The following is a 142,215-nucleotide window of genomic DNA, read 5'->3' as shown; positions in this document are numbered from 1 at the left end:
TGGATTCATTGCAAGTAATCTGTTTGTCTTTGAGCTGGGTCCAGACTACCCTGTATTTTCCTAGAGCACAGGTAGGCAGTCAGACTCCTGCTGTGATCCTCCTGCTGAAGATTTCCTGCTGAAATCCTCAGGTCTCTCTACCTCCTTTGGAGCCTGGAGCAGTCTGCCTCATTTCTTGCCTTTCCCCTTTAAGAGCAATCAACCAACAAGAAATTGGTCTTGGGAGAGTTTTGAGATGCCACTACTGTCTTCCAGCTGCAGTGATGTTCCTTTAGGCTCTGAAGATGTTAATATCCATCAGGTGTCATGTTCCTGTGTTCATTCCAAGCCATTTTTCCCCCATAACTGTTGGAATATCAAGAGCTACCCTAGAGCCACGCTCTTCAGTCACATTTATCCACCAGTTTGCGTGTGCTGGTATTGCATTTAATGTGTGAATAATAGTTTTTTCAGCACCTTCATACTTTTGCTGGAAGGTGGAGGACAGCAAGGTAGGAAGGTTTTTAGTTGATGAGACTGTTATTTTTTGCTGACAAGATCACTGAGTATCTTAAGAAAAGGGAATCTGATCTCCTTCCAAGAAACTAAACAGGAATTTGCATTCCAGAATATTTGTGAAGCATGCGTATTCCAGGAAAAAAACCACAACCCAGTATTTATTGTCACATTGCCTAGGGATTTCAACATCTGTGAGGAAACATTGGTGATCACACAGTGTCCACATTCTTTATGATGACTTGATTATTTTAGCTCCGAGCCAGTGGAGCAGTACCTGAAGACACTCTCCTGCTAGACCCCCCCCTTCATGTGAACTCAACCTCATGGCAACCCCTCTCTTGTGCTTCAGATATTCCTAAAGCTTTCTGTAGCCTGGGAAAACAAGTTAATCATGACACAGGTATGCAAGAACCATGTTCCAGCTGAGTAGAATTTTCACATGCAGATGTTGCTGAGGCGAACATTGATAGAGGCCTAGAGGCAGTGAGAGTGCTCCAGATGTCTTGGCTCTGAGATGTTTTGGCAGCCATTGAACAAGAGCTGGAGATTGAGTCCTGTTCCTGCAAAGCTGCAGTGACAGAGCACACATGTGAGTTTCACTGGCACTGCAGTTTCACTGCTCCCTTCTGCCCTGGGACCAGCAGAACTTAATGCTATGAGGCCTGATGCTCCTTAATCTTATGGCCCTGCACAGAGCTGCAGGCACTGACTGTACACCCACACCACAACTCCAACACTGACACCACAGCCTCAGCCCTGTCTCTGATCCCACCTGGGATCAGGAGATGCTCACAGGCCAATGAGATTTTTGGCCACCTTTTTGACAAGACCATAAATTGTTGCACAGCAGGTTGAGCACTGTCTGGATGGGTCCAGCTGAGAAAGAGTTGCTGCTGCTGGTGAAAGCCCCAGGGGATAATGTGCAGCCTCCCTGTGCTCCAGTGCATGGTACCTGCACACCCTGCTGCCAGCTGCAGTTCCTGGCCAAAGGGGCAGAAAAAAGAGCCAAGTACCCACTAGGGAGAGGAGGAAACATTTCACTCAATTTCATAGCTGTCAAAACCAGTCTTAAACTGGAGCTAGAAAACAAGCGAGAAGAAAAGCACTGCTTACATAATCCTTTGGCAGTGGAATGAATCAGGGTTCTTGTGGGAGAAGAGGAATGCAGTTTTAAAGGAATAAACAGCACATTCCTGTAGCTGGTAGTAGCTGGATAGTCCTGCTTTCTTGAAGAGCAGCACAGACATTTACTATGGGTTTATGTGCCCTGTCTTTTGTGCCCATGGTCTCTCCTCTGAAGAAAGCTCTGTAAAATGGAACATTCCTGCTGTTTTCTTTTAAATAATCTGTAATTCCTTGGCCAAAATACAAAGGGAGGCACCCATCTGTTTGGTTTTGTGTTTTTTTTCTCTTTTTCACAAATGTCCTTGTTTGTATTAACCAGCAAATCTAATCATCCAGCTCACAGGAGAGTTACACAACCCTCCTGAGATTTCAGTCTAACAGCAAGTCTTGCTTAATACTCCCACATTTGCTTCTTGCTTCAGATTTGCAGCTTCTTTGGCATTACGGCTGTGCTCTTATAAAACAGATTAAACAGCGAAAGGAATGCTGAATGGAAAAGCTGTGTTATTTCCACCTTGCAGGACTTACTGAAATGATCTTGGCTGGGTTAAAACATGAGCTGAAACTCCCACAGGGAGCATTATTCTGAGTGATTCACATAAACACTCAAAGTCAGTCTTGGTTGAGCTTCCTAGTCAAGGTAGGTAATAGTACACCAGCAGCAGAGCCCCTCTCCCCTCTCCCCTCTCCTTTAGAGAACACTGCTGATAGAAGCCTCCTGTTGTTTACTTTCACTGGGAAGCAGCAAGATGAGTACTGGGTAACAACAGAAAACTTGGGGTTTGGATAACTCTTTCACACTAGGAATTGAGAGTGCCTTTTCTGTGAAACTGCCTAGTGCTGTGAAACATTCTTCCTCTGTGCCCTTGATGTAGGTCATCTGCAGAGGAAAATCTCATCAACCCCTTGAAATGCAGCCAGGTTTATGATCACTTTCTTTTGCAGTTGACTTTTAAGGGAGATAATCTTTCCGGGAGGAGGTCTGAAGAAAGGCAAGTGACAGGTACGTGCATTTCATGTGTCTTGGTAAAGGTGTAGATGGAGCTGCTTTCTTTCTCTCTGCTCTGCACTGTCTGGTTTCCAGGAGCTGTCACTCATCCCACCCTTCCTGGTAGCTTTTTGCCATCATCCATGGGCACTATGTGGAGTCTGAATCTGACCTCAGCACCAGTGCTGCAGCCACTGACACCACTGTGGGGTGGTGTGAACAGCACCAGTGCTCCTGGGCTCACAGGGTTCCCCTGCTGCAATGTTGAACTCTTCTCTCTATGAGCTGAAAAATTGCCACAGACTGGGGCAACACCTGCATGTCATCTTTTATGGGCAATTTCTGTGGAGCTCTTCTTCCTCAGCTTGCTTTGAGCCCTGCCTGCCCATCTTGGCAGAGGGCTCCTCTGTTGCAGCAGCTTTGGTGGTTTGGAAGCAGCTCTAGCATCAGCTGCTGCAGGGATGCTGATAGAGCCATAGCTGAAACAAAGCACATCACTCAGAGCCATAGAGCTGGGGAGCCAAGTTTCTGCAGCACTTCCAGATGTGAAGCAGGGGAGTTGGGTTTAGCCTAGTTTTCAGATTTTTTTTTCTTTCTGATTTTGTTGTTTTTTTTAAAAAGCACGATGCAAGCACACTGAAAACAATTTGTACTGTTCACTCACATTCAGCTGCATGTTCCCAATGGCAGTCCCTTAGCATATTTTCTAGCTAAGATTCTTCAATCAAAACCACATCTGTGTGTTGGAGCAGATTTGCAGTAGACATCTTTTCCCCTGAAATCCAAGGAAAAACTATCTCATGTCCAGTTTGTCACATGTGTGACTTGGCCTCCAAGGTAATCCCATCCTCACAGACCACTCCAAGGATGAGGAGGGGAATGTCTACAGTCACTTAACCAGGAGGCAAATTCCTCTTAATTCCACTTTGAGAAGTTTGAACTGAATAAACTCTGTGGGATTTTGATGAAAAGTCCTCAAGGAGACATGATTGCTGAGCAACTTCCTGTGTGGACACCTGGGAGGAAATACAGAGGTTGCTGGAAAGTCACACAGAGTATTTATTTCTGTGGGGACTCAGGAGCAGACCTGAGCCTTTATCCCTGTCAGCATACTGCACTGGTGCTTTAGCTTCTCCTTAATATGCATCTTACCCTGATTTTGTGTTGCCTGTAGTTTCAAGCAACCTCCTTAATAAATCCTGCAGCATTTCCTGGGGAATTAAACATAAGTGTGAGAGGGGATTAAGTTGCGAGAGGAAGTAAAAAAGCTTCCATTACAGCCTGTCAATGCCTCTTTTCAGGTGATAAGAAATGAGTGTGATGATGCACTGGTTGCTGCTGCTCCTTCTGGTCAGCTTTGGCTCACCTGCACCCAGGTTTTCGGTGTGTATCTTTTAACTGTTTCTGTACTCTCAATGGTTCCCCATTCCCAGTCATGCAGAGATGGATGCTCTCCCACAGGAGGGATGGAGAGCTGCAAGAGCAGAGCAAAGAGGCATCTGCCTGCAGCTAAAGAATGTTGTGCTGATAATACAGGATTTTCATAGCATTAAGGGCTGTACAGCTGTCTGGGAGACTGAACTGACATTAGTAAGAATTCAAAACAACAACAAAAACAACAACAAAAATCTCTTTAAAAAATGTATTTTTGTAGCCAAAATATCAGCTCTTTTTCAGTTTTACACAAAGCTAATTCTGGAACCTTGCTGGTTTCACCCATCTGCAGTGCAAGAGCCAAGTTTTTCCCTCTCTTATCAACCTGAGCACTTTCATAGTTTGCAAACCTTTCCCTTGAGCTCATCAAGTGGGGTCAAGACAAATTATTTTCATCCAAAGTAAATTTTTTGTGCATCTGATCGTATTATGGCATGTTCCAATCAATGCCAAGGTTGTTACAGAAACCCTTTTTCCACTGGTTTCAATTCAACAGCTTGTGCTGTGCAAGATTTGGACATCTTAGGAAGGGATCACCATGAAATCATGCTGATCCACATAGGCAGTGTGACATCCTAGGGTCAAGAGGAGACAGGTACTCCTTTCTCTGTGTCTCTCCTTACCACTGACTGAATTGTGGGGGCTTTTGTTTTATTTTCTCCATAGGACAAAGATATCTGCCTCCTAGACAACAATAAATTAAGACAAAGGTTAAAACACCTTCAAGACTTGCTTTACTTATATGAATTGCAGCTGAAGGACATACTGGAGAACACTTACCACAGAACGAAAAGTGAACTGTTCTCAGGCAACAGGAGCGTGCAGCATGAGACACTTTTACCCACAACCAGTGGAAATTTGATAGTGTATGACCAAGGTACAGTTTACAGTAGTGTGCCACAATGTTTATTTCTTCCTGCAGTGTCCCATGTGTCATATTTTATGTCTGCTAAAAGTTTAAAAATTTTTAAGTGGATTGTGATTTAAAATACAGATACGTGGGAAGGAGAAGAGCTGACTGGTTGCCCTGACACTAAAAGATACCCCTTGGGGCTAGAGTCACTTATCCCAGCTGCAGGCAGCTATTACCCAGGTACAAAATGGACATCTTCAGCTGGGCTTCTTGCCTGCAGAGAGGAGCAATCACTTCTCATGTTTTCCATCAGATTTGCTTTAGGCATCTGCTTTACGAAGAGATGGGACCTGTTCTTGAAGAGCCCATATTCCCTGAGTGGCTTAGGGGAGCCCAGAGTGCCTGGCTCAGCTGCAGCTGTTTGAATGAGCCAAGTCTCCCTGTTCCTCAGCTCCCCCATTAGTTCTGTGGCACAGGAACAGGCATGCATACTTTGTCCTGTGGTTTTACTTTGAGAACATGGTCATAAATGACATCATTTCCTGTAGCCAAGATTTTAGCCTTTGGGCATTACATTGGAAGTGTGAAGCACTGAGATCCTGAAAGGCTCTCTCCTGATACTCCTGGTAGAGTTGGACACAGGAGCTTAGCCTATTATTTTACAAATATTGTTCCAATATTCTTATCAGAAGTACAGCTGAGGGTACCTTACCTTCCACATGGAAATTAGCTTCCCTGCAAATGATCTTGCTGACAGATAAAGTTTCAGTCCCAGGCTTTCATGATATAGCCCCAGGCTAAGCTGCAGCTGTCCTGAATCTCACCAAAGATTTGGGCATTATTCCCTCAGAAGGCATGGCTGTAAAGGCTTTCAAGCCTTAAAGCCCTTTGTCAGGCTGGCAGTTTGCAAACTGCTGTAGCTCCTACATTGCTGCACCATTTCCTTTGACTTTACAGGGCTTGCAGAGCTATGCACAGGCTGGCCAAGTGTCCTTGTCCCATAGAGCCTCTCAGTGACATCTCCTCCTTGTGGCACACAGCCCTTGGCTTTGCCCCCAGCCCATTTAACAGACAGGTACTGTTGTGCCCAGATTGCTCTGCAGTGTATGGCAGGAAGAGCACCACGAGTGGCTACTACCGCATCAGGCCCAGAGCAGACCGAGAGCCCTTCCTGGCATTCTGTGACATGTCCGATGGCGGGGGCTGGACCGTCATTCAGCGGCGCAGTAACGGCAGGGAGAATTTCAACAGGTGGGTGCATTGTTCTTGCATCAACAGGGCTTGCAGTCTGGCCACCAGCTCCTACCCCTGTCCTGCTACCAGGCAAACCCCCATCCTTGAGAAACAGGATGTGCAAGACTATATATTAGTGATGATAATTTAGGATTAGGACAATCTGGTGGTACCTGTTGGCAGTAGGGGGCCATTTGCAAAATGGATCTGCAACTTGGTGAGAATTTCCATGGGTTCTCTGCATTTGAATGCATATTTTATCATTATTGAAGACTGGCAAAGGCTCCAAATTGGCAGGTGTCTGCTACCAGTGCACAGACTGAGACCTGTTGAACAGATCTGTTCTGATATGAGGAATTATGTTCAGCATGTTGTAGCATTTATTATCGTATTCAGATAACTTTTAAAAATGCCAAATCAGATTGTCCTTTTCCTATGCAAAATCCCAGAGAGGTGACTTTCATACTGAAATTTTTAGGAGGAGAGATGCTCTGGTAGCACAGTTCGGAAGAAACGTCCTCATGAATGTTAATTAACTATCACAGCACACACAATTTCAGGGCATATCTAATGCCTTCTAAAGTCTATGCAGTGCATTGCAAAGCTACCTCAAGTGACTCTAAGCCAGCTTACCCAGAGAGTGGTAGCTATCCAGCCATGGTGGTTCCAGTGAAATAAAAACATCCTGAAGAGGACTAGTATGAAGGTCAGGCAGAATGAATATCCATAATAACAACATGGGAGAAGGAATAAACACAGGGTTGCTAAAACTCAAAATGATGACACACACTGAAGTATATGAGAATATCAAAGGTAATACATAGAGCCAGTGAATTATGACTTGCTGAAGAACAACATCAGGTGTTTTGCTGAAGACCAATGTGACAGCTGCTGCTTTCCCTTTCCTTTTAACTGGAAACATCAGTCTGCAAGCACTGCATGTAGCAGTTTGAAGGTTTGATCCCCATGTATGTGTGTGCACAGGCTTAGCAGGGGAAAAGGTGAGCTGTGAGTTGTATTTAGTCCTAGATGAATCGGATACTTTTAGAAAACAGTATCTAGATACAAGTGAAGTTTTAATTGTTACCATTCTCGAGTGTCACAAACTGTCTAATCCCCTCTCATGATGAAATTTATATCTATAAATTTTTCTGCGCAGGAAATGGGATGATTACAAACTGGGATTTGGGAAATTCCAGGGCAAGAATGATGAATACTGGCTGGGCAATGACCACATCTATGACCTGCTTGCTAGAGGTCCAAGTATTTTTTCTCCATAGATTTCTCTCTAATTTGCGTTAGGTATTCATCTAACATGACACAACTTTATGTTTAGGAGAGAACTCATTAAAGATTGACCTGATGGACTGGCATGGGGAAAGACGTTATGCAATCTATGAAAATTTCCAGCTTGCAAATGAGCAGGTAAGAAATGGAGAGAGTAATGATTTGCTTGCTTTGGTCTGTGAGGGTGGGGCAGTGCATACACAGCATCACACCAGTATCAGGGTTGTATCTACAGCTCTGCAAAACTTACCTGCTCTGGTTTCCTGGGCTTCCTAGTTTGTCTGACTGACAAACAGCCCTGGGATCAGGGACATAAATCTGGGACTTTTTCCTGACTACTGAGTGCCCAGGTCAGAGGGTGACAGGATCACATGTTTGTGCCCTCTTGCTAACTGTGCTGCTGAACAGAGGGCAGTTCCCTGGCCACAGGGCACAGGGATTCCCACATATATTTGCCTCTGGCCTCATGATTAAGAGTCTTCTGTGAGTGAGAAGACCCTTAGTGTCTGAACCTCTGCAACTAAGTGGAACCCTGTTCTCCTGCTTTCTAAGAGAGTGTTCTCAGACTGTCACATAAAATGCAAGTGCCAGAGCAAATCCTCTCAACTTTATTTTGAAATAAACAGGGAATTCTAATCAAAGCTTTGAAAGAGCAGTTGTAAGTTCCTATCTTGAAGAGAGGTACCTGTAGCACTATACCTACTGCTACAGACACAGAAAGCCCTGAGACAGACACCCTGTATTTTCATTATGTGCTTTCTAGCTGTAGACAGTGTCCAGCTCCGTACAGGTGCTGTTCTTTGCAGACTTGCCTTCCTGAATACCACATGTAACTAGCCCAAATAGCCAAGGATACTGCATGGACCAGTCCTAGTTCCAGCTCCATCGCCGCTCCAGAAATGTTTACATTAAACTCAGTTTGCAATTAGAGGTTTCTTATGAAAAGTTTGAACAGCTGCATTTCAATACCTTACTGCCATTTTTCATAAAGAAATGAGGCCAGTGATGACAGGAGAAAGCCCACAACACAAATGTGACCATCCATTTAATATCTAATATCTCTTCAACCTGTTAGTTGTGCACAATGGAACTATTATTCTAAATATTCCTAGCAGGACCAGATCATAGTAATCAGATGGCTTCTAGTCCTTGGAAGAGCAAAATGCCTAAGCATTTATTCTAGCTGAAGAACTGCTCTGTTTATGAAGGCAATTACTTGACACTTGGCAGTTTTTGCTAAGTTGTTCTTGATCAGCTAGAAAGAGCTTTCCATCTTGCTGTAAAGTGTATTACATGGTTGTTTAATGACAATAAACCTGGAGCCTTTTGTAGCAGCAGCAGTAATTACCAATCCCTTCTAGAAGTTTAAATCCTGCATTGATCTACACTAGGATCATTAAAGCATGGAGACAAAAGTCACCCTTGACTTCAACAGTCATGGCTTTGACAGTGAATGAAATATCCAGAGCTAATTTGGCCTCAAAACTGTGAGGAAAGGCAGAAAGAATGGATATAAAATAAATGTTTCACATATTCTTGCAGGAAAATTACAGGTTATGGTTTGGCACCTATTCTGGTAATGCTGGCGACGCTCTGTCTGGTGGGAGCAATTTTGAAGATCAGTGGTCAGCTTCTCACAGAGGGATGCAGTTCACCACATTTGATAAGGATCACGATCAGTTCCTGGCAGGCAACTGTGCATCAGAGAACAAGGGTGGCTGGTGGTTTAACAGGTATGGAAAACAGCTGATTCCTCTTGGATGTGTAGATTGTGGGTGGCTGCACAGCTGAGAGGACTTGCCTGCCTTATAGCAGCTGGAGGCTGCTGTGTGCACTTGCCACCTCTCACAGCCAAACCTAGACGTTCAGACCTACAGATCCTCAAAGGAAAACAATTTACTACTTTCATTAGAGCAAAGCAGGTAAGTTGAATTCACTTTAAGAAAATGGGTCAGAACAAATGCACAGAGGACAATGACCTGGAAGGAAAAGAGCTCAAGTTAAAATTCCTGAAAGTGCTTTGTGTTATACTCCAGTGAAGAAAACAACTGTAGCCATGGTAAGGTGAAGTGTGTACAAAGAACATTTCCCTAGAGCGGACCCTCTGTCTAAGAGCAGAGCTACCCCACAACAGTTATAAGGGTGTGTTTGCTGTTTGGGCATATGCCACACATCAATGGACAGGGACTCATGTTTAACAGCCCTGGAATCTGGGATATAACACTCTCAGATTTTCTCTGCTTTAGTACAGGATGACCCTCTTAGGCCAGATTCTCATCACATACCACTTGAAATTGGTGGAGCTAAAAAATGTATATCAACAGCAGGATTTACCTTGATGAAAAGACATCTGCATTTTTAGGTGTCAATATGGAGCTGCCTACACTTGAGCTAGAGTGTACCAAATGGCACTACACCCCTTTGTTCAGGCCATGCAGTTCTAATGCCCATAGTTCATACACCTGAAGGAGTCAACAGGCAGAATTATCTGACCAGTGTAGGTGTGTGCTTTAGGATGCTTTAGGATGACTCACATATTCCTGTGTTCCACTAAAAGCATTAACCATTTAGACCATCCCGCCCTGGTATATCTAGATATCTATTGTGTGAGAACGGTACTTCACTGCAATGATGCAGATCTTCTCATGCTAAACTGAATTCCCTTCTTGTCTTTCCTACATTGCTCCAAGGTGCCATGCTGTAAACCTCAATGGCCAATACTACAAAAGAGGGAGGTACAGTGGACCCCATGATGATGGCTTGGTTTGGTCTACATGGCACGGGATGTGGTACTCACTGAAATACTCAGCCATGAAAATCAGGGCTCCATTCTTTATCGACAGAGAGAGCGGAGATGGTGACAACAGTCAGGCCAGCTGAAACTGCTGCTTTGGAAAGAGAAAAGCACAGGCTGAAAAGAGTGGTGTAACTTGATAGCCAGTGCTCTGCTGCTGCCAATCGCCAAACCTGCACTTGATAGCTGGAGTTGCACCTGCTTCTGCTACCTGAAGCTAACAGCACGAGTTGTTTGAGCACAGCCAGACAACATTTTAATAAAAAATATATGGATCACAGTCATGGAATAACCAGAGATTTCTTTTTCAGCAGTTTTCAAGACTTTGTTGGAGAATGTTTCTTTAAAGTTCTCTGGACTTCGAAGGATCAAGCATGTCCTTTAATCAATTTATACTTTTCAAGATCTAAACATTTCTCATCTTGATTTTAACCATCAGTGTTTCAGTTATGAGAACATCAGGATAGAAAGAACAAGGGGAGGGGGAACTGGACTTCATCTGGTATGCCTTTGTTAGTGCTTTGATCTGCTTCAGGAGAATGTTTTTAAGCAACTTTCCTTGTGGTTCTAATTGCCACACTTCAGTTGCAGAGTGCTTCTGGAGTGTGTGAAACCAAACCTGTGGATTGACATGCTCCAACTGCTAATCTGCACCCAGACGAAGGCTGCTTCAAAGTAAACACCCACAACGTGGACAGTGTGAATCCCATTCCAACAGCTTCTTGCTGCAGATCCACTGCTAGAGAATACCACAAGACATTAAAGCAGACAAAGACAATCCTGCCAGCCAGTTTTAAACCCCAGATTAAAATTATGAAGATTTGACTAAAATTAAGGTGAACACAGATATTCCTAGGAGTTCCTGAAATGCAGTCATTCTCCTGTACATTCTCCAGTAATTTACCAGATGACCTTGCATTAGTGAAGAGGAATCAGAGAGTGGTTGAACCACCAGGCACACTGCTTTCATTGTCTCACTGGGTGAAATGAAAGAGCAACACAAATGAGTGAAAGAAATGGAATACTGAAAATTTATTTTCTACAGCTGTTAAATAACAACAATTAAAAATGAACAGCAGAATCAGCTTGATGCAAATAATTTAACTACCATGCTGTAGAATAAACCTGCTTCCTTTTTTTCTGATTTATAATAATTTTTAAACTGGTATTTCTTTTCCATTTACTTGCTTTTATATCCATACATACTGTAATTTAAATACATATCGACAAAGAGTGAAATACAACCATCTGAGTAGGACTTAATACTTTTTATCTGGTTTTCAACAATAGGAATGTGAACAGAAATCTGGATCAAAATCTTGGAAAGCTCATAATATGAGAAATGTATTCTTTCAGTGTTGGCTCTGGTGCTTTTTCACCTGTTGTCTTGGGTAGTTGAAAGAGTCTGCAAGGCAAGTTTAATTTTCATGGCTCAAGCTGTCCTGGAGACCATGCAGAGGCATGAGGTGAAGGTTGAGTTTAAAACTTGGCTTGGCTCCTCTGCTTCCTAGACATCCCAGTGACTGCAAGCATGAACATCCCAGTGTAATGGGCAGCACTCCAGGGAGCTGTGCTGCTAGAGCCTGTGCCCTTGGCTAGACTGCCCCCCTGCCCTCTTCTCAAGCATGCTCATGTGGGATGAAATTTTCACCAACATGTCTGAAATGAGATTGCCCTTGTGAAGAAAGGGCTGCAAAAAGGCAGCACTTATCCTTTCCCTTCTGATCACTGCTTCTGTATTGTGATACGGTAAAATCTCAGTGCAAGATTGTAACTGCATGTTGGGACGTAAGGAATGACTTTGCACACATTAAAACTGTGTGGCCTCTGAGGAGTGCTGAGGGCAGAAAGGATAATTTTTGTTGTTTTGAAGACACAGAGAAATGTGAGTGAAATAAGTTCATGCCTTCTGGCAGTTGATGCTCAATCCCATCCTTCAGCAGAGAGCTAAGGAAGTAGGGCAAAGACTGTGGAAACTACAGCATTTAGGGGACAGCATTTGTGGTCTGGCAGTTCATTAAGCATCTGGTAACCTATCTGATAATGGATTATCAAGCTGGAGATGAAGTCAGCAGGGCTTAATCAGACAACTAGCACCCAGTCCAGTTCCCCAGTGAGTGAGCAATGAGCGATGCAAAGTCCAGACTATGGAGCCTGTTTCCCTGTGTGTCAGTATGGAGGGGCAGGCATTAGAGCTGGACTGCCTTCATCCAACATCAGTGTCAGGGTGTTTCTCCTGTCTCTGAGAGAGAAAGGGAGGCCAAGGCACGACAAGCTGGGAGGGAAGGGGCTTGCCCTGCTGCCTTTGATGTAAAATGTACGTAAGTACATCTAATGCATAACACAGCCCAACACTGGGACAACTCTGCAGAAAGCAGCATCTGATTTAGAGCAACGTTGCCCCTTCTCTGCCCTCCTGTGGCAAAGGAAACCCCCTCTGAGATGCAAGGGTCACAGGGCTTTGCACAGGAGCCTGCAAATCCCACAGCACACCTCAGGAAGCATTTCAGAACCACCTTTAATCTTAATAAACAGGGTAGAATGGCACTAGCTGAGTACTTAGGGGATCTGAGGGCTAGCGCCAAGCTGTGATCCCTCCCGCTGAAGCCTAGGGGAATGCTTGCTGAATGTTGCTCCACTGCACATCTGATCTCCCATTTCTCCAGGGTCTCTCTCCCATGCTGAGAGGCTCAACAAAGCTTAAACAGATACTGTAGCCCTGCAGCTCCAATGATGATGGATCACTGCTTCAGGGAGAAGGTACTTCACACCACAGACCTTACCTTAGTACAGGCAGGGTAAGTAACCTGAGCAGCAATTGTTTCAGAGGCGCGATTTCCAGCTCACTAAAGTCAATTTAAAGGCTCATTACATTTGATTGCCTTTGGATAACTCTTCAAGTGTGAACATGTTTTTAGATGCTTTAAACAGCTTTTCAAGCTGACAGTTCATGGGAATGCATCACTGGTACCAACACCACGCTGGGCCAAGGGCTGAACATCAGCATCTTGGCATGGCTCCCGGGAAAGAGGGAGCTCACATCACCCATCGAGTCAGATCCCTCACTCCAGCAGCAGCTGCAAAGCATTACCCATCAGGAAGGCCATTCAAACAGCCAGATTTGACTCTGGTGGCCAAATGCTGAGGCTTGCTCCTCCTATGTTGTCACAGCAAGTAACACCGTGCGCCTGTCAAGCTACCTGTGCCAGCTTTGGACACTGCAGCAGGGTGCCATCGCTTACACACAGCAAAGCTGCTCTTCCTTTAATGTTGCTGTTGGTTTTGGGGGGAACAGGGCTGGGGTGGAAGAAGTGTGGGATTGGGAAATCTCTCTGCTCAGAAAGCCAGTTTTGAGAAAGATAGCAGCCTACTTCATGACAATGGAGCACAGGCTAATTTTGTTTTCACACCCACAAGGCAGGTTAAAGGGCATGCAGGGTTAGGCTCCTTAGGGGAGAGTTGATTTCAGTCTAATAGTCCACTGCCTAAACCTTTCTTCTCTTACACCAACCTCCATGGGAAGCATCTCCTCTTTTCTTGTTTCTGCCCACTAGCATTCCCCTGGTCTTGGCAAAGTCCCCAGAGAGACGGTTATCCTAACAAATGGCAAGAAAAGTCTTAGTCATCCAGAAAGGCCTGAGCTCTGCTTCTGCTTTTAACTGGAGTTCCCACCCAAATCTGAATACTTACAGCAAAATCTAATGGCAAATTTGTGATGTCTGGTTTTAAAACACAACAAAAAAGCCCATCATGTTTTTTGTACTTCACTGTTACTGCTCTCTACAATTCTCTGAAAGGAGGTTGTAGCAAGGTGGGAGTTAGTTGGCGCCTTCTCCCAGGTAAAAAATGACAGGATCAGAGGAAATGGCCTCAAGTTGTGCCAGGGGAGATTTAGATTTGATATGAGGGAAAATTTCTTCACTAAAAGAGTGGTCAGGCATGGGAAGAGGTATCCCAGGGAAGCAGTGGAATCACTGTCCTTGGAGGTGTTCAAAAGGTGTGTGGATGTGGCAGTTAAGGGGTATGGTTTAGTGGTGAACATAGTGGTGTTATGTTAATGGTTGGACTTAATTATTTTAGAGGTCTTTCCAATGTAAATGATTCTATAAGATTCCCTGTGAATCACCAGATATTGTCAAGCCATTTTAATTTTTTGTTCCCAGAACAGGTATTAATCAAATAATCTTGTTGTTTTCTGGTTTTGTTCATAATTTATTTTGAGCTTGCCATAGTAGTATTATTGTCAATGTGTTTACATTTAAAAATTTTAATAAAGGAAAGGATGACTATGGAAAGGATTTATAATTCAACAGTTCTCTCACTGCTTTTGACAGGTAACATGCTGGGGTAACATTTCTGTGAGGACTAAAATCTGATCACCTGTTTTCTTTGCCCTCCCTGTAGCATGCCTTTTGTACTAATTTCCTGCAAATATTTGTACATTGTTTTCTTGATATAAACATTGACAGTAAGAAAATATCAAAGTCTTGAATGATGAAAATGTCTCCTCAATTTTAAATTCACTCAAATATTCAGCATCAATTGTTTGCACTTTCATGCAACCAGCTAAAACACCCCCCACCATATGAGTTATTTGAGCAACACCTACAAATCAACAAAGTTCACTGATGACTATCAGAAAAATGATGAAAACTGCCCACAGATTGAGCTTTGTGCTTTCTAGATGGGAAATGCTTTCTAGATGGGAAATGATTCAGTAATCAGGGCAGATGGTTGAGGGTGCTGGACAGTGGATACTTCAGTATCTCACAGTCTACCAGTACACAGTGGACAAGGTGGGAAATGTCAGCGGCACTCTTCATGTATGATGCACAAAACATGATGCTTTACACAATAAAATCTATTGGCTATTCCTGAGCCACACCCTAACTAACGTGTTCCTTCCCAGGGTACTTTGTGTGTCTTGTACCCACATACATACAAAAAATAATTATATGAAAGCACTTTTCAGTAATTAGAAAGGAATATGTTCCCACAAGCCAGACCTGGGGCATTACTCCCTGCTGCTGTGTGTAGAGGTAACATGACTCCTGCTCTTTCTTTCACCAGAAGCCAAGTGATCCTGCAGATCCTCTCCCACGCACGCCACTCCTGCAGGGCTGCGATGAGTCACTCAGATCACCAGCTTCTCAATGCTCAGAGTGCTTGTTTCATCTTCTTCATTTGAGCCAAAATACCCAGGGAGGTCGATCATCTGCTGCTCCGCCTCCGTTAAGCCAAAAGTGGAATTGTCATAAAAGGCAAACTCAGGGTCCAGGGGGAAGCTCTGGCACTTGTCCCTTCGATACTGGGAAGGGCTGACGCTTTGGCCTCTCTGGGAATTATCTTTGCCATTTGGGCCGGTTTCTTTCCGCCACACACCTTTGGAGTTAGGTGAAGGGCCCCTCTTACTTCGGCTGGGCTCAGGCTTCTCAGCTGCCCTCTCCTGACCAGCAGGCTGGTGATCCGTGATCAGGTCCAGCTTCCTCACCGGGGGACCTGCCCTGTGGTGGGGCTTTGTGCCATGGCCCTGTGGTTCACACCCCAGCACAGTGCCGTGGGGCTGATCCAGCTTTTCAGAAGCTGGATTAGCGTTTCTTGATTTTGGCCGTGTCCTGTCCTCCAGACCATGGTCCCATGTCCTGGTCCTGGAGTTGTAGAGAGGAGTCTGTCGGGGTGTGAGAGTGGACATGCTTCTCTCTCTGAAAGGCCTGGCCTTTTTAGTTTCATGGAAACTGGCTGTTCTTCTGAACTGCGAGTTTCTGTGACAGCCCCTCTCAGGCAAGTCCGCTCTGTTATCCTGGTGCTTGAAATGACCTCTTCTTACCAAGGTTTGGGTAGGGCTTATTGCAGGATTGGCCTGTGAGAATGGAAAATCCAGCCTAGGGTGAGAACCTTCTCCCAGGAACTTGGGCTGACTGGCTGGCTGGTCCAGGAATGGAGATTTGATCCGAAATTTGTTTGCCGCTGCCTCCTCTTGGTTTTCCCCGCTCAGGGGAAGCATGGTGGTGGCACCAAGAACCGTGTCCGTGAGAGGATTCTGAGAGACATGGTACACCTTAGTGGTCTCTGTCAGGCCTTTCTTCTTCATCTCTTTCAGCTGCTGCTGTGCCAGGCGGTAGCTGAAAATTGGAGGGATTATTTTTTGGGCATTTGGCTGAAAGTTTTCACTTCCAGAGGCATCATCTTCTTGGGCAAATTGGAGGCTTCGCCTGTAGGTTAGGGGAATGTTAACAGGAGCATCCCCTCCTTCAGCAAAGCTGTCACGTTGCTTGTTGCCTTGGCAAATGTTCTCCTCATCTGAGTTTTTCCGGAAGCCGGGGGAATGGACGGAGTTTCGTCGGACAGCAGTGCTGCACTTCTGAGCTCTGCAGAGCTTCCTCCAGAGGGTGATAAGAACAGTGGCAAAGATGATGAACAAGCACAGCGAGATACCTGTGATGGTAACTATATTATTTGCTTTCTGGTCCTCTCCTGGCTGAACAGAAGGTGGGGTGGGAGGCTGGAGAGCTGTAAGAAAGAGCACACACATCTGTCAGAGAGTTGCACTGGCAGCAGCATTTTGGTATTTGAGGATGGATACTTCACTACCAAGGAAAAGAAGTCATTAATACAGTACAGGAAGTTGTCTGCCATTAAAATTTGTTCATTGGAGATGATTTACTACTTGATGACTTCAAACTGGCATGAACATCTACTTACTTTAAACCAAGACTGCCACAGACCTTTTAAATGTAATAGTTATTTTTTCCTGTTCTGCTATTTCCATAAGGTATTACTGAATACCTGGAAAATGGCGGAACTCTGCCTTTCTTTATAGAGTCCATTTAGATTCCCTGTTGAAAAGTGACATAAAAGGGGTAAAAAGAACTCAACCCAGGCAAGTACTTCAGGTATCACTTTAAAATTATTTTTAGGAGAGCTTAAGTGGGTGTGAGAATTGAAATGAATTTGAAGAGAGAGGCAGCATCAGGAAAGGCAATGCAACTTTTCTAGGCAGTCCTCTGAGGATGCTTCTATCACTGTCTGGTGCCACATTTCCAGAGGACAAAACCTTCCCATGCCACAGCAAGCTTTCAACTGAAAGTGCCATTGCTCTTTCTCCAGCATTCTACTACCATTCTGATACCCTTCTCTTGTGGACTGGAGATGGGACTTGCAACAGTGAAGAGTACTCTGCAAACCTTTCTTCACTGAGACAGTAATTAGCCACCAGGACAGGCATCCTAGGGAAGTCATCACATCCAGAATTCACAGACTGTCTGGACAATGCTCTCAGTCATATGGTTTAGCTTTAGTAGTCCTGGGGGAGCAGGGAGTTGGACTCTATGATCCTTATGGGCCACTTCCAATTTGAGATATTCTATGATTCTAACCCGTAATGTGACAATCTCAGAGCTGTCCACAGCCCTGTTTAAACCTCTCACTTGCCCATTCCACCACATTACAGATGGCTGAACCAATGACAAATTGGTAATTCTTTGTTTTGAATGAGGTCTCAAGTATTTCAGGGGCAATCTTGAACAGAATACAGCATGGTAAAAAGTGGATTAATTGGCCCAGTAGCTAATTTTAGTATCTGTTAGCATTGCCCAAATTCTTCTGTTCTGGTCAGACATGAGCTCTCTAAAGCCATGAAGATTTTATTGGAGGACAAGGCTGATTAGTTGCAGTTGACAAGAGCTGGCCAAGAAGGTGTGAGCTCAAACGAAACCAACTGAACAACCCTGCCCTAGTCTCTAGTTTTATCCAGAACCCAAAGCCTTCCTTTAGACTGACAGACAAGCAGCTGTAATACTTGGCAGGTGCACCTGCCTGCACCACAGCGACTGCCCAGGAACAGGAAATGTGACTGCAGAATAACAAGAACTGGACACCATGTACTTCCCATAATTCAGGAGAACACACACTCAACAGCAAGCTGGTAGTGCAGCTGTTAGGTGGGCAGGATGCACAAAGGCACTGATGAACACAGGCCAGAAGGTCTCAAGCTGCTACAGAACAGAAAAAGTGCAGGGTGCTGGGCTGAGAAGGAGATCCACTTCCCTATTTCAGTGCTACCTAACAATCCCAAGTCCTCTAAAAAATCCTGCCATTGCATTAGCTTTGATCTTTGTGTCACTCTGAGAGCTTGAAATCAACTTAAAGAACAAGAACACTGCCTGCTGAATCTTAAAGGAGGATCTCTAAAAACTGCATTCAGTCCAATGCCCCTATGCCAGAGCCCAGAGCACTGCTGCTCTGGATGCCTGAGAGGGGAGTGAACAAGCTGACCTCAGGGAAGTAGGCAGGGCCAGCATTTGCTCTATTCAGCACCACTGCAGCAGACCAATTAATTCATTCTTCATCCTTCTCTCAGTCGTTTTTGCTTATGGATATTTTCCAAATACTCCATTCTCTATTTGTAATGCATGCTGTGCTGCATTGTTTGGGATACACAGCTAACAGCAAGGAACTGAGAGGTTCCAAAAAGGACTAGGTCCCTGTGGTTCACTTCTCCCTGCACCTCATTGGCCCCTGCACCATGTGCAGGCCTTGCTCATTCAGCCATTTGCTCCATCTGCTGGACTAATGTCTGCAGAGTTATGCTGGAAACAGAACCTGTCTGCTCCTGAAAGCTGCAGACAGCTGGAATGGGAAGGGTGAGGGTGATACTCCTAGCTTGAGATTAGGCAGTGGATGAATACTGTGAAGTCAGAGTGTCAAACCCCTCCTTGAGCAAGCTGAGATTCAATGGGATGTAACCATGTATGTGATTCTGTAAAGGCAGCTGCTCCATGTGGGAGCAGGAGGATTAGAAAGCGTGTGCAAGACAGAAGCGAGGTATTTCCTCCGGATGATCCCACTGCAGTGGGTGCAGGCGCAGGCCTCCTTTGCACCCGTGCTCTCTATGCATTAACCTTCTTATTAACCTAGACACCTCACTGGAACCTGGGGATTGTCCAGACCTGCTGAGTCCAGCCAGACTGCCACACCTGTGTGCACAGTGTATGCACAGGATGGCTGGAGAGCATCACACACCTTTTACAGCTGCACACCTGCATGGGAGGAGTAACCCTTCTGAGAAGCACCAGAGGCATGTCACCTCCATGCAGGCAAAGCAAGGTCCACACACAAATTGTGTTTCCAGCACATGCTCTGCAAGCAGGGAACCCCCTCCAGCAAGCTCCCTGCATCAGGACTGCTCTCTGAGTTCTGAGCTCCAGAGGTGGGAATGAAACTGGCTGGTAAGGAGACAAACCAAATTATATACTTACAGACATACCCCTCCAGAAGAAAGACAGAAGGCATGGGATAGCACAGCTCAACAGCAGCTTTGGAAAAACACTAACAACCCCACTGCATTTTGGCGGTGGCATTGCTGCCCACAGCAGCCTCAGAGAGTCTGGCATAGAGAAGACAACTAGAGCAGGGCTGGTTTAAACTGGGGACCCAAAGCATCTAAATTATTCCTCTCTGCTTTCACTCAGAGCTTTACTAAATAAGCAAACCCACAGGGCCAGCATTTTCAAGTCATTAAAAACATTAGACCTGTTAAAACATTCCCAGTGCTTCATGACTGCTGACAACATGTAATACCTGGTTTGATGGAATATAAGTTTGAGTATTTTCCATTCACCCAAACTTTTGTTAAATACAACCCATTTCCTGCAGTGTTCCACAACACATTTCAGTCCTGCCTGTATACTTCTGAGGCCTTCATCCCCAACACATGAAGCTGGTTCAAGCCAATACTTCCACGAAAAACACAGTCCTCCCCTCTTCCTGCTCCAGCTGCAGATTCTCTCCTCCTGCTGTCCTTTCCTTTTCAGTGGCATAAACACCACAGTGGCCACAGGCTAAACAACTCCCCACATCCCCAAGCTGTCCATCTTTTTAGCTGCTTCTATTCCAGTTCTACACACTGCACTTTTGCAAGCAGAAAGAAATGCCTGCAAGCAGCCAAAGCAAGGAGTAAGGCCTGCTGGTCACTTTGTAATAGCTTAAAATATCTGTTAAATTATAGTCTGAGATCCTAGCAGCCTGCACAGTTCCCAGGTATCTTTCCTTCCCCATCCCCACTCCCTGTGGCACCTGTGGGACACAAAGGCACTGGATCTTGTAGATCAGCTTTCTGTTCTCTTGGCATCAGCACACTCCATTTCAGCAGGGCATTTGCAAAAAGCAAAAGTTTTGTACAGATTAAGCACCTGTACCGTGCTGAAAGAGGGCACTTCTCATGCCCCTCAACAGTGGCTGTCAGCACCCAACTATGGTGCTGGCACAGCCTCATCCAGCCTCACTGGAGGCCACATGGCTGCTGTAATCCACCTCATAGAAGGCTCAGGTCTCTTGTATCTGCACCCACTTGCCACCCAGCAGCAGTGGCCAGTTGTTACCGATAGGTAAGGGTTTATAAAAGCTTTATAAAGCCTTACCTATCAGTAACAGCCAGCCTGCCCTGTCACAGGCCAGCATCAATGGCAGGCTGGAGCAGGGGGAGATCTGGCACTACCACCTCAAAAATCTCACAGAACGGCAACCTCGTACCACAGGTCCCAGCTGGAACCAGCAACCTTTTTTAAGTGACTTTAGCTTTCTAGTAGGTTTCCACTGGAGTCTTTGGCTTTTACTGAATGTGTTCTGATAGCCCCAAGATCTCTCTTTCAGGACTTCTCCACTGTCTGATCATCCTGGGGATTTTAAACTGCACCCATGGCATTCAGAAATATTATGCCTTGGAGCCCTATCTCCAGTGTCCCACAATCAGACGCGCAGAGGCTCCTGCCCTACTCCATCAACCACAGGAATGTGACAGCTCCCCAAATCAGTATGACTGAAAGGGAGATGGGATGTTTCCATTTTACACTTTGCTTTTGCCAGGGCGGTCACAGCACCGGGGGAAGAGGAGAGCAGAGCTACATACACACACACTCTTCCAGTGAGCATAGGGAAGTCTCCCTCGGCGATCCAGCGCAGCCTGGTTTTGCCGGTGAGGAGCTGAGGCATTCTCGGAAGCGCTCCCGGACTCCGTCCCCACAGGTGACGCTGCATGGGCTCCAGGGCTGCCACCGGCTCCACGTTTCTACAAACACACAAGCTCACAGCAATGAGGAACGTGTGTGCCTCCTTACCTTTAATGACACAGCCATTTGTCCTCTTTTTGAGAAAAACAGCGATAAATGACCAAACAATGCAAACAGCAAGACCAAAATAGCAAGTGGCATCCAGGGATGAGCCAAAGCTTCCACTTGCTGTTTTCCTTTTTTCACCCAGTTGTCAGCCTGCAACACAGTGGTCAGTCAACTGGCAGGCAGGTTCTGCCTGGAACAACAGCAAAAGGAAATGAATCCACAGATCTTTGAAGTGGGCTGATAATTTATATATTCATCCAATTCCTGCCTGACAAACAGTGCATTTACAGCAGGATAATTTGATTGACTGAAGTACAGTTACTGCTGATTTATATGACTGTGACAGGATGATAAGCCTACAAGGCCTAATGAAATGGCAACATTGGTTCACTCTTTATTTTCTTTCCAGCACATAAGCATGTTATTGAATCATTTATCTGGCAACTTATAGGTCTCTACTGTTTTGTTGCTTATGATTAGGCAATTAACTCATGGATGGAATTTTGCATGTTCATTTATTTAACTGGAGGCAGACGCAGGTTCTAACACTATATTATAATTTTTTAATGTGTAATAAAATCCCTCTTTTTCTTAGACAACATCCTCATCCAGCGATCTCCACATTCAAACTTTACAGCAGTGAGAACCCAGAGAGGTAAAGATGGGACCATTCCTGTCCCTGTGTGACAGCGGTGACACTGAGGCAGGGCCACCACTTTAAATTCCAAATGAATGCATGAGCTCAGGTGCAATCCTAAAAGATAAAACCCCTGGGGATGCTCCTATGGGTCAGCTGACCTTGACGGAAAGAAGAACAATAGACTTCTTAAATTCATTTCACTGCCCACAGATTAAGTAGAAAAACAGCTAAATAATTTTTTTTAAAAAGTAGACCAGGTTAAACTCTGCTCTTTTAGATAATTTATGGTGTTGCTACTGCCAACACAAGCTGTGATTTTTAATTTTATTACTGCTGCTAGCGTGCCCCAAACCCTTAACCAAGTTATGATGTCCAAGCACTAGAGAATGTTGCATGACTGCAAATGGCTTTATGATTTCACGTTTTATTGGTTGCTGTATTGTTCCTAGAGTGTTACTATTTTTAAATGTCTCTAACAAGAATAAATACAGCTGTGTTTCAATAAACATTAAATTGTAACTGCTTTGGGCCCTGTCCTACACAGTTTTGTGACCATGTCAGTGTTAATGTGATCAGCCTAAGAGGAGCAGTGGAGCTGCCCTCCTGGTGCAGGTCCTCACCTGCACTGCAGGATGGGGCCCCAGAGTTTGAGCTTACACTTGTGCTGCCAGCCACAGCTGCAGAATGTATGTGGGTGCACACACACATATTTGTGTGCCTGCAGGCCCCAGGACATCTGCCTGGCCTAATGCAGAGGAGAGATGGGCATGGCGACACACCCTGGTGCTGCTGTGGTTCTAAGCCCACACAACATCCAGTGACCACCCTGGCTGTTTGTCACTGACTCCACCACAATACTGCAACATCCAAGACCCCAAGCTGTGTTTCACTTTGTGCTCTTTGTGCACCTCTCTGCTTTCACCCCTCTGTCTCTGGAGATGGTGATGAGCCCAAAGACAGGCTGAGCTTTCAGACTCCTCCTTCAGTTTGCAGCCATGTTGGTTCCCAGTGAAGTGCAAAATGGAGCAAGTGTATGGTGTCAAGGGAAAAGAGAATCAGAGGATGCCAACAAGCAGGTAACTGAGGAAGTTTGTTGGGATAAGAAGTCCCAAAAAGGGACAAACCATGGAAAGTTTGCAAAAACACATCAGTTAGCGAGCCAAGGTATTACTGAGGGCAGGAAGAAAAAATGTTCATAATCAATAGTTAATAAAGGGCTCATTGATACCTTCTCAAAAAGACTTCATAGTATCATATATATCATAGGATCTCCCAACAGTTTTCTTCATATGAGGATCATGAAGGACTCCAGCAGTGTCCCTCACCACTGGTAGAAAGGCTAGCTTAAGGACTTACCTCCTTGTAGACCTACAGACTCTTTGTGTGAGCAGCTTGGTGAGTTCCTGTCATAATTTCCAGTGCATGAGCTAACTTGTTTCCCTCTCTCCACATTTCCTGCTCATCTAAACTTCTGTTAATTAAAGTCAGATGCAGAGCCAAGCTCAGAAAGGTTCTGGTTGCCTCCAGTGCTAACACTGGTGATAGCAGAGGGTGCTCAACAGACTCCACATTGATGCCTGTGGGTTTCAACATACAAGAACATTTAGGATGAGTAATTTCCCAACACTGACGTCAAACCTGACATGCCCATTGCTCCAGGACACTTTTCACTGACTTGGACTTTGGCTAAAGGTAGAGAGTTCCTTAGCAAAAAACACTTGGCATCCATAGCTTTGGGGCTAAGAAATGTGCCTCAAACAGCAGGAGAGCAAGAAATGTTCCAGCTCCCATGAAAGATGGGACATTTAAACTCCTGCATCTTGCTCTGCAATCCCCTGCAATTACCAGGATGTAAAAGAAAATGAAGCACAGTTATTCTCCCCCAAGGAAATGAAATTATTAACCTCCATTTAAGACAACAGATTGAAAATGCCAGGGGAAAAACCAGAAGGTATGCACTGCAAACTAGCTCTAATAAGCATGAGGTTTCTTCAAACACAATTGAGGAATCAATTATCAATGTGAAGACATCTAACTGATGAGTTATTTTGAAATAGCTGACAGTTGGCAGATCTGCCAACATGAAAGATAAATGCAATTAACTGTGTTAATTATTGCTCTGCATAAATTTCTCCCCTCAGATTTCCATGTTCACAAGATTTTGTGCATGCAGCACTGTCCATCAGCACAGTCAGCAAGGGACACTCAGCACCATGCTTCCAGCCTGACACACATGACCAGTCTTAAACACTTCAACCAGCCCAGTGGTGTGGGACAAATTGTTAATTACTGACAGGTTCATGTAAGTATCTGTGCTAGCCTAGGGGATTGAAGGATATTTTTGGAAGCTAAGATCAGTTTTTAGGTCCTGAAAACAGCCACTCACCCTTCCATGGAAATGAAGCTTGGGTGCACTGAAATGGTGGCATGTTCCAACAGGCTAATTTGGACAACAAAAGGAAAAGGATCCCTTTAAAGAAAGAAATCCTAGACTATGGCAAAATTAGAGTCTTTTCCCCACAAACAGGCATTGTTCAGAAATGGGGAGGCACAGCCTAAAAATATTTTTTTCCCAGAAGCTGAGTCTGTAAGTGAGTCTGTAAAACTTGATTTATTCCTAATGTGTGGAGATGAAGTATTTACTGACACAGAAAAGTGGATGGGGTAGAAACCAGCCCTAGCACACCCAATTCCCTGCATATACCTGTTTCTAAATAAACACCCAACCCAGGTACGGATTCAGGCAACAGAGCTAATTGGTTCTCAGAATTTCCTACCAACGAGCAGATCTGACTCACACAGTCTTATTCAGGAAGCGAAAATTTGACAGAAATTGTACATCCCTGCCTGATCTCCAGATGCTCCATTTGCTCCTCTCCTCCCTTACTGACCACTCTTTTCTTCAGAAGGTCTTCCCCCCCATTCCTCTTTCCCTTATCAGGCAACACCTGCATTTCTTATGCCCTGCCAACACCCCAAAAGCAAAAGTCAGATGAACAAAATTCATTTGTGCTGTAGGCAACTGCAAGAGACTTCAGTGTAACTCACACCAAAGTTGAAATTAGTCTCCAGAGTTCAACTAGGAACTGGAAAAGAAAGTTAATTAACACCAGAAATATGAAAAAACACCTTTTTCTATGCTTTAGCATTACTGATTAATATTATCAGTCTTGTCCTGAATGTTTCAAGCAGGATACAGACTAGAATATGGGACAACCTTCTAAGGAGAGCAGAAGTCTCACTGCTGGGAACACTTAAATCCCAAGTGAGAAAAGCACAGGATTAAGTATGCAAAAGCATGAGCCTGCAATGCATCTGCTGCTGGATAAGATGATCTAAGAGAGTTTCCTACCTCAGACATCCCAATAATCCAGTCAAACACTAGGGAAAAAATGAACTGCATGTTCCTCTGTGAAACAGTGAAGAGCCCATCAAGGTGAATGAAGTGACTCACATCTCACTGTTAATTTTTTCACTGACTTTCACAGATTCTCCAGTTAGGGTCTACAGAAAACCACACAAGTGCTGTCTCACAATTAATGGATGTATTCCCCACCTTTAATAGATATATTCACAGTCTTGGATAGCATAAGTTTTTTGACACTCATTCTGAAGCTGATTGCCTGGGCTCAAAGAGCTGCTGACCTGGCCCACCCAGGGCCACTGGCAGCTTTCTGCTTCCTACTCCAAGCACAAGTCAGATTCCTGTTCCAAAAAGCTGTACTAAACTTGGCCTGAGTGAGGAGTAAAGAGCAGGACTGACAAAGCACCAGGAATATAACTCATGTCTGATTTATGGAAAAGAGATGTGGCAAAATCATATTTTATCTCATCATCTGTGGTTTGGATGAAGATCATTTTAATGATTTAGGAACTTTGATCATTTACAAAACAATATCTCTGCTTCATAACAATAGAGCATATGCTAAATGAAGTAAGAACTGGCTGAGTGACAGATTGGATATGCAACTGTCAACAGAAAACCATCACTGAGTGAGAATGCATTTGGAGAGATTCCAGAGGGATCAGTATAAGGCTCAGTGCTTCCCTAGTTGACATGAAAATAAATATAAACCATTACTGAGAAAATATGTCCCTCCTGTAATGACACAAGCAGACAGTGCAGTTGTAGGGAGCAATATAGGGTACTTGCTAAGTTAGGATAATTAAAGGGAAATAGATCCTAAATCAGCAAAGCAAAAAGGAAGTGTAGGAAGAAGGAATGAAAATTGCAACTGTAGGATGGCAGACTCCATACTGAAACAGCTCAAGAGGAGTTTACAGGGCAAAAGTAAAGTTTTTTATGGAAAATTGCAAATGCAATCAGTGGAATGAAAGCAGAGGTAGGGGTAGGGAGAGTGCTACTGATCAAGCAGCATCAGTGAGAAGGATGTCTGAAGGCAGCACACAAAGCTGGTACCCTGGCTGTCAAATAAACATGAGTGTTTAAAATAACAGAAAGGCAGTGAAACAGAATCAGTAGATTAATCAAATCTTGAAGAAAATGTCTTCCAATTAAAGACTTAATCTTTTCAGTTTCTTAAAAAGAACACTGAGAAAATCTGGTAGAAGTGAGATGACCTGGATGTGCAAATGTCTTTGTGAGGCAAAGACAGTAGATAGGAAACAGCTATCAGAAAGCAGCAGAGGAAAATTCAGTCACCAGAGGATGAAGCTAGATTAACTTCAGTTATGAAACATACAAAGTTTCCCTTTTCAAAAGAATAAATAAATCAGAGCATAGTATTGAGACAAATTACCAGGTAATTCTGTTTTGTGGTGTCTTCAGCAGAAGACTGGATAACTCCCTGGAGGGTAAGTAGCAGTCAGAGGCAAAGACTAGCTGTGGGGCTCAACACCAGGGTAACTGAATGAAAAATGATGGCCCACATTGTACAGGAGCCCAGACTTGTGATTTATCACCTCTCCTGGCCTTAAACTTCAGGAAGACCAAAGCAAAAATTAGGAGACTTGCAGCAGTCGTGTGTTTTGACATAAAGAGCTTATGGGGGTCTGCCGTAAGCAGGGCACCTCACAGTGCCCTGCAGCAGGGGAGGGGACTCAGGGAAGCCCCTTCCAAAGGAGCCAGAAGGCTGATGGCCATCCCAGACAGTGCAGGTTTGCTCTGTCATGGCTTCAGGCTGATGTGCCCCTCCCAGAACACCCTGCTCCTTTCAAACGCTGCCTGCAGGCTTTGAAGTCGCACAGATACAGGCACAAAGTCAGATGTGCAGCAGCCTAATTAATTTCAGGTTGACATTTTATTTACAACTACATGGTGTGGCTTTGCTTTCATCGGCTTTGTAGATGCAATACTCTTCACTTGGCAGCTATTGACCTAACTCTGCTCTTCAAGAGGCATAGCCTGATTCTTTCCAATGTGGTTGTAAGGATGGGGCTGCTGAGGAACCCAGGGAAACAGAGCAGACTGGAGGGAACCATTGCTTAATGGAGATCTCATCAATTAAACCAGTTAAATATTGGGCACAGTATCATATCTATACCATATGCTAATGAATTATCTGTTAGGGTAATTATCTAGATCATATCAGTGTAACATACCACCCAGGTACAGATGAAAAACTAGGATTCTGTCTTCCTTTTTCCTTGTGAATTACCTCCATTAAGAAAATAGTATGTTTTCATTTTTAGACAGAAGGAAGAGGGAATTTTATGCCAGAGGAAGAGAGGGAATGCCAACAGAGAATGCAGATAGGAAGTTAAGATGAAGAGAACTATGCACTGGGTTTGGCATGTGCTGAAAATAGAGGTCATTTTTAGTAGAGAGAGTTAATTAAATAGCTAACAGTTTTAGAATTTGTGAAATAGCACAAAATAAGACCACATGATGCTAGGAACGTCATTAATGTAGGCTGTGTCTGAGACTGTGTGCTCTGGAGCATGTCCTACACTCCTGGTCTTCTCATGATGCCTCTCAGATACCTGTCCATGAACCTCAATAGCCATTTTTTAGCTAGAGATCCTGCACTTTCTTTTCAGGGCAACCAAGGTGGGAAGATAAAGAAAATGATGCACATTTTAAACCTTTCAATCCAAACTCTTTGAAGTGTGCAGTTGGAAAAGACTACTTCATTACCTGTAGACACAAGCTGCTTCAAATGAGAACATTTACTTTCCAGGGTGTAGGCAACGCAACCCAACCCAATCCAATCCCAATTCTCTGTGCACATATGGCCCATCCCTCTCTGTGGCTGCCTTCCACAGATGAGTGATGAGAAGGATATCGGGCTCATCTGCTTCCTCTGCCATGCAACTGTGGTTTGTAGACTGTCAAACCATGGACTGCCACTTCTAACACCATGGCTGTAAAACATATAGTTTTGGCTTCTGCCAACCAGCACTCTCTCAGACCATGCCTGATCATGGTCCAAAGGATTATATGGACCACCAGCTGTTCGCACTTGGCAGATTGCACTATTCTAATCTTTCCTATAAGGAAAGATTTGGCTATATGAACATGGCCCATGATCTGCCAGAAGGCCTCATGGGTCAGAAAATGCACCCTGCTCAGTTCTAAGCAGCAAACACATCTCTAGAAACGCTTTAGAAAACTTGCCAGCTGTCCAAGTGACACAGCTGTGCCCTTCACTGTAGCCAAATCCTGACTCATCTCGCCAGAGTTTGTGCATATAACAGGAAGAGCACTAAACTTCTACACCAAACGGGTAGAGAAAGACAAGAAAGACACCCATGTGAGGATTCAGCCCCTGTATGTTCAACACTCATGAATCACCCTTGCAAGATGCTTCTCAACTAAAAAGCTACACAACTACTTAATGTTGGGCCCCTGGCTTTTACACACTTAAATGCAGGTAAGACTAATCCTACCTTTAGAGTCTCCAGTGGGCCACATCTACCACAGTAACTTCTTACCTCACTGAGAGGGACAAGTTTCATTTCCAGCCTGATGAGATAGATACATCATTCAGAATGCCCTAAGTGGTTCTAGTCGGTACCTAGCATTAACTTAGTGCAGCCTTAAGCTACCACAGTGGCACTTGCTATCAAATGTCCTTGTGTCCTCTACAGTCTATCTTGTTCCCACCTGAGTATGACATTACAACTACTTTGTCTGGTGCAGGAGACCCAAAATCATTATCCATGTTGGCTGGAAAGAGTGCTGATTTTGGCTAAAAGAGAAAAAAAATCAGTACAAACCCATATTCCTTTGGATCAGTATACACTCCTTAACTCTCGCTGGAAAATAACTTCGGTTTGAGAAGATGAGGAGGTCAAAGCAGTATTTGTTCTTCCCCACATCAAACAAAGTGCAGTTAAATTCTGTCCTGTTGTCTCCAGGGTGAAGGATGTTTTCATACAGCCAAGTTGTTCTTTGACTTGGATGCTTGAGAGCCTCTTTATAAACAACAATTTTTCCACTGATAGATGTGCATGGTGGAGAGATTACAAAGACCTGAACCAAAGTTTTGCATGTGTCTTCTGCAGCCACAACTAGTCTGTATCCAAATTTGTGAAGGAGATCTACAGGTCCTATGGAAGCAATGATGGAATGTGTTTCTAACGATTTCAGTAACACAGTGATGTATATTTCCTGACTGACAGGTGGGCAATCAAACTCTACCCACTGGGATCTAGACAGGGGGATTCCTTTGCTAGTTCTAATGCCCAGAGTCTCATCAGAGCATACTCTTCTGAATTCATAAAGGGTGCTGGTGAATATCACATCCAGTGAAATCACAGTCCTGTTCATGGCACATAACTGCTCATTTGTAAAAAGTCCAACCTGAAGGGAGCTCCCAAGCACCTCTGAACTCCTGTTCAAATCAATGTGAAATACAGGCCATTCCACATGGAGGGTGGACATGCTGTTTGTGCTCCACTGGGCAGCACTGCTGTTGTCACTGGGAGAGACCATTCTGAACAAGAAATCACCAGCACTCTTGAAATGGAAGCACTCAAACACCACCGTCCCCTGAGACTGATTTGCAGGAAGCTGTTTTCTTGCAATTATCTCACTGGTGCTGGCATCCAATAAAAGGATGGACACATGCTCTGCTGTCACATTACCACCACTGTAGTACTGATATTCCACAGACACTGTGTCATTGCTGAAAGCTACATGATCCGGGTGCTCCAACAGGAGATACTCCACTTCGCCGAGAACTGAAAGGAAAAGTTCCACAACAGTATTAAGAAACAGACAAGTAATTGTTCCTATGGAAAAAAAAAATATTTTTTAAATGGATATTAAAAGTGGTTCTCAATCTTTTTCAAGTGAACCAAATGACAAAAAAAGAAAAGATCTTAGCAATAGCAATTAGAGCTCAACAGCTCTGTTCTGTGCAGGGATGTGATTTGGAGCAGCTCAAAATCCACTGCAGTAACACATTCAGGAAGGTAAAAACCACTATTATAAAGTGAACCACAAACCACCTAAAAGATTAACAGAAACCTTAATTTATCAGAATAGATTCTCAAACTTTTCAACTTCTTTGACTTACAGATTTTTAAACTCCACAGAGGCCAGCTGTTTTTCAGCTTCAGCTGTAATTTAGCAAAAAAAGGACAGTGGTTTCTTATACAGACAGATGAAAAATGTCCCCCAAGTTAAATAGAATAGGAAGTCTGCATGATGCTTTTTGAAGCCTTTTCTCTTGCTCTGTCTTATGAATCTTTCATTTTGCTCATTTGCATCGCAGACACTTGAGTGAAAGAGCTGAAAATAACAGTGATGGTGACTGCAGCACTTTTCTTGTCTCAGATGTGGTGCAACATGTCTAAATGACATCATTTCATTATAAATGGTGCAGTCTTTTCAAATTCACTTCTTGCATGACCATGTTTGTGCAAGTCGCCAAATTATCCTGAGACATGCTGTAACTAGTGATGATATCTAAAGCAATAAATTGGAAGATCACATTTCCGTTCTTAGCTCAGCTACCTTCTCTGCACTGCCTGAACCTTAAGGATTTCAGACACAGAAAGGTTATCTGAAAAAATGGAAACTGCATATATCTATTCCAGATACAGAATGTGCTGTGAGACATCTTTATTAAATTAATTGTCTGGGGAAAGGCTTCTGAGTCTTAGATGGAAGGTGCCATGGAAGTGTAAAACTTCAGTTAAAGCAATCCTTTCATACATAGTATCAACTAACAATACTTTGACTTGTTAAATCTGTTACACATGTCTTAAGATTACCTCAAAGAAAGCTTTGCTGGAAAAACACTGCAACTGCCAAGGCAAGCACTTAGCAGTCAGGAGTAGCAGGACTCATCTCACATAATATTAGACGCCTACTACTCTAAGCTTCAATTTGAGTTAGTCACCTTGGATTCACTTTCTTCTCAGCAGGAAAGATTTTCAGGAAGAAATTCATCTGACTGGGTATAGACATTTACATCTGGGTGGGGTGCAGTGTGCACTAGAAAAAAAGAGCCTATTACTTGCCACCAGCTATAACATGTCCTTTAAATAACCAGCTCCAACCACATACATACATACATAAAGTCTGAGTAAAGGTGGCACACACAGCCTTACACATATAAATCATACATATACTCTTCCATGTATGTACTATAATTCCAGCCTTTCATTTGCATTCCCACAAGACACTGCCTCATTTGGCAGATGGACAGTGCTCATTATCAGAGGGTTCTTTTGTTCTCAGTCTTCTGTTGGTGGTCCTATGTATTATTGACTGCACACCATCCAAAATCCATCCTGATAACACAGAATTATTCATTTCCCCCATGGACTCTTATATTGTGCCCTTATTGTAGTGCATTAGTGCATTAGAAATATTAATGACTTTATCCTTCTAAAATCCCTGAAAAATGAGAGGAGGTCACTATTCTTGTTTAGTGTGTTAGGAACCAAGGCACAGGCATGAAGGTAAAAACTGTCAAGTATCAACTAAGTGTGGTACCCTGTGAAAGCCAGGACCTGATTTTAAGTACAATGGTCCTTCAGACATCCAAAGCAGGATCCCATTCATCACAGCTGTGGTGAGCACATGGCACTGCAGCAAACCTGATCTCAACTTGGACACCCAGAGAGTAAGAGACAGACATGTAAAAAGTGTCTCTTTGAACTGACCAGCAACACATTGTCCTTGCTCTTCATGTTTTGGCTCTGTCACATGTGCCTGCCCATATTTTACAGTCCTGTTTCTACCATCATCCACTTTCAATATCTCTCGGGTACTAGCCTAACTCCATTGTTGTTACCACAGTTCTTCAAACTCCTGCACTCATCTCTTTACCTTATAGCTCTTTTATCTTCTGCTGTTCCTTGGGCCTGCGATTAACTCCAGCACATTCCCACCTTCCTTGCTCATTCCATAAGGGAGCACAGGACAATCAACTCTTGTGTCCAATAATGTTGGGGAATTCTTGCCCTGGGCTGGAGCATGCACAGTGTTGTATGAAGCTGGCAAGAGGAGCCAGGGGGAGTTGGGGCACACTTGACCCTTCAGAGAATCTCATCTCTAAGTCATCTGCAAGGATTTAGATCTGGACCAGATCTAGGTCTTTATAAGGACAGCAGAAAGCATGTCCCAGACCACTGTAAAAACTCTAACAAAAATGAAGTTCCCGCAGACGTGTTAGAGTTTCCCAGTGAAATGGCTGTGAGTTGCTGGGATATTTTTTCTTTGATAGTGGGCAAAATGATGCATTTCTCTACATGGGAATCAGCTAGATTCAATGTAGCTGAAACATTAAAGGAAAAGGAAATCAGACCATGGCAAAAACCCAGCATGAAAAATTTCAATTTTAAGCTTTAAACTTACAACAAAAACATTCAAGCAATAGTAATGAAAAGCACTGATATTTCTACCTACTGCTTTATTGTTCTTACTCTCTTTTACAACTGTCTTGACCTCCTTGCACTGTTTGTCATTTGGAATGGCTGAGACGAGGAGTAACACCACTCTGTATGTAGGGAGGAAGGACAGGAGGGCAGGGGACTGCTGTGGAGCAGTCCACCAACCCTAAGTGCAGATCACTCAGGAAGTGAGGAAAGTGAGCACTGCTGGAGGATGCAGTTCCAGCACTGCAGAGCTCTGGCTAGTGCACCCAAGCTCACAGCATTCTTTCCTCCAGTTTGGTAAATAAGAAATTTGCACTTTTGGACAGCCCACATAGGAGTTTTTCACAATGCTCCAAAAGACACCAGTCAGGAGACAGCTTCCACTGCAAGCTCCTTCAGCTGCCCTCCAGCCTACTACGTGCCCATGACTGCTACATGCCAAAACTTCATCCCAATCGTTTGGACAGCCAGTCAGGGGCATCCTTCAATGCACTTGTATAATTTTCATTGTCATTACAATTGTATCCCATTGAAAGAAGTCTGGCTGTGGTACCAACAACCTGCCAGAGGAGTCTTGGTAAGAATTCACACTTTAAAAGATTAAAAGAAAAGTCCTTGATCCCACTGAAAAGCAAGAAGAATTACTTGAGGGTGCTATTCAGGAAGTTATTTATTTTTAAGTGTTTTTAAGCCAGCTTGCGTTGTGCTGTTGGCTTGTCAGCCTTCGGTAACACAGAGCTAAGTAGAACAAAAACATCAGTAAACTGATAAGAAATGAGAATACAGTTTAGTTGGATGTTAGAGCTTTTTATAGCACTTCAGTAATTTTCCAGAGCATACTGGATCACTTAAAAATAGTCTTGCCTGAAACAGAGAACTATATAAATGAAATAGTTATCTAAAATCGATGTACACAGTAATATTCAAAAATATGTATATGCAGAACTGTTTGGAAGCAATTTTCTGAATTATGGGCTGCCCTTTACTGAAAATAAGGTGAAAGTTGATGCACCTAAAGTTTGCAGCAGAGATTCAGCTCATTAACTGTACCTCATAATTACTTGCTGTGCCACACTCTATAAAGTTCATGAATAATAGCTTTTACCTCTGAGTCAATCAGTTGTGAATGTCTAGAGGACTGGCTCACCAAGAACCAGTGGATATTGTAATCATTCATCTCACATCTTGGCTCCAGTGAATTTATTACTTACCTTCACTGTGTTATGCACTCAGTGCAGTGTTTCTACCCAGGCTGGTTAGCTGTCTTATTAAAAAAAGGAATTGTACTAAAAGCCATAGACAAGAGTCTTTACTTCTAGTAGAACCAAGTTTATCTAAAAGACAGCAATTCTAGGTTCTCTACATCTTTTAGGGATCCTTTGCTCTGCAGCAGAGATGGAGTATGCACAGAGGAATGAGTAGCATACCAGTCATTACTTACTATCATTTTTCTCACTTATACAAGGACAGCACACTGCATATGTTTTTGTCCATTTCCCTCTTTCATAAGACATTTTCAGCTGTTTGACACAAGAACTACCTGCTACAGCTCATTCCATAAGTGGGGATTAACCACTTCTTTTCCCATGTTTTCCACGCTGTACTTATTTCTGCAGTGCACAGCTTAATCCTTCAGCGTGGTTTGACAATGTACTGCAGCTGTCAAAACAATGCTGACTTTTAAACTAGGAATGAAATTTTCTAAAACATATTAATTGCTTAGGAATTAAGAGTCCCATTTTCAGAATTTCTAATTCACTCTGCAATAAGAAAGTAATTTGCAAACCTGCTTCCTACTTAGTACATTCTTGGAAAGGATAAGACACCATAGATACGATGCCCCTCAGCTCATAGACATCTTGCAGGTTTCTGACTTGAACTTAGGATGCCTAACTTCCCTTCTTGGCAGCTGATGGTGAGAAGGAGGCTTTTTCATTCTACACATCTCAGCTGGAGATGGGTAAGAGCTGCTTTCAATATGTATGGATTTATGCATGGACTAATCAAACAAGACTGACTGTCTCTGACTACCTGTCTAATTTTATGTGACTAAGATTGAATGAGTATGAACCTCATCCTTTGGCTTCTTATACAATCAGAGTAAAGAACACCTCTGTTGTACTCAAAAGGTCTCTGGGTGGCAGATGGGGGGCTCAGATGGGGGCTCACTCAGCCATAGGAGGTTGGCTGGACTGTAGATGCTTACACATGATCCAACCACCCAGATTCCTTTCCTAGTAATGGAGAGAAACAGGTAGTTCTGTACATATTTCTACCCATCCCACTATGGATACCTAAACCAGACCTATCTTCCATGATGTTCATTAAATATTATGAAATATAAGTCTTACAAGAGAGCAGAGTTCCAGTTACTGCTTCTAGCACAGCCAGTCCCTTGATGCTCATGGAAATTTGTTAATTTGTCTTGTTCATTTCCCTGAGCAAATTTATATCAGGAAAGAATCCTGACACTGATCTAAAGGGACAGTTTATGCAAGTTGCATTTAACTATTGCATAAGATCTAGACTAAACTCTGTGCCTATCAGTGGTAGCTTCCACAGCATCTCATTTCCACAGATCACCTGGAAACACCACCATTCAAAACCACCTTGTGAATGCACATCACAGCTTTCCCTTGACAGCTCTTATACTCACCATAGTCACAGAGCACTACTAACAATAGATTTGAAAAATCTTTCAACATATGTTTCATTCTGACCAGTGAGATCCTGGGTCCTTTTACTCCTCATGTCCTTTTTCAGCTCCAAAGTGCCAGCACGTTTTCCAAGAACACCTAAAAGTTAAAAAATTACAGGTGTGTCAACTTTGCTTCATAAAATATGAGAAGAAAGACATATCATTAATAAGTAAAAAAGTATTAATTAACTATTAATTAACATTTGTCTCATTTACTTAACAACTACTAACACTGTATCAATGCATCTGAATAAGGACAGCTACAATTCACTGTACAATAATTTTCTATCCTGAAATACAACTCCTGAGCCAGAACAACACAGACAGATAACAACAACTTTATCTTTGCACTGCAGGAACTGCTGCTATGGATATCTTATATTATGACCAAGGCTCACAATAGCAAAATAATGATTATTTTATACAAAATATAACTCTGAGCTCAGGACATACTGATATTGGAGATTTATTGCTGGTGCACAATTCATATTGTCTGTCAGCTACTTTCAAGTATGAAAGCAGCTCAGCAGCAAACTGATTGGTCATCGAACCAACCTTTTGGTCATCGAAATCCCTCTTCTATTCAGGTCAAGTAATACACTTAGTGATCTTACTAGATTTATAAGAGATCTATAACTGCCTTTTATGTCACTCCAACTGATCAGATGAAAAAGGTGCCAACTTCCACTTTTTCCTCCATAATTTTTTAAGTTTACAATCACTAGAGCCTTTGCTAAGCCAATAGAAATAGACTTCTTTTGGCAAGCTTCCCAGTTTTATGTCCATGTGGTTTAAACTAGTCTTTATGAGTCTCATAACAATTAGATAAAAGAGGTTGGAAGCACAATGATAGCAGCAAAACCAAACAGTTTCCTTCAGAAATGTAAGTAGGAGGGATTCTAAAAAGAGAAATTCTACTCAGAGGCCATTTCAAAATATAAGAGTTGCTCTCCTGCATTTCACTGAGCACCTGTAGGTCAGTGTTACTGTGCTCACCTTCACACAAACATGCAAGAAAGGTCTTGAACAGGTTTACAACCTAATTTATGAGAGAAATTTGGCACTGGAGCAGGGAGAAGTTAGGAATGAGCAGAACTGTGGAGGATAATGGTAAAACATAGGAACCAAATATCATGTATTTCTTTAGGAATCACAAAGACGGTATTTCAGCAATTACACTTCTCTGCTTGTTGAACTAAGATGCAGCAGACGTGTTACTTGAAAGCTGTCTGAACTGCTCTCTGTGCCAAGTGGCTGGAGAGAATAATTTCTAAGAAGACTAGCAGCACAGCCTTGCTCAGTAAAAGCCCATTATAATAATAGCTGCACATATCTGAAAGGAATAATCATCATCTGGCCCAGGAACTTGACAGGGCTCCAGAAAACATTAGATAGGGACAGTGATACCGCCACCACCCTCAATTTCACTTGATACGCTGTAAATTACAGGAAGACAAACCTTGTGCCTCAGGAGAGGGGCGGCTGCTGACGGAGGGCGGCGGGGAGCCAGCCAGCCTCCAGGGACAGCCGCTCCCGAGCTCCTCCAGCTGCCGGCGGCAGGCGCAGCATCACAGCAGGAACATCATTCCTTGCCTGTATCCTTATTGATCACTAATCAGTTAGTCGAAACAAGGAATCAAAGTAGTCCAAAGAAGAAAAAGCAGGCTTTGTTTAAAAAAAAAATAATTGTGATAGATGTCTTGGCCTCTAGAGTTAACTGCTCAAAGAAAACTCGAAGATATGTGGAATTGCTGTAAACTGCCCTGAAATAAAGTGGGGGAAAATTGCTTTGTGGGCCACTACCACGATTGTGCTGGATGACTTTAACTGGTCCTTTCCATTCCTAGCTTTCCTAGCTGCAGATTCTTCAAATGGCTTTTACAAATACTTCTTTCAGAAAGTCACACATTGACAGATGAAATTCAAATAATCCTAATCTCAGTCTAATGAGCGACACACTGCACAGAGGAAATGAAGCTATGGAAAGGAGAATAAATGCTCAGGAAAAAAAAAAAGCCTGTGTAAAAGAGCACTCTTGAGGTAGCTGCCTTACATCTTAATTTGCACATCAGCCCAACCAAGCAAAAAGCAGCATGGTTCATGAGACAGCGCACCAGCGGGAGGCACAGGGACCAGACCTGACTTCTGTTCCTATTCCTGCCACTGCCAGACATAATGTCAGCCAACTGCAGCATTAATCTGCTCCCCTCCTTTCCACCCCATCTTTCACACTCTGTATTTATAGTAAAGACTTTTCAGGACAGAGACTCTTTCTAACCAAGCCGGAGATGGAGTCCAGCGCCAGAGCCCCTGGGTGTTTTGGTAACACCAATCATTTGTCACACCAAAACCTCCTTCCCTCTCACCCTTCCTCCTGTGTTATCTTGGCTCTCTTGAGAAAAGATTGTGTGCAGCGCGGGTAACACCCAGGCTAGAACTGGAGTGTTTGAAACTGTACCAAAACTAACTTCCAATTAGTGAGATCAGGTACCTCTGGAAGCCTAGCCCAGGGCTACTTCACCCTCTGCACGCCTCTGCAGCACTGGATTGCAGCAGGAGCCCTCCCACCTCACACACACACAGCTACTTCAGGCTACCAGCTGCAGTACAGCCCTACCTTTGAACAAAGCTCCAGTTAAAGTGCTCCACGAAGCCTCCCTGAGCTTTTGCACCTTTGCTAGCTCAATTCCAATAGCACCTCTAAAGGCAATGCTGGCCCATTTCTGGTGTAGCAGTGCCCCCCTTACTCCTCTCTTTCTGCACAGGTTTGTTCCTCTCCCCTCCTTCACTTTTCTTCCTTTTGCCTCATCTCAGTTTTGGAAAGGCCTTACACTGACCTCTAAGTTCAGTTCAGAATTTTCCCCTTGCCTCTCTATCTTCTCTAAGCCAATTTCTTTCTAGATTTCTCCTCATTTTTAGGTCTTCTTCCAAATTCTCCACATATTTGCCCCCTGCTCAAATATTTTTCCTCTTTTCACACTCCTATAAAATTGGGTTTTGAAGCAGACAGTACATTTAAATGGTTTTTGCTCTATTCAGATCTTCTACCTCAAGTTCATTAACTTAATGAGATGAAAAATGATGGAACGGAGAAGGCTATCAGACTTCAAATAATTGGCTTTTTTAATTTATTGCTCTCGTGGACAAGCATGAACTGAGGCTCTATTGTGCAAAATGCAGCAGAAGCACAGCAACATAAAAAGATGCTTTCTTCTTCCAAGAGACAGTGTAATGGTCTGATTGGAAGTGGAAGACTTCCTCTCCAAAGGGAATTTGAAATGACAGATGAGGAGGGCATAAGCCATAAAGCGCTTTGGAAGCAAAGACCAAGAGGCTTGTATGCAACGCAAATGACACAGGAAAACTTTGAGTCCCTGCTCTGCAGCAGATTTCCTGTGCTATCTTGGTCACATCTCTTACTTTTCCTGTGGCACAGCTCTCCACTGGAGACTGTATCTCACTATCTGGTAGGGGGGCTACAAGAATAAATCCTCATCAGCTGTGTGGTTTGCAGGCACACAGTGTCACTAACCAGGTAAGAGCCAGACGTGAAATTTGAAATTGCACTTGCAATATCTTTTGCAAATAAGTAACAGAATAGGCTATAATACTGCCTATTAGAATCATATGTATTAATCTATTCAAAAAATGTCCCTATTTCCCTACATTGTTAAAACCATAAAATATATTGGGATCATTTTGGTTTTACAAAAAAAACACTCCTAAAATAAACCAAATAAATAAAAAAACTCCAAGCCAGCTGGATTTAGGACTCCTGGTATTTTTGCAGCAGTATCCAAGGCTGCAGCACAGACATGACATTTCAGACACCAGCCATCTCTTCTGAGAGCTGTCACCTGCTGATTTGGCAGTAACCACCTCACCAAGTGCAATAGCACAGCATTCAGTGCCTACTCCCCCTTCATTAGGGAGATGAGAGGCAAATAAGCCTTGTAGTTAAGAAAGGGCCATCAGAATTAATCAGACACTCCATGACCAAGCATGGAGTTTAATGAGAACACAAATCCATGGCACTCAAAACCTCTGTGCTCTGGAGCCTCAGTCATGCAGAGAAGTGCCACTGATGGATCCCATATTTCGCTTGCCCACAAATACCCTCAGTCCCCCTCCTCTGCAAATCCCCACCAAGAGCTGAGCCCTCCCCTGCCCTAGCTCCCATCCTCCTCAGTGACAGGGCTGTTCTTGCTCATCTCTCCTCTGAGCACAGCCCTGCTCTCTCCTTGTCCCACCAGCCCCACAGCTGCATGAGAAGATGGACCCAGCCATGGCACAGAAATCCCCCTGGCCTAGGGCACACGGGAGAGCAAGGTGGGAGAAGGGCTTGGGAAAGGAGTGGGTGTGAGGAGTGATTCTCTTGGAACCAACCTGCCTCAGGCAGCAGCAGCACCTACCCAGGCACTCTGATTGACCCAGCAACCAGTCACAGTCGGGATATTTACTAGAATTAAGGAGGAAAAAAAATCCTTTTTAGCTGTTGACTAGTAAACATTTTTCAGTTGTATTTGCAGCCCAAAATCTGCACAGTTCTGGCTATGTATGAGAGGCTGATGGCAAAATAGGCTACAGACAGAAAAGCCCGAAAGTCCCTAAATCTTCCCTACATTTCACAAGCAGCACTAACAGCAAAAAGAAATGTGTATCTGCAACATTTCCTCAAATGGATTTCTTCATATTTAATCTGTACGTTGGAAAGGAGATTAATTATTTTCAACCATCATATGCTTATTGCAATGGGATTAGGCAGCTATTGAAGTGTTACCACCTGCTGGGAATTTCAGAACCTTCCATATAATCACTTCGCTTTCACAGTAAAGATAGAACACCTCAACTATTCATCACATTTTATCAAAATCTAATCACTGCTGACCAGCCAGAGTGGTCAGGGCCAAAAATATGCCACTTCTTGGAAGATATTTAGCCAGGAAAGTGTCTGTGTGATGTGTGCCACAGCAGGGGGCTGGAGCTGACATCCTCAAAGGCATCTTTCATTCTTATTTACACATCCAACAATTTTACATTGTTATCAGATAATGACTTTATTAAAATTATGCATCTCAATTCACTAGGCTGAAACTGACAGCACCAGATCCTCCTTGTACAAGAAAAAAAAAACAATAATTAGCTGGTAAAGCCTATTTTCATTAATATTTGGGGTCAGATCTCACAAAATCCTGAGATTTCTCAGCTCTTTTTGATATTAACATAGCAATTCAAGAGCAGACTGGCCAGCAACATCTGTCCTTTGAAACCGAAGGGCTTACAATAAACAGCGTACAGGGATGATATTTACTTTGGAAAATGTACAATGAAAACAAGTTTACTAAGCATAAGGAGATTTGGGAAGATGTTTGAGCAATAATAAATAAAGAATGCAAAGAATTATATACATTAGATGAGAGCTCATGGCATAAGGGAAGGAATGTAGTCATCCATTCTTTCCTTTCCCCTTCAGAGTTTCTTAAAAAACCAAAATATATATATATATATACTGTCCACTATTACTGGAATTCCCCTTTCGGTGGAGTTTATAATGAAGATCCTCGTATGGAGAACATACATGGCACAGCTGATACAATCAGAAGTTTGTTAGAGAAGCAGGTCTGAAATACCGTGAAGTACCAGTATTAAAAAGAGAATTGCGAAGATTTCCTACGCTTTACCCTGGGTTTGCCGTGTACTCACACGGCTTCGACCGGTCTAGCGACTGAAGTAAAGTAGAAATCACCAAACATATTAAACAACACTAAAATTATTCCTACCTATTACGGACTTGGGCGAGGAACCCGGGCAGCCGCTCCCCGTGCCGATGCTCCCGGCACTCCGAGAGCGCTGCAGCACCGGGGCTCCGGGCGGGACAGGCCGCTGCCTCCGGGGAAGTGGCGACCACAGAGGATACGGGGCAGGGCAAACCCGGACCTGCCGGCGCACGGGTGTTTTAAAACACCTCCAGGACGGCGCGTCACGGCGATCACGGCGATCACGCCGCGGCACCGCTCGCTCCGACCGACGGCTCTCCCCGCCCGTGCCCGCCGGCTCCGCGCCGACAGCCACCCCCCGCCGGCTCCGAGCCCGGGGCGGCCCGGGCTCCGCACCGCCCCACCCCTCGGCACCCAGCGACCCGCCCACGCCCCGGGACCCCCGGGCTCGGCTGCCGCCCCGCGCTCACCTCCACACCGCGGAAGGAGCGGCCGGCGGGTCGGGGATAGAGCGCGGTCCCTCCCGTGGACGAGACGCTGCCGGCGCTGCCGGCGCTGCGGGCGGCGGGCGGGCGCTCACTGCCCGCCGGCGGCAGTGGCGGCAGGAGGGTTAAATGGCGGCTGCGGGCGGCTGTCAGCGGGCGCGGGGCGGCGGCGGCGGGCGCCGAGCGAGGGCAGCCCGCGCCCCTGGCGGCGAGGCGCTCCCGGCCCGGCCCGGCCCGGCCCGGCCCAGCCCAGCCCAGCCCTGCCCTGCCCCGCCGCGGCCGCGCCGCCCTCACACGCCTGCCCGCCCGCTGGGCTGGGGCGGCCTTGCGGGAGAGGAGACCCGTGAGGGGCGCGCCCGACCCGTGTGCGCCCCCGGGCTGGGCCGGCCCCGGTGAGGCCGCTGGGACAGCGCTGCAGCTCCCCGCTCCCCGTGCCGTTTGTGTGGCAGCCCTACGAGGAGCGACCGAGGTCACTTGGTCTGTTCAGCCTGGAGGAGACTGAGGAGAGAGCTCATCGCAGTTACAGCTTACTCAGGGTGGGGTGCAGAGGAGCAGACACTGATCTCTTCTCTGTGGTGACCAGTGATGCGACCCCTGGGAATGGCCTGAGGCTGTGGCAAGGGAGGTTTAGGTAGGATGTCAGGAAAAAGTTCTTCATCCAGAGGGTGGTTGGGCACTGGAACAGCTCCGCAGGGAAGTGGTCACAGCACCAGCCCGACAGAGCTGAGGAGCGTTCGGACAATGCTGTCAGGCACACGGTGTGACTCTTGGGGATGGCCCTGTATAGGGCCAGGTGCTGGACTCGATCCTCGTGGACCACTGTGGATTTTCCAACTCAGCATAATCCGCGAAAATCACTCCCCTCGCGCTGGGCGTTGGTCAGGGCAACGTGCCCAGGCACGGGCCAGCACGTCGGAGCCAGGCTGGTTGATGACTGGAGAAGAGAGCAGTGGGCACGCAGGAGGCCGCTCTCCAGAGTCAGCGAGTCAGCTTGCAGCATTGGAGGTGGAGCATCCAACAGCAAAGAGCAGCACCAGCTCCTTAATGTGCCTGTCTGCAGCTGAGGGCCACATATATGTGGGTATTTGTCATGTCCAGTGTTCATGGATAATGTTCAGGGACTGTTGTTACATGATGACTCTATCCTTGTGCAGAGACTGCTTTAAGAAAAGCCCTTTCTATCCGTTTTTATACAACAGACTAATTTATCTCAGACTGTTGTTAAATTTATTTGCATGACATGAAGTCTGTGATTTAAATGCAGACTGGTGGATACCTACATACCCACAAAGATAGGAAAGGATTTATGGAGCATTTACATCAGACAGTGTTACATGTAATGAATTCTCCTGCTTTCCCTCATTCATTTATGGTAAGTGTGGGCATGACATAAAGGCCCAAGAGGAAGGGTCAGTTTTTGGTGTTCAGAATTAAAAACAGACTAAAACGTCCCTCCTAGTTAACTTGTATCATCTATATGACTGAGGAAATACAATTTCCACACTACATGGGTATCTCTGCACCAAGTGAGTGTTGAGACCAAGCAGCTGCTTAGGGTTATTTCCCACCACTGTGGCGGGACTCTGATCAACCTGCTGCTAAACCTCTTTTCCATATGCTAGCTGGGGTCTGTGGTGGTTAATGCTTCACAGCCACGCTGCCATCTGGAGTACTCACAAAAGCCTTTGGGAGAGCAAGACAAACCCTTGCTGAGCAACTCAGACTGTATTCTGGACAGCAAAAAGGGAACTATTTGTGTATCATAAACATTTTCTGGGCTGTTTTTAAACATTTTATTTTGAACAATCCAAATTCTAAATATTCTCCTTGTTTGTTTTAATAGAAGCATGTACAATTGGGGGGGTTTACTTGCCTGTCTTTTATTGTAGGTAGGATTTTGTTTGATGTTCTGGAGGATACAGTCATGTGTGTATTTGGTCTAATAAATGAAGGATGCTGCATTTTTTCACCAGACACTTGCAGCTAACATAACCTGTTACATTTCTTGTGGTGAGACTGGGCAACACTTCTTTGAATGCTGAGAAGCTTCCTGTGTCCATGTCTGGTCCTGGTCTGTGTGACTCTGGCAGCAAGAATTCAGCTTCAGGCAGTGCCACTGTAGAGGGGCTAAGTGAGAGGTGTGCAGTCCTGCCAGGAGCATCTTTCCCACTGATCATGGAAGGTACCACCTGGCACAAGTGAATGCATTGTGGCACTGGGTCTGGTTTGAATGAACCAGGAAATAAATCACACATGGTAATAAAGAAAACAATACTGTAAGTAGGTTCCAGATGATGGAGAAGCTCAGAGAAGAAAAAGAGTGAGGTGGACGAAATGTCTGCTCTGAAATGTCTGCTCAAATCCCAGACTGAAACTCCAGTCTCACCTGCTGCCTGTATTTAACATCTGAAAAATCTTACATTGGTGGACCTACTGCCAGGCTTTTTTCCACTATGAGCACAATCTTTTGAAGATTTAATCTTCAAAAGTAGAAAAAAAATTAAGGAAAAAATCTCTTTCCCCTGTTGTAATGCAGAGGAGAAAGTAAAGAAATCCATGCAAGCAGGAAAGAGCCTGGAACACATGGCAAGATGTTTTACTTGTATCACAGTATTTTGCACTTATTATAGTGCCTTTGATCCAATGGCCTTGCAGTATTTTATGAGTTACGAGTGATCTTTGATCTTTTGTTTCCCTATGCTGATGAAAAAGGCTTTGCCTTATTTTTTTTCTAAATGGATTTGCTGACATTATGCTCAAACTGTAAAGTCAGAAACAAAGCCAAGACAGCAGCTCAGGTCACTGCACTCCCCCTCAGTGCCTTCTTTCAGACCCATATCGCCTTTGTGGCAACACTTCCAAAAGGGGACAGAGTCCAAAAAATGGTGATTAGAAATCACAAGTCGCCCCTATGATTGTATGGTGGAAATTGTAAGGACCCCAGATAACAGGAGGATGAGCACAGGATAAATAGGCAGGCTACTTTATTAAACCCTTTGAAGCACAGTGGATTATGTTTGCACATAATACACCTGCTGTGATGCTGAGCACTAAGATCTGTCTTTGTTAACATGCCATCCAAATTTCATCAGGAACATATTTTTCATTAAAATACTTCAACGGAGCTGGTCTCTCAGGCATCTGGCTAGCGGCGGATAAAATCCTTGCCATTAAAGTTGGTCTCCCAGGAGAGCAAGAAACTAATAACAGAAGGGATGGGAGAGCAAGGGAGCAGACGAGTGCCCATTTAGCCCACAACCAAAACGTTGAGATCTAAATTAAGTTGGACACTGAAGGATACAAAGAGAGAGTACCCTTTAATTGCTGATCTCCAGCACCAGCTGCCGATGTGATAAGCAAGCGGAGATTGCAGACGATCTCACCTGCTCACAGATCCCAGGTAGCTGCTGGGCTGAGGCAGCCCGTGGGGCTGAAATGTTGAAGACAGCCATGGCAGGAAGGTCTAACAGGAAAAAGCTTTATGGCCTGTAAAAATGGGATTATGTGTTCTCCAGCTGCTGGCAGCTGGGCAGAAATCACTTGCACATGTGGTGATGGGTGGTGCAGCTGCCTCTGCTTAGCCAGGCCAGAGCAGCCACCTTGACTGCAGCCAGAACAGAAACCAGTCTGCTTGATTTTACCCAAACCAGACTAAGGGTACTTACATGAAGGGCACAATCACCAGATTGGCTGTGTTGGTGGTTTTCAGTGGGCATAAGGTGGTGTGTTTGTTTCTGGCTCTGTCCCCACTGCCAGCACAGTTGGGCTGGGAAGAAAATGTCTTTTTCTTATGTTGGCATAAAAACAAGATCGTGTAGTAGCACATATTGTCCAGAGACCACCAGGTGTGAAAGCAGAATGGCTGGCTACTAAATTCCCTCTCTGCTCTGTGTAGTGGGGGAGAGATGTGATATTGTACATGATTTCTATCTGTGCAAAATATGCTAAAAGCCTTCTCTTGCTGATATTAAATTGACCTCAAACTTCCTAAGGGGAGCACTAATAATAAGCAGGGATGCCAGAGAAATCTGTTTGCCCTCACCCACACTGGTAAAGGAGATTTAATTGTGAAACCCCCAAAGCAGTGCTGGCTGGGATACAAGAGAGTCATCTGTTACAGAGAATCAAGGTAAGGGCCAAAACGGTAATATAAATATTTGGTGGTTTAGGGGGAAAATTCAGAAAGCTGGAAAGAGTGAGAAACTGAAACATGTCCTTTTGGAAATTATATCTCTGCAATGTTCAAGAAAATTTCTTAAAAAAAAGGGAAAAAAGAAAAAAAAGAAAAAAAAAAAAAGAGGTTGCACTGTAGTCTTGGTTGGAGAGCTAACAAGAATATGAACAATTTAATGACCAAAGACATGTAAATTAATAAAAATAAGTAGGAAAAAAGTGCTAAAATTGTCAGAAATTCAAAATCAGAAACATAAAGCTGGTAAAGAATGTAAAAGATGAGATCTGCAGTCAGCAATGCTGAGTGACAAAGATTTGTCTAATTTTAATATAAATTTGAAACAAAAGAATTGTTGCTATTCTACCGCTTATGTGAAAAAATTTGACTAATCAAGTGGAGTGCAAAAGAAACACTGATGTTCAATAAATATTTCTGTTCTGTTTTGGGGTGAAAAACAGACAATAAAGCCATGTTCCAGATTGGTAATAAAAGACTTTCTGTACCAATGCAAGCCTGAGAATGTAAAATAAGAGCAGCTCTAGTTAAAGAACTCAAAATCAGCAGCTCTGGATAGACGTTCATCCAACAGTTTTAAACATTATTTTCCCAATCAGTTGGTCTGGAGATGCTGTGGAGGTTTCAGACGACTCAATGAATTAACATGTGTGGGTTTTCATTGATTCAGTTGGTTTATAAAGAGAGAACAGCCCTGATTCCAGAAACAGGGATGGAAAAGCTGATAATAAAAGGGAGAGTAGCATGACCAATACCACTTGACCAACTTGACAGAAGTTGGTGGAAAATGTATTTTAGATAAATGTACAAGTTTGGTGAGTAGAGGAAGTAATGTTATAATGGAATAATACTTAACATTTCCATAAAATATTTGGATTGGTATGACCTAATATTTCCATGAAGGATGCTTGTGTAGAATTAGCACATTGTGCTTTAAAAAGATTAGGCATTGACTAATTGATTTCAAAATGTCCTTTTAATGTGTAATTTTCATGGAGGACATATTAATTTAAAGATTTAAATGCAGATTAGGCTTTAGCAATTTAAAATTTTTTCAGAGATCTAAAAGAGGATATAATATCATCACTGCTCAATTTTTCAGATAACACACAGATTGGGAGAATGTTCAGTGATAGTGACTTGTTTTCAGAATTTACCAATCTCTGAGCAAGCTGGGCTTTAGCCAACAATACCTGTTTTAATATAGCTCCCATAACATGACACATGTAGGAACAAGGACTGTAGAACTTTGTAGGATGTGCAGCTCCCTGCTGGGGAGTCATTGCTTCACAAAGCTCTGGAGATCAGATGGAGTTGTTAGCTAATCTTGAGCTCCCGCTGTCACATCCGTGAGTTCGTGCTGCTGCTGCCCACAGGTTTGGAGCAGAGAACGGTGTCACCCTCCTTTGACAAGTCTGAGCTATGTGCATGGGGAGTGAACTGAGCACCAGCACAGGCTCAAGCATGTGTTTGATAGTGCAGGAATGCCCTCTGTGGGCATGGCTGGCAGTATAAAAACTGGGGCAACAAATTACCTCTGCAATTAACACTTCTACTGTAGCTTTCCTTGGCCCAGTGCTGGTGTTCACAATTTATGGGGGCTATTAGGTAATTGTGGAAGAGCAGAAAAAAGAACAATAAGGTGGGCAAAAAGACCTCAAATGATCAATGTTTAAGAAACTCTTATATTCCAGGAGACCGGGCATGAGAGGAACTCATGCTTCATAAAGCACTTATTGAATATTAGGTCTAGCTGCTAGAAGACAAAGCTAAACACACTCTGATTGTGTACAGCAGAACAATTTTTCCAACAGGTAATAGTCGCTGGAATGATCTGCCAAGGGCTGCAAGGGGATTTCCCAGAACATGCAATCTCTTGTTCCTAAAGAGGAATTCTACCTCAAACACAAATTGAATGAGAGAAGTCCCACAGTTTCTGTTACCCGAGGTCAAAGGAGATTATCATTAGTCTCTTCTGGCCTTGTAACTTATAAATAGAGTCCTGGTGGAAAAGAAAGAATTATCCTAATCTTGGACTTTCTCAAAACACTGTGGATAAAACAGTAAGAATGCAGAAAGATCAGAAACAGTCACTTTGCAAACAGTTGTGCCAAACAGTTTGATATTTCCACTGAGAAGACCAATACGTTTTGTTATTCCAGTATGTGTTTTAAGCTCTTGCTTCTCCCTGCCAGAGTTCAGCCATACCCAATACACCAATTTCCAGGGCTGCTAACTAGTCAACATTTGATAATCACAACATAGCCTGGGTTTGAAGTCGGTGGGAGTTTTGCCATTCTCATCTCATGGGTGGATCAAACCATGATCTTTGCAATTTAAGGACACACCTCAAATCCTCTGTCCAATGCTAAGTGAAACTCAGGGGAATTATGCCACACACACACACAGCTGCTGAGCCTGGCTGAAAAAGCAGATGTTTCTCATATCCCATGTCCAGTACTGTTTGATTTAGGCATAATTTAGAAAGAATTCTACCTACATGATGTGAGTCACTATACAGCCACAAAAAAACACCATACCAGCAACAGACACAAATGTATTCTACAGAACTGTGCTGGCTTTTTTTGTTCTTTGTAAAAAGAGATTGCTTCAAACAGAATGTATCTTCCTACAATTTTTTTTTTTTTTGTTAAAATAGAAACTCCTGTCTGTTAGTTTCTGGGAGTGCTCTGCATGTATGAAGCAAGTGACACAGGAGCAAGTGACACTGATTTGACCTTTGACTTGAAACATACAGTGTAACAGCCTTTATGTTAGATCAGTCCCCATCTTTACAACTTCCTGAGATAATACTGATGATAATACAAGTATGTAAAATACTTGGAATTGTATTTAAATGCAAAAAGTCTAGTCTGAGCCTTGTGCTCAGAGCAAGACTAGATATGTATCAACTATTCCATCAGTACCAGCCCCTTTTACCTCGAACCTGCTGTCCATCTCTGCTGTGAGCATGGCAGGGCAGGGTTTAATGTGCTCTTTCATCACTAGAAAACGTGAAGTCACTGCATTCAGAATCCAGTGGGAAAGCAGGACACCCCAGATCCTGCCTGGTCTTTGGTGTGTAGCAAGGATATGAAGTAGTGCAGTTTCTATCAGGCCTGTCTCTCCATGAGCGTGTGCTAACTAGTAGGCTGTGGGGTTTTCTGAAACTTAAGATGTCTCTGTCACTCCTGGAATTTTTGTTTTGATGTGTGTTTTTGGTTTGGGGCTTGGGTTGTTTTTTTTTTATTTTATTTTATTTAATAATATCTTAATTCTAAACCACAAAGAAAAATTACTCTCAAGGCTGCTGGACAGAACAACTACCTGGGAGGTGTCTGGGAGGACAGATATTTGAACTTCTGCTCCAATAAAAGTATTTAAATAGATCTTTAAAATGCAGACAAATGTTGCCAAGAGACGTGTCTAGAATATTCTCTCAGCATGAGTACCTGTAGCTCATTCTTTGGAGAACAAAATGTTAGTTGAAGTCCTCCCAGCAGGTGACTTGGAACTATAGGGTCTTGCATTTCACATGAATGCCTGAAGGGCTGAGAGTTAGGATGAAACGGGGCCTGCTAGAATAGCAGAAGGAACGAAATTGTAAGATTTGTCAGTAGAACTCAACAGAAAATACATTGGTGAGGGAGCTTCTCCTGGAGATAATGATTTCTTATCAAATCCACAAATAATTTTGAGCTGCCTTTTCAGTAAGTATTCTCAAAGACCTGTCCAGTTGTAAATAAGTGTCTCCCAGGCTTCAGGAAGCAGGAACCTTTACTGTTGGCAACAGGCTCCTACTGTCTCCACTGCTGTACTCATGAATTCAGGGACAATACTTGCACTAATTTTAGAAGCACAGTCAGGCTCTTCGGACAAACCATGGAAGTCCTGTTACAAGAACCGAGCTAATCAATATGCACCCATAAATGATTATGAAAGATACATTTCTGAGGACTTTCAAATTCACATCGATACACTTTTCAGAAGAAAAAAGATTTGCATTTCAGAAATATGGTCCAGATTAGATCTATGTTTCCATAGGCTGTATGTAATTTTCCTGAAAACAAAGGCAAAGGAGAAACGGAAAAGATGTACAGATTCCTGAGGAGTGTTTTCCTGTCTGAGGCATAAAAAGGCCCATGTTTTCAAATGAAAAACATCATCATTTAAGACTGCTCCATAAAAAGACAAGTTCTATTTGTGTAGGCAGCCCTGGCAAAATTGTCATATATCATGATACAAATATCCTAGGAATAATCAAAACAGGAAAGGTTCATATATGTACCTTTTGTATTAAATTAATATGATCTCATGAAAGCAGTGCTTGTGTAGACACCTACAGTTTTGACTGCTCTGGCTGAGATGGGTAACAGGCTACTCAGCAACACAAGCAAGGCCTTCTAATTACATTTAATTCTGCCCTTTAAATCAAAACTATATTGTACCCTTTTAGTTACAAAGTGAGACAGTAAAAATAGGATGTGCTTCAAAAACCTGCCTGGTGGAACCACAAGATTTTAACGTGTAAAGCATTTTAAAGCATTTTAAAACATTCAGAGGGAAAAAAAAACTCAACAATCTGTTTAAGAAAATGTTTTAATTTTTCTTACTTTCTAGTAGCCATTTTCTCATGTGTCTGCTTAAATTCTAAACCAGCAATACAATTTCCCCTCTAGCCTTTTTGTCTGGAAGAAAAACAAAGTCAAAGAAACATCTTGGAAAAGAAAAGCTTGAGAAGGTACCATTATTCTAAACAGGCTATATTATTATTGCTTAAGTAAGATAATGAAACACTCAGAGTTGGAGGAACAGAGGCTGGCAGTTTACGCTAGGCATTTCCTCTCAGGTTTTGCTCTTCCTGCACACGACGTGCCCCCTTGTGGGGAGAGGTTCAGGCCCACAAACCACTGGCCTTCCATGACAGGCTTTTATTGGGCAAAAGAGACAGTTGTCACAAAACAGCTTTTTGCTTCCAAATTTCTCACTTTTCAGTCCCTCCTTAGATATGTGGTGCTCAGTGTACTTGGCATGGATCTCTCCTTTGGGTTGTGGGGAGGATGAAGGAAAGCAGCAAGCTGTAAGGCTCCTGAAGAGATGACGCCAGGTAACTAAACTGTAATAATAGTGTGGAACTGGTTCCTTCAGCCATGTCAAAGAGAAAAGTTTTAGCACCCTCGTGGAGCAGAGGAAAGCTGCCTTAAAGAAAGCACTGCATGAAAGTTTGCTTGTGACAAGAGTAAGAGGATGGATCCTCTTACTAATCCCCTGGATATAAAGGACATCCTACAAGCCACAGGCATGATCACTGTAGGAATCTCTGCACTGAACTATTGGCAGGATCTTAACTCATGTCTTAACTCATGCTGTGGTAACACTGAAATAGTTCTGAAAATATCTTCAGGCTCATATTAAAAGCCTTTTTGTCCTTTCTTGTAATATTGATCTGGTCATCACAACCACAGTGTAGTTATACCTGTATGATGTCCTTGCCCATACCTTAAATTAACTTTATTAAAAATAGTCACTTCAAAATGCCAAAGATTCAGGTAATGTGGATCATAAACATCCACTTAACTGTTTTTATCATGACAGATCTTCAAGTAGTGTAGCAACTCCACTGGAGTTATGAAAACTGAGGCTATTATATTGCATTCAGTGTGAACACAGGGTGAAGAATACCAAACAATGATACCTTGTGATTATTAAACACAGGGTGATAGTCTTCTTCCTCCCTTCAATATAGAAAGCATATTAATTTTCACATATGAGAAGTAAGCAAATGAACTGTTTCCCCAAAACATGTAATAGGCTGATGAAACAAACAAATGATCTTTTGTTAGAAGTACAAGATAAAACACAAGCACATGAAAGCACAGAGTCTGGTAAAGTAACAGGAGGCTGCTCCACTCTGCTACAGAAAGGACAGAGAAGGGGCACCCAAAGTGCAACATAAATGGACAGGAAGGAAGATGGCAAGGAAAGAGAAGGGAGGAAGTCTGTGCTAACAATGCTTCTATCTGAGATATTAGTGTAAGACACGACAAAATAAACATGGTAATTTCTAGATTCGCCTGACATACAATAATCTCTCTTGCAGCAGGTTCTTTCTGTCTCAAATTCTAGATCCCCAAGATCCTCCCTTAGAAAACTTCTGGGAGAAGGGATTATTCTACACTAGTTTGTTCCTTATACCTCAGTACACACCAGAGTCCTGTTTCTTATCACTGTGGATACATCTGTCTGCTTTGTTGCTCCAGACATAAGCAAACTGGAGTTGGAGTATGCAGTAACCTGGCTTCTGGGTACTGACCCTCACAGCACTCTGCAGCGATATTCTCTCCGCTTTCACTGGTGTGGAATCTTCTCTTGAAATAAACTACACAGCACATCAAATAAAACTTGAAAAATGAGTGAGTTGTCTTGAGACAATAGACATGCTTCTGACTTTGTGATTTCTATTTCCTTTCAGTTCCACGTAAGACAATTCAGCACTTGAAATACCTGAGAACTGTAAAAGCATTGCAATGTTCATGTCTCTTGCAGTTGACTAAAGAAATAAGAATTTTAAAGTCAGTTCTTGGAAGGATTCTGCTCTCTTGTTCAATTATTACATAACAAACTGTACACAAATGCTATTAGCTTTGTGTCAGAAATAAATTTGGGTAGAATCTCAAGCCTTCCACTGAATCATCTCTGCAAAGATGGCCCATCTTTTCAGCAAGAAGCAGCCTAGAGAAAGCAAAAGAAGATGTCCTGTATTACTTGAGGACAACATGGTAACTGAAGTATTAAACACAACAATTATTACCTACCTTTCTTTGGCTAAGAGAACAGACATCCCCACTAGCTTAGCAAACTCATCAGCTGTGAGAGAACCCTTTTCAGATACCTATCAAAAAAACAAATACACAAATAAACAAACCATGGCATTAGAAGAACAACAAAGTTCTTTCAGCTACTGAATCAGGTCTAGCCTTATGAAGTGATAAATTGGTAGAAAATCCCTTGAGAAGAGAATTAATTTGTTTGCTTTTTTAAAAGTACAACTAATTATGATTATTTCCCGTTAAAAATTAAATAATCTCTTCAGTGTCCTGGGAAAATTGCTAAGTATAAAAAAAGCAAGAAAGAAAAGAGTTAAATCTGTAAAAAAATCACATGGGACCCATTCCTTTGGAATTTTTTTTAAAAGATGCCTTGGAATCAAATGAACTGAAAAATCAGAATAGCTCAGACAGCAGAATACAGTCTCCATCAGTGTTTACACAGCAGAACTATCCTAAGTGATTCTGCAAACACTGAAGCCTAGACAAAGAAATAAGAGGCCTGTTGAGGGCAGGTCATCAGTGTAGAAATATGTCATCTCATCTCAGGTGGTAGAGAAGAATTTGAGTTTTATGGCATTTAAAATACACCCACTGCCTACAGGAAAATCCCCAAACCTTAGTGCTTCACATGACATTATGACATACTAGAGGAGTAACTAAAAGCCAGCATCACATTCAGCTGACATAAAAGACAAGTTCATTTTTGGGACTCAAAAACTTTGGCCCTTTTGTCTCAATCATGATACTTAATAAAATTAAGCCTTCTCACACACGTTGGACATGTGGATGTTCAAAATACCATATAAATACTACATATGAAGTCTAAATTTATTATTGCCTTGAATTTCCCAGATAAACATGTTTATTCCTTAAAAATTAATTATCCTTCTATTTCTTCATTGCTTTAGATTCAAGCAAAGTTGTAAATCCGGATGTAGTTGCCATTTCCTGCTTCCCACATAACTGGGTGGGGAGGGGTCTATTTTGCATCATTCTCAGCAGTAGTCCTTTTACAGAAACTCAGATTAAATCAGACATAACATGAGATTTTTGGAGGCTAAGAGATCAAATCTGAGTAATGGATGTCAGCTATACAATTGGTGATTAATTATCTTTCCTCCCCAAACCACTATGCTCATCAAGGGTGATGCTGGATTCCTTTGATGTCCGTGTCATTTCCTGTCTTCACCAGCCATTCAAAACCACATCCCTCTCCTGCCTGAAACCCTATGGCTTCCTTTCACATCTCAGAACTTAATGCATAATGTGCAGTAACATTAAATTATGGGTGCTTTTGGCCACAAGTCTGATCTTCCCTTTTCCATACAAGTAGTCTTCCTCAGTTGAAGCCTCTTCCTTCCATTCTTCTATGGAGCCAAAGTTTCACGTTATGAAATAACAGAAAAAAGGCACCTTGGTAATAAATCCACCATCTGCTACTTTTTGCAGTTGACTTCCTTTCTTATCAAGAAAGGTTTTTCTTTTCAAAGACATAAGCACTCTTACTGAAGACAAAAAAAAAATAATTAGAAACCAAAAATAATGAGAAAAAAAGCCCTAAAATGGTCTTAGTATTTTTCTACACATTTAAGAAAATAAACTGAAAATATTAACATATACTGAAAAATTTAAGCATTTTAATGTTGTTAATTTAGAATGGAGTCTTTTAAATCACTGTAAACATTTCTCTTATCTATTTCTTTTATCTAAAGTCTTTCTGTGAGCAAAAGCTTTATGGTGACAACCATGCATTGTGTCAAGAGAGGAGGTGTCTGTGATAGCTCTACTTTTTCTCAACTGCCTCCTCTTTAACATTGGATACACTGGATCAGCCTTTTCTCAAATGTATGAAAATCAAAAAATTACATTCCACTCAGAAAGACATGGAAAAATGTAACAAATTATGGGGTAACAGGACTGTAAAGTGTCCAGAGGCAGCACAACCACAAAGGTTTATGACACTGAGCAATTCATACTATTATTTTACCTGATGAGGCTGGCTTAATTCTATACACACTATTCTCCCACTGAGTGCTCTTCACAGCAGCAAACTTGGTACACATACTTGGTACTGCTCTATGAAATAAACCCAAACCAAACAACTACCTACTTCAACATTTAAGAGCTGTTTCCACTGCCTTCAAGCAGTACAGTGTCTGAAGCCCACTTCTGTTTAATTAGGTGCTCAATAAATGCCATGAATTTCAGTCTACAGTGGAAAAGATTTGGAGGAAGGCTGAAGGTTAATGAAGTTTGAAAAGAGATAGAAAAGTGATTTATTCCTTAAAGAGAAAGTTGTGACTAAGATTATTGCCTGCACAGAACTTTGAAGTTGAGGAGTGCTATTTAAATATTTCTTTTAGAAGATACGGAGCGGAATGCTTTGTATTTGAAACCTCAAGAGGAAATCCCATACCTCAAGTTTTTTACCTAATGTGTTTAAATTTCCCTAGCATGGTCAGAACACTGAAGGAAATGAAGTACACTTACTGTCTCTAAAGCAGCAGCTACCATTTCCTCTTCGTTATGAGACTGGAGTTCAATCACCATCACACCACTATCAAATATCCGAAGCCTAAAATCAAAAAAGAGAGGCAAAGTGCACATTGCTTATGGTAACATTTCTAATGCATCCACATCTATAACCACTTTACAAAAGGGGAAAAAAATCCCCCCAAACCCAAGCAAGCTCTCTAAGATGAACTTAAGCTTAACAGCATATTCAAAATCTGAAGAGACAGAAGAGAGCAGGGCATATGTCTGGTCTTGGTTAAACCCTTTTCCAGTCTGAAAAAATTCTAAGTGAAAAAATAACATCTTCCTAGCTAAAAATTAATGTTTTAATGTAGAGTGGATGTTGGTGCATATGGCAGCATCCTTTGAGCAAATAATGACTTTGTTAAAATACTCACAACAACGACAAAAAAATTCTACTTCAAGTAAAAATTAAATCATCATGGTCTGACCTGTGAGTGCCATGCTTTATAAATAAATCTGTAAAGCTCTTACCTTAGTGGTAATTTCAGTGATTCCAGCATTTTACAGGCATTTACTAAATCTTCTGGTGACAGCAACTATTAAAATAGTAAAACATATTTATTTACAGTTTGCATTTCAGGTGTATAGTATAACATCAAAACAAAGTTTTAGTAGCTGAAGCTAAAAAATACACCAGGCTACACTTATTGTTAATTCTTTTTCCTTTCTGTTGTGCAGACTATTTTCTTGGCTTCTATGCTCCTTTCTGTTCCCTTACTATGTATTCTATAATAATCTTCCTTGCCTTGTTCACAGAAAGAATTGCTGTATTTTGTTAAAAAAATTCCCAGAACATTCACCATTCTTTAGTAGTTTCTGACCTTTAAGTTTTTTTTCCAGATAAGTATGGATTTCCCCTTTTACAGGGTATCATAAAAAGCAGCATGTGTTATTACTACTTGTAAAGGATACATAAGCATTATAAAGAAAAATGAGAAGGAGAAAGATAAAACCCCTCTAATTTTAATAAAGAGCTGATCACATTGTGTTGTAGACAAGTAGAATGAGCCATTGGTAGGGAACATTTTTACCCTTTAATGTCCTTATGACTGAAGTCCTGTTCTAACACTGTGACCCAGAGCAGTGTCTCACCTCTAGCCCTCGAGCACGATTCACCAGGCAGTACACTTCTGTCAGAGACATGATCCCCCCTCGCTCCTGTGTTAACGAGCACAAGACTGGTGAGAGAAACAGCCCAGGAACCTCATCATCTCTACTTGCAGGTGCTGATTAAACAGGTAAAACAGAGGGGCTAAATGATGGGCCCTAATGGAAAAAAAACTAAAGAGGCATGTTGTACCTTTCACTAATCATTTTAAAATGCAAAATAGTGACACTACACCCAAGGACCATGAATTACTTTGATTTTAAGCCAGAGAATAAATCATAGGAACAAGGAATTTCAATATATTAAATCTATCAATCAATTTACTGTTTTTACTTTTCAGAAAAACTCAGTTTTCCATTCTGATCACAGTAGGTAGCATGTACCTTTCACAAAAATACTGTAGTATATATGCTTTTTAGGAAGAACATAGCCTTATAAGTTGCAATATGAAATTTAACTGTTTGGTGAGAAACCTGTAATCTATAATATCTTGAGATAAATTAAAACAGGAGATACTACTATGGGCTGGGAATCTATTTAATAATTCTGTCCTATATTTGCAAAATATATAAATTTTAGGCAGTTTAAAAAGATTCATTACTTTTATTTTCAGTCAGTGTCATTTCACTCTTTCTTTAAAAAAATGAAATATTCTGCAGCAAGGGATGAATACAGAGCTGTTCAAATACAAGAAAGACCACTTGAATAATTTTCTAAATCTGATCAACATTTTGCAAATCAGAAGTTGATGCCATTAGTCCAAAGAAAAATTCATACTGAACCTTTTTATTCAAAAAGGCAATATATATTCCTTCCATTAACATTGAATAGGAGGCTGCGCTGCTAAATCTGCTTTAAAAAGAGGCAGACTACTACAGCCAAAACACATTTACATCAAAATTCAGCAACACATGGAAAATGCTGGTGTAAGATGTGGTGCTTTACCTCTAAGGGTGTCTGCAGGATTCCAGCTAGTTGCTTTGCCAGTTGCATGTGGTACTGTGTACCAGATCCATACGTTTCCCTCGTAACTGGATTAGCTATACCCATACTCAGTAGGTAGGACTTGAACCTAATGGTCTGAACAAGCAAACAAACAAATAAATTTAAAAGTACATCAGCTAATGAGTGATTCTGGTTTTTAAAAATCTTTGATTTTATTACCATAACAATGTTTTGGTGAATAAATCCCTCAGTTTACTACGAATAAAGTTAATTACTAGGCAAAGAGAAAGCAAAACTTTGCACTATTTATTTTTGACCAGCACAGGTAAAGAAAGAGAAAAATTTATACAAAAGCAGCTAAATCATTGCTTTTAAGAAGGGTTAAAAGAAAAATTAACACTAAGCAAGTAAACTCTACACCAAGTATAAGGGACTAAACACAACAAAATCAACCAGCAAGGGTTTTTATTAACACTACATTATTAAACAGATAGCTTTTTGCTTTTCATAGGAACATTTTTGTAGAATTTAAAAACTAAATTAATTTACCTCATCCTCAGTGATGTCACCTTGTTTTTCTTTAATCTTGTTGGCTATTGACTTGGATAATTCCACCATTTCCTTAGCCTATCAAGAAACATACACAGATAAGTCAACTTCCAGCACAAGAGAAAAAAGTGTGCTTAAAACTGAGAAAACAAGCCTAAGTCTACTTGGCCAAGTGACACATGCCATTCATCCATACCTTCTCCATTAGTTTACTAAGGTCCTCAAAAGCCTGAAATGAAAAGGAGACAATGCAGATCAGTATAATTACATCATTCAGTTTTGATGGACACAGCTTTTGTCCACCTACCCAAGCTATTCATAAGAGCTGCTGCCCCTTTAGATGGCTATGTTACAAAAGGAGATACCACACCTTATTTGTTCATACAACTGTTTTACAGCATGTCTTATAACTGAAATAAACAACAAAGGAGAGAATCAAACAACCACATACTTTTTCAGTATATGAACAGAATTTCGGTATGATTTATGATGTCCACGTGATAGGAAGGGACAATGAGATGCTGAGTCCAAGAAAAGATTAAACTCTCCAAATTTATTATGCTCTCTGTAAGGTGGGGGAAGGTTTATTCCAACAATTAACCATCACTCAAGGAGATCTGTTGTTTCTGGCCAGCTACAAGACAGCTGTAAAGCTACAGATGGTACTCCTCCTGACAAGACAACTTTAATCAGTGAATGTTACTTAATTAGTAAGAAACACTCATTTCAAATGAGCAAGAAAGAGGATATCTGAGGGACAAAACCTCAGAAACGTGTGGCAACATCTCGTCATTTAAGTACTCGAATAAAATGCTATGGTCTCAAATACAACAACTATCTAACAACCCAAAAGGGTTTTTAGGCTTAAATAAAACATACTTTAAAAACAGCTGAAGGTTTACTGAAATTCCAAACTTTTAGTAATTATAAACTAGCATTAAAAAAAATCATGTTAAAAAAAAGGGGAGCTAGCAACTCCATTAATGGAACTGTATTATAAAGCAACTCTCTTTTCTCCCACCCTCATCAGCACACATTCATTCAGCCTCCTCACTACTCTCAAATACATGACAACATGTCCAGATGATCAACTTTTTCAAAAAACCTTTTTTTGGTATGAGAAAAATTCCTGAACCTTTTAATCTAAAGTTTGCCTGACAGCAGCCCCAAAGCCCTCCAGCCTCAAGTAAAGTAGGTTCAGTTACACTGTCAAATAGCCAGAGAGACATCTTGCCTACAGTTTCTAGCCACTGCCTCTATGTCATTTCTGCCTTACTCTGACTAACCCCCCACTAGAAAGACACACTTCAGCAGGGTTTTTGCAGGAAGACCCCATTGTTCCCATATACTTTTAGGTGCCTTATGTAGAAGCTTACTGGTCAGAGATTCAACATGCAAAGACCAAAAGGAGATGCCTCTAGAAAGAGACAAGGTTTGCTTTTCACCTCCTGATAGTGCCAGGGTTTCTCTACTGACTGGACAAGTTTAGCCCCCTAACACTTGGTACCTGAGTTAGATATCCAAAATTAGGTAGTCCACAGGGAGAAAAGAAAATATGTCACTATAGAACAATAATTTACCACTAAGAAAACAAAAGCTTCTATTTGGAATACTTCTTCTTACTCCCTAATCTGCCAAACTGAATAATTTACAATAGATTTCCCAATCTCTAGTGTAAATCAAAGTCCTGCTACTCTACTTGTATATGATATCAACAATAAGTTTTCTGACAGGGCTTTTCCCAGCTTGTTTCTAATCTCTATACCTGCATGAAAACAACATTCATCAAAAGAACCCCTGATTTAGCTAAATAAACAGTATGCTGTGTCTAACTCCTCCTCTGCCTGACTCACCCAGGGCAGGCCTGGAAACAAAGGGGAATGTGCACACACCTAACAGGAACTTCCTCAGATAAACAAAAGGCTAAAGAACTGGATTCTTATCAGCACTGAACAGCAGATGCAGGAAGCCTTTTCCTGGAAGCCAGGGCACCATTTTTTAAATTAAGTCATTTATAATATTTAAAGCTGGAGGAAGGCAGGATTTTACAAGTCATGGTTTTCCTCTGCTCACACAACATGTATAAATGGATTTCTTTTACTCTCAGACAAAGCTACTAAAGGAAAAAATATGCAGACAATGCCTTTTGAACTATATACCCACGCATGTAACCACAATACCTTTTGAACTACACACAAAACTTCATTCAGTACATTCCTCACAGACAGAAACCAAGAAACTTTAATGCTCACAGCATCTGAAACAGCACGTGGCCTGCAAAGGCATTCTAATTTTCATAAGTATTAGATAAGGGAATGCCTTTTTCTTGTGGCACACTGAATCCCATAAAGCTTTGCCACAAGAACAAATATGCTGCATGTAGTTTATGAATACTTTTGTATTAATCTCTACTACCAAGACAGAATCAGACTATTTTTGAAGGTATTGCTCTCAGGTATATATGAAGAAATTAAATGCCTCTGCTGTCCATTAGTATTGATATCTGGAATTCAACTATTGTGCTGGTTCTATGGAAAAGCATGATCTCCGTCTACGCCAGCTATTTTGCAAAGTACTTAGAATAGCTTGTCAATGCCTGGACTGCAAATCATTCTACTGTAATTATAAGCCTAAATGTAACATCTAAAAACCTGACTATAAGAGGAAAATCTAGCTTCATCACAGTTATGTGCAGACACTTGGATCAGCATATTCTGCTTCATATATATTAAATTTTTAATTGAAACCAAAATTAGTTTAATAAATACACACTGTTGGTTTCAAAGAACAATCTTCTTGAAAGGAATTGTTTAAATGAAGAACCTTTACATATATTGGTAAGCAAGTTAAATGAAATAAATAACTGTACACTCTTAATAAATTCAGATTTCTCAACAAGAACAGTAAATAGTCTCAGCTGTCCCTAAAAGAAAGTGTGAATGAATGTAAATAGCTCAGGCAGGTGGTTGACCTTGAAACTTCAAAAGTACCTACCTCGGAAATGTTTTTGTCAGTCTCTTTTCTTTTTTCTTCTAATTTCCTTTCAATACCTACAATTCCTACAGCCCTTATTCTTCCTGCCTAAAAAAAAAAACCAACAAAAAACAAAAACAAAACAACAACAAAAAACAACAACAAAAACAAAACAAAAAAAACAACAACAAGGAAAGAGTCAAAATAGGAAATGCCAAGTTTTCTCATTTGCCTCACTGTGAAAATTAGAGGACCAGAAATATTCCCCCAAACAGCAGATATCATTGATACAATATTTCATGCATTTCTTGACAGTAATTTTCAAAATCATTGTTAAAAAATAAGAAATGTGAACCATGTATGAATTTGCTGTACTAGACAAGTAATGATACTGATAGTATATTTGAAGCTATTAATATGGCTTAATATCCAGACTAAGTATTGCAGCTCATCTCAATTCTAGCCTCTCAAGTCCTTGTGAACATCCATACTAGAGCTGTGGAAATGCCTGAGTGTATTACTTCAAGAAATCCAGTCTGAAGAAACATAGAAACATAGAAACATAATGCTAAGTACAGTCTCATTTACCTTCCCCAGAGGTATTAGAATGTGGGTGATGGTGAAACTTTTACCAGATGCCAAATGGGTTCTAGAAAGGCTGGTACCTAAGTGGCAGCAGTGCCAGGCCTCTCACCTCTGACTGCAAAGCTTAGCATTGGTGTTAAAGAGTTGCTAAGACTTAAGTAGTGGTAAGGCATTTTGATTAGATTCTTCATGCATTACTCCAAATGCAGCTGTCCCTATAGGTACTACATTTACCAGAGGGGACATACATAATTTCATATTGAACAATCTTTAAATCATCCTATTTCACTCATACAATACTATATATTCATATATTCAGCACATTAATATATAGAAACAACATCTACATGTTTATCAGTGTTAATAACTTAGAAGTATGTAGGCAGATAAACCTTATTTAACATATGACATTCTCCCTAACAACTGTCCATTTAGAATACACATTTAAATCAAATATATATTGGTTTCAAAGAGTTATATAAAAGTCACATGTTACATATTTGACTTCCAGCCACAAAAAAATAAACCAGGAATCACAATAAAGACAAAAAATTTTCCAGCTTCATTGGACCTCACATGCTGAATAAAAATATGTGCAAATAAATATTGAATTTTCACAATTATGTGTGTTTGTGTCTAACTAAAACAAACAAACAAAAAGGAGCTCATTATCTAAGCATACTCAAGAAAAAGAGGCTACTGTGTTCTATCAGGTGAAAAATGCAAAGGACAAACTAATTTACGCCAGTGAAAAAACAGGCAAACAAAAGCTGAATTCCTGCACAGGCCCATGATGTTGGTTAGAGTCACATGCTGGATGTGTTATATGGGGGTGGCAAGAAGTGACAGTAAGAGATTACACACAGATCCTGCTCAGAAGCTCTGCACATACCTGTGAATCCTTGTTAACTTGCATGGCCTGACCAGTGGGCATGCTCTCCCATCTCCTTTGTGTGATTTCTTCTGATAATCGTCTGTAGAACTGCAAACATTAAATTAGTGACAACTACACAACCTACACAACTCATTATATGGAAATTCTTAATGTCCAGCCTTTGAAAGCATTCATATTAGAAGCGGAGCCATGCAGTCACTAAGTACTTCCATTGTAAAATATTTCTTCAGATATTCGAAATGTCCCAAGCCATGTTAAATGTTGAGGTATACTCAAAGGCATGTTTTTAAAGGAAGGAAAGCTGAGCAATCCAATTGCTATTGATCTGCTAATTCAACAATATAAAAACAACCACAGAGATCAATTACACCAATTTGTTTATTGCTAATACCAGAAGGTGGCATTAGGTAACACTAAGTGTGTCCCACTGACCAATATCCAGAAAAAAAATCTATTCCACCCTTTTCATTGTTCAGGTTCACAGAAAAGCATTCTGAAGTCATAAAGAAAGGCTGGGGTTTAATTGTTGTGCTAGGCAATCAATAAGCAAGTAAGTTTAATTTTCAGACACAACATTAAAATAAATAGGATTATGATTGCGAAAAACACACATTTATACTATGCATAAACCTACAACCATCATAATCTGAAAACTGCTTACAAAGAAATGAAAGTGAGTTTGATCAAGCACATGCATTTTTAAGACATTTCTAACCAATTTGAGTTGCAAATCTTATTTTCTGCAGTGAACGGGTACAGCTTTTTCCACAGCACAAAGTTAAAGTTCTCAGTCTCGTCAAATGAGGATCTTCCATTGTGAAATTTCTTTACAGAGTGCAATTTCTTGGGTTTTTAGGATGAGCTTTCTTTTAAGAATATATTAAATTTTCTTAGAATGCTCAAAGCCTTTGGGATTTGTTATAGGTTAAAAAAAATTATGCAGTGTAAAATGAACAAAAGTTCTGAGGAAAGAAAAGGTGTTTCAACAATAAAATTAGAGAGAAAATTAGTAGTAAGTTGTATGATGCCTATTTAATAGAGGGTTAGGTAAAAAGAAATATCTTTTACTCTGTTAAACATTTAACAGATTTCAGAGATGTCATTTTGGAAAATCCCGTGTTCAATTTAATAGATTAGCAAAGGAAATATAAGATTATACTAAACACCCTAAAATAAGGACTAGCCCAGTAATGCCTCGTGACATTTCTGGAACTCTATGTGCAGTATTTAATGACAGTATAGAACATGGGAGGCTCATAGTGTTTGTCTCCCAAAAGGATGTATTGAAAAAGCTCCACCTCAAAAGTAAACATGGAAAGATCATGGGAAATTATCACTAACACAGCAAGAGGAGAAAAGCATGTCCAAAGACCTGATTGTGCTTGGCATCCATGGTACAAACTTACCTCAATCTGCCCATGTTCCTTGAAAGAAAGCTTGACATAGGAATATTTGCTGCTTTGAAATGGACCAGGCTCTTTGTTTGAAGAAGCAGGATGAAGATGAACTACTATTTTGGCACTATGGAAAAGGAAAGAGAAGATATTTCTGTAATAAGTATTATAAATAAACTATTTCTGCATCAAAGTTAACCATTTCATCAAAATCTCTATTAACTATCTCACATAAGAGCTAAAGATCATCAAAGAATGCTTATATTTATGCATCAACATTTAAATACTTTGATGAAGTAGATCTTAAAAACTACAACATAAAAACTATAACAGCCTCTAAAGTGAAAACATTTTACAAATTTAAAATGTACCTACCATCAATCCTTTAGAAATGAACATAAAAAATTTTAAAAATTCAAGCAATAATTAAAAAAAACCTTTTAGTTAAATTACAACTTGATAGTTTTTATCCTAATTTGGCATTAGTTATTGCAGGTCAAAAGCCAAGATATGTTTTTTCCTGTGTCAAAGCTAACTTTGACACAGGAAAACAAAAGGTGTCAATATTATGTGTAACCTATTTGACTTCTATATGTCACTTGTGGACACTGTGTGTGAACTTATCTAAAACCAACATTCAAAGCCAACATGCATGAAAATAACAGTCTAAAATGACACCCACTACCAAAACAAACCTTGGGAGAGCATGATTTTAGGAAAATTAACCGACTGCTATCACAACATGACTGCAAGTCCTCCATTCCCATCTCATTTTACTGATAATCTTTGCACTGGTCTTTACTTACTTCTCCAGCATTAATGAATAAACTGATTTCTTCTGAATATCTCCAGCATATTACCTTGCCAGTCTGACTGTAGGCTGCAAGCAGATGTTAATTGTGGATATATTTCTCCAGCCAAAATTTTTTCTCTCTTTAGAAACTTAAAATCATAGAATTGTTTATGTCAGAAAGGACCTCTAAAATCATCAGTAGTGATTACATGACAGTTAACAAATTACATCAGTCATGACTCTCTCGCACATTTGACCTTCCTCAGTGGTCCTTGTGACTGTCAGGATGGAAACTTAAGATTGCACACGGAACCTATTATGGATTAATCTACAATATTGGGCATCTCACATAACATGCATGTGAAAGGATCCATCTGAAAAAGACAATGAGGATGGCCATACCTCTTTCCTATCCCAGCTGCTTGCTCTTCAATAAACACAATCTGAGACAGAGGTACAGCAATGCAGCACTCCTGCAATAAACACCACAAACACAGGTGAATTAAACCATATCCTGTTTATTCACTCTCTAAACCCAAGTGTTCTCTTTCTCCATTTCACAAACAGTATGGATATCTACAGGTGCTGCCTGAAGCACTCTATGTGAAATATGATGGTAGCAACAGAAACAATGTATTACAGTGAAATATATGTAGAAAAACAACAACAACAAAAAAACCCACAAAAACCCAACAACTGAGTTCTAGTTAATTAAAAAACCCAACAAATTTAAGTGTCAATGTGTCAACTTTAAAAACCTCAAGCTAGATTCATAGAAGGGACTAGGAGATTTAACAAATCTTTGGGTCTCAGGTAAAAATTTAAAGACTAAAATTTGCACACTACTGCACCACATCTCTGCAGGTGTACAATATTCACGTGTTCTTGACATTTTCGTATTGATGTTACTTTGGGAGCTAAAAAAATATCCAAACCAATCATTCTTTTTAAATGCTGAATATCTAAAATCTACACTACTGTCTGAATGCAATAGGAATTTTTCCATCCATCCTACAGTGAAGGAGTGCAGTTGATGCATCTCACCACACATTTATTGGACTGTGCTTTAAACCAAACAAAGAGCAAGAAACAAGGCTGTATCCATCTATTGGAAACTAACCTATCTCCGGCTAAACTCTTTCTACATGCATTTGAGACAGAAATTGCTATGGGAATGATTCAAAACATCTAATAAGGTGCCTGGTCTTGTTTTGCTGAACATCCTTTGAGGAACATCATCTCCCACACAACACCTTGGGGAGTGACAGTCACACAGAATGCAGGAAACACAGGTTGCATTCCCCCTCTGAACTTCTCTCTTCCACCTGCCACTTCTAGCAACAGTTTACAATAGACACTGTTACAGGGCCCTCTCAATCCCTACTACCAAAACTGTTCCTCTTTGTATGGAGTAATTAAATACCCATTAAATTTGAGAGCAGGGAAGTATACATGCAGGAACTCCAAATATTCAGTAAATCTCTTATTGGGAAACAACCTGGGTTGTACTTCCTTTTCTAAAAACTCTTAATGCAAGCTATCTAGGCTCTTCTATGACTCTAGTTTTTAAAGCCATTACAAACAGCTAATGTTTGTAAAACAGCCACAAACTTCTGGACACTTTAAAAGATAGGCAAGATGATACTTCCGTTTAAAAAAAGGTTTTGAAAATGACAAAAAGAGTTCAACTATACATAGCATGTGCACTGTCAAAGTCACTGATTAGTTTAGTTCCAAGATAGAAAGTTATGAACAAATTTTAAGTACAAGAACTAAGAATCACCCTTTCCTGATGAGAGATGCTACAGGAAGGGACACAAAACCAAAAATGTGTTAAATTAAATATGCTTTGTGTTTATTTGAATTTTGTTTTCCAATGCCTCATGCTCACATTATGCATGATTTTATAATTTAAAAAATTGTACAAATCTAGCATTGTAACAAACTTTACAGAATTCCTTTTTTTGTTTTTTTAAACACTGTTTAACTGCAGATGGCATGTAAGAACAGCAGCTATAGGACCCAAGTGTCTGTTTCTGTAAGATATGTTAACCTAATGACATGTGCCCCATTAAGTATTATACATTGCTGACACAAAACGAAAGGGACTCTACAAATTTTTTCTAGGTGAGCTAGCTAAGGTTTCTAAGTCTGATGTTAAACCACAGCTGAGCTTAGACAACAGCTTACCAAGACAACAAAAGGGCACCATGCTCCCCATGTTTCAGTACTGAGAGCTTGAAAATTAATCAGCTTTAATTACCCCACTAACAAAGTTAATTACATCTCCCAACCAGAACTGGGTAATTTTTGCCATCTCCGGGCCACATTTCTGCCCCTTGTGTTAATCAAGCCTGAGCTTTTCAGAATCTTTGCTGAGTTAAATTAGTTAAAATAAAATCATTTTTCTTCTTCTCCAAGGTTTTCCTCTGCTGATTTAACAAATTTAATGACTTTGGAAGAATACAAGAAATCACATGGCCTAGGAGCAGATGGAAAAATCAGGGAAAAGAGACCAATGTAATCTTTTTGTTGGAAAGGAGAGCATGGATTTCTAAGACTTGATGAAGCCATAATGCCCAATGTTACTGCAAGCATGCAAAAAGTCCAAGTGAGAAGATTAGACAGAGTGGCTGCTGTAGTACATGCTCAGCTCTCAAAAAGTGATGCTGATGAAGAAATATAGGGTGATTAACACAGAGTTTAGCACGTTATCTCATGTGATAATGTGATGGCTGGGCAAAAAAGCCCCATGTTAATTTATACAGAGCAGCTCCTGGTCTGGACAATCAAGCCCCAACATGTGTAACAGTAAACCCAGCATGGGTAACAGCTCTTTAAACATTTTGAAAAAATGTGTATTAAAAACAGGTCTAAAGTTCCTGCAAAGAATCCCTAAAGAAAACATCATACTACTCTGCCAAATTAAGAAGATCCTTGGTGACACTGTCTTCAGAGTGCTCTTAGTAGCTCCCTGCTTTGAAGCAAGGATGTGGTATCTGCTAGGGGTCAGCCTTTGAATGTGAGAGGTGCTTCAGCTGCCCTTGCACAAAAGCAATTCCAGTGGAATACAATTTGCTTTTGAAAAGCTGTCATCTGAACGTGCTCCATCTAAACTTTGACTTCCAGGGTTAAAATTATCAATTATTGTGTCGAAAACAAGCATAATCCAGCCTGGTCTGAGAAAGACTTCTCCTCCAATTGCATCTGTGTAGTGGTGTCCATTGTCACAGTCTATGCTGAGAGCTTTATGTGTTTGTGGTCTCTTTCTCCCACTTCCAGCCTGCACTCCCAGGCTGTGGTTGATGGCACAAAGCATTCAGCAGCTTTACTGCAGTTACCACACTGTAGTTCTGGCAGGGCCATTTAACCGGTGACCAGCTGTCCACAGCAGTGCAGTAAAAGTTCTGGCTGATTGAAAGGATGGCTCATGGCAGGAACAGGCAGCTGGGAGGGCAACATGTGTGCAAAACAACACCACCACCAAACACATCCTATTATCAAATCATGGTCCAGGACTATATGATGGGAGCACAATATATGATGGGGCTTGGACTTGAAACCAACAAGAAAGAAAAGGCTTTACTAGACAAGGAGCACAGGAGAGAACTTCATATTATGATTTGCCTGATACATTCAATTTCAGTTTTTCAAAATCAATATTTTTTAGTGCATGACACCAGGCTCTTTTCTCCTTTATTTCTGTGCAGTCGAAAAGAAAAATTTATAGGATACATTCCTATCCCTCCTCATGTCTGCATGATTATTTTATTAAAGCAGGACTGGATGAAAGAACACTACATAATCTCCTTTCTGTTGAGAGCTAAAAAGTGGACTATACTTGTAAAACAAAACACACATAAAGGCAGGAATAATCCTCTCTCTGTGTACAGGCTTTTCATTGCATGCTACTTGCTTATTAGGAAATGTACAACTGAATGGTTGGGACTTACATGATTCTTCTGATCCCTCCAGATCAGTCTGTGTGTGCTCAGCAGTAAAACTCCACTATCAAATTTCACCTGGGCAGGAAAAATAAAACACATCAACAACACATTGAACCAGTAAGTTACATAAATACTGGTATTGGAAACATTACACCTTACCACAACACAGCAATCAGATTTAACAAGCCAGTATTTTGAGAACACTCCCTTTTTTCCAGAAAACAAAATACATGAAGTTTAGGAAACAATGGAGAAAAATAGTATAAAAGGATTTGATGGATAAACACCAACTTCCTTCTTCAAGTGTATAAACTTTCCCCCCGGAAATCCTGAGGGATCCTCCCGCCATATAATCTGCAAGATATACTAAAGTTCCTAAATGTATTTTAAACAGGGCTATTGGCTGTGGAACATTCCCTGTATGCTGACAAAGAAGGTAGAAGCTATGCAAAAAGGCAAAGCAACCCAATAAAAAGATGCTGCACACAGTCTGAAATCTTCCATCCTATCACACAGGAATATTGCTTCTATCTGTGCTGCTGTTGAAAAGCTCTTTACTTATCAGACAGCAAAAATTGTACCTGAAAAATCTGCATTAGCAAATTGCTTCCTACTTGTAAAGTCGGAGGCACGTGTTCACAGCTTTTTGTGAGGGCATGCAATTACCATGGTGTAGAAAAATGGAGAGACCAAGATTCAGTCCCACAGTGAAGTGAAGCAATGAGCAGCACGGCTCAGAAAAGAGGAGAGGGTATGTCAGCACCCAGGATGGCTCACGTGTGAATTGTGCGTCCTGCCCTGTACCACACCAAAGCTCAGCCCTATACAGGAGTGACAGCCTGAGCACAGTGACACTGCCTACACACACCCTGTGGGGGTCCCAACCCTCACCCCATGTCACACACACTGTCCAAGGCCTTTCTCACAGAATGAATTAAGTTGGAAACGTTCTCTGAGATCATCGGGTCCAACCTATGACCCAAAATCCCCGTGTCAACCAGACCATGGCCTTGAGCGCCATGCCCAGTCCTTCCTCAAACAGCTCCAAGGATGGTGACTCCACCACCTCCCAGGGCAGTCCATTCCAATGCCTAATAACCCCTTCAGTCAAGAAATTCTTTAATGGCCAATCTAAACTTTCCCTAGCACAGCCTAAGGTTACTTCCTCTTTTCCTGTCACTTGTTGCCTGGAAGAAAAGACCGACCCTGACTTGGCTCCACCCTTCTTTCAGGCAGCTGCAGAGAGCATTAAGTCCCCCCAGAGCCTGCTCTTCTCCAGGCTAAACAATCCCAGCCCCTTCAGCTGCTCTCCCTACGACTTGTGCTCCAGACCCTTCCCCAGCTCCGCTCCAGCACTTCGATGTCTGTCCGGAGCTAAGGGGCCCGGAACTGAACACAGGATTCGGGGCGCGGCCTCACCAGTGGGGAGCACAGGAGGACAATCCTTGCCCTGGTCCTGCTTCCCACACTATGGCTGATACAGGCCAGGATGCCATTGGCCTTCTTGGCTACCTGGGCACACTGCTGGCTCACGTTGAGCTACTGTCAACCAGCACAGCCCCTCGAAGCCTGCAACTCCGCCCTAATCTCCCCAAAGAGACAAACCCTGCCAGACCCTGGCACAGAACGTCTTCCCACACCCCCGATCGATACTCCGCCTGCAGTCCAAGCCCTTCACACACTGCATCGCGTCTCTCGCCCAACACGGCCCGCACTCACAGCCCTGCTCGCCCCGCTTGCCTAGGGCCCGCTGCCGCGTCCTTTACCCTCCTCCCCGCCCCGGCCGCGCCGCCAGGCCTCGCGCGGAGCGGCTCCAGCTCCCGTCACCTTCTCCTCCCCGTCGCTGAGGCGCACGCCGCGCTGCTGGATCACCAGCGTCTCTCCCAGCTCCAGCAGCCCGGTGGTCCACGAGAACCTGTCCATGGCCGCCCTTCCCCTCCCGCACGGAGCCGCGGCCGCTGGGCGTGCAAGTACCGTGCGCGGCTGACCCGCGCCCTCTAGCGGCGGCGCGGGGAGCGGCCGCCATGTTCTGCCCCCGGGGGCGGCGGGCGGGCGGTGCCGCAGCCCGCCATTGGCCAGTTCAAGCGCCGCGGCCGGGCCAACCGGGGTGGCGCCGGGCGATTCAAACGCTCGTTGTGCGGCGGCGGCTATGGCGGCGCGCGCGGCTCCGCAGCTCCCGGCCAGCCGCAGGTCCGAGCCTGCATTCCGCGGTAAGGCCGGGACACCCGGCGGGGACAGGGACACCGGGGCACCGCGGGGCACAGCTGCTCCCCGCCGCGGGCCGCTCGCTCGCTTGCCCGCGCGGGGCTGAGCGTTACCGGCCGCCGTTGTAGGCTCGCGCGTGGCTGTGGTGGGTGCGGGAGAGGCGGTGCGAGAGAGGAGCCGGTCGGTCCCCCCGGACAGTGGGAGGGCAGGGCAGGCGCTCCAGGCGAGGTCGGAGACCGGGCAGGTCTTGGTGGCAGCGCTCGCTGTTGTGGTCCTACAGCTTGCGGGTGGGCGTATGAGACTTCACCCTCCTTTGGCAGGGCTGGGGCCGGTACGGACCCCATCCCATCCCATCCTATCCTATCCCCTGCCCCAGGTAAGCTCCTGGGCTGGAAACCTTCCCTCATGACAAACGGGGCGCCCTGGCGTTAAGCGCATCCGCTTGAAAGCAACAAGCGCGGCGCCGACCTAGCCCTGGCGCTCTTGTGCTTATTTACTTTCTGACCGGTTCGGCTGCTGCAAGTTGAAGCAGGGGAGTCGCCTTGGTGGGGCTTTGCTGTTCGTGCGAGGGCGGTGAGAGCCGTGTTTGAAGCAGAAGGTGCTGGGAAGCTCTGGCATGCACGCCGAGCTTGCTGGCAGGGGCAGCGCTGCTGTACGAGCTGTGCTATCTCCTTCCGAAGCAGGGGATGGACACTGCCTTCTGGAGCTTTGCCCACAGAAGGACAGGGAGGTGGGGAAGGGTCTGGAGCACCAGCCCTGTGAGGAGCGGCTGAGGGAGCTGGGGGTGTTTAGCTTGGAGAAAAGGAGGCTCAGGGGAAACCGTATCCCTCTCTGCAACTGCCTGAAAGCGGGGTGGAGCCAGCTGGGGACCGGCCTCTTCTCCCCTGTGGCCCAGACAAGAGGACAGTCTCAAGCTGTGCCAGGGGAGGTTTAGGTTGGACATTAGGAGGAATTTCTTGACAGAAGGAGTGATGAGGCATGGGAATGAACTGTCCCGGGAGATGGTGGAGTCGCCATCCCTGGAGGGATTGTGACAGCTGTTCTTACGGCCTTTTCAGGATCACTTCATGCTGGTATTAACACTCCCAGTAGTCTAACATTTGCACAGATGTCCAAGTGACAGTGGAAGAGAAGCAAACGATTTTACAGCTGGTCAGTTGGGTTCACGTGTGTGATGCTTTTCATGCTCTTCCCACAAATGAAAAGTGCGCTTGCTGAACCAACTATGTGAAATACTGGGCAGGCATACAGAAGATAGCAAGTCTGACTTCATGTTACAAAATTGTGTTTCTTTTAGCTTAATACAGCAAACCAGCCAATTTTGTGCAGCTGGTTGATTCAACCATCCCTTGAATACTCCCTTTCTCAGGAAATGTGAGAATGTGTAAGCCATTGAGATGTGAAAACTAAGGCTTTCTTAATCCGTAGTGTCTATATTTTGTAATATGTTGATGCTTTTCTAACTTAATTTCCTTCTTGACTAAGAAAGTTTAGCTTAATATTTTAGCTGAAAATGTAACAAGTCTGTCTGTCTTAAAATTTGTTAGAACAAAGACGACAGAAAGTCGAGGAGTATCTGTCAAGAAAGAAGACTTTTTCTGGTGTGACCATTCAAGAAAACCAGACATCGATCAGGTAGTGTTTCTGCTATGGCTTATATCCTCTTATGTTCATATTCACTAATGTTCCTTCATTTTCATCTCAGCTCGCTTCTGTAGGTCCTCTGATGCAAAGATACCCCTTGCTAACTAGAATGTTAATCTTCAGTCACATGTAGTTATGTCATATCTCTTATATAACACATTACAAAGCACATGAGGAAGAATTTGGATTTGTAACTTTAAACTGAGATGTTTTTCTTCTGAGTTGTCAATACATTTTTTCATAGTTGCTAGGAGACAATACTGCTCTAGGTGGTTTTGTAACTTTCTGGGTAGTCTGCTGCCAGCTCTGGTGCCTGACTGAAGGTTTTGGAACCTGTCAGTGTGGTAGGAACTACTTGTCCTTGTTCAGACTTGTGTCAGACGGCCTGGGCTCTCACGATTGCCGTAGCTGAACTTCAGCTTCTTGTGCTACTCCCCCTTTTCTCTCAACTGCAGTGTTTAGAAACTTGACCTTCTGTAGCAGATGCATCAGACCAGACAATCTGGTACTCATTCTTAAACATGAGAAATTACACTTGCAGTGAATTCCAATCTGTTAGTTCTTTATGATGTAAGAAGGATGTTTTCCAGCCTGGGTCCTGATCAGTGGTTGCTTAACCACTTGTTTTTGCTGGAGGAATAGTGGAAGCTAATCAGAATTGCTTCAGTATGAGTACATCTGCAGGCTACCAACTGAAACATGTGAACATTCTCTAAAAATACATCCCTTTGTTGCATGATTTAAGGGTTTTTGTTTGTTTGTTTGTTTGTTTTAAGCAGTAGCAGAACTAGGAGAGCAACTACCAGTAAACTTCAAGAGAAGTTACAGCTCTCAACATCTCCTAAGCCAGAAATGGTAAGTTTTTGACTGATACTTAAATACTGATGGCACTCTGTTTCTATGGCTACAACATTCCACTTACTTAAGTCTATGTTGTATGACTTCCAGAGCATGAGAAGTTTGCAGGTGCAGAGGTGTGGTTTGTTAGAACTTTATTTCGTCACTGCTTATTATATGCTTTCTGGAAAGCTGCCATATTACAGTAGGAAATAGATTATGTTGATGTTCAGTTTGTGCCCAATGGGAGAGAGAGTTAAAGAGGATGCCATTATTGCTGAAATAATGCTTACATTTTAACAATATTTCTTAAGAATCTCAGAGGGGGTTTTGATACATTTTGAGTCTTTGGGGAAGTCATTTAAAATCTGAGTAAGGTCTTCTGTCACAGTAAAGAAGTTTATTGTCACTTGAAAGAAAGCCAAACCATTAACAAAACAAACTGTTGAGTGTGTATGTTTTTTCAGTGATGTGCTGGCAAAACTAAGGTAATCAGAAGTAGATGCCAATACCTAATCAGAGTTTAAGGGAACATGTTCTGTGCATCATTTCATGTCACTTTCCTGGAATTAAGATGCAAATGGTTGTGTTGCTTAGAAATGGCAAAATAGAGATTCTCCAGACCTATTCTCAGGGAAAGGTGAGGAGAAAATAGACATAAGAGCTGTGTTCATGTTAGGCAGTTTAAAGTTTGGGTTTCAGAAGATCTGAGATGTGGAGTTATTTGAGGAGAAAAGTAAAAAACTTAAAACTTCAAAATTGAATGTTGAGGAGAAAAATTGCAGAAGTGAGAACAAGTGTATTTTTAGAGATTTCCTGAAGGTACATATATCTTTCTGTATAAATGTCTTGTATCATTTAAAGTTGAGTCAAGCTACATAATTTCCTGAAATAACAGTCCTCACACTCAAACTCTAGTCTGTCAAATCTAACTACTAAGCCTCAATGACAGACCAGGAACTGAGTTTTCTTTCAGGTCAGGAGCGTCTTTCTTAAAGTCTGCTCATGCAGACTTGTGTGTCATTCACATGGTTTTTTTCTTGCCTTTGGATATTTCACTCTTTCGAAAGCTGCTGCTTGGACAATGCTGAATTAGTTGCTGTAGAGCAACTTTTTTGGAAGAAAAGACTAGATTCCACTTTTCCTAAGGGGTTGTGCTGAGAACATACAGCTGGTAGTTTCAATAAAGCTGTGTAAAACCGATGTAACCATTCTCAAGTTGCAGCATCCTACATCTCCATAGTAAGAAAAGTTCTCTTCTGTTGACATCTCCTAGTGTCCTAATTACTACTTTACTCACTACCTTCTGCTAGTAGGCTATTCACACTAAGTGGAGGAATGGTGCTGCCTTTAAGTGATGAGGTATGCAAACAGAGATACTGCTCTTGATTATATACAGCCTAAAGCAAATTTCTGCTTTATAACTCTTCTAAGGAGGTAATTGGGGCAGTTTAAAGCCAGCAGTTGCTTTAAGAGGTTTTTTTCTTACTTCCAAGGCAGAATTTAAGCAATTTTTATGTGATTTTTGATGTGAATTCTGCAGTAATAGTTGGCAAATAATCTACTTAATATTTAGATGTTACTTCTGTAGGCACCTTTAAACTGGCATTTATGGTTAAGCACTTTAGTCCTGTGAATCATTGGAAGCCTCTTTGGAAACAAGTAATATGCAGCATGAACATACCTCTAACATTTCCATGAATTTGCTTTTGATTTTAGGAAAATAAAGAGAATGCTGATAAAGAGTCATGGGACCAATCAAGTGTAAACTCAGAAACAAGTGTTACTTTAAACTCTTCTACAGTCCCACTGACAAGTTACATAGCAGGGACAAACTGTAATCTTGAAAATCAAGCTCCACAGAATAAAGTAATTGATATAAAATCTCAGCATGTATCACTTAGCAAGGCCATCTTGGAAATCAAAAGAGTTAAAGAGAGGCATTTGACAGCAGAAAAACAAAATGCAAGTATCGGCGTACCAAAGAAACCAGCTCTTGGCAGATATCGTGGCAAAGTTATCCAATCCAAGATAAATTCTTTCTGGAAAGCAGCAAAAGATGAGGGGGAAAAGAGTTCTTTGCCAGACAAGAAGCCTTTTACTTCTACCACCAAACAAGCAGCAAATTCTTTGTCCATGAAAAGCTGTAATGCAGTTCCGAAGACCGTCAAAGTCGCAAACAACACTAAATCTGTAAAATCAAATGGTGTCCTGCCATTTCAGAGCAAACCATCTGATAAAGCTGCTACTAACTCACAGTCGGGTCTGAAGAAACAGCTGACATTTGCTGTGGCACCAAAGAAAGTAACAGTCCCAAAAGTGGTTGGTGGAAGGCGACCACAGCCACTGAAGGCCCCTTCTTGCAATCCTGATCGCAAAGTGCGAGGTGTGAAGAAATGTGCAGATTTTTGCAAAGATGCACGACCAGAAGCTCTAGCCAGATCAACTTTTGTTCCTCCTGGTAAAAAATCAGGACACAATTCTAAAATGGATGAAAAGAGAAAATCTATTCTGCCAAAAGAGTCAGTAGAAGAGAGAAGGTAACTAAATTACTGTTGTGGCTTACTCTTGCAAGTTATTAATGCCTTTTTCCCCAAGAATATCTAGTTTGATCTATTTGTTGCTGTATCGACTCTGAAAAACAGAGAAATAAGTGTTTGAACTTGATGCTCAAGGACAGCAGACTAAAATTTAAGGCTTAAACTGAGAAATCAGGATTTGATTGCAGGACCTTTCCAGGCTTACAACTTTTCCCGCACAGTTAAAAAATATATGTTGCTGGAGCTGGTTTTTTAGTCTAAGTGTCGTGACAGCCTTAAGGATGACAGATAATCCTGTAAATTTATTTCACATGCATGTCACAGATTAAAAAAAGAAAATGACTGAGGCAGGATGTATAGAGGCAGAAGCATCTTTACAGACTCAAGGAGAGAACTTGTCAATGACATTTTTCAGTTTGGTGAATGCAGCATAGGCAACGGGTGGGAATATGATTCACAGTCTAAAAGTTATTTAATATTCCTCATATAGACGTCCTTGTAGTAAGTTACATATACTAAAATTTTATGGTCTAGGGGGTGGGGTTGAAATGAAACATTAAAACTGAATTACACTTCACATCAGTTTCAGATTCTATAAATTGTGTAATAAGGGTTGTTTTGGGCTTTTCTCCACACTTTGTCTTATGATATTAGTTTCTAGTTTTCTGTTTTGAAGTACGATGGGATGGGGAGGGTAACACATGAATAATTTAGAACCTTTTTTCACCTTCTTTTGAAAACAAGGGTCCATAACCTAAGTCTCTTGTTGCAGCTGGAAAGGAAGCAATAACGTGCTTTAAGCTGGTAGATACGTGTAGTTCTGAAATTTCCGTGCAGATCTAAAAGGCAGCTTTATTCCTCTTGGGATTAAAAGAAGATTCAGACTACCTGGAAAGTATATCTTGGCATGACTTACCCTATTTAGTGTCAGTCAATGTAAAAAAATGATAAAATATCTGTCACTTCAGCTAATAATATTCCTAAATGCAGAGCTCGCCTGGATGAATGGAGGGCATCTAGAGGAAAAGTGATGAGACGACCTCCTATACATGCACTTCTGGCACCCCAGTCCAAAAGTGAAGAACAAGAATTCTCTGCTGTTGATACAGAAAAGGTCAACAAGACTCTGAGTGAATGCCTGCATTTAACAGAACAGGTACCTGGATCCCTACCTAATGAGTTCTGATCATATAGGCCCTGACTACACGAAAATCCTCTGGGCATGTTAGACCCACGTGAGTCAGATACAATACAACAATTAGGAGACTAAGTGTTCCCCAAGTTAAGCAATATCATAGCTTTTGCCAACAGCTGAAGAAATTAACCTCCACTAACTCACTGAGCTACTGAGTAAGTATAGGCAGAGTAGATAGGAGGAATTAACCTAAAACAAGTTTGCATTTGCAGAAACTTGTCTGTACTTCTGAAAAAGTCTGTTTCATGTAGTTCTGAAGATGCTTGAACATCTTATTACCTCTTCTACTTACAATACCATATAAATAGTTCTAATTTTGAAGAATAGGTGAATAACAATTCTGCCAAAGGAAAAACCCTTTGCATTCTAGTTCAAAAGCAGCAAAACTACAGCACCTCAATGTGTCAAATGCATTGAAGTCTCTACTTTTGTGTTGACTTTAGGGACATCACAGTGATGAAGCACGTGCCATGTTGGAGGATCTGATTCGCAGCATTCCTGGGGTTAAAAAACTTGCAAAATATTGGATCTGCTGTATGCATCTTGAACAGATGGGCCAACTTGGAAAGCTTATTGCTGTCTATGAGGAGGCCATTTTGGCAGGAGCAATGGTAAGCAACTTTTCTTAAAAATTGAGATTAACAATTAAAAGAAAGACATGAAAGTATGGCCTGTAAAATACAACTGCTTCTGATTTTATTAAATACCTTTATAGTAGGAGGAGAGCCTCATGACCTACCTGACCATAAAAATAATGGTTTGCTCTGTAGCCGCTGTAGGTACTAATTTGAAGAAGAAAGGTTTAGGGTCATCAAATTACCTTAGTACCACTAGAAACCCAAAATAGAACTTAATTTTATACCTACTGATGGACTCAATTTCTGTGCTTTACTATCAGCAAGATTTCAGGACATCAAATACATCTTATACTGAAAATACAGGATTCACTTGTGTTCTGACTTAACACTGAACAGCATTAAAGAAAGGATTTGTAATATGAAAATCATGTGGCCTGCTTCACTTTCCCTGTAACTATTATACCAATCAAATAAGCTGAGATGATAATTCATTTTGGAATTATTTTTCTAAAACAGTGTAACTTTCTTTCAGCCCAGAGAGGAATTGCGACGCACACTAGTAGATACAATCAAAAATACTGAAGGTCTTTTTAACTCTGACAATGGTAAGTGTGAGTACTCTGTTCTAGTTATATGTCTGATTTGATAGCCAACAAAAGGTGTTTAAACAATTTGTACTGATATAAAATTTTAATTCCTGGAAAATTTTCCATGATCATTTTATACTCAATTGAATCTTGGCTAAACAAATCCTTTTCAACAGTGAGCATGTTAAAATAATTGGAGGTGCTCTTGTATTCAGACTTGTTAATTAAAATTTATAAAAGCTTGTGTCATCTAGCTATTTCAGCTTGATAATCAAAGAGTAAATAAAAATACTCTTGTGAGCTAAAAATCAGTGCCTCTGACTCAAACTCCTTCACTACCAGAAGCCTGGTTGTGTTTATGGCATAGTGTCAATTAAAGGTTGTAAATATTCTAATTTTGGAAGCAAAGTAGCCATAAATATTTCCTTTCAATATAACATAACATGACAAGTATCTGAACTCAGAAACTGGCTGAAATACTTGTTGAGACCTGCTGCACTTGAAGAGGATGACTTCTCAGGATGTGTACTTAGCCTGAGCTTTCAGGTTGCAGATTTGTAAAGGTGGCTAAAATTATCAGCAACTTAAATTGTTGTGGCTCAGACTTCAATGCACACTTACCTGAAATCTTAGAGTTCTACATGAGAATAAAAGTTATCTCTCTAAAAACATTCTCTTTAGTTGTAACTAATTGCAGGTGTACTCTCTTCAATGTTGCATTTTTAGGGGGAACCATGATAGAAGCTCATTTAAGCGAGGTAGTGGAGGTCAGCAAGGAACCAAATCCATCTGTAGAACCAGTTCAGGAAACCCTCCAAGATCTCTGCCCAGATGATGACCAAAAAGAAGAGAGTGATAATAAGAAGGCAGAGACAAGCAGTGATGTTATTAAAAAAGATGATGATTTAGACTTAAAACCAAGAGAGATCTTGCCAAAAAAGAATAAAAGGCACAAGGCTAAAGAACGGGCAAAAAAGAAAGGAAAATGTGAAAGAGAACAGAAGGAGGATGGCATAAAAAATACAGCCCAAGCAATTAATTCTCCTGAGAAAGAGAATGACACATCTTATTCGAGGAGATGCAACCCTCCTACCACACCGTATTTGGAAAGGTAAGATTACTTCAGGTAACCATGGAAAGTCTGTAGTGTCTGCAGTAACTGTGTCCTGTTAAAACAGGCAGTGCATTTATAAATACTTAGTTAAAAGCTCTCAAGAACCACATTTTTAGGATTGCTTCCTCTTCCTTCAGAAGGAAGTATTTTAAAGTAAGCTTCTCTATTTACCCAAACTGTTTTGCTTTTTTCAATGGTTCACTACAGAGTAACCAGACTTTTGTGACAGATGTAAATTCCAGATTTAGGATTCCCTTCCACTGCCAACATGGCAGTAGCAGTTCTATACTGAGCTGGGTAAAGAGAAAGATGTCTCCATTCCTCCCCTTTTCAAATGCAGATAAGGCTATATGTCATAACACAGAATTAGTGAACAAGATGTAACTGGCCTGTAAAGATAATTTTAATTGTATCTTGAGGCCAAAACCTGGGTAGTAACCTCAATACAAACCAACTGATGCTTTTTTTTTTTTTTTTTTTTGCCATAAATTTTTTTCTAAGACGGTAGACTTAAGGAAGTTGTGCTCAGCTTTAACATCTGATGGAGTTGGAGTCCTGGCAGCTGTCCACTGTCCCTTGCAGCAGGAAGAACAGTTTCCCCTGATGAAATAGGAAAGAATCCTTCTTTGGAAACTCTTTTCAGGAGATTTTCTGGGTTAAAATATTTGCCTAAGAAAAGAGTTTCTCATCTGGTTTTAACTGAATGAATGGAAAGGGACCTGTTTCCTTTAGCTATGGGAATGGGAAAGAGTTGAAGACGAATCATGACTTGCTGTTTCTGCTGGTTGCTGCAGAGGTAACTTGTATGATGGCATGACTATGTTTATATTTTTGGTTTGCTGTGTTCTTTTCCTAAGTGTGAAGATGCATCCTGAGGCAAATGACTGCAGTTCTAAAGATCTGAAAATCATAACTCCTTTGCGATATTCTCAACGCATTCGGGAGAAGATGTGCAAGCTGCCTGATGCTGTTAAAGATCAAGATCCGTGTGTCTCTTCACTTGAGCAGCTGGGAGACTTGGAATCAAAAGCTACTGTGTTTATTCACAAACAGAGCAATGCCCTCCAAGAAACAAGTGCTGAAATAGAAGAGTAAAAGTAGTGCTATTGCTGCAGGGGGTTAAAGATTTGATACTTTTTAGGGAGAGTTGAAGGGTACTTGTTTTATGCAGCTTTGAGGAAAGGAGCTGTCTAAAATTTTTATGGACTGCCTCTGTCACTAAATAAACTTTTAAGTTTCTGCCTTTTCAAAATTTTAACAAATCTGTCCTGGGTTAAGTACTAGACTAAGCACTGTTTTCTTTATGTTGACTATGTTTCATTAAATTTTCAATTAAGGACTAGGTAGGTATAATGCTTCATGTTATTAGCTCATGGTAGTATATTGCTAATACCTACTGTTTACTTGTTGTAATTCCTATGAATACCTTAGAAACGTGCAATCTTTTAGTTTAAGAAAACAAAGTAATGTAAGTGTTCCAGTAATACAATGTCTACTCTGACAAGATTTAGCTTTGAAAACTGAAGCCAGCTAATAAGGTGTGCGCTGAATTTAAACTGTTGTATCTAGTTTTAGGGCTGCTTCAATAAAACAGAGTTTAATCTCTTCAGTTACTGAGATTTGTTCATTATTGTTATAAACAAAAAATCGGCCAATTTTTTTGTGAGAAAAAGGTTACAAAAACTAGTCAGAGCATTGTTCCTGCTAAAGCACTACCTGTTTCTTATAATAATTGCAAGTCGTTGTCATTAATAGTTCTTTTCTGTATCAGTAAAGGCCCTGGCTAGGGCTAAGGTAATGGCTCCTCTCCGAGACAGTGAAGGGAGGGGACATCCCCAGACAGTAAGGAGAAAAGACAAGACTTGGGAGGGGGGGCATGCAAGATAACCTCAGGGCCAGCATGCCATGAGAAGCTACTACTCCAAACTTACTGAAAAGACCCCCAAAACAACGAGCCAATATAGAGTTGAGAAATTGGAGTGATGTCTGGACGTGAAGAGTGGAGTGCTGGGCCTGCAGAAATGCTGGGGGCCTTTGTTCTCCCTCACCCTGAGCACGAAAATCCTCTCGGAACGGGACCCATGAGAGTCAAGTTGTCAAACTCGGGGTTACGTCTAAGGCTCTCACTAGGACTGGACCCCCAGCTCTGTTCCTAGTGGGCAAAACTGTGCATGTCCTCCGAGTAGCTCTGGGAGGGACGACAGAGACTGCCGACCCATCAGGCTTCCCAATCTTGAGCTGATTGCTTTCTTTGAAAGCATTAAAAGGAGAGAAAGTCTCCTGCCCTGATTATTTCAATTATCAAGTAATCCTAGATGAGATCTGATACACTACCTTGCTATGTAACAATTTTTATGTTGGTTTGTATTAATCTGTACTATGCTCTACTTATTAAAGTCATCACTTTAGTTGTGTTTGTTTGTACGAATTCATGGCTGGCGCTGGGTCCAATCTGGCTCGCTATGGACCCCAGCCCACGCAATCTTACACAGGACAAAAGGCAAAAGACAAGAAGTGGTCTTCTCCACGTGGGGGCAAAGTCCTACGTTTATTTCCAGGTGGCCCCCTAGGTGGAAAAAGAAGAGCCCAGATCCGTCGTGGTGGGAGACTTTTAAAGCTGGAGGAATGGCGAGTAGAGGAAGGGGAGCACAGCCCATGGGGATACCAGTGAGCAGGGGCCAAGGAGGAGTAAACCTGGGACAAACCAGCACCACCGGGGCCCTTAGGGGGAGGGAAAGGCCGTGTGCTACAAGCGGGGACTCCCATGAGGATACAAACATGCCATTCTGTGCAATAATACAGAACCTAGTGCAAATCAGCTAAATAACTATTTAGTGCAGTACAACATTTGTTCTTTATTTAAAGGTTAAAGCTATTTAGTCTGTTCTTGAGAGTGAGCTGTCAAAGCAGAACACTGCCGTATTTCCCGTGTCTGCGCCCCTTCAGCGGAGCAGCAGCGCCAGGGGCCCCATGAGGGCCGGGCGGGGGCAGCGCGGCCGCCCGGCCTCGGAGCCAGCACCGCCCTCCTTCCCCAGCCTTGGAGCCAGCACCGCCCTCCTCCTTCCCCGGCCTCGGAGCCAGCACCGCCCTCCTCCTTGCCCAGCCCGCCCCCCCACCCCCAGGCGGGCGCGGGCAGCCCGGGGCGAGCGACGGCGGAGAGCCGGGGCCTGCCCGCAGGTCTCGGCCCGGCCCGCTGAGGTGAGTCCCCAGCGGGCCTTGAGGGGCTTGGGGCGGGCTTGGGCTGCTCCTCTTCAGCATAAAGGAGCCGGAGGAAGCAGAGAGCTCATCAACCCCTTAGAACACCGTGTGTGCACGCAGTGCACAGAGGATGACTTAAAAGCACCAAGGTTTTGAAAAAAGGATAACAACCCCCTGCTGCATGAGACATCCTGCAGGAGATGTGTTTGTGGCTGGAAAGGGGATCATGTGCGAATTTCAGCATCTGTGGGAGCTCTCAGGAAGGCTGGGATTAAGCTCAGTATTGGAGGAGAGGACATAGCCTCACACTGTGCCATGGGACTTGCAGGTTGGATATCGGGAAGATTCTCTTCCCAGAAGAAGGTGATTAGACATTGGCATGGGCTGCTCGGGTATGGGGTAGAGTCACCATCCCTGGAGGTGTTTAACTGGTTGTGGCACTCAGTGCCGTGGTCTAGTTGACATGGTGTTGGTTGATGGGCTGGACTTAATGATCTCAGAGGTCTTTTCCAACCTCATTGATTCTGTGATCCCCTGATATAGTCTAAACATAGTGACAGGACAACTGGGAACATTTCAAAAGTGCACAAGGGAAGGTTTACACTAGACTTTAGGAAGCATCTATGTACTGAGAGAGTTGTTGAACATTGGAACAGAATTCTTAGAGAGGTGGTCAATGCCCTAAACCTCTTAGTGTTCAAGAAACATTGTCATGATGCCACTGTCACGCTAGTTCAACTTTTGCTCACCCCTGGAGTGGTCAGGCAGTTGCACTAGATGACCATTGTAGGTTCCTTGCAACTAAAATATTTTATTCGTTATCTGCCAGTTCTTGAAGTCTTTGCACAGTAACTTTTACCAGTTTGATCTTGCTTATGCTGTTTTAGGTGAGAATTGTCACTGGAAGATTTAAGCTTGTTTCTAATAATATGCCTGTGAGTTTTCTTTAGTGTTATGAAACCACCTGCAGGAGTGCAGGTAACAAAAAGGAGATGCAAAGTTGTAAGTCTATTACTGACATTTTTTGAAGAGATTGAGCATTTTAAATTAAAAAATGCAGAAATAGCACTATAATATTTCAAATTTGACTTTCTGGAGGCCTCATCTTCAGTAAAATCAAGGTAACTGTGCAGGGAAGTTGTGTCATGGTAATGCTGGACAGTTAGGTAACCACATTTATCACCCCTTTTTGGTATTTTGTTTGGGTCTTTTTCCATGCAGGTTATATTAAGAGAAAAATTTAAAAAGTGTTAAGGTACTGACAAAGTTTAGAAGATAATCCTGTGAATGAAGAAAAGTGTTGGAACTGAATTTATAAAAAATGGAAGGATACAACGTGTTGAAAGTACTAGGAGAAGGATCCTTTGGCAGAGCTCTCCTAGTTCATCATAGAATCAGTGACCAAAAGTATGTAATGAAGGAAATAAGGCTTCCAATGGTAAGTGTGACACAAACATGGCTTCACCCACCACTTAAAAAAGATAAAATTTAAAAATCCTAATTCTGGGTGTGTTTTTGAAACACTGAACAGTTTTTCTGAGAGTTTTGTGTATTAGACAGGTATGTGGTATGGTTACTGTATAACTACATCTTGAGCTGATGTTGTTGGTACTAAGTGAAGTACATTATTAGATACTGGAATTTTTGGAAGTATAGCAGGTATGAAGGTGCTTAGAATGTTCCCTGTTCCCACTGATGCCCTTGGCTGGATTGATTTCACTAAAATGCAAATTTCATCTTCAATGTCTAATGAGGAAATTAGTGTCATATTACTGCTGGTAATCAGCTCTTTGGGTTACATTCTCTGCACTCAGCTAAGCTAAAAGTCACAAAATGGGAGGCACTGGCTTTCTGAGGCCAAAGCTCAGCAACACCTGGGCACTTGGCCTTGTATTGAGTTCATGCAGACTATCAGCTGTTTCGAAGTCAGTGTGTGCTGCTTTGTTATATAGTTCTGCTCTTTTAAAATAGAAGAGGTCATTAATTGAAATAGGAAAAGATTCTCTCCAATTTAAAAAAACCAACAAAATACCACATGCCCAAAAAACCCGAAGAAGTCTTCAGCTAGTAATAAACCATAGATTAAAAAGATGGAGCTTTTAAACTTTCTAAATGACTTGAAATAACTGAATATCAATTCTTTTAAATCTTTTTCTTTGGAAAGTGAGGCACTTTATGTGTATACTTGAACATTTGTTAGTGTGAAATTTATAGTAAGAATGTTTATATTTTCAGTCTTCATCTGGTGTAGAGAATTCTAGGAAGGAAGCTGTTCTTTTGGCTAAAATGAAACATCCAAATATTGTTGCCTTTAAAGAATCATTTGAAGGTAAGTGTAAAAAATTTAAATTCCTTCATTTGTTTGAAGTTGCATACTCCTCAGGGATTGAGATTACTTTCTTTTTTTTTGTTTATAGTGTGTATTATAAACAAAATACATATTTATTGTAACATAACACATAGCATGCAGTTAGAGCTTTCCAGTAAAAAGTATTACATGTAGTTAATAATCAATACATATCCTGCTAATGAAAATACTAATTATGCTTAAATTACCAAAAATTTAGCTGATGGACATCTGTATATAGTGATGGAATATTGTGATGATGGAGATCTAATGCAAAAGATTAAACACCAAGGAGGAAATTTGTTCCCTGAAGACACGGTAAGAAAAGACATTGTTTTGAACCAAGGAGGCTGGGAATCCTTTTCCATGTAAACAGTAGGATGCTGCATAAACCAAATTAGAAATATGCTAACATCTTGATGAAACAAAGTCACTTACAGATAGAATTGGGGAATTAATTCTTTTATAGTTTCCAGCAGATCAGGACAAGAATTGGACTGAAATGAATAAAAAAAGAAATTGCTACATGTATCTGAAAATTGTTCACATTGTGTGAAAACCAGTCAGGTTTGTATGCAATTAAGTAGGAATTTTACACAACGGTTCAGGTAGGATTTAAAGCACAGTAAGAGCACTGCCAACGGGAAGTGAACAAACAACTCTGGTAAGATAAATAAAGCTAACCAGGAGAATAAATGCCTGCTTTTTATGTAATTAAACCATTTAGTTTAAACCATTCAGTATGTGCTAACTGCTTTTACCAGAGAAGCTATAAAATTACTTAGGAGAAGGTTCAAAGGGGCATTGTAGTGAATAGAAGCTACTTCCTGCTACAGTTAGAAGCATCACCTTCATCAAAATGAAAGGACCAGAAACCTCAACTAATTGAACATTTATATTTTCTATGACCTTTAAGAGTTTTCTTTTGTACTTGGAAAGGAGCACATTTTCTTTTAGAAACAGTACATTATTTCCATGTGAGTTTTGGTTTTGTTTGTTATTTGGTGCTTTGGGTTTTTTATCTATTTGCCAATTTACTCTGTAACTTTAGTTAACTTGTTTTAAAATGACCATGAGCTAAAGCTCCAGGTAGTGATTCCCAGCTTCATTATTGCTTTGTATTATTAGAGCTTTTTGGACACAGGTAATAAACATTCCTTCTGCAATGTTAAAATATAATCTGTTTTAAAGAACTCAGTCTTTCATGCTGGTTGGAGGCTGTTATGCTGGGGTTACTTTTTACACCCAAATGTTCTGAATATGCTTTTCCTTTCTTAATTTTTTAAAATCTATTAGTAAAGTATTCATTATATTGAGCATTGAGGTGTTATAACTCTTAGCTACTCTTTTTCAGATCCTTCACTGGTTTGTGCAGATGTGCCTGGCTGTGAAGCACATCCATGATAAACGTGTGCTGCATAGGGATATAAAATCCAAGGTGAACAGAGCAAGTTTTGTTGCCATTAATAAACTCTCCTGCATGCAAAAGTTAAACCCTCTCTTTTGTAATTTCCCATGACTGCTAAGTTCTGTGGTTTTTATTTAGGCCTAAGTATATAATATAAATGAAATTGTTGAGTGCATGGGGTGATGTAATACTGTGGATGTAAACATCATCTCAGTATAGCTGTATTCTTCATATCCACACTGCTGATAGCACCAATTGCTTGTGACACTGCATATAACTTAAAAGAATTACAAACTATAAAAAAGTGTATGGATTATGCAGTTTGCAAATATCTTGCCTCACAATTTTTTCTTTTTTGCTCTTCCTTGTCAGAAAGAGGGAAATTCAGAAGAAAGTGGACCCTTGGTTTGAGTATAGCATAGAGATTAAGACAATTCTAAGTTCAGTTCTTCCTCTGCTACTGATGCTGAGGCCTTAGGCCCACAAAACCTTTCTGTTTTGGTAGAAGTATTAGGAGAAGCAAGTGAAAAGAAATACAGAGACAAAATATCAGAAGTGGGTATTGCTGTATTTTCTGTATATCCAAACTTCAGAGATGATTCATAGAAGAATATTTAAGTATGTTAATCTTTGCTCTTGAAATGCAGAATGTCTTCCTCACTCAAAGTGGAAAAGTCAAGTTGGGAGATTTTGGATCTGCACGCCTTCTTGCACAGTATGTAGACATCCCAACTGATCTCAGTGGTGTCAAGCTTTATTTTACCATTGACAAACAGTACAGAGTTCATAAATCATTACTTCTCACCTGGCATTTCCTCTTTGTCGTTTCATAGTCCAATGTCATACGCTTGCACCTATGTGGGAACTCCCTATTATGTACCTCCAGAAATATGGGAAAGTCTGCCATACAACAACAAAAGGTACTGGTGTTTTCAGTGGTCATAAATAATGGATGGGGTTTTTTTCTTGCTATCTCAATCTGGCTATATGTCTTATCCATATTTGTTTCAGAGAAGATACTGAGATGAAGGAAATGTACAAAGAGGTATTTACAATTTTTTTAAGATTATAGTGCATAAATTCATCTTTTCTTAGGTAGCTGAGAGCACAGTATCTTTAGTCCCAGAAGTCTGAAAGTCAGTGTGCAGACCTCTGTTTATTTGGGAGAGTAAATACATACATACTTGTGTGTATGTTTTAAGTGTGTATGTATCCACAGACATAAGCATGTGTTAGTATCTTTTTGCTGATCTTATTTTTTGGGGGATGGTTGTTTGGATGATGGCTGATGGATGATTTTTAACCTCTTCATGCCAGTCTTGATAATGTAAGGATAATGGCACAGAATGGATTACTTAGCCCAGTTATTCTGGTCCTTATGCAAGAACTGTGATTGATTTCCCAGGGGAGGTAAGAAACCTTCTACAGTTCAAGTTGTTTCTTCTTGCAAGAAAGGCTTCAGTTGCTTCTTGTGCAAATGGCAGTACTCACTTTTGGTAGAAAATAATGGAGTTTTTTCTCAGTAAGAGAATTCATTTTGGCAGGGCCAGTATTCCAGCTCTCAGAATTAGGATTATGTGGCTGCCATTTGATGTTAAGGGCCATAGAATGCAAAGGCTTTCAAGTGCAGAAGGATAAATATTGTTGGAGCAAATTACTTGAAAGACATCCTAGGAATAAAAAGCCAACTACCACTGTATGGCAGTCATCCTCTTTTACATCAGGTTAGGATAAAATAAGGAAGAACATTTCCACAGGAGAGGTTAAACGCAAAATTATATTGTCTTTATGGTTACTTACATTTATTTTTAGCTTATTTAGCTCAGTTATGTACACAGATTAAATCTCATGCTTTTAAACAAGACACTAGATTGCAATTTCTGGCTGAAAATTTTTCATCTCTCTCTATATCTACAGTGATATATGGTCTCTGGGGTGTATTCTGTATGAGCTGTGCACTCTAAAACACCCGGTAAGTACAGCTTTATTGCCATGTGAAAAGTTTTGGAATTCCTTGAAATTTAATTAGCAGTTTGCTGTACAATAGAGTTGACTGAAGTGCTTGCTGCTGCTTCCAAAAGAGGGAAGTATTGCTCCACCCTTCCTATGCCTCCTCCACTACATGCTGCTGTTTCAGCAGTTCTTGGGACCTACTGGACCATTCTGTAGAAGACTCTATTTTCAAATTTGTTAGAAAACAATTGTTTTTTTTTAATTTGGTTAATTTTCCTCAATATTAGCGGGGTGATTTGGACATATTCAATCCAACAGCTGCCAGGCTGGTTCCAGATACCTGCAGTTGCAGGAGCATTGCATTTTACAGGATCAAGATAATCCCATGACATAGTGACAAAGACACTCAAAATGTTTGCTAATAAAAATATATTGTGTGCAAGTACAGCAAAATGTAGTAAGCAGTAGGCATTTTGTATTGCTTGCATCAGTGATACACCTTTGCCTGTTCTTCAAATCAAACAAATCACTGTCCAAGCACCATTCTCCTCTTGGAACAGTGGGGACCTTGATCAATAATTCAGTCTTTCTGTCATTTCTGGGACACTGTCTTTTACAGTGTTGTTGCTGTGTTTCTTATGTGTTAACATCCTCTGGCTTCTCTATACAGACTCATAGGTAAAATAAGAACCCTTATCAGGATATGTTTGTTTTGCAGCAAAATGAGATCCTAATTGAGGGTCATTTTGTCTTAGTTTTTATAAGCAGCAGTTTCCTTTCATTGAGCTAATACTGTATCTTGAAATCAGAGAACCACAGAATATTCTGAGTTGGAAAGGACCCACAAAGATCATCAAAGCCCCAGCACCTGACCCTGCAGAGGACAGGCCCAAGAACGACACATATGCCTGAGAGCATTGTTCACATCCTGTGTATCAGCAAAAAAAACCTGTGTATGCAGTTCTCCACAGCTGCAAGTGCTGGCTGTGCAAGAGTGTGGAAACTTACACTGATGTGACTGAGTGATAAGGGAGCCTGTGCATAGGGTTGTGTTAGCCTAAGTAGATCTGTGGCAAGTCTTTGGCAGTATCAGGGCTATTGAGGCAGAGCTTAGAGCTGGGGTTCCAAGGAGGGGAGTATTCTTTCCTTATTAGCAGTGTTGAAAAGTTGTGTGTCTGGTTTGATGTGATGGTCATGTATGTTCTTGCATAATCTATGAGAGGTCATACAAAAGATGACACACCATAGGTGCTTGGCACCCTGCAGCCAAGCCAGAGAGGTGTAATCCAAGGAAACTTCCTGCATGGCAGCTAGAAGTTCTCAGACATTAGATTTGCAAGGGGATGTTTGTGCTTTTACAGGCTACTTTTGAAGAATTTTTTTTAATCAAAGTCTTCATATTTTTGACCTTACTGTTTCACACTTGCAGTTCGTGTCTGATCTCAAGTATATGAATTGATTAATTTGATTTCTACACAAATAAAATTCAAACAATCATAAATTTATTGGAGTAATTCCTATCTGCTTTTCTGTTGTAGAAGTTATCTTAAATTATGACAGCTACTTTTTGCCTTATACTTAAACGCTGTGCTCTAGTATTAATTTATTTAAAATGCAGTTTCAAGCCAACAGCTGGAAACATCTCATCCTCAAGATATGCAAAGGGTCCTATGATCCACTTCCATCTCAGTATTCCTATGAGCTTCATTACTTAATAAAACAGATGTTCAAGAGAAATCCCCAGAATCGTCCATCAGCCAGTACTATTCTTGCAAGAGGCTGCCTAACCAAACTTGTAAAAAATTGTTTGCCTTCTGAGGTATGGTGTATTCTTTGTCTCTAGATTTCAGCAATACTATCTACATTTTAGATAATAAATCCTTTTCATTTCTAGTTTGTTATTGTATAACTATAAAACGTAGTGTTGTGTACGTCCTACTCTAAAATACATACAGTTGTAGACTTATCAGAAAACCTGAGTTTTTAAAAGTGTCTCTTCTGAAAATTAAAGTTGGATGTTGGCCTGATGCTGATAAAAATAGATATTGTTAGCTGGAACAGTGCACTTGTATAGTGAGTCTATTTTTAACAAATAGTATATGCAATAATTTTAAGAAGTTTAAAATGATACATTTCTTGCATCTCTTCATACACATTTCAGATTGCAAATGAGTTTGAGCAGATAGTAAAGGAAACCAAGAAACCTGAAGGCAATGCAGCAAGACAGAAGGGTAAGTCAGTAACATTTTTTTGATGTAAGGAATGACAAAATGAGTAGGAAGTATAAGATCTTAAATACAGCTATGAAACATTAGCATTATATGTCCAAATCTACTTTTAATTATTTCAAAATCTAATATTATTGAACTTACATGGAAAAATGCTTGAAGGGTATAAATTATATTCCAACATAAGTGGAGTGCAAAGCTGCAATATATGTATTGTAAGTCTTAAGACTTGTGCTAGAAATAAACTTTTCTTTGCTAGAAATAAAAATAAAGTTTTAGAATCAGCAAAGCTTTTAACAGTGGCATTTATTTTAAATACAACAGTTCTTTCTTTCCCAGAATATGGTGAAGCATGTTATGTTCATTATTTAATTTTTAGAGAGAGAATGTTGGACTTTTTTCTTCTGCATAAATTTAGCTACACCACAATTAGTGCCCATTTGGAACAGAATAGTAGCAGGACTGTTGAGAATGAGCTGTGCTGTCAGAAGTGTGAAGAAGCTGTCACATAATTGTCATTGCTTGGTTCAGTGGAATTGCTGTCATTCCTCTGGAATACCACCTTACTACAAATGTTTGCTAGAGTTGTTAACTCTTGGATCTGTTTGTTAATCTGTCAGGTAGTGTCATGGCTGGAAGAAGCTCAAACAATAAGACAGAAAATAGAGTAAGTATTCAAATATAAATATAACATTTGTATTTTAGTAATTTAGAATATTCTGTATTATAGAAAAGTTTCTAATGAAAATTATTCCTATGCTAAACCATAAAGCAGCCTGTTAGTGTTCAAATTGCAGTTTTCCTGTGTGTTTCCCACCAGGCTTTTTGATTCTTTCCATGTTTAGTTTAGTTCCAAAGTGGATCTTTTTATAACCCTGTCAAAACAAAACCCAACCCAAAAGAACTTCCCTTGTCTTTCCATTTTTTTTTTATACTGCAAAAGATCCATTTTCTTTGCTTTTGGGACACATTTAGAACTGGCTGCTGTGGAAACAGTCTAGTCTGGACATAGTTCTCACCAGTTTTTAGGGCCCATATGAGATTTCAGGAGAGGAGAATTAAGTCACAGGTGGCCAAGATGTCCCCTATAGGTACATTGCCATAGCCTGACTCAGCCATATTCAGTATATTTTTAAAAAGTGTGTTGCCCTGGGGCTTATTTTATTTTCTTTTCATAGACTTGTCAATCTGAGAAGTTTAGTATTTGGGTGCATCTTGTTTTCCCTGGGAATGTAAATAATTTATATTGTTTGTGTTCTTAAATGTGAAAAAACCCCAAAGAGAAATTATATTATATCAAATAACTATGTGTGCTTAGCTTCAGAAACTGAAGTTGTCTGTCATGGCACACAGTGTGAAATACAGTGCAATAATAGGTAGAGTGCAATTGCAGTTGGCTTCAAAATGTTATTGGTTTAGTTTTCAAATCTTCCAGTCTTTAGGCAAGGTATTTTATAGCAAAACTGAAATAATTAATGCCACATTAATATGACTGCTTTGTCTTTCTCGACGACAAGGATAATAATTAATGAAGACTTTACTCTTTTAAAGCAAAGGAAAGATGAAAGCAGCAAGCATAGCCCCTTAGAAAGGAAAAATGCTGAGGGTTTGAGTGAAGACACAAGGGAACAAAGGAAATCTTATCAAGAAGGTAAGTTTGGCAGTTTTAAGGCTGATGCACTTCCTTCTGTGTATGGTATCTACATGTCAGTGATACAGCCATTTAAATAGGTGGCTCAAATTAGTCTCAGGTTACTCAAGACATGAAAACCATGCCACCATCAGTACATCTGCAAGTACATTGATTCATACTGCTCATCTGAGATTAAAAAAATGAAAATTCTCTTGTCAAAGTAATAAAAAATGGTTGTTTGAAAACATTTAGAATAGAGTAAATGTATGGGGAATGCTTTAAAGTTGAGATTTGCACCCACAGAATCAAACATTGCTGCTAGTTAAGTGATTCTTAGTACTACTTTCCCTGGACAGGGCAGTCTGGACATGGAATCAAGTTAGATGCTGGTTATCATGGGTTTTTTTTTTGTTACCATTACAGTATCAGCTTCTGCTGTCCTCCCAGGAAGTACTGATCTGTCACACGCCCACAGAAGGCAATGGGAAAAGAAGATATCCAATACTGTGCTGGATGTCCTGGAAAATGCATCCTTGCTTTCTTCCAGTTTTACACCTGAAGAGACTGAAAGTAAGATTTAATTAAATGTGCTTTTAATTCAAGTAATGTCAGTGGTTGTTTACAGATTTTAAAAGCCAAAACTTTACATGACTCGTTTAAAATTACATTAAAATAATTTAAAAATACTTCATTGATGAACACTCAAAAAGTTCACTGTGCTGAAGAGAATTTCTATGTGTTTTTGTGTGACAGGAAGATTGCAAAGAGTGATGAAACTGACAGATAACAATAGCAACCTTAAAATTATACTAATCTCTAAGAAATTATCCTACAGTCCTCCTTTTGATACACCATTTGTGGAGGTAGCAGTGAGGAATTAATTTGGTGCAGAATGCAACCACCTGTCTTTCAAGTACAGCATACTATTGGGAGCATAAAACATCTACAGCTCTACTTTTGTTGTGATTTAACATACAGGTTAAGGCCAGTGACAAGAACTATCAATGATGTACCTCAGATGTGAGGCAGAGACTTTTCTTTCTTTTGATTAAAATACTTATCATGAGGTTTCTTCTGAGAAAGGTTTCAATTTTAAAATGCCCCCTCACTGATGCAATTGTTATGATTATTTAATGTGATTCTGGATATGTGTTCTAGGTAAATGTGAATAAATGTTGTGGAAATAAATAATCAAGATATGAGTAGTGAGAAAATTCCCAAGCTGTGGTAGGAATGTTTTATGATAGTTATGCACTGGGCAAGGAGAGTGGACAGAGGAATGCATGTATTTAAGTGTTCTGCTATTAAAAGGCACAGAAGCAGCCTCAGGCTTCATTTTGAGATTTGCAGAGCCACCACATAAGTTTGCTGAGACACTGCCTCCTCACACCCCTCAGCCAGTTCCTGTGGGCTCCCTGGCCACAAGGAGGTTCCATTGTTTCCTCAGTTTTCTGAGAGAACAGTGCTGTGACAGATGGAGGTATCTAGACTCTTTTCTTTCTGTTTCTTCCTGTTTCTCATTTCTCTCTTGAATGTGACCTTGAATGTAATCCACACTGCTAATGCAATTTCCTGTAAATAGCATTTGTGAATTATTTTATACCCAGGTGGTGGTGTTATAAACTACAGTGAAAATAGGCCACGGAAGCAGTGGAACAAGGAACCCCCTCAGACCCTGATGGACATGCTCAGCAATGCAGATGTCAGCTTAGCATTTAAAACATACACAATTTATACACCAGGTAAATCCCCATTTTCTGGGCAAACATTTTTGCAAACAGTTTTATTAATAAAGACTTTTTTTTTTTCTTTTTTCCCCATACATAGCTCCTATGTATACAGATTGTTCACTTGGGTTCATACCACAACAGACTAGTTTTTGGTTTTTTTAAGTTTACCAAATGAAAAGGGGACTTAAAAAGCCAAGTTTGGAATTCATGAGTGATTGTACATCTCCACTACAGCTCTTCATGATGGACTTCCACTTGCAGCTCAACAGCTGAATGAGGTCGTGACAAAGCACAGACACCTGCTATGTGCTCCCTGCCCTGAGCTGTGTGGTGTGTGTGTTAGGCAGATGCAGGAAATGCACTGTAGCCCCATCAGGTAAATCCCCCCCTCACTGAGGCACTGGTGCCCTGGTTGGAGGGCAGGATGGGCAGATGGCACAGCTGAAGACAGCTGCAGTCTACAGATGTGCACAGCCACAGTCACAAGTGTTTGTTCTGCACTTCAGTTACCTTACTAGTTTATCTTCCCACCTGAAATAGATAACAGCTTATCCTGGAATCCGCTACAAACTGGGGATGAATTAGACTGTTTTATATTTATATTCTTAATAGTTTTACTTTAAAAATTAAAATATTTTGATGACATTTTAATTTTTATATTTTCAAAGCTTCTGAAAACATATTAAGAGGTCCACTTTCTGATGAACGCAAAGTATCTGATGAAGTAGATGGTGAACATGAAGCTGTTGTCATAGATTCTGAGAGACTTGAACCTAGATCTGATGAAGATGACACGTAAGTCCAAGTGATGTCCTTGCATTTATGTTTTCTTTGGTTCCTCAAAGAGATTTTTCCATAACAACATTCCCCTGAAAAAAATAGTATTTTTCTCAGCATCTAAATTCATCCCTCTCTTACATAATTAAATTGAAATTTATTAGCATTTGATATCTTACAATGTATGAACAAAAATGCTGTGATTTTTTGATGTATGTTTTGGGGGTGGTTCTCAGATTCTCAGAATCTCAATTTGTGTCACTGTTTATTTTTGTGGCACCTAGAGATGACTACCTAAGCCTGTATTGCTGCAGTTCAGCTGCAGGCTGTCAATTATCAACACATTTGCAGTCTCTTAATATATTAATTTGTTTTTGCTTTTGAAACTTACTTTTGTAAATTCCATAGAGAATCATAAAGAACCATTTAGGTTCTTTAATCACAGTAGGGCAGGAAGTAAGTCTCTTGTGCTGATATTTTTAACATAATTTATCCTAATTACAATGTAATTTCTTTTGGGGAAAAAAGCAATTAAAGATTTATAAAGTTGTGTTTTGGTTTTCAAAATAACATTTTTTTTGAAATCTATTTTTAGGGACTTTGAGGAAGATGAGCCAGACTGGGTGTCAGAGCTGCAAACAGTATTGAAACAGAGTGACTGAAAACCTGAATTTACCTGTGATGAGTGAAGTTAGGTGTGCTGGTGTCCAAGTTGTTATTAATAACTAGTTATTAATTAAATAATTTCCATCAAAAAATCTGTGTGGGCATGTTTTCTGTATCACAAAACCGAGGCTGGAAAATGCACAATAAACTTTTTTAGAACACTTGCAGATAGCTAAACAAATCCATGTATTAAATATTTTTGGAGTTGGTAATAGTTTTGCAGAAATGTTCAGTCAAATTATAGCATTGTTCAAATTGTCTTCTTGCAATATTTCAAGGAGATGGTGTAGCACTCTGAGAAGGTGTAAAGGTGTAATGAAATGCAGCATTGTGGTGGGGGGCTGATGCTGAGTGGATATCAGGTGCCACCAAAGCCTCTCTGTCACTCCCCTTCTCAACTGAGCAGGGGAGAAAAAATCTAATGAAAGGCTCATGGGTCAGGATAAGCACAGGGAGAGATCACTCACCAGTTACTGTCCCAGGCAAAACGGACTTGACTTGAGGAAATGGATTATTACCAACCAAATCAGAGCAGAGTAATGAAACATAAGCCCAAACCTTAGAACACTTTTCTCCTACTTTCCCTTCTTCCTGGACTCAATTTCACTTCACTGGTCAAGGCTGATCCCATCAGCAATGGTGGTCTCTGAGATAACAGATCAGAGAAGGAGAGGGGGCGGGGCATGGATGGGGACGCAGGTGAATGGGTCTGTCTTGGAGCTGGCTGCCATTGGCTCTGTCCAACATGGAAAGCTTCTGGCATATGCCACCCCTGTAGCTCCTCTCTGCTACCAAAACCCTGCCACACAAACCCAATACATACATATGTATAAATCATCTTTGAAGAGCATGTTATGGAAACATTTAGCTATGATAAATAGTTGAGGCTTTAGTTCGTGCCATTATTAGTCCCCTGAAAATTCTTTGAGACTGAACTTTTGTCTTGATTCAATGAAAGGAGATTTTTTATATGCCACTGCATTTGTGGAAGGAAGCAAATGTATTCATGAATAAGGACAAATTTTCTGACTTTGATTGGAGACATGCTCTTACTGCAGAGAGTGCTATGGGCAATGTCAAGTTTGGGCTCTGTTCTGGTTACTGGGTAATAAATAGACACTTTACAAGAAAAATGTGGCAAGGGAAATGTGAAAAATGCATATTTTATGATTGGCTTTTCGCAAATATTAAAATGAATATTATATGTGTTAGAAAGTTATGCTGTATTAATTTTTTTAGTAGTGTGTTAAATATAGTTTTAGGTTATAACAAAATGTTAAAATAGAAACTATGCTATGTAAGATACTTTTTTTAAAGAAAGGACTTGCAGTGAGATAGCAGCCACAGGACACCTAAATCTTTCAGAGAAAAAGAATTTATTGCTCTCTTATCAGAAGAAACGAACTTCTTCCTACCTTGCTCAGCCATGAAGATGCCGTCAGGATTAAGAGGAAGAAGTTGACGATGACCAGACAGAATCCTGTGTTTGAATGGACTTTCTGCATCATGTATGAGGTGTATGAATATGCAGCAGGCTATTGCTTTTAAGGGTTAATCCTCTGTTAACGTGGGTCCTTTTTTGGGCTTGTTTTGCCCAGACAAAGGTGCCCAGACGTCCGTAACTCTTTGTTTCTGTTGTCTCGTATTGTCCTAATTCCAATTGTCCAAATTATTATTACTCTAATTATATTCCTATTTTTATAACCATTTTGTTACTATTAAACTTCTGAAATTTTAAAAAAAAGTGATTTGCGTTCTACGCAGGAGAGCACAAATGCTCTTGGCAGAGTTCTCCTGGGAAAGCGGTCCCGGACTATGTCCCTGTAATAAATAATAGGAATAATACCTAAGGAAAGCTTTAGGAAATCTGTAGTTCTGGTGTAGAGCCAGTTCATACCTCACCTCTCCTGTTGCACATAGGCTGGTACCTGGTGACTTTCTACGAAGGATTCAAGACCCTGAGGCAGTCGAGATTTCCTTTCAGGCCACCCCACTCCTACCACTGACCGTGCAAGCCTCAGGTGCCTGTCCGTGGGAGGGAGGGGCGGTTTGTGTCAGGGAAATAAAGCTCCCGCCGCTCCCGAAGGGCTCTGCAAACGCCACTCCTCCGGCGGGGCTCGGAGCGGGGCCGGCTCCTCCCCGCGGCCGGGCGGGCTCCGGAGGCGGCTGAGCGCACGCAGGTACCGCGTTCCCCCGCCGCCCCCGGGCCGCTGCCGGGGCTGGGGCCGGCCGAACCGAGCCGGGCCGAGCCGGGCCGAACCGAGCCGGGCCGGGCCAGGCAGGGCCGAACCGGGCCGGGCCGCAGGGTAGACAGGCCCCGGCGAGGGCGGCCCGCCGGCGCGTCCCGTCGCCATGGGGACGCGGGCGGCCGGAGCGCGGCATCCCCGCGGGCCGCCCTTCAGTGCCACCGCTGTGTGCGGCCCGGCCCGAGCAGCGCTCCGTCCCCGCCGCACTCGGGGCAAGTACTGCTGCCCTCCCCGGAGCCCCCGTGCCCGGGCGCTGCCCTCCGGGACCGCGGGAGGCCGGGCTGTCGCCTGTGGATGCGGGGCTGAGTCCGGGCGGAGCGCGCCCCTGTGCCCCGCCAGCGATGGAGCCTGTTGCAGAGCTTGCCTGGCAGGGAACGTCTGGTATCGGAGCAAGTCTCCCTTGCTAAAGCTCAAGACAACTAATAGGAACGGTTTTGTAGTGTTCGCTCATATTTAGGCGTGCAGCTTTGCCTGTGGAACCACTGAAAGCGCCCAGTGACTTCAGCGTTCCTCACAGAGGTTTCTGCATTACCGCTGATCTCCAGCTTCACTTGGCCGTGGTCTCCTGTAGCTTCTCATCTTGTGAGATCTAACTGTAATAGTGTGATCACACTGTACTAGTGTGATCTAATGGACAACTTTAGATCACACTAGTATAAACTAAATCAATATGGAATAGATTTTTTTTTCCGTTAAAGGTCAATTCTACAGTATTGTTCCATTCACAAAATAATGCCACATTTTACAAAATCATATCATAATCCTACACAGTACTCTGTACTTCCTTCCCGTGCATTAACTTTAGGGTGCACTATGCTTTTCTTTATGAGACACTCATAAACTTGCTGCTTATTAAAAGTTAAGATCTGCAATAATTTGCATACATGATATGATATCCAGGACATGATATTTCTAGGAAGAATCAACAGCAGTAGTGTTATAAAAAGTAATAAAAAGTACAGTCTTAAAAGGTAGTGCCTATTTCAGTAGTACCATCTCAGGTGTTAAAGCACTATGTGCAGTACTAATTTGGGGAATTTTTATTTTAGCTACTGCTCTAAGAAAAATACATCATGGATAAATATGAACTCATTAAACAAATTGGAGAAGGATCTTTTGGCAAAATATTCTTGGCAAAAGGAAAAATGGACGATGAGCCATGTGTTATCAAAGAGATCAATTTAACTAAGGTAAAACAACAAAACCTGAATTATATTCACCAGATTGTGCTACTTGCATTTAGCTGGGTACGAACATAGGGGTTTTTTTATCTCCTTTGTAGTTCCATCTCAATTATATAGAGCTAAGCTTTCCAAAGACTGTATTCTTTCTAATTTATTATTTTGAAAGCACAGATGTAATAGTATGAAATGCTTTGCTTTTTACTGTGTTTTTGTTCCTTCTAAAGCTTGTTTCTGCCTACAATGTGTGGCACTGCCTAATTCAAATTCTGTAATAGTTGATTCAACTACAATGAAAATACTGCTACTAAAGTAACAAATCACAATTCTGTGGTAAATTTCTCTAATCTTTTTACTTTCCTTGTTCCCCACATCCATATTTTCAGACAGGAGTAATTCACAATGGGGTCTTTCCAATTCCCATTTATATTTATGGCAGTTCAATTAATCTTGTCTGATTTTAAGTTTTCATTCTGTTGCTGTCAGCAGTTGGGATGCTTGGCCTTTCAAGGAGAACAAGAGAATTAAGTCTTTTTAGGAAGCTGCTGGTCACATCTGTTTTAGATTTCTGATTTAGAACGAGCTCGGTTGGGCCATGAGGCTTCTGCCTTCCTTCCCACTGAGTGCAGAGGCAGCTTAGGGCCACTTGCTCGGGTGCTGGGGGAATACCACGCCTGGATCTGGTTCCATAAAGGCACTTAAAAATCTCTGTGACTTCAATACAAGGGTTTTAACAGTCAATTTCAATGAGTGCCTACATGCTTTTGACAGGTCTATTGCTATTCTGGGCCACCCCGGAGAATTTCTAATATATTAGAGAATTACAGTAGAAGAATGAGTTCTACAAAGAGCTGTATGTCTTCCAGATTCAAACTTGGAAAAGCTGATACATGAGTAATGACAGCTAAATGAAAAGATGAATAGTTTCTCTCTCTGCTCGTGACCAATAATCCCCCTGCATTTCTAATCTTAGATTTTTGATGTACAACTAGAAGAATGGCTGCTAATGAAATATTACTGTGAATCCCACTTGTTCAAAAATCAGAAGCTGGAGACAGAAAATTGCTACTTTGAAGTCAAAAGATTTTTTTTTAATATAGTAGAGTGTGTTTTATTCAGTTACTGAATTTTAATCTTTAAGGATTATATTTCAAAAATATTTCTCAAGAATGAGGGTAAGAAACTTTACTATACAGTACAAGAGGATATTTTGAAGAATAGATACTCAGAGAAATGAAATTTTAAGTAGTATTGATGGAAGTGTCATCATAATAAACTAAATAGAAGTTTTCCATTAATGTAACAGGGCAAAGAGTTTGCCTGAAATGTTACAAAAACAAGTAACACCAGTAAAATGAAGGATTTTTTTTCTTTTTACTTTGATCTTTTGACATCACCCCTGTTTGCATTACAGAGTCATCTACATCCAAACTCTTCAAATTCTTATGGGAATTCTTTAACTTTAGAGTTTAAATTCTTTAACTTAAGTAAGTTTAAAGGTTGACATTTGCCTGTTTGTAAAATGTCAAAATTGCATTTGACTTTGGTAATGTTCCAATACACTTTCAAACATACACTGCAAATTTTTTTTTAATGTTCTATATACATCTTATTTTATGATATTTCTACATTGTCTTGGTACACTGTATTTTTGTATTAGTGGGAATAGTGTGGTAATGATGTAACTATTTTTGAAAAGGGTTAAATATATAACTGCTAGCATTTAGTTTCTTAATTCTTTTAGATGCCTGTGAAAGAAAAAGAAGCCTCTGAGAAAGAAGTCATTCTGCTGGCCAAGATGAAGCATGCAAATATTGTAACTTTCTATGCTTCTTTGCAAGGTTTACTTTTAACATTTCTGTTTTCATTGTGGTGGAAGGAGTGGAAGGCAGAAAACCTACCTTGTTAGTGTTGATCACCCTTACCCCTGTCCCTAATGCCTTACTTAAATGTGGGAAAAGGTTCCCAACTCCTAGAAATGGACACAAGGCATCAAATTCAGGCTTTACTTGTGTTTTTTTCACCTGTGTGAGTGGGTACTTGGCATGAATCCTAGATCCTGAGCTGTCTGTACTGTACAAGTTGAACTTTAGTCTTGATTTTTATGGAAGTCCAGAGTTTAATGGGAATTTTCTAGGAATTTCAATAGATGAGAACTTTTGAGTATAGCAAGGAATAGAGTGATCAAGTAGGACAAAAGGCTGATCAAATAGGCAAGGAATAGAATGTTCATTTCATCTGGTCTAACCTCGGGTTCCTCATATTTTGTTTATCCACGTCACATACGTATGACATTATATGATTATGTTACATACATCATATATGCATGCACACATATCCACATACTTATATATGCATATACATACACACAGACAAAGCAGGCAAGCACAAAAAGAGGCCATTAAATAGAAATGCAATCTGTTAGTACCTCTGAAGTTGTCTTTCAGCATCTGGAATGTAAAAAACAGTATTGGCATTTCATACCTTGATACAGCACTGTCTTTCCAGTGATCCAATATCAATCTCATAATGCTGGTCTCATAGCCTTCTTTCTTCAGATGTATTTTGAATTATCACTCAAGGATAAAGAATTCTTCAGAACTAAAAGAGATAGAAGGAATTCTATTCACCATGAAAACTAATTCCCTGTATTTATTTTTCCTCTGACATCTGCCATAAGCAGTGCCTTATGTCATAAAAGCTGTAGTTGCAGCTTCTGTTCAAATTGTTCTCTGTGACCAGGACTGTGAATGTTTTAGGGGACCTGTAAATCAGATAGTCTTCTAACCCCAGAAAGGCAAGAATCGGTTGAATTTTTCTATTAATCAGGCCCTGCTCTTTATTTTGCTTTTTGGAATATTGTCTACTTTTAACTTTTTCCCTAAGCCTTACTGCATACTTAGTTATTGAGCAAAAACCCTGAACTTTGAAGAATTCTGCTACATTCCTGTAAGAACATCTATCAGTGGGGTCTCTTGTGGATTTCATCATGTATTTAATATTTTGCTGAGTCTCCATTTAAATATATTTTCACATTTTATTTTTGTGTCAGGTTTCACTGGAAATACCCATTTTTTCTCAGTTAGTCTTTGAAATGGAGGAATAGGTAGAGGTTAACTGCTACCTTTTGAAAGAAGGATCGTAAAAATCAAAATAAGTTGTTGCTGTGTTAATGAATAATACAGGAATAAAGGCAAAATTATGCTTTTCCTTTCAGAAGAGAACAAGCTATATATTGTGATGGAATACTGTGATGGTGGAGATTTAATGAAGAGGATAAATATGCAGCATGGAGTGCTGTTTGATGAGGACCAGGTGAAATACATTTTCTTTAGAGGGAAGAACATATTCTGTGAAACATATGGTTTGAATTATTAAGTAATATCTGAACTTTTAAAGAAAACTTTGGTAATTTTAGTTGGAGTATAGGCAGGTTTTTTAGCACTCTTTAAGATCTGAAATTAATTCATTAGCAGTATGAGGATGACTTTTTAAATACCCCCTTCCTCCTATTGCTCCTTGCATTGTAGATGTACTTTTTCTTTACGTTAGTAATATACCCATTAAGCCATGAAGACCTTCTTTGAAATAGTGCCTACCAGTTATGGGGAGGATGTATTATATACAAATTCTTAATTTGTTGGTGCTATTTGCATCACAGCATATCCTCCTTTGTACTGAAGTCTGTGGTAAATCTCTCATTCATTTCATTTTGGTCAAAACGTCTCTGATGCCATTTAAATTGTTGGGCAATTTAACAGCACAGAGCAACAAGCCCAGATATATGACTGCTTTTGGGCCACGTTCATGTATATTTTATTTTGTAAATAGGTGAGTATGGTAAGTGTTGCAATTCACAGAAGTAGAATTTCCCACTATTCCTTATTGATTCCCTTATTTTTTTACTAACTCTTAGCTTTCTGAAGGAAATTTTCTTTATGTAGGAATTAGTGGACTGAACTCTAGGGTTATTTAATCATAAATAAAATCCACTTTTTCAGGAACAATAAAATTTTGCTTAGAAATCAAGTAGATAGTAGTCAACCTGCTGGTGGAAATAAGGCATAAAATTGAGGGAAAAAAAGTATTGTGACTTTTCTTTTTGCTTTGGTAGTAAAAGAGGAACTCCTTTATGGAGAAGTCAGTTGAAAGTGAATTACTGGTTTTAAGATCCTATTGAGAGTCATACTAGAGACAGAGAGAACATGAAAAAAATAAAGAGAGGACAAACTCACAGATCATGAAAGCACAAAGGAGAGAACCAACACACACATCCCTTGACAATGTCACAGAATAATACATATCCAATGCAAGGCAAAAGAAATACAGACAGAAGAATGAGTTATAGAAACTAAAGATACATCTGCTGATCAAAGAAATGAAAGAAAATTTTCCCAATTTAACATAAAAGTGTTAAAATATCTTTATATTTTCAAATGTACTTCTGAGAAAGCCTCATTTGTGGCATCAGCCCTAATCAGGAAATTATCTCTTTAATGTCAAGCATTGCTAAATAGAAGGTTATTACTTAAATCAAAGTCTTTCATGTGCATGAGTTTTCCTAAATAGAGAAGTATATCAGCAGGCTGTAGTTTTGTTTCTGAATTTAGTCCAAAGGCCCTTACTTAAGAAGACGTGTATATTAGAAATTAAATATATGTTTAAAAGCTGTACTGGGCCAAGGATAAAGGATAAACACATGTGCTTACTTATTATACAAGTTTCTTCATAGCTCACTTCTTTCACCACTTTTCAGTCCTTCATCTTTTTTCTTTTTTTTTTTTCCTTATTTTTGGTTCCTGGATCACATTCAGTAGGACTACAAGTACTACGTACTACAGCTGGGTGGTGTAACTTCCATCACTGACGATTAAGAAGCCACTTCCCAATTCTGTCTTAGTAATTTGCACTCCCTCACTTCTTAAAAAAGGTCTATTATTTTTACTTTCCTTTGGCATGATTCTTCAGTCCTTGTTCAAGTGCATGTCCTGGCACAGTCAGGGAAAACTTGATGGGGATAAGGGAAGTAGGGTAGGTATCTATTTCCATTTAGTTTAGTGACAGCACTAAATGGAAAGGAAAAATCTATGGCATTAACTTGAAAAATACCTTTTTTACTGTTTCATATTGTATATGTTCTATATATTTTAGATTTTGTTGTTGTCTTTATTTTATATATTTCAGTAAGATGCCCCATTAGAGTCACACAGATTCATAGGTATCTCTCTCTGTAACTTTCATTGCAGATTCTCAGTTGGTTTGTGCAGATCTCCTTGGGCTTGAAGCATATTCATGACAAGAAGATTTTGCACAGAGATGTAAAAGCACAGGTAGTAAAACTGGTACTAGAGAGGGGCTTATTTTGTCCTGTGAAGCATATGCTTGAGAAGGCCTGCCATCTTTCATTATCACATACTATTTTTGGGTTTATTTGCAGAACGTTTTTCTTAGCAATAATGGAAAGGTAGCAAAGCTTGGGGACTTTGGCATAGCGAGACAGTTGAACAGGTAAGCATGGTTTTTAATCAGTCTGTGCCCTGCACCAAACATCCAAAGGAATGTTTGTGAATGTCCAGAATGCAGCCTGAACGTGCAAATTGTTTGTGGATTGTACTTGTTGAAGGGGTCTGGGTTACAAAGGGTCTGACACTACATTTTCTCCTGTTATCCTAAAACATGCCATCCTGCATGGAACCACAGATCTATTTCTGGAGACACAGTTCCTGCTCATGCAGCTGCTGGCAATAGCTTCTGTTACCTCCTAAAAACAAAAGTGAAGAGCATTTAAAACTAAAGAGAGATTAAAGGAAGAGAGTTTGGACATACGTTGTGTGTCCTTCAAGACAGAGCCTATGTTAATTTTTTAAAAATACCCAGGATGACCACCTGGGCCTGAGAACATAGCATGGCTGGCCTTGCATCTGTATTGTTCTCCCAAAAAGGGAGGCCTTATCTTTAGTGACTTTGGGGACAAGGTTGGTCTATTCTGGAGAGTGACCAGGTGTGGCCAAAACATGCCGGGGGCATGATAACAACAGGAAAATGCTTAGATTTGATCTCTTTTTGTGCTTTTTGATTATCTTTGACAGAACTGAGCTCTCAGCATGTAAACTTCTGATGCCAAAGTGCCTTCCTTTGGAAGTGTTCTGGGCATAGCTGCTGTAAGGATTGCTTCTACACAGTAGAACAGTACCCAGCAGACAGAAAGTAAACCTCAGAATTTGAGTGTTGAAGATATACATTTTAAAAAATATGTAATAGGCTTATACAGCAATATAATTGGACCTTGACAGTACTTTTCCTCCTGTAACCAGTGAATTAAGTTTCTGTGGTGAGTTGACACTGTCTGTCAGGTGTCCACAAAAGCTCTGTCACTCCCCTCCTCAGCTATACAGAAGAGAGAAAATACAAGGAAAGGCTCGTGGGCCAAGATAGGGTCAGGGAATTGCTGTGCTTTCTGTTGAACTCTCCACTATTAAAATAGTGGCTCATTTTACACAGAACTGGGAAATGCTGTACTTTTTTATGGGGTGCTCCACTATTCAGCTATTTGGAGAGCAGAAGTAATGTCCCCCATTTTAACCTGTGGCAGAGAAGTCTTTGTTCAGTATCATAGTTCAGTTGTTTGTCACCTTTTTCAGTGTGCAAGCCTTTCTGTTCATTGTGTTTCATTAGTACTACAGAGTTTGCCCATACCTGTGTAGGGACCCCCTATTACCTTTCTCCTGAGATATGTGAAAATCGACCTTACAACAACAAAACGTAAGTCTCTGTCTTTCCTTCCTACGTGTGTGAGGATGTGAAGGCATGAAAGAACTTCTTAGAATATTTTAAAAAATAATATTTTTTTTAATATATTTTAAAGAATATTTTAAAAGAATATTTTAGTAATGTGATTTAAATCAGTATTTGTGCAGAGCATGGGAATTTCTCTTGGTCACCCTTTGTGAAGTTTTGTATTATTGTGTACAATGATTAGGTGCATCATTGTGCACAACAACTACCTTATACTATACAACAATGTCAGTAGTATTTTGACTTACAATTTCCCAAATGTAGCAATTATGACTTTGATGTGATTAATGTACAGGCTTAATACAATTATATGTTTTGGCTTTATAAAATTACTTATACTTTAAACTCTCTTTTAATACTTCTTGTTAGTAGAGGTGGGAAATGAAAACCAGTATTTTCCCTTTGCTTAATCTGCTTCTTCATCAAATACCAAATTTATCTCATTTCCAAGATGTAATAACCAATGCATCTTTACAGTTCCAAGCTCATGAATTTTTTAATACATTCATTTATTATTCATAAAAACACACTAAATGAAAGCTGCTAGTTTGGCTGCTTTGGAGATTTGCAGTAGCCAGTTGCAGGAAAGACGGATAGGTCTGAGGTTTACCATGAAATATCAGATGAGAAGCACTGCAAAGTCAGGAGGTGAGTGGGCCTAGACCCCCTTCTCCTTGTGGGGAATATGATCAACACCAACTGTTCTGGAGCTCACAGTAGCATCTCAGCTGTCAGTTGCTATTTAGACAAGTTTACTCCTGTACTGTCTCCCCAGCTATCAAATCAGCTTTGTCCTTCATCCTGCTAGAAATATTAAGCAGACTTCCTGTATCATATGCTTTTTCCAATTATAATTAAAAAACCTAATTAGATACCATAGAAACATTGGTGCCACAACTGAAAATAAATTTCTAGTTGTTCTTTTTAGTGCATCTTAAGAAAAAAAAAATTTGCACCAGTCTGTGACAGAATAATGGTAATAAATTTGGGAGCTGAGAAGAGGTACTGATTACATGACTGGAAATATTATAGACTTTTCATTGAAACTTTAATTACTTCTTATTCACAGAGATATTTGGTCTCTTGGCTGTGTGCTTTATGAGCTGTGTGCACTAAAGCATCCTGTAAGTACTGTACAATCAGCTCATTATCATATTATTAGAAAATATAGTGGTGACCTTGCAAAACCTGTAGTAGTAATAGTATTCACAGTCAGCTACAAGAGTTATTTTCATCTTATTTATTGATATTAAAGAATGACTGCTAGTATTTAACTTTTCATATTGTATCTGTTTTGTGTGTAATAAAATAAAAAGTATTATGTTGTAGTCCTATAACTTACATATATGCATGTGTGTACATACTTTGAACATATATTTGTTCTTTAAAAATTACTAAACTTTTTCAAGACAGATGAACAATGGAAAGAATTAAAGACAAGCTTCAAGGTTAGGCTTAGGTATATAATTTTACTCATTTCTCTTTGAAAATACCAGTCTACACTTGCTAAAGGACCTAAACTCCACATTTCCCCAGAAAGTGGTTTGAGTCCCAAGAAGAATTTTCCTAGAGAAATATATTTTGTTTGAAAGCACATTTATGTTAGAAAATAACCGAGATAGCATCTTCAGGAAGTTGTGTTGTCCTCAGCCTGGTCTGAGTCTCAGCCTGTGACTATTACATGGAGAAGGGAACACAGCAGAAACTAATCTTGACAAAAGAAAAAGGATCAGATTCCTGAGACCAGCAGATGTTGACTTTTTGCTGAGCTTGGATATAGGAGAAGGTAGAGCAGCACTAACAGAGCAATTATGCTGAGCTAGGAGCAAGGGGGATACTGCTGAGGAAAACTGCTGATTTCACAAAGTAGCAAAACATGAAATATTATTTTGTATGAACATTAGGTGTTTTATTCTGTATTGCTGCCCACTGTTTCAGTGTGAGGGCAATGACTCAATGCACGTGTAGACAGAAAATGCAAGCAAAGCTAAGGTAAATTCAATTCTACCACCTTCAAAATAGCCACATAAATAAAAGGGTGATTTTAGAAAGAACTTGGGGTTTTTTTTGCCTAAGGCCTGAAAAACTATATTGATGCTGGTCTCTTAAGAGATCTAGTGAACTGAGAGGACTGAATTATCTGGCTGGCATCACTTGTTAAAAGATCAGGATTGTATCTTCATTCTGGGGGAAGCACAGAATGCAGAGGCTGTTGGGTGAAGTGAGGTTTTGAAGGTGAACCCTGTGAAGACAATATGTATGTAGATCTCTGTTGAACAGCTTTTGGCAAAACACATCCTGTTTCATTCTGGAAAGATGGGCTTCTGTGTTACTGTCTGACAGCAGAGGGTGAATAAAACTCTTCCAGGTACAGAAGTCATTAGACCTTTTAGTTGTGCAGCTGAAACCAGGAGAACATAACCAGAAAACACAATCAGAGAGTGGTTATATTAATTTTCTGCAGCAAACTGTGGATAGCAAGGAAGGATTTGTGGAGGGATTCCACAGCACAGGCCTTCTCTCCCCTAATCTGCTCTGTGAGACCCCACCTGGAGTGCTGCAACCAGCTCTGCAGCCCCCAACAAAGGGAGGAGAGGGAATTATTGCAATGAGCCCAGAGAAGGGCTACAAAAATGATCAGAGGGCTGAAGCACCTCTCTCACAAGAAGGCTGAGAGAGCTGGGGTTGTTCAGGCTGGAGAAGAGATGGCTCCAGGGAGACTTAAAGCAGTTTTCCTGTGCCTAAAGGGGGCCTGAAAGAGATGAAGAAGGACTTTTGACAAGGGTATGTAATGATAGGATAAGGGAGAATGACTTTAAACTGAAATAAGGTAAACATAGATATTAGGAAGAAATTCTTTGCTGTGAGGGTGGTGAGGCACTGGCACAGGATGCCCAGAGAAGCTGTGGATGCCCTACCCCTGACCCAAGGCCAGGCTGGATGGGGCTCTGAGCAACCCAGTCTAGTAGAAGATGTCCCTGCCCATGGCAGGGAGGTTGGAATGAGATGATCTTTGGGCTCCCTTCCAACCCAAACCATTCTATGACTGTGTCAACAAGTACCTATTATCAGGTTGGGGTGTCTAGTCCATCATTCTGAACCAGCAATACTTACTGTCCTATTTTCATTGTTTTCCCTAATTAAGTTTCAAGGCAATAGTTTGCATGAGCTGGTGCTGAAGATTTGCAGAGGACGTTTTCAACCAGTGTCTCCTAACTATTCCTATGACCTGAGGATATTGATTTCCCAGTTGTTTAAAATATCTCCCAGAGATCGACCATCCATCAATTCTATTCTAAAGAAGCCCTTCCTGCAGAAACTTGTTCTCAGGCATCTGCCCCCTGAGGTGAGTGACTGTGCTGCTGCCTGCTGAGAGAAAATAAGTATGGAAGTAGCATAAACAGTTCTATCAGATATTGTTTTTTCTGATAGGTAGCACGGGAAGAACTCAGTCACACTGTGGTACATAGAAAAAGGCCTTCAGCATCTCACTCTAGAGCCAAGCAGATACAAGGTAATGATAATAATATTATGTGTCATTAGTTCTACAGTAGCATTTGTTAGTTATGATACAGCTGTTGGCTGTAACTTTCTCCAGCAATCTTTACTGCACATTTGGATGAAGGGTTTCACCTAAACCTAAAAGTCAATAGAGGAGAGAACTGCAACAGCAGAACCATTCACCCAGACAAAAGCACTGCTGTGCTGTTCAGGGAAAGACAGCTTTAACACCAGCTCATCAGCTATGGTCATCTAGAAGAGCTGCCATAGGAAAGTGCTGAAACATTAATCTTAGTTCTTTAAAAAACAAAATTTCCAGAAGTGAGAGGCTTTGGTCTAGTTTATGTCTGTCACATGAAAAACATCCTTACTGTGTGAAAAAAGCATAAATCTTGCAAAACATCCTCCACAGTATTTTACAAAACAATATGAAACAATTTTACAAAGTCTTACAAATTTTTCTAAATTGTGAGACAGTGAACTCTATTTTGATTTGGTGCCCATTGATAGACCAGATTATGTATGCAGTTTCTAAGAAAACATGAATGAGACTAAATATATGTCTATGAACTTTTGAATATCTGGCATGTTTCTAGCAGTGTAACTTTGTTCTATCTTCTTCATTCTATCACAATGAGTCCTCAAATTTATCTTTGAAATATCAAAACATAGTTCTGTGAAAATATGCTATGTAATTACTTAACAACACTTTGGACTCCCCTCTTCCCCCCTCCACCACAAAAAATATTCATCAGTAGTGTAGGAATCCATGTTATTTTGAAAATGACTTTAAATGAGGTTTATCTGCACGCACAACCAATGTGATTTGGACAGAAGCCAAACAACTAAACAACTTAGGCACTTAGAAAAAAATATCTGATCATTTAATCATAGTTTTAATACATTTTACCTCCCAAACATGATACTCTAACAGTCAATACTCATGAAAGATTTAAAAATCACTTAGAAACTACTTAACCCAAGAAAGGACACTGCTTTTCATTACTGCATCTAAGATATTTGCAAAATACTGACTGACCAAATTGAAATGGTCTATACTTGTATTCTCCTACATGGGAAACTGATAAGGTAGATTTTTCACTTTTTAGCCTTTCTTTTTAAATTTCACAAGCACTACAACATTGCCTAGTGATTTGTGGAGTATGGAGGGCTGGATTTAGAAAGGGAATGCCTAAGCAGAGGCACCCAGAGCCTGTGAATTAAACCTCCTGTTTTCTGTTCCTGGAACTAGCATGAAATCAATGCTTCAGGTTTTAAGGTCTCCCTCTTATTCAGTGTGCTCTGCAAAATTATGTGTGGTACGGTGATGATGGTGAAAGGATATAAAGAATGTTTATTAACCCAACCTGTCAATGTTAGGTGTGGGCATCCTGCTATGGTTTGTAACCACATGAGCATTAATCACGAATAGAGCACAGAATGCAATTTTTTAATCTCTTATTGTTAAAAAGCATATAAACTTCAGAAAACAAGAGTCCAGGACCCAGTTTCTCTGGAATCTGGAATAGTGATGCCTTTCAAGAAACAAGAATTATTTCAAAGAAATGAATGGAAGCCTCCTTCAAGAGTACAACAGCCTATTATTCAGGTACTGTGTATCCACATTCTCATATATATATAAATTTATACACAGACACACACACAAAATCATCTTCAGAATTATGCATTATTACACACACACACACACACACACATATATACATATAATCTTCAGAAAGCAAATGCCTGCACTTGAAAAGGTTACTTTAAAAGGCTTAAGACATAGTATGTGTTTAGCTATATATATATATAAATATATATATAAAATAAGTATATATATATATATAAAATATATATATAATATATATATAATATATATATAAATATATATATAAAATATATATATATATATATATATATATATATATATATATATATATATATATATATATATATATATATATATAAAATATATATATAAAATAATGCCTGTGCTAAGACAGCAGAGACAGTTAAACGTGCCTGAATCCTCAGAAGACATGTTTTCAAAGCCTAAATGGGAAATACTGAATCTAGGCTGCTTTGGTATGGTCCTTTGTAACAAAAGGATTGAGGCATGCTTTGCATTTATGTTTGCACAAAGGCAAATAAGCTCTGTGTTTGCATTTTTTGCTATAGAAGCAAATACACTGATCCTGTTACTTCAGCCCTTCTGACAGCTCATTCATGGGCAAAATCACCAGCACTCACTGCCATTGCCTCAGATACTTGTTACTGACAGCCTTCTCCCAAATGCAAGCCCAGTTTTTCACAATCACTTTGTCTCTCGCTTGTTTTCCACCCCCACCTTTCCTCAGGCAGGGTATCAGCTGTATGCTGTGCCCAGCTCCTTTCTTAGCATCACTGCACACACTTTTGTTTATCTCTAAGAGCATGCAGTAGTACCTTACCCATAAGCACTGCACATTTAGGATCTGGGAGCCCCCAGATGTGCACACTGCAGTTACATGAGCTTAACTGCTGATAGGGAACCTGGAATTCCCAGAACTGCATCCATCATGCAATCACTAACACTAACTATGACTAATACTGGTCCTATGTGGAACATAGAACTTGGTTTTCCTCACAGTTACATTTGTGCCAATGCAAATCCAGAGATGGATTAAGTTGGAAAGATAGTTTCCTTTCACTGTGCACTGCTATAATCAAAGGCAGAATTTTGTCCTCAGTGTTTTGACCTACCCTGGGAACACATTCCCAGAACGTTTCCACATTCTTTCAACATCCAAATAAACAGTGTGCAGGGTTTCAGGGACACTTGCATAGTGCCAAGCTTTGAAGATGTTGCTTCAGGATTCACAGAATCACAGAATTGTTGAGGTTGAAATGGACTTCTGGTCATCACCTTGTCCACACCCCTGCTCAGGCAGGGTCCTCTAGATCCAGTTGTCCAGGACTATGTCCAGTTGGCTGCTGAATATCTTCAAAGATGGAGGCTCTAAGTCCTATTTGGGCAACCTGTGCCTCACCCCAAGTCACTCTCCCCCACAGTGAAAATGTTTTGTGATCTTCAGAGGGAACCTTCTGTGTTTCAATTTGTGCCCATTGCCTCTGGTTCTGTCACTAGGTACCAGTGGAAAGTCTGGCTCCATTCTCTTTGCACCCTCCCTTCAGGTAGCTATAACCATTGACAAGATCCCACCTTCAGGCTAAACAGTCTGAGCGATTTTAGCCTTCCCTCATAGGAATAATGCTCCAGGCCTTTCACTGGATTTTTTCAAGCTTGTAACTGTCTCTTTTGTTCTGGAGAGCTCAGAATTAGACAGAGCAATTCATGTGTGACCTCACAAGTGTGGAGTAGTGCAAAAAGATCACCTCCCTTGACCTGCGGGGAGTACTTTTACTAATGCAGGCCAGGATGTCATTCACCTTTTCAGCAAGGGCACATTGTTGGCTAATGGTCAACTTGTTGTCCACCAGGCCCCCCCCTTCTTCTCTGCCAAGCTGCTTCCCAGCTGGATGGCTCCCAGCGTATACTGGTGCAGAGTTTAGGACTTTGCACTTCCACTGCTGAACTCCACAAAGTTTCTTTCATCCCATTTCTCCAGCCGTTTTGTGGCCCTTTTGGCTGGCAGCACAACCCTCTGGTGTATCAGCCACTCCTCCCCGTTTGGGTTATCAGCAAACCTGCTGAGGGTGCACTCTGCCCTCCTCTTCCCCGTGATCTGAATCATCAGTGAAGATGTTGAACTCTAGTTTCTGGCCTTCAGCTGTGCTTCACCCTGTGATCACTACCCTCTGGGCCACTTTTCAAGCAATTTCACTGCCTGCTCATCCCACCCTCAATTCATCAGCTTCCCTATGAGGATTTTATGGCAGACAGTGTCAAAAGCCTGCATGAAGGCAGTTGCCTGATAGGAAATGTCCCCTTGCTCTCCCCTTGTCTTTCAAGCCAGTCATTTAATTGTAGAATGTTAGTGAGTTGGTCAAGCATGCCTGCTTCACTACTCACAGTTCTCAGTCCCCTGGCATTTATTTGGATAGCCTAATTTGTTCTCCCTACTGCTTGGGATTGCCATCTGGAAACCATACTGTAAAACCTACTTCACTGAGGAATGAGATGAACACTTCTTGGGGTTACTTCTTCCTTGGGAACTTTGCTAACAGTTGGAATCTTTCTTCTTATACAGATAAGAATTTATATTCAGCTGTAATATGGACTGTACCACAGGTACATGAGTCTATTTTCAGAGTATCTATGAAGGAAAATGGGGAGGGATAGTAATGTATTAACTGTGAAAGTGATACTTAGATGCATTTACATTTATGTAAGAAAGTAAGCAAAACTTAGCATTTTTCTCATGCACTGTATAGTCTCCCACAATGGAAAAGTTTGTGGATGTCTGACCACAGTTATATCATGCAGTGGCAGCTAGGTGATCATCTTGTCTCCATTGTTCTTATGAGAAATGGAAATGACAGTCTTGTCTCAAAGGAGGAATGCAGAGGTGTTTCATCACAGGAAGGGCTTTGAGAAATGAAAGCCCAACTCCCACATGCGTGTAATCAAAGAGATGAGAAATGAAGCAGCACAGTGCTCCCCTGAAAGCAGCCATCAATGCCTGTACTGTCCAAAGCTACATCCCAGCTTCCCCTTGCTATCACATGTCAAAATGAGGCTCTCCTGGAAATAATTCAGTGGTTTAGGCTCCAGGACAATGAAGTGACTCTAGGGCCAGGACACTACAGAGTACAAAGCCCTATGCTGACTCACTCACAACAATGTGAGCTGCTGCTTAATGACAGGAGCTGATGGAACAGGGGAAAAGGAAAAGGCAGTGGTGAGATCACATAAGCCCTGACAAGTTTGGAAGTTTCTGGGTTATATTTGGAAGGATTTGGAAAACTTACACTAACTATACCATAGACAGTCATGTTCAAACTTGTGCTGATACAAATGGGTACAGGTAAAATAACATTCTTTAATATATTTTCAGCCACAAACCTCCAGATTTAATATGTCAGGAAGGCCAGGAAGCATTAGAGTACATGGTCATTATGGCCACTACTATGAGAAGCTTGACAACTTGCAAAGGAGAGCTAATGAACATTATGACCTTTCTCATGTCAGCCAAAGAGTTGAAGATCACTATGAACTAAAAGGACGAGTTGCACCTCCACCTCCACCACCTGACTGGTAAACACATCACTCTGTTTATGTCTGTCTTGTGTATTTTGAGCTATCAGCCTTCCTGAGTAACATTGGCATAGCTGATTTAGTGGAATGCTACTTCCTCTGCTTTGTCTTTGATAACTTTTCTTTTTTTTTTTTTTACATAAGTTTGTTGCACAACAACACAATTCCTGTTCCTGTTCATGTAGAAATTCCATCTGGATTGGCCTAGTGTTTGACATTTCATTGTCAAAATGTCTCCCAAGTCCCAGCCCAGTCTTTTACTGGGTAAAAAGTAAAACATAAGCTTTCTGTAGGATCTCTGATTATACCAAGGATAAACACTGCCTGTCTTTCACACCAGGATGAGAACAACACAAAGATCAGAAGCAGTTCTGCACTGAAGGGAACTGAGCAGGCTATGAAAGTGGTTTTTTCCCCATGCAGCACTTATATTTCTGTTTCAGATATAAAGACCCTTTCTCTAGCAGTTTATTTACTTCAAAGCTTTTCTGTTACTAAGCAGAGGTACAACCTTAGGAGATTTCCTGTCCATTCTGTGACTGGCCATTTTAGGTGTGGATGAACATTGAAAATGTTGAGAAGGAAACTTTGAATGCTTCCAAAGCTTTCATTTAAAGTTGACAGAATCATTAATTTTCATTCAACAACAACAGTGTTTAGAATGTTTCAGTTACAGATCTTCAGATTCAGAACATCTTTCCTGACCTGAATTTCTGGTGCCTTATATAAGGACAGAGTCAATTCAGTTTTGCCTCCCTGTGGCACAAGTGGATTCCCAAGGCAGGAAATGAAATAAATGGGAAACAGGGAGCTTACAAGTGACTGATGGTTATTTTATATCAAAAAGCAAAGGAAAAGTTTACAACTACACAAAGTTTGACTGATAGAATTAGACACAGAGGAGAAAGACAATAAAAGGGTTGCTGAATATACAACCTGCATTCTGACAATTTTCACTCATTTTGAGGACCAGAGAAATCAATTTTGTTTTAATTAATGCTTTCAATACCATTTATCCAATAAAAGGTGGAAGGGCCTTGCTGCACTCTTCTAAAGGCTTAAGTAACTGAAGTAATAGGAAAGGGAATGCCTGGAAAGAATGTTTCCTTATTTTACTGTTGTGCCATATTTATACATATTTTATGCATATTTATATATTCAAGTAGTACAAAGAAAGCTCTGTTTGTCATATGTGGTAGAATTATAGAGAATTATTTGTGCAAAGGTAGCAGAGTTTGTGAAATAAAACATAGTATATGTACATCACTTTCAGGACTGCAGAATTTCTTCAAAGGCGTTTTGAAGCCCAGCAGTACAAGATTAAAGTGGAAAAACAGATGGTAGGTAAATGCTGAACCACTGAAAAAAATCTGTAAAAGAAGAATGGAAATCCAAAGATGAATTGATGTATTTTGAATAGTAAACTGTAACACTGGCAGGTGGAAGGTTTTGCTCTAGCAAATTCCTCGATCTGCTCTGCAATGTTCATCTGAGGTTTTATTTCCTCATACAAAACCGTAACAATGTAACATTCTACTGTGACTTTTTCCTCCAAAACGTGCACTTGCCTTTACTGCGTTCTTCAGTGGAACAGGGAGAGTGAATTGAGTGAGCACTGAAGGGGAGGATTCTAAATGAAAACTCATTTGCTCTGGGATTCCTTTGTACATCCATAGGGACTACGACCATCCTCTGCTGACCCATATCATGACCAAATACAACAGCAGAAAACAAAGGAAGAGCATCTCGAAAACCATCAGCAAAACATGTCTAGAAAGAATGAAATGAAAGAACAGGTAAATGAATCTCTTCCTTAATTGCCTAAAACTCTCTTCTTATACCCTTGACAGTAGTGTTCCTGGCATAAGAATTCTTTTTCATCATATTCTCTTTTCCATCATCTATTCTTTTCCATTCTTCTCCCATCTTTTAATGGAGAAACAATATACTTCTATAGTTTTGCTTTTGGATGACAGAGAAAACAGATACTTCTATCTTATGTGAACATATATAAATTTCTATCTTTAGTTTATTAAAAACATATTCTACCCTGCTGTTCTTTAACAGGAGTATTTGAAACAATTGCAGAAAATTCGGGAAGAATACCACAGTGATATAAAAGAATTCAGAGTTAGAGCAGGAGTACTACAGGTAACAAAGCTCAGACATGTAGGTACTCATATTTACTTTTTTATGCTAGAATACTTGATTAGGAATTAAATAAACTTTTTAAAAAACATTCCTTAGGAGAACCAGAAAATACAAGATAAAACCTATCTTGTGAGGCAAGGGAAAGCTGAGCACCAGTCTGAAAACAAAGATATATCTGGAACAGGAGAAGAGTCACTTCAGGTATCAGTACCATCTCCATCTAAATAGATCTTTCTGAGTGAGTCCCACTCTGTCTTTGATTCATTCTCTGGGACAAATCTGCCAATATCAGTAGCATCCTCCTCAGTGATCCTGGACCTGAGTTTTAATAAAATGAATTCACACCACTTGATGAAATTAAGTGGGTTATAGGCAGCCAAATTAGGAGAGAATTTGGATTCCCAGTCATGTAATGGGAAATGCATGATAATGATAAAGAAACATTAGATTTTTGGCCTGCCTGGTGTCGCTATATTTCATGGGCTCTCCGTATTTTAGAGAAACGGAATAAAAGTAAAATCTATAAATTGTTGTGGTTTCTCTTGAGGCTGAAGGCATGCACTGATTGCTACAGATCACAGAGGAAGCTGTATACTATTATTTACTTTGCTTTTCTCTGACACATTCTTATAGGAGTCATTAGAATATGAAAAGGAGTAATTAAATATTTTTAGGTGTTGCCAGAAAACGAGATGTTGCAAAACAGGGCTATACTTTTTACAGGCACAGTTTTCCACTAAAATCTTGATTTTAATCACTTCTAAAGTTTTCCAGAATGAAACGAGTCTGAGTCATCTTGCATGTGATCATAAAAAATAAAAATCTGTATTATTTATATCTTGACACAGTACTGAATCTTTCTAACGTGGGTTTTTGAAAAATCAGAAGCTTGCAATTTATGCAAGAATTTCTGTTTTTCTTTTTGCCAGAGAAGCCAGAATTAGTAATAAAGAATGGAATATTCTTAAAGATCTTTGTAAAGGAAATTCATGACTATATTTGCTACTTAAAGAAGTCTCTTTCTTTATGTGGTGTACATATATTCAGTTACAAAGAGTTCAATTCAAACTGTATTTTTTCTCTCCTTCCAGGATATGGAGGAAAACTTTAAACAAGTCAGACTCCAGGATAGGCAAGACCAAATAATATTAGAAAAGAGACATAACACAAAAGTATCCATCTTTACTGTTGTATTTTTTAATAATTTTCTTATTATATCTGTATATTTCAAATTACTGTATTAGTGTGGTAGGTCTGGAAATGAACTTATTTGAGAGTCAATTAAGAGTGCTGGTTTTCTGTTTGTTAAAAGTTTATATTAGAAGAAAATAAATGAACTTTTCCAACCATTTGAGGGTTATTCCCCTTAGATATTCCCCACCTAGAGTAACTTAAGAGTAACTATCTACCTCCTCCTCCTTATATCAAACTGCATTAGCAGTGCATGGGAACTCATGTTTATTCAAAGTCTAAGTAAAGTCAAGTCAGAATGCTAATTTTAAAATATTTTGTTATAAAATGTGATTCCCTATACTGCTTTTTAAATCATAGAAGGAGATGGGAATTGAATTAGAAATGCACATAAGATACCAGGAATGTTTCTGACCATAAGACCACTGTGAAGTGGACTAAAAGTATTTCTTGAAATGTTGCATGGAAGCAGTACAGTACTCAGTTTTAGTTCTGATTGACAATCAGCTGTAAGAACCAACTCTGTGTATTGCAACAGATTTGAATTAAATGTTTATCAAAGGCCCTTAAAATCAAAAGTGAATGCAGTAATTTTAAAATATCACTAAAGGAAAAGGATTATATTCAAGGAAGTCTATTTTTGTCCAATGTGTTCAACTTTGATCTTCTTAAGCCTAAGGAAAATGTTGTAAAATAGAAGTTATTTCAATAGAAGAATAATTTTCAAATTCATAGTTCCATGTAACCTGTGTACTTTTAATTAAATGCTTCTATTGATTAGAACAAATTAATAACATGTGAATTTTCTTTAGGGAGGAGTAAAATTTGAAATTAATTTAGATGTGTGTTTTCCTGAGGAAGACAGCATTCAAGAAGCAGAGGTATGTTTTAGTTATATTCACAGCAGTTACATTAGAAATCTGGAACCATGACAGCTCCATAATCTAAGACTTGTTTCCATTACCATCATCCTCTGTCTTTGTTATAATGAAACTTCCTATTGAGGATTTGTTGTCATGTTGCATATGCCTGCCCTTCTACAAGAGGATAATTGCTTAGGAGAAAATTGGGTGATACTTGGGGCAGTCTTTCACATGGTAAAATATGAAGGAGTGCAGATATTTAAATTTCATAAAATGGAACTATCTCAAAACTGAGTCATTCTGCAAATGCTAAATTTAATTTGGAGATTGTTTTAGTACATTTCTGTTTCTTTTCAGAAATGAAGCAGTATTGTATTGTATCACTAACCAAGAACAACTACAGGCAATATGTTTTCATTTAGTAAAATTATATTTGTGGCTTATCAGCATATAATAGCTAGCTATTAAGATTTTTATTTGTATATTAGAATTAAAAAAAAATCCTAAACAGCAACAAAAAATTATTTTAGTATATATATTTTTAATTTATAAAGCACTGTTTTGTCCTTCTGTTGTTTCACATCTCTGTGGAGCCTCATGCAGCCCTCTGATGCACAAATCACAATGTAGCTTCTGAGTCCTGCTGCTTCACTGTTTGTTACACAATTTTCCTGTGCATACCTGAGGTTGGCTGGAAAACACAGTAAAATGAGAAAGGATTAGCTATTGTACAATATTTGTTTACTGTTTCCAGAGTAACTTATTGTTTTTTCAGGTATTAGATAAACTCAATGAGACTTTAACTTTTGTGGATGCTGAGAATCTTAAGGAGAAATTGGTGGAAGTTTATGAAAATGATACAGACAGAGCTTTGGAAAAACTGTCTGACTACCCAACAGGTATTTACTGGGGAAATGCAATGCTGAGTATTAATTGTGAAAATTGCATAGGAGTTAGGTAAATTCAGTAACTCAGGCTATAGCAAGTTTATCTCATGAGCTCTTTCTTTATATCACATAATATTATAATCATATGGATGTCTACTTTACAAAAAAAATCCAAAGAACTTTGCCTCTTCTTTTTCTTCCCCTCAGAGTCCATACATGATATGAAAAAACCCAGAAAACATTGGCAACCTGGAGCCCCTCAGACTCTACTGAATTTTTTAGCTGGTGCTGATGTCACATCTGCATGTCCTACTATGACTGGAAATGAACTTGGTGAGAAAGTTTTGGCTTTCAGTGAGCACCTGAAATTCAGACTGAATTCATCCATACCTGAATGTTCACATGATCCAGCAGGCTTTTAATTGCATTTCCCCTCTCACACGGCAATCACGTTGTGCTGCTCATACGTATCAAGAGCACTGTGTTTTATCAATCACTCTGTGGCCTGGCTCAAAATGCCAATCTATTCAATTAATCATCAGCACTTTCTCAGGCCTTGAGCTGATGCCACACAGGAACAGGGCAGTGAGTGCCAGTGCCATCCTGGAGCATGGTGGAGTGTGGTGGTGTTTGCAGGCGTCCCAGGATGAGGGAAGAGATGAGAATCTTGACTCCGTGTTTCAGAAGGCTGATTTATTATTTTATGATATATATTATATTAAAAGAAAATGATATACTAAAAGAATAGAAGAAAGGATTTCATCAGAAGGCTTGCAAAGAATAGAAAGGAATGAATAATAAAATCTTGTGACTGACCGGAGAATCCAAGACAGCTGGACTGTGATTGGCCAATTATTAAAAACAACCACTGGACCAATCAAAGATGCACCTGTTGCATTCCAGAGCAGCAGATAATTATTGTTTTTCTTTTCCTCTGAGGCTTCTCAGCTTCTCAGGAGAAAAATCCTGGCAAAGGGATTTTTTCAGAAAATACCATGGCGACAGTGGAGTTCTGTTTTCCCTCTGCACACAGTGGTGGTGCCACCACTGTCACAAGTGCCACATCACCCTGCTGTGGCTGTGGAGATGCTCCACTTGAAAAAAATCCCTGGGCTTTTTACAGTACCACTGTGTACATTGCCAGGCAGACAAGTATCCTCAGTGACTGGTTTCTGCAAACAGGAGCTCTTCCAGCATTCCAGCACACTCCACACACTGAGATAGACAAAAAATAACCAGAAAAGTTTCCATGGATAGTAAAGACAAAGCAGAATATTATTAATACTCTACCTCATGCTGCCTTAGACCACCAGGCACAAAAGAAACAGGAACTTTTTTTAAGCTCTTTCAAACCAAGAAGCCAACAAGTTTCAGAGCTAGGACTGCTTAGGGAAGATGCACCTGCCTATTCCAGGTTTAATAAGAAGTTGCTTAAGCTTTAAAACCTGTGTTAAAACATTTTTAGTGATGAGTAGTCCAGACCACTTTCCCCTATCCATCAGATCAAGTACTTATAAAAAAATCAGGAGTATTCCATAAATATTCCAGAATTACACAAAAGGAAGAAATCAGTGTTGAGACTAGAAAGTCTGAATCTGACAAAAGACAGTGCCGAGCTACACCCATGCTTTAGTGACCTGAGAGCCTTGCTGTTCTTCAGCTCACCGTGTTATTCTGCCTGAAGACATGCCAGAAAACAGGAAGCAGTGGAAACAGACACCACCAGAGACACTCCTGAGCATCTTAGCAAAAGCAGAGCTATCTGATGATTCTTTTATCTGTTTTGAGGAAGACCAAGGTAGGATGTTTTTTCCTGTAAATTCTGCATGTTTTTCTTTAGTGTAATATTTCTTCTACCCCTGGCAGAGCGTCTGTGATGAGAAACAACATTTTGAAGCAATTGGCAACCTAGAAAAGCAGGGACAGAACCTCTGCTCTGTACCTGAAGCACTGAGAGGCCTCTTCCAGAGCATTGCTCTTTTCAAAAGCAGGGAAAGGGGCAAGCCCTACTCACTGGCTATTACCTTCATATATAATTCTTACCTTTGCTTGGGTAGACAAAGGAAAGCCACTACTGCCAGCAGGCTGGTAGGTACCACAAACCTGGAGCTAGCACCTGCAACTGCTGAGGTTGAAGAACCCTGTAAAAAGCATTTATTCAAATACATACATGGTGACTTATATGACAGTGATGACTTTACAACAGGGTCCATGCTGAGACAGCTGACACTGCAATTGATTCAAACTCACCTACACTGCAGCCCACTTTCCTAAGGTAACAGACTTTTTAAAAATTACATTTACTTTGCATCAACAGAAGTGTGACATTTACATTGCTGTAATTTCAACAACAACCAAACACTTCAAGCATTTATTTATTTGCTATTCCTTTACACATACTTTTATAGTTTTCTACTATACAGCTGAAGGAAAGTTTCTCTTTCTTTACAGAAGGGAGATTAACTCTGTTGCCTCCAGAAGAAAACAAGGAAGATGATTCAGAAACATACTCTGCTGTTGATGTTGATGAAGGTAGACTTGAGCCAAGATCAGATGGTGAAGACACGTAAGTCAAGCACATCAGGAGAAAAATCCAGAACTGGACAGTCTTTTAGGTTGCATTGCCTAAAGTTTTACTGTGTTCTTAAAACTTCATAAATAAAGAAAACTTAGAGAGTCTGCTAATTTAACTTTTAATTCTGGAATTTGTCACAGCCAATGCTGTCATTAAAAATTACTGCAGAAATATTAACGTGGCCTTACAGCTCCTTTCTCTTGCCTTTTAAAAATAGGTAAACAATCTGACAGAAACAGTTCACATTGGGTGTGTTACTTGTATATTATTTATAAAGTGTTTAAAAAAACCCCAGGAGGCCTTGAATGGAGAAAGGTTTGCTATGAAATTATATTTATTTAATTAATATAATTCTCTTGTTTTACTGTGCAGAAATTTTGAAGATTCTGAAGATGAACTCAGACACGAGCTGGAGGAATCTCTGGAAAAATTGTCAACTTCTCCAGCAGAAGAGTATCACATCTTTTCAATAAATAAAGGTGAAACAGATGAAGAGAAGATGAGTTTACCTGACAAACTTGGAAAATCTGATGATGATTTAGAAAGTAATCATGGGTAATTTGGTGTTGAATCACATGAAAAAGAAGGCTGTCATTCTTTTTCTTTAAAGGAAAAACAAAGCAGGGTACTTTTCAGATGTCTGAACATTGAAAAATCCCCATCCAGACTGAAATGCTGTTTCATCTATTATTCCTAACTGGACATTATTCTTAACCTGGACATACCTGACAAGTCTTGCTTGAGCAAATTTCTGATTGTGTACTCTGTTTAACTGTTTTTGTATCATGTAAGAGAGTCTCCTAGTTTGTGTATTTTATTGCCCTAGATAAATCAACTCCTTGTTTTAAGAATCTCTTCCGCCTTTTCATAATCAATGTGTACTGCCAGTACAGCTTTGTAATCTACAGTTTCATTACACAGTACTGACCCTATGTAGTAACAGCAGCTGCTCAGGAGTTTTATATGGTAGCAGTAAAATGGTTTATTAGTGCCATGAGAATTGTGCATTCCCCAGTTCCTAATAAAACTTGTAGGTATGTAGGTTCTTCCAACCGTATTTTTCCACATAAAAAATTTCATACAACCCAAGTGAATCTTAAATAAAGGGAAAACTACAGTCTGTAGTCTGATTCTAGCAGTTTTTTTTCGAAGAATCATTTATTTTGGAAAATATCTTAGAGTCCAACTGTTAACACTGCCAAGTCCACCACTAAACCATGTCCCCATGTACCATATCTTTTAAGTACCTCCAAGGATGGTGAGTCCACCTCTTCCCAGGATAGTGTGTCCCAATGCTTGACAACCTTTTCTATGCCAAAATTTTTCCTAATATCCAATATAAACCTCCCCTGGTGCAACTTGAGGCCATTTTCTCCTATCACATTACCTGGGAGAAGAGACTGACCCCACCTGCTTCCACCCCCCTTTCAGGCAGGTGTAGAAAGTGATAAGGTCTCCCCTGAGCCTCCTTTTCTCCAGGCTAAACACCCCCAGCTCCCTCAGATGCTCCTCACAGAACTTGTGCTCCAGACCCTCTCCTAGCTCCATTGCCCTTCTCTGAACACGATCCAGCACCTCAACACCCTTCCTGAACTGAGGGCCCCAAAACTGATCACCAGATTTGAGGTGCAGCCTCACCAGTGCCAAATACAGACATACTGTAGATTCTGGGGAAAAAAAATTCTGGGTACAAAGACTAGAAAGGTAGAAAGTCATGGAACAGGTGAAGACTGAAAATATTCAATAAATAAAAGAGGTTCCTGATAGATAAAAGAATATGATGTAGTTCTGTTACCAAAGCACTATCATGCTTGTGAATCCAGATGGTTTTTAAGTGCACCAAACTCTCATGTAGTTAACATAGAAGCATTTCTTTTCCAGAAAAAGAAAAGTCTCTGTTACATAAAGCAGGCAGCTTGACAGAAAGAAAAACAGCCTTTTTATTGAATGGAACCAAGGGAACATAGCTTAGATATATTTACATGTGCCACACAATCAAATATAAAAAGTTAATTTTACTCAAGTTCATTTTGACTTCTATACACTTATTTAAATAACGGCTCCACAGATAACAGGAATGTGTCTTCAAAATGCTGGTCAGAAAACCTGTGCACAGAGCGACGAGCGCTTTCTCTGATCTCCAGTCTTTTCTCAGGAGGCAAAGAAAAGATGTAAGCCATTGTCTCAGCATAGCTGTCCTCATCTTCTGCCAGGAAGCCTGTAACACGTCCTTCATGGCGTACCACGATGTCCAGTTTGGGGCCACCAGAATTGTGAGCCAGGATAACTGTGCCAGCTGCCATACATTCAACTACTCCTGTAAGAGAGACAGAAAATGCTGATATGAGTCTGCACATGTGCTCTGACCTTCTGTAAAAGGCAGAAGTTAACACTGGAAAGTTAAACCAACAGTAAAATTCACTACAGATTGCCATTCCAAATCAGCTGGAAAAAATACAGTGAAAATGGTCCCATAAGAAACACAAATTTAAATTTTTCAGTTCTAAAGACCGAAATGACACTTTCTCTTAAACACATAAAATTGAAATTAGGTATCAGATATAACTGGTTAATTTGTGGGTCTTGTAACATACCTGATTTTACACGTTTGGAAAGATACTGAGAAAAAAGTTGACCGCACATTTCAATCAGAAAATATTCCACAGTTCAGTATTTTGCAGATGAACAAATCTTAATAGCTTCTGACAACTCAGCAAGACATGAGTAAAAATTGTTATCTGTATTTTTGATGGAAGAAATTTTAATGAAATGGGAATCAGTAAGCTTTCCTCAGCCAAAAACTGTGGGATATGAACAAAGTATAATGTACACAGCAACTTCAATTCTCCTCCATGGTTCCAGAACAGACCTCAAAAATGCTAATTCTTCTCAGTTCTGATTTGATTGTTATCAATTCCTTCAGCTCAAACATTGCCTACTATAAATAGTGCTCCGAAGTTTTGGAATATGTTTTTTTACACATAAAAAAGCCTGTTAGATGAGGGTTAAGTCCTGCTCAAATTCAAAATCAGTGTGATTATATCACTTAAAAAAAAAATTAACTAAACTGTTTTGTAGGAGAAAAAAAAAGAGAAGACATAATTTCCAATACTTTGTGGTTGCTTCTGAGACACTTCAGTGTCAATTTTTTTTATATCAAGCTCCTACAGACCATAAACTACTACTCCTGATACTTAACCTGTTTTCTACTGAAGTCTGAAGACATTAGCTGCAGTTTAGTCACATTATAGCAGACTATGGCATCTCTCTGCTTGGCTACTAACTTACCTGTTAGTAAGTTAGTAAGTTGCTGTAGATCTGTAACAGATAGGCAAGCTGGCACTCCCTTTCAAGGTCAGGACTAATCTAATCTAAATAAACGGAGCCCCATACCTTAATTCTGGGTCACAGCTCCTCTCTGACATTCTGCTCCATGCTACACCCACCAATATAAGGGCTTCATACATTTGCCTCAGCAGAGATGCCTTATGCAATGAGATGACCAAAGGTACCTGGTAGCATCTACACAGGGCTTATTTGTACCAGACAGGATCTGTGGGAGACTCACAGATCCTGTCCTGAAACAGCAGCCAGAGCCCCATGACATACCCTGGACATTTCAAGTGACATTTGAGGCAGGTGAAACACAACCAAAATCTCTAACATGGATGTCTACACATGAACTGTCTCTAAGCTCCCCTGCAGTCAGTGGAGCCATCAGGGCACAATTTAAGGTGTGGAAGAGAAGCACCTGCAGCCTCTTGAAGCTCTGGAAGGTTAGCAAACCTAACCCAAGGACAACAGGGTGACCCATGAACTTGCAGGGCAATACCTGGAGGTCAGCAGGACATCCTGGGCAGCACAGACAGGACTAGCTCTGTGCTCAGGTGCCCAGAGGATGCACAGAATTAACAGCCTATGACTACAGCACTTCAGCTTGCACTACAGTAGCACCTAGTGGTGCATCATCTGCACCACATCTGCACTAGTCCTGCAGGCTTTACAGCACCTACACTGCCTCCAACGGGAACAGGAGCTGGACACCTGCTTGGCATGCAGACCTCTGTGCTTAGACACCTAGGGACAAGCAGCTGAACACTCAGGAAATGTACTGACCTATCCCAAAGTGCTCATTCCACATGGTGTGCAGGCCGATGGTGGCCTCGGCCAGGTGTCTCTTCAGCTCCTCAAAGGGAATGTTAATCCTGAACACCACATCATCACTAACTCCCAGCTCTTCACACAGACGTTTCAGGTTATTGACACGCTCTTCATCCTGCTGGTTCCGACAGCCGCCGATTAAGATCAGCTTCAGTGATGGCTGCTGCCCCACTCTCTTCTCTTTCAGCAATTTAGCAAAGGCTCTGATTTGCAGAGGATGATCTTTTTCAGGCCTGAACTGGCTGACAGAAACAATGGAATATTCACTGGTGCTCTTTTCCACTTCCAGTGGAATATCCAGGAAAGCCTGAACATCACAGGGTGGATACACGACACTAGTGCAAGCCCCAACTCTCCAGAGGGAAAGGATGTGATTCAGTGTCCAAGAAGAATTCACCATGACCACATCACTGCAGGAACCAACCAACCCGTACATGAAAGCAAAGAAGTAGTAGTAGACAAGTTTAAATTTGCTGAAGAGAGGGCTGCTTGTAATGAAGGCAGCATTGTTAAACCTGGTATCCTGGTTCCTCACGACAGAGAGCATATCCGTGCTGATAGTGGGATAATGGACGTAGCATCCAACGCGACAACCTCCCAGGTATTTGAAGAGGGGAATTGTGAAGGCATAACCCATGGAGTCAATATAAATATCAGGAGCACACTTTAGAAGAGCTTCCCAGCCAAGGAACACTGATCCTAAACTTTGTCCCAGCAAAGTGAAGTGAGGATAAAGAGAAGCTTCCACAAGGAAGCGTTTTTCTAGAAATACAAACTTCACAGGATGGATTAATTTAATATTAAATCTTCTGAAAGCGCCTTCTACTATTTCTTCTCCAGTGGCATCTCTATCACCAGTGTAAACAACACATGTTACATTTCTGTACCTGTAAGAACAAAGAAAAATAATTTCATATATTCTTCTCTTCCTATTTTTCAGCAAGAAACTAAAACACAATACACTTAAAAGTACTCAAGAAGAATGTGAGAACAAATGTTTGGCCCAGAAATCATTTTAACTAAATAATACCTTTCCTTATACTTCCACAGGTTTCTTCTGATCTGCAGAAAAACATATGGCTGAGAACTTGGGGAATATTTTAATTTGAGTAAAACATAACAGGAGCTCAGTATTATTCTACAGACCTCAGAACTCCTTGCTCTATATTAGGAGATACCTGTCTAGTGTACAGCATGAGCAAAATACAAATGGTGGCAGATCAATGTATGTGCCCATATTAAATCCACTTTAGGTATTAATTTGTTTTGCCTCCTGCACCAAGAGGCAAGTATAAAGATGATCAGTTATCTACTGAGGAGTTATGACTGTACAAAGTTCCATACCAGTAGTGGAAAACTGAGCAGGAAGAAGACGTTTTCTCAAGGAAAGAAAGGAAAAAAGTGAGTGGTGCCACAGCAGGAATATCAAAATCTAAAAGGATGAAGTAAAATGCAAGCACACGAAACTTAGATGTAAAATAAAATGCAAGACCAGTAGATTAATGACACCTACTTAAATATGTAAAATGCCAACATATGCACAAAGAATAGCAACAGAAGCTGAGAATGAAATATGGTGTGTTTGATAAACACATATGCTTACTTTTTCTGGAGCGTTCTTATGGCACACCACAAGACTCTCTCCCCTCCACCTCCTGCATTGCAGTACGGGTGAAAAAAGGCCACCAGCAGCGGCCGCTTCCCATCTCTTCCTGCAGACCTCAACTGTTTCTTCCTTTGTATCCAGAGCCGTACTCCCCACAGCAGTACCACCAAGCAGATGCACAAAATTCCACTTAGAAATAATGCAGGGAGTAACAATGAGCACAGCAATCTGAAACAAGCCAGAAATTTCAAAATCCGTAACTGCTTTAAAGAATTACTGTGTATGGCATTGAGCGAGAAGGGCTTGAAAGTAGAGCTACAGGGAGTTTGACAACTTCTTGAGTTCTTCTAATCACAGAAATCATCACTGTGTATGACTGAAAATTACAGAAATGAAATCACTACTCTGCACTGTTTATCCAAAGATCTCTTTTTCCCCTGCTGCTACCTTGCAATCATTATTATTGTTTATTGATGCCCTACATGTGTTATTTATCTCCACGTGCACTTTGTAAAAGTTGCATGCCCTTAGCAACCTGGCAATACACAACCAGCAGAACGACTTCCAAGGAGATTTTTAAAGAGTTTTTTCTCACCCAATCTCCTGTTTGGCTTGCTCTACTTTGGTGTCGGGTTACTGGGGCCAGGCATGGCCCATTCCAACCTGCACTTCCCACTCTCCGGAGGCAGGAACGGCGATGCCAGCTGTTCCGAGCAGCTCAGAGCCGTCTCTCTGTGCAGAGAGCTGTTCGCTCTGCTCTCCCAGTCACTGCCAGGGATGCTCCCTTCGCTCTGCACCGCCTCCCTGACAGCCCTGCTCACCCTATAATAGCGGGAGCTTTCCTGGCGCAGGAGCCCCACAGTGACAGCGCCTGCTTCCTCCCGCTGTGCCGCTAAGCCTTGCGACAAACAGCGTTTACTCAGCCGCTCCCGTTTACCGAAGGAGCGACCCACGCCTCACGACTGACACCTCAGGAAGCACTTTGATTTTGGGTCGGCAGCGGCGGAAAAGCACATTAACCCATCCGAGCCCGCGGCACAGCGCGGAGCCGGGCAGGGCCTGCCCCGGGGGCGGGAGGAGCGCGGCCGGGCCGGGCCGGGCCGGGGCCGCCTTCCGCCCGCCCTGCCCGCCGCCAGGACGCGCCGCCCCCGCGCCCCGGTACCTCAGGAGCCCACACAGGCAGAGCCCTCCCGCCACCATCTTGGCAGCGCCGCGTCGCCTTCCTGGCGGAAAGGGAGGTTCCCGGCGGGGCGGGGCGGGGCGGGGCGGGGCGGGCAGCGGCTCCCGGCTGGCAGCGTCCCGGAGGGGCGGGAGCGGTGCCGCCGCTGCCTTCTGCTGCTCCCTTCTCCTCCTCCTTCACCTCCTCCTCGGCCTCCTGCTCGCCCTGGCCCCACCCAGCAAACACAGAACCTGCCGCCCGTGGAAGGCGTGGAGTGCAGTGGGTTGTTGGGAGGAGCCCCGTGTTGAGGCGTTTTTCCCAGAGGTGCCGGAAGAGAGCGGAGAGCAGCGCATTCCCAGCACTGTTCAGTCAGACATAACGCGTGCTGCTCCTTGCAGTGCATTGCGTCCTCCTCAAGTGCCGTCCTCGGATTCCTTGGGCAGGATGGAAAGGAGGGCGCTGTGAGGAGGCAGAGGCCTCCGGGGACACGGGGGGTTTCTTCTGTGTCCCACACTCCCCCAGGTTTTGCCTGTGTAAATGCTGGTCCTTCTCGCTGGCCAGGAGAGGATGTCCTCGATGAGCCCGATGTCCTGGCTTGCAGCCCTGCTTGTCAATGCATCCCTCATTATGGGGAGGGAGCTGACAGTGACTGTGTGCAGGTTAATGTTGTGAGGCCGAGGGCAGGGTGTCCAACACAGGCTGTGCCTGGCACCGGTCTCCAAAAGAATCCCATGAACACCATCATGGGGACAGTTATCACTGAGGTTATCTCTGGCTTACATGCTTTTTGGCCTATGTTGTCTTTATTGGAGAGTATATGCACAGACCAGAGGGTCAGTGGAGCAGTAAGACTGAATGGTGCTGGTTTTTTGAAATACTACTAATGATGTGTTAGTCCACGTCAAGACTTCATGTTCCTAAAATGTCATCCCTGGAACAACATAAGGAACTCACCCTGATCTCCGAGGTCCTGGCAAGTGTTGGGTGAAACTACCAGACTCTCTAGATGAGGAGAGACTTTGACAGAGCAATCCGAAACATTTCTGATCTCCTATGACATTGCTACATGCTTCTTTTCCCCCCACCACATTCTCCATTTTAAAATAATAAAATTATTTATGTGGGAAGTTTGATCCAGATAATTAATCAGTCTCTTGCAGAGTTGAGGCTGTCCAAAATTTGAGGGAGTTTCAAACTTTGTTTCTTTAAACAAGACCTTTCCAGAACCTGTGATCCTTCAGCCTCTTTGAGGTCAGCATGATGTAATTCATGTTCTAGTCACCTGTGCATCTTGAGGTCTTGTAGGTGATAGGGATGTTTGTGAAAGTCATCCTGTGTCTTCTGCATGAGAAGAGTGCAGGTTGGAAAATGATAAATCACTAATTTATGTGGCCACTGCTATAACCAGAAGCAGAGAGACAAAGGCTCTGCTCTAATGGGAGTGAGAAAAGTCCAGCTTAAATGATGGTTATTTGGTTCTGACCCGCCTCGATTGAGTTTTCCATTTAGGAGGACTCACCCTGGGGGGTGAAACTGCAAATGTGGAAACTCAGAAATTTATTGGTTGTTTTACTGATGTTTTTATTTAAATATTTTGACTGTCCTAAGTACCACTGATTGTAGGTTTTATGAGGATGTCTCTATGTAAGCAGGTAATTTGGAAGAGGTCTGTGGGCGGTCCAGCAAGCATGGCCTAACATTTAATTTCTGATCCAACAGCTCTCATAAGGAGGCTGCAACAGGTATTGGTTTCTCTCTCTTAATCTTTTTCCTCTTCCCTGACAGAGCAGTTCCCTTAAAAGCAGGTGGAATGTTTACAGACTAGATCTCTGCTGGATTTACATCTCTGAACTCAACACACCTTTCTTCAACATTTGAAGATTATTGTCTGAGTTCAGAGGAACAGGCAAGTAATTCTAGGGAACAGGAAGTCCATACTGTTTTAGATGATGAAATTTATGCTTCTCCCCACTGACTTGGAAAGGAGTCCATGGTCACTCCCTTGCGAGGTATGAATCTTACACCAAGTCTTCAAGAAGCTGAAGGACAGCAGGTCACAGCCTGCCTAATTAAGATCACAGTCTTAATTAAGATGAGACTTAAGTAATAATGGTCAAGAGTTCCTGGAAGCAAGAAGACTAATTAATGAAGGAGATACCTACACACCTGGGTTTTGAGTTTCCCTTGCTTGTTTAGGGAGAAATCTGTGTGATGGTGGAAGTGTCAAATAGTTTTCTCAGCTCTAATAATTTATGGTTCATGGAATCACAGAATGTCTGAGGTGGGGAGGAATTGGTGGGATGGATGCAGCCTGAGAGTTGTAGTCAAAGGCTCAATGTCTAGATGCTGCACCTGTACTGGGGTAATCCCAAACATGAGTACAGAGTAGAAGAACTCATTGAGAGAAACCCTGCAGAGAAGGACTTAGGGGCTTTTATCGACAAAAAGCTGCAGAGGAGCTGACAATGTACAATTGCAGTGCAGAAGGCCAACAGCATCCTGGGCAGCATCAAAACCACTGTGGCCAGCAGGGCGAGGGAGGGAATTCTGCTGCTCTGCTCCACTCTGCAGACCCCACCTGGAGTGCTGCATCCTGCTGTGAGGGTCTTCAACACAGAAAAGACAGGGACCTGTTGGAGCAAGTCCAGAGGAGGGCCATGAAGATGGTCAGAGGTCTGGAACATCTCTGCTATGAAGACAGGCTAAGAATGTTGGGGCTGTTCAGGCTGAAGAAGAGAAAACTCCAGGGAGACCTCATTGCAGCCTTCCAGCACTTAAAGAGGGCTTATAAAAAAAGAGGGAGGTTGGCTTTTTACATGGATAGATGTAAATAGGACAAGGGAAGACAGTTTTAAATTAAAAGAGGAGGGATTCAGATTACATGTTAGGAGGAAATTCTTTACTGTGAGGGTGCAACAGGCTACCCAGAGAAGTTCTGGGTTTCCCATCCCTGGAAGTGTTCAAGGCCGGGTTGGATGGGACCCTGATCAACCTGATCTAGTGGGTAGCATCCTTGACCACAGTAGAGGGGTTGGAGTTAAATGATCTTTAATGCCCTTCTAACCCAACCTTTCTATGATTCTGTGGCCTCTGGAGACCATCTTCTCCAGCCCCCCTGCCCAAAGTGAGTACCTAGAGCAGATTGTTTAGGACTGAGTCCAGATGAATTTTGAATACCTCCAAGGATGGACACTGCACAGCCGCCCTGTGTAACCTGTGCCAGTGCTTGGTCACCCTCACAATGAAGAAATGTTTCCTGATGTTCAGAGGGAACTTTCCATGTTTCAGTTTGTGCCCATTGCCTCTGGCCCTGTCACTGGACCCCAGTGAAAAGAGCCTAGCTCCTCTTTCCACCCTCCCTTCACATACTGAAGGCCTTGTCAAGCTTTGTCAAGGCTTGAACAATCCCAGTTCCCTCAGCCATTCCTCACAGAAAAATTGTCCCACACCCTTAATCATCTTAGATGTTTGGGTTTTTTTGTAGTCCCTCTAGCAGTAATTAAAAACAGATGTATTAATACTTTCAAAGTTCTTCTGTTACCTTTTCATTATTCACAGCGTTTTCAGCTGCTGATGTGCGCAATATGAAACCTGTGTGCTGACAGACTTGCAGACTGCAAAGCTTACCTTTAATGTGTGAACGTCCAGCACGGCCTAATTAATTGAGTCATCGACACTTCACAACTTCCCCACCTTCATCCATATGTAGCAGAGGATTTTGCATGCATGCATTTAGGGTACTGACAAGAACTTTAGCAGGAGCAGTGATGGGCTCTCTGTGGTGCTCCCACTCCAGCAGTGAGAATGCTATTCAAAACCTTGTCTGTAGAAATTGCACAAGGCTGACATGCCAGCAAAAGTAAACTAGACTTGTTATGAAATTAGTTTTGCTTTCACCTTCCCAGAGATGTACCAAGTTTTTAATCTTTTGTTGCCTCTGTAAGCTTTTTTGGTCCTGTTTTAATTGCTTCGCTTATTAAGCTCCTTACTCTAAAGAAAGCCCATGCAAACGGACCTTTTAAAGTGCAGAGTATTTAGAATAAGTAGCAGAATCCACTCACTGTGTGTTCTCCCCTTGCCTGCAACGCATTTGAGACAGTTTTAAAGTATATTTTTGTAACTCTCATTCTTGCTGAGTAGTCTATGTATGAGTAACTTAGTAAGATAAAACCACTGGCAAGTAATAATAGAAAAAAACTGGATTAATGTTGTGCAAGGATATTCATATGACAGTCATGTGGTCTGTTATACTTTCTTGTACAGTTAGTTACTTTCAGAAATATTCACTGTGTAGCACCAAGTCTCTTGTACAGTGCTGCTGTCTGAGCTGTGAAAATGCTTGGGACTGCTCTTAGTAGGCGGAATCTCAGATCATTCATATACAGAGTAAGTTTTTTCACTTTCCTATGTGTCTTGTGATAGGCTGTTGAACATTACAGTACATTTACTCTTCATTGCATAGTAACAGGAGCAGAAATAAAGTTGCACCAGTTCTATGCTAAATATTTGTGAAGCAAAACCCAAGCATTGGCAAGAAATTGTGGCATTGATATACCGAGGGAAAAACTCTATGGGGTTGTTTTTAGTGATCTCTTGTAATATTGAAGTTGTTAAAATAACCAATTCTAGTAATTTCATTTTCCTCTGTCATTCTTAATTCTGAGTTACATGTTCTAGGGCATAGGTCTTCATGTGAGCAAAAGCTGCTCTGTTTTTTTTTTTGGCAGAAACAATGTAGAATTAAGCAGCCTGGATCTACAAATGATATTTGCAGGAGAGCCCATAAAGCACATTTATTTGTATCACCAGGCAATTTATACAGGTTGAACCCAGATCTTTTGATTAACAGAAGATTATTTGCACACAAATTGTCCCAGTTGGGTAAGGACCATGAAGGAAAACAAATCAGTTCTTGTAGATTGTGACAGTGTTTTAAACTCCCATGGATTCCAAACATCTGCCATTTTTTAGGGTGGCTGAAGGAAATGTTTTCAAGCAACTTGGAGCACTGGCAGAAATGAGATGGCAAATGATGTACCCCTAATGATAACATCACTGAGCTTGCAAAAGAATATTTGCACTCATCTTAAGTCGCAGCTTTTTCAGGTGGAAGCTTTTGATTCCTGAGGAGCTAGGGACCATTTTTGAGGGTCTGTGATAGCAGACCTAAGCCATTTTTGCTTTTCATTCTCCTTTCTGCAGATAGATAGTAATATATCTGTGGCCATCTGCGCCTAATTTGAACATGAAAGGGATCATGAAAGACCACCTCTTTCACCATCATACCTTAACACCTGCTCAGATCAACTATGAAAGTCCTCAGGGAGCTGTAAAACTTTACTGGGATTTTTTTTTTTACTGAGTGAGGTGCTTTCCTTCTCAAACTTTAAAAGTTTGAGAGCATAACCTGTTCACTCCACTGGCTTGTTCGAAGTGCATTTTGCCACATGTGTTTGTGTGTGCCTCTCTGCCTGTTTCAGGAAGCAAGGAAGATTGCTATTCAAATGAAAATCCAAGTTGTTTCACATGGAGCCAGGATGAAGCAGGATTTGCATTCTGTGCTCATGTCTGGCTCCTTGGCACTGATTAGGAAGGAGAAAGGAGCCAGAAACTGCCTGCAGAGCAGGACAGAAGGGAGTTGGAGGAGACTGTTTGGCTAGTCCAGGCATGAGAGTTGTGGATACTGTGCCTCATCACCTCCTCTGACTTATTTCTTTCTATACAAGGATGAAGAAGGCTTGAAAGGTTGGTGATTTTCCCATAAAGTAGATTCAATCAAAGATTCTCTTTCAGGGGGCAAACCAGGGCTGCTTAAAAGTAGTTCCCTGCTGCACTACCTTTTCTTTCAATAAGCAGAGGTACCAGGAGGGAATGGTAAATGAATCAAGCCTGAATTTCCATGGTTAACATCTATGCTTTCCAGGAACTGAGTTAATAAATCTCAGATGGTTGCTCAGCAACTCCCACGGTTGGTACCTTTTTTTTTATGCTGAGCTGTGGAATGCATTGGTTTTGGCTGAATGTGTCCTTGGAAGAAACCTTCTTTGCCTAGAGAACAGACTGACGTGACCTCTGGAAATGAGAGTATTGCTGAGAGCTGAATAAACTGAGTTTCAGAGTTAGAAAGCTTTTTTTGTGTTTTCCTTTTCTCACAGCCTCAGGCTCCCAGGAACTCTTTCTTTAGGAGTCAGTTTTCTCCAGTTTCTCCTGTGTCCTCATGCAATAAATGAATGCTGTTTTTACAGGGAGTTTGAGTTGTGATGAGCCATTGTATATGTCACAGGAAACAGCCTGAGACATGTCTGCATTTGAAACCAGGATTTTAACTGTATTTCAATCCAGGTGTTAAATATTTCAGATATTTTATTTATTTATTATTTATTTATATTACAGTATTTTTATACCTGTAAACAGAAAGAGGTTTACTCTGTATTGCCGTTTCCCTTAGATGTTCTTCAAAGCAACTGTTTGTATGGAAGAGATTGCATAAAATTAGCAGCAGTTTCCTGTATTGATACTTTAATCCCTGAATGTTTAGTTCTGAACATTTGTACCTGAATTCTTACTGAATTAGTGTAGGCTGCCTGTGACATTATTCAATAGGGAGCTATCAGGTGTTCCAGCAGAAAAAAAACAAACAAACATAAAATAAAAAAACAATGACAGCAAATATATTTTCATTTTTATTTTTTATTTCTCTTCTTAGTTTCTGTAAGGCTCTACAGTGAATCGGTATGTCAGTATCCAGGCCAGTTCTACTTAACTTTCATGGTTATTTGAAGTATGTTTTTTCCACTAATAGAAACTGTCTCTTGCTAAGAGTTAACTGTAAGTTTATGGGAGATATTAAACCTGGACAGGGCACTGTCGTATAGTTCTTAGCCCTGGATAGGAAATAATTGACAGGACTTTTGTAGAAATGTAAGTTAGCTAAACAGCAGCTCACATACATTACAATTTTGAACTCTGACAAATGGAAACAGAAAAGCCTCTACTCCATGTTCTCAGCAGAGGTTCCCCTCCTTGCTTCTTGCCTGCTGTGGCAGAGCAGGTCAGCCAGAGAGCTGGCACATCTTCTTCCCTCTCTTAATTGGGAAGAAAAATGCACGTAAGGGCAGCCCTGTGTTTGGGTAGGCCCTGGCTGCTGCCCCTCATTTCCCTTTAGTCCCACCATCAGTGTGGTGATGCTGAGCTCAGAGACGTGTGAGCAGTGCTGTGGTTTGCGCGCTCGTGGAAGGAGAGTCACCTTGTCTTGGCAGCACGTGGCACAGTCCAAAAGTGCAGGAGGTGGAAGGCAGGTGAGAAGGGCTCTCATGCCAGCCTGGCAGAGCTGTACCTGAGCCCTGTGACACAGGGTCACCTGAGAGATTGTGCTCTCTGCAAGAGTGAGACCACAGAGAGGGCTCTAACACCATCTTGCCTTTTTCTACCTAATAATTGCAACCAGTCCACAGAGAGAGCAGGGAAAATAAGTAAAATAACCAAACAAAAAGTGGACACCCTTCTTCCCAGACAGAATTTTGCCTGGACCACCGAGAAAGCAGACAGGACTTTGCTCACGGCACTGTGTTGGAGGAGCCCAGGTGCTGTGGTGAGGAGTGCAGCTTTCAAGCTTACTTAGGGATTTGGGAGTTTCTGGAAACTCCTCTCTGTGTATGTAGGTGGTTCCTGCCAGTCTGAGGTAAACAGAAATCATTGTTAAGAGAAACTGAATTTGGTCTTGCCTTTACGTATCTAGCCTGCCCTAACAAAGACAGTATGTTTGTATTTTAGATGTGGCATTTGTAATGCGAACACAAGACACTGTTTTGTCTTTTTATTTCTTTAATTCAGAGGCTGAGCGGTTGACTGGCCATAGAACCTGAAATACAAGCTTAAATCAGAGTTACCAGTTTCTGGGTTTGTGTTTTGGTTTTTTTTTTTTTCTCCTTTCTTTTCTTTTTTGGTATTGTTTACAAATATGATGTGCTTTATGCTGTTTACATAGTCCCAGGTGCTGCATTGTATTAGTTTGCCTGCTACAGGGTGAATGGCTGCTTACTTTGGGAAAAAAATAATAATTAAAAAAATCAATCCTCTTACTTACTTAAATCACAATTCAGAGACTTATCACTTTGTAGAATCAAAGTAAGTGTAGGAGATATTTTTTAAATACTACAACAAATACTGAGAAATTTATTTACAAATTTTATGCAGAAGTAGCACTAATTATTGCTTATTTCTAAATGTGGCCAGCAAATATTAGTTTAAAAGTAAACAATTTTACAACTAAAATAGCTCTTTCTGATTTCTCAAATTAGCCTTTTAAAATAGTTACTTTTGTAATATTACCCATTCTCAAGTTGTATTTTAAATATTGCAGATAGAATGGGTAAAATGCAGGTCCCTTTTCTCTGCATGGAATTCTAAAAGGCTTTTGCACAAACTTCTCGAGACAAAACCAGCTTTGAACAAGAGAAAATCGTGGACAAGATCAAAAAATTAAGTTGGAAACACAGAAGTAAAAATCCCAGGTTTGTTGTGGCACTGCCTGACAAGTTCTGCCAGCCTTCTTAAACTGCTTGGTACATAAGCAGTAGTGGAAATCTTGACTCCAATTAATTCATGCAGATTGCAATTGTTCTTTGCACTTAAACCTTGACCCAAAAGGTGTGCCTTTTTGTGTGATAATAAGATCAGCCTTATGGTTTCCAGGTCTTGAAAACAAATTTCTGCGGTATAAACAGATAACAGAAATTATCATAATGAAACCAACACTTCTAAAAGCAGACAAAGTACCAAGTCCACACAATTTGCGATCATACGAAGGGCTGTGGAATGGAAAAGATCAGTACACGTTTTGGGGCCCTGTTACAAGGACTTCTTTGAGTTTTGCTGGTTTCGAGCAAACAAACCTTTTTTAAATATTTGGAGATTGAGTCTACTTCCTGAAAAACTGAAGCCAAAGTCTGAGCATATTTGATTTGAAATTAGGTCATCAACTCTTAAGCAATTTTAATCATAGCAGGTAGGAATTTGTTTCCTTGTATTTCAGATTTCTGTAGTTTCCTTTTTTCCTTATAATGTGGGAAATAATGATCATGCTTCTTCATCTGTTAAAAGAAATATCTCTACCATTTATGCCATACAAACACTTGTGTATCTGGTTGCTACCAGTTTTCTTATGACTGTGGCCAAAGAGTTCTTTCTGATTTTGTGGCTCAAAACTAGGTGCAAATATAAGTAGAAGACAGTTTTGTTGCTTCTTCAATAAAAATGAGGTATGGCCCTTTTTTTGTGTTCAGTAAGAAGTATGTCAGTTAGGAGAAAAAAGGACATAGTTCTGAATATGACTGAGCTTCCACTGAACTTTCAGGTGTGACTGATTGATTCATGGGGGAAATGGGAGGCTTGAGTTGGTTAGTACGACTGAAAAATGATTGTGGAGCAAGCCCAGGGATTTGTTTGAAGAGAAAGTGGATACCTTCACTAACTACTTCCCTTTTCATATAAAGAGGGCCCTAACAGAGGAGAAATAGTTGTTTCACACAAGGGCTGGGTTTTTCCCAGGTTCACTCTCAAGCAATGTTTAAGCAATTTGTTGATACCTGTGAGTTGCCAGCACTGTTGTTTGTGATATTACTATAAATTTTTACTTTACTTCCCCCTTCTTCCTTTTTTTTTTTTTTTTAAACTGAATGCTCCATTTCCTGCAGTTGAATTGTAGATGTTAAAACCAAATACAATCTAACTCTGCTAAGACTGGGAAAGGGGGGAGGAATTAAAATATTTTAGCTGACTGCATCCTGAAGACAAATTAGGAATAACTCAAAATACTGTCAAATATGAAATAACTTGTGATTTAGCCTCGTATCATTGTTTGTATGCTTCATTGTATTTTGGTGATAATTGTATGATTGAATTTTGTGATGATTGCATGACTGTATTTTGGTGGTTTAAAATGATGTCTGAAGAGGAGAGCAGGAAAATGATTAACATTCAAAGGCAGACTGGATTTCTAGGGTGATGTATTAATACCAATACATCCCTTTTGCACTGACATGAAGTGCACATAACTGAACTGGTTCCTCTTGTCTGTCTGATGGATTGTTGCCTTAAGAGTAAGGCTAACTTTTCTGTTGGGTTAAGAGGAAGGAGATCTGGCACAAAATAACCCCCTTTCAGTCCAGCTGGATCTCAGCTGGAAGAGGGGACTTGGGACAGCTGAGTGACAGCCAATTCAGCTCTAAGGATCAGAAATGCAGAGCCAATGTGGCTTTGCAAGTCCAGGTGTGCTCAGTGAGAAGCATTGTGGTTACAGATGCACAAACAGTGCAATTCATCCTAAGTCTGGTTGTGCCCAATGAGCTTTTGCAGCCAGATCTGAAGTCTGATGACATTCAATAACTCTCATGGGCAGGTACAAGATAGTGCCATTTATTGAGCAACAGAAATGCAGATTGTTACTGGATTGCTGGTGATAAACACCATCTGAGAAGCATGTGTGAATACACAAAATATGAATAATACAGCTGGTGACAAAGACAATAAATTGCAAGATGGCTCTTTTGGGCTAAAGTATGATCACAAATACAAGATTGCTTTTTAAATTTCCCAAAGAAGGACTCAGTATAGCTGAGTGTTTGAATCCTACTTCTTAGGCATTCACAAAGGTGCAGTCTCCTTTAGCCTCCTGCCCCACTTAAGCTATATCTATATTGTTTTCTTTGAGGGAGGGGAAAAAGGGAAAAATTAGAGTTGTCATTCCATGTTTAAGGAATGTGCAGGTTTTAGTCTGTTAGCATGTGCAGAGGCATGAAAAGTAATATGTATTTTGAGTTAGTGAAGCAAAGGTCAGCTTTTGCTCACTGTTTGGGTCATTCCTGTGGCTTAGTTCCTGTTAGCTGCACTGTCTTAAACAGGGAATGACCACAACACTTCTGTGCTGCTCCACCCTTTGTTTCGTGCCTCTCTTAGAGTGATACATCAAGCTCAATGTTTCTGCTCCTAAGGTGTGCAGCACTTTGTGCCTGGTGAACTACAGCCAACACGTGCTCCTTCTCACTGACCTTTGTTTTTTATTCTTTTTTCCCACACAGATTAAAAAATATGATCCTCTAATCTCCCAGTCCCCATTTTTTTCCTTCAACCCAAGCATCTCATCTTTCAAGGCATTGTTAAGACTATTTAGGATGCTTTCTTTGGTTACAGAAGCAGAGGGATTAGATGCAGGCCAGGGTATCCTGTAAAGCCAAGGATGAATGCACCTGGGAAAAAAAATTTATATGAGAACACATTGTTCTTGTATGTTTATCACGTAGGCTGATAATGCAGGTAAAATAAAGGGGAAAATCCATGTTTGATCAGCTTTGAACCTTTAAATCAAAGGGATTTAATTTTCTTGGAATGTTGTGTGTTTTCTGACTTGAAAATGCAAACACCATTGCCAAACACTAGCAGAAAGCTGTGAGGCAGCAGGCATGTTTTCTATTTGCCATCTGAATTTCATACTACCAAGCCAGAATGATTCCTCCTGGTGAAAATCCTAAGCGCTGCCATGTCCAGCCTTAAATCAGAGTGGTACTGCTATCAGATGAGAAGGGCAATATTGCCTTTCCTATTTCAGCCTAAAGTAAAAGGCTCATCCTCACTCTGCAGCTGACACAATTAGCTTAGACTCTAAAGGGGCAATTAATTGAGATAGAGTGGAGAAAATATTTTGGAAACCAGAGCAGTCTGTTGGAGTGCAGCAGCAGCAGCCAGTTGCAGAGGTTAATTCCAAGCATCTGCCTCACTTCCCTGGCAGATGTTGCCAGTATTGGACCCCTTCCTAAAGCATCTCCTGAACCGTAAGAGAATTGTGCAGTGATTGAGCTGGGGCAGAACCTCTGAGCTTTCAGTCATGTGTATTAATGTAAATAGGAATCACTTAGCGTTAAAAGATTTTCAGTGGTTTCCGCTTTGTGACTGGTGCCTCTTCTCCAAGAGCTGCTCAAGACTCTGTCAGCTGCACAGGTTTCTTTTGCCCCTGCTCTGCTCCAGCCCACAGCTAAATTAGGTAAAGTGGTTAAAATTTATCCTAAGTCCCTTTAGCCTGAAGTACTATAGCAAGCTTTTTTTTTCCCCCCGGCCAAATCCTTTTTTTTAATGTGGATAAATATCTTGTAAACTGAATGTGCTCAAAGCACAACTTCATGTGTTTCTTCTCTATCTCCAAATCAGTATTCAGGACTCTGCTGAAGGCAAAGGGGCTGTGGGGCACTAAGCATGAATTTCTCTCCATGCTATTAGAAAGAAACAGCTTTTTATCTTAGGGCTGCTCAGAAGTTGGTGGGGGGGGAAATGGTGATTGAAAGGAATTGGACAGAAGATACTTATTCAACATCTTGTTATTCTGTCAGTCTAAGCTGAGCTCTGCTGTTGAACGTTAAATGAAGAAAAAAAAAACCCTAAGTTGTTTTTACATTCCTTTTCATCGTGGTGTATTTTTGCATATTAGTAACCTGCAGAAACATGCTCAGTAGGGTTTGGGATATTTTTAATAGCAAAGATACTGTCAGAGATGAGCGGATCAAATATATGCTTTATTGAGGATCAGAAACTGGAGTTCCTGTTCCCTTAGAAAATCAAGAATTTGAAATTGCCATTGTTTGGAATTAGAACACAGAGCTGACTTTCTGAATATCTTTGATTTGGGAAGGGAGGCCTGTTTTGTTTCAGAAGGATAAATATTAGTTTTTAACTTTATATATGTATTTAGTATGTAGACTTAGCTGTGGTATTTAAACATGTTTTACTGAAATTTTTCATATAAGTCAAATTGTATAATTTTCAATTGCTTATTTCAAAACCAGTTAAAATCAGTAATTCCTGAAATTATTTCACCTTTAGCACAATTTTCTTTTTCAGTAAAGCGTTTGAACTGAAATCAGATGTGGCTCTAATTGATTTGATAAATGCAGAACACAGACACTTTGTAGTAATTCTCTTCAGAGGGACCATTTCTTAAAATGTTTTCAAAATAGACCTTTAAAAAAGTTTAGTAGTATCACTTATTTTTTATATTAAGACAATGATGCAGAATAGTGCAGTAGTATTTGGAGTTTCACTTCCCCGGCAGAAGACCTTCTTTTCCCAAGAACTGAGGATCCATAGTTGTGGGGAAGCTATGACAGGGAGACAAGCTAGGATGCTTATGTCCTGCATGGTGGCTTTCTGGACCAGTCTCTGTGTGACAGGGCTGTGAGGGGTGTACCCCTGTCTTCGGAAGTAAGAAGAATCTGAATTTGTCCTGTCATTGGTTTTTGGTAAAGCTAGCTGATGGTAAAGAGGCACATTATAGAAATTATAAATATTATACTAATTCTCTTGTCAGGTGGAGTGTCTGTCCATTCAGGTTTTCATGACACAACTGAGATATGCTAAAGTTTTGACCCTGTGTGCTAACCTATGCATAGGAGTAAAATTGTTACTTTTTCCAGCAAGTCCAAGAGATTCTGATTAAATCTAAAACAATTATTTTACGGCTTGCATGTGCAGTGATGTCACTGCATAGGCAGGGAGGGTGGAAATTGCTAATAAATAAATAATAACATCTGTTATATTTTATAAATCTTATAAATGCATAAATGCATGGCCCTGTTCAGCAGTGCCTTCAGAAGTGGACTGCACTACTGT

The 142,215-nt window shown here is 40.9% G+C and overlaps 7 protein-coding genes across 16 annotated transcripts; 4 read left to right on the top strand and 3 right to left on the bottom strand.

Annotated features, from left to right (window-relative positions):
• Positions 1-2,123: 2,123 nt before the first annotated feature.
• On the top strand, positions 2,124-11,475 carry LOC118688300 (fibrinogen-like protein 1). Its single transcript, XM_036385777.2, has 9 exons — positions 2,124-2,263; positions 2,569-2,626; positions 3,913-3,994; positions 4,712-4,922; positions 5,990-6,149; positions 7,291-7,388; positions 7,468-7,556; positions 8,961-9,151; positions 10,109-11,475. The coding sequence occupies exons 3-9, from the start codon at positions 3,923-3,925 to the stop codon at positions 10,296-10,298; spliced, it is 1,011 nt and encodes a 336-aa protein (XP_036241670.1). The 5' UTR covers positions 2,124-2,263; positions 2,569-2,626; positions 3,913-3,922; the 3' UTR covers positions 10,299-11,475.
• On the bottom strand, positions 11,221-41,723 carry THSD1 (thrombospondin type 1 domain containing 1). Of its 2 annotated transcripts, none has more exons than XM_036385757.2 (5): positions 41,646-41,723; positions 35,417-35,555; positions 29,146-30,111; positions 21,119-21,277; positions 11,221-16,722 (listed from the first exon to the last, which is right to left on the bottom strand). In XM_036385757.2, exons 2-5 carry the CDS (start codon positions 35,472-35,474, stop codon positions 15,347-15,349), a joined length of 2,559 nt encoding a protein of 852 aa, XP_036241650.1. In that variant the 5' UTR covers positions 35,475-35,555; positions 41,646-41,723; the 3' UTR covers positions 11,221-15,346. The 2 variants fall into 2 exon arrangements, with proteins under 2 accessions (XP_036241650.1, XP_036241657.1); XM_036385764.2 differs by lacking the exon at positions 41,646-41,723 and adding an exon at positions 41,239-41,319.
• Positions 41,724-50,429: 8,706 nt separating this feature from the next.
• On the bottom strand, positions 50,430-70,352 carry VPS36 (vacuolar protein sorting 36 homolog). The gene is made up of 14 exons (XM_036388894.1): positions 70,234-70,352; positions 68,413-68,481; positions 64,862-64,932; positions 63,679-63,793; positions 62,270-62,359; positions 60,814-60,900; positions 58,016-58,048; positions 57,820-57,897; positions 57,271-57,405; positions 56,310-56,375; positions 55,689-55,753; positions 55,170-55,254; positions 52,665-52,741; positions 50,430-52,581 (listed from the first exon to the last, which is right to left on the bottom strand). Exons 1-14 carry the CDS (start codon positions 70,327-70,329, stop codon positions 52,488-52,490), a joined length of 1,161 nt encoding a protein of 386 aa, XP_036244787.1. The 5' UTR covers positions 70,330-70,352; the 3' UTR covers positions 50,430-52,487.
• Positions 70,353-70,535: 183 nt separating this feature from the next.
• CKAP2 (cytoskeleton associated protein 2) lies at positions 70,536-80,715 on the top strand. 3 transcript variants are annotated; one of them, XM_036393581.1, is made up of 9 exons: positions 70,536-70,616; positions 72,159-72,246; positions 73,035-73,110; positions 74,812-75,632; positions 76,623-76,788; positions 77,271-77,438; positions 77,938-78,010; positions 78,719-79,103; positions 79,964-80,715. In XM_036393581.1, the coding sequence occupies exons 1-9, from the start codon at positions 70,556-70,558 to the stop codon at positions 80,199-80,201; spliced, it is 2,076 nt and encodes a 691-aa protein (XP_036249474.1). In that variant the 5' UTR covers positions 70,536-70,555; the 3' UTR covers positions 80,202-80,715. The 3 variants fall into 3 exon arrangements, with proteins under 3 accessions (XP_036249474.1, XP_036249465.1, XP_036249484.1); XM_036393572.1 differs by having other exon boundaries at positions 73,032-73,110; XM_036393591.2 differs by lacking the exons at positions 70,536-70,616; positions 72,159-72,246 and adding an exon at positions 72,561-72,599.
• Positions 80,716-82,216: 1,501 nt separating this feature from the next.
• On the top strand, positions 82,217-96,753 carry LOC118689942 (serine/threonine-protein kinase Nek3-like). 6 transcript variants are annotated; one of them, XM_036388448.2, is made up of 16 exons: positions 82,217-82,304; positions 83,526-83,742; positions 84,540-84,633; positions 84,872-84,969; positions 86,006-86,089; positions 86,707-86,774; positions 86,893-86,979; positions 87,977-88,031; positions 89,631-89,831; positions 90,174-90,243; positions 90,861-90,907; positions 91,792-91,891; positions 92,321-92,443; positions 93,481-93,615; positions 94,272-94,398; positions 94,976-96,753. In XM_036388448.2, the coding sequence occupies exons 2-16, from the start codon at positions 83,626-83,628 to the stop codon at positions 95,040-95,042; spliced, it is 1,473 nt and encodes a 490-aa protein (XP_036244341.1). In that variant the 5' UTR covers positions 82,217-82,304; positions 83,526-83,625; the 3' UTR covers positions 95,043-96,753. The 6 variants fall into 6 exon arrangements, with proteins under 6 accessions (XP_036244341.1, XP_036244331.1, XP_036244321.1 ...); XM_036388438.2 differs by having other exon boundaries at positions 92,303-92,443; XM_036388428.2 differs by having other exon boundaries at positions 92,297-92,443.
• Positions 96,754-97,184: 431 nt separating this feature from the next.
• Positions 97,185-122,753, top strand: NEK5 (NIMA related kinase 5). 2 transcript variants are annotated; one of them, XM_036385443.1, is made up of 23 exons: positions 97,185-97,226; positions 98,342-98,482; positions 100,218-100,314; positions 101,691-101,788; positions 103,720-103,803; positions 103,911-103,981; positions 105,149-105,235; positions 106,338-106,392; positions 108,414-108,614; positions 108,701-108,782; positions 110,242-110,378; positions 113,767-113,966; positions 115,240-115,306; positions 115,643-115,762; positions 116,034-116,117; positions 116,214-116,318; positions 117,209-117,289; positions 118,121-118,189; positions 118,947-119,070; positions 119,266-119,391; positions 120,719-120,856; positions 121,510-121,624; positions 122,006-122,753. In XM_036385443.1, the coding sequence occupies exons 2-23, from the start codon at positions 98,366-98,368 to the stop codon at positions 122,190-122,192; spliced, it is 2,445 nt and encodes an 814-aa protein (XP_036241336.1). In that variant the 5' UTR covers positions 97,185-97,226; positions 98,342-98,365; the 3' UTR covers positions 122,193-122,753. The 2 variants fall into 2 exon arrangements, with proteins under 2 accessions (XP_036241336.1, XP_036241340.1); XM_036385447.1 differs by lacking the exons at positions 97,185-97,226; positions 98,342-98,482 and having other exon boundaries at positions 100,269-100,289.
• Positions 122,754-123,549: 796 nt separating this feature from the next.
• Positions 123,550-128,682, bottom strand: ALG11 (ALG11 alpha-1,2-mannosyltransferase). Its single transcript, XM_036385459.2, has 4 exons — positions 128,563-128,682; positions 127,398-127,628; positions 125,750-126,681; positions 123,550-123,950 (listed from the first exon to the last, which is right to left on the bottom strand). The coding sequence occupies exons 1-4, from the start codon at positions 128,598-128,600 to the stop codon at positions 123,679-123,681; spliced, it is 1,473 nt and encodes a 490-aa protein (XP_036241352.1). The 5' UTR covers positions 128,601-128,682; the 3' UTR covers positions 123,550-123,678.
• Positions 128,683-142,215: the final 13,533 nt, after the last annotated feature.

Source organism: Molothrus ater, chromosome 2, assembly GCF_012460135.2.
Source record: "Molothrus ater isolate BHLD 08-10-18 breed brown headed cowbird chromosome 2, BPBGC_Mater_1.1, whole genome shotgun sequence".
In the NCBI taxonomy this organism is placed as follows: domain Eukaryota; kingdom Metazoa; phylum Chordata; class Aves; order Passeriformes; family Icteridae; genus Molothrus; species Molothrus ater.
This window is presented reverse-complemented; position numbering and strand designations above follow the sequence as displayed.

Coding starts and splice junctions, on each gene's coding strand:
- LOC118688300 (XM_036385777.2), top strand. CDS start 3,923: ATGAGTGTGATGATGCACTGGTTGCTGCTGCTCCTTCTGGTCAGCTTT. Junction 7,389..7,467: donor CTATGACCTGCTTGCTAGAG/GTCCAAGTATTT, acceptor CTTTATGTTTAG/GAGAGAACTCATTAAAGATT. Junction 7,557..8,960: donor TCCAGCTTGCAAATGAGCAG/GTAAGAAATGGA, acceptor ATATTCTTGCAG/GAAAATTACAGGTTATGGTT.
- THSD1 (XM_036385757.2), bottom strand. CDS start 35,474: ATGAAACATATGTTGAAAGATTTTTCAAATCTATTGTTAGTAGTGCTC. Junction 30,112..35,416: donor AGTAGTGCTCTGTGACTATG/GTGAGTATAAGA, acceptor TTTTCCTTTCAG/TTCTCGGCGAAGTGGAGTAT. Junction 16,723..21,118: donor CTCACTGGAAGAGTGTGTGT/GTATGTAGCTCT, acceptor TCTTTCTTACAG/CTCTCCAGCCTCCCACCCCA.
- VPS36 (XM_036388894.1), bottom strand. CDS start 70,329: ATGGACAGGTTCTCGTGGACCACCGGGCTGCTGGAGCTGGGAGAGACG. Junction 57,898..58,015: donor TTAGTAAACTAATGGAGAAG/GTATGGATGAAT, acceptor GTTTCTTGATAG/GCTAAGGAAATGGTGGAATT. Junction 56,376..57,270: donor TCCTGCAGACACCCTTAGAG/GTAAAGCACCAC, acceptor TCGTTAACACAG/GAGCGAGGGGGGATCATGTC.
- CKAP2 (XM_036393572.1), top strand. CDS start 70,556: ATGGCGGCGCGCGCGGCTCCGCAGCTCCCGGCCAGCCGCAGGTCCGAG. Junction 70,617..72,158: donor GTCCGAGCCTGCATTCCGCG/GTAAGGCCGGGA, acceptor AAAATTTGTTAG/AACAAAGACGACAGAAAGTC. Junction 76,789..77,270: donor GCCTGCATTTAACAGAACAG/GTACCTGGATCC, acceptor TGTTGACTTTAG/GGACATCACAGTGATGAAGC.
- LOC118689942 (XM_036388428.2), top strand. CDS start 83,626: ATGGAAGGATACAACGTGTTGAAAGTACTAGGAGAAGGATCCTTTGGC. Junction 84,634..84,871: donor CTTTAAAGAATCATTTGAAG/GTAAGTGTAAAA, acceptor CCAAAAATTTAG/CTGATGGACATCTGTATATA. Junction 86,090..86,706: donor ATAGGGATATAAAATCCAAG/GTGAACAGAGCA, acceptor CTTGAAATGCAG/AATGTCTTCCTCACTCAAAG.
- NEK5 (XM_036385443.1), top strand. CDS start 98,366: ATGGATAAATATGAACTCATTAAACAAATTGGAGAAGGATCTTTTGGC. Junction 108,615..108,700: donor TCAGGCATCTGCCCCCTGAG/GTGAGTGACTGT, acceptor TTTTTCTGATAG/GTAGCACGGGAAGAACTCAG. Junction 121,625..122,005: donor AGATCAGATGGTGAAGACAC/GTAAGTCAAGCA, acceptor TTTACTGTGCAG/AAATTTTGAAGATTCTGAAG.
- ALG11 (XM_036385459.2), bottom strand. CDS start 128,600: ATGGTGGCGGGAGGGCTCTGCCTGTGTGGGCTCCTGAG. Junction 126,682..127,397: donor ATAAGAACGCTCCAGAAAAA/GTAAGCATATGT, acceptor TTGTTCTTACAG/GTACAGAAATGTAACATGTG. Junction 123,951..125,749: donor GAATGAGCACTTTGGGATAG/GTCAGTACATTT, acceptor TCTCTCTTACAG/GAGTAGTTGAATGTATGGCA.